The sequence below is a fragment of the Etheostoma spectabile genome, chromosome 12 (assembly GCF_008692095.1).
Source record: "Etheostoma spectabile isolate EspeVRDwgs_2016 chromosome 12, UIUC_Espe_1.0, whole genome shotgun sequence".
NCBI lineage: Eukaryota > Metazoa > Chordata > Actinopteri > Perciformes > Percidae > Etheostoma > Etheostoma spectabile.
The window spans coordinates 22195519-22320923 of record NC_045744.1 but is presented as its reverse complement, the minus strand read 5'-3'; the positions used below and the strand labels follow the sequence as shown (position 1 = coordinate 22320923).

General features: G+C 41.2%; 3 protein-coding genes across 4 annotated transcripts; 1 reads left to right on the top strand and 2 right to left on the bottom strand.

The window, feature by feature from the left end:
* Positions 1-4196: 4196 nt before the first annotated feature.
* On the bottom strand, positions 4197-6764 carry LOC116699644 (E3 ubiquitin-protein ligase TRIM39). Of its 2 annotated transcripts, XR_004334473.1 has the most exons (3): positions 6608-6764; positions 4364-6412; positions 4197-4206 (listed from the first exon to the last, which is right to left on the bottom strand). XR_004334473.1 is itself a non-coding variant. In XM_032532341.1 (2 exons), exon 2 carries the CDS (start codon positions 6401-6403, stop codon positions 4763-4765), a length of 1641 nt encoding a protein of 546 aa, XP_032388232.1. In that variant the 5' UTR covers positions 6404-6412; positions 6608-6764; the 3' UTR covers positions 4227-4762. The 2 variants fall into 2 exon arrangements, 1 of the variants encoding a protein (XP_032388232.1); XM_032532341.1 differs by lacking the exon at positions 4197-4206 and having other exon boundaries at positions 4227-6412.
* Positions 6765-12731: 5967 nt separating this feature from the next.
* Positions 12732-90805, top strand: LOC116699344 (sickle tail protein). Its single transcript, XM_032531879.1, has 27 exons — positions 12732-13636; positions 38472-38791; positions 49019-49199; positions 50321-50534; positions 58271-58321; positions 59699-59775; positions 60015-60121; positions 61993-62284; positions 64277-64550; positions 66421-66738; positions 67146-67250; positions 68124-68161; positions 68258-68406; positions 69270-69445; positions 71944-72080; positions 72677-72824; positions 73525-73819; positions 74761-74883; positions 75952-76249; positions 76719-76820; positions 77295-77601; positions 77714-77798; positions 78078-78275; positions 80178-80273; positions 85070-87019; positions 88248-88367; positions 89562-90805. Exons 1-27 carry the CDS (start codon positions 13363-13365, stop codon positions 90414-90416), a joined length of 7290 nt encoding a protein of 2429 aa, XP_032387770.1. The 5' UTR covers positions 12732-13362; the 3' UTR covers positions 90417-90805.
* An 8298-nt stretch (positions 90806-99103) lies between these two features.
* Positions 99104-117256, bottom strand: paxip1 (PAX interacting (with transcription-activation domain) protein 1). Its single transcript, XM_032532296.1, is given in 24 exon segments — positions 99104-99433; positions 100680-100740; positions 101343-101418; positions 101826-101960; positions 102920-102966; positions 102969-103019; positions 103515-103683; positions 104831-104933; positions 105071-105138; positions 105867-105910; positions 106411-106595; positions 106979-107100; positions 107258-107395; positions 108436-108531; positions 108731-108825; positions 109566-110424; positions 110848-110960; positions 112150-112680; positions 113608-113683; positions 113817-113927; positions 114333-114396; positions 114632-114675; positions 115172-115306; positions 117027-117256. Coding segments are annotated over 24 exon segments (3420 nt in total). The 5' UTR covers positions 117108-117256; the 3' UTR covers positions 99104-99417.
* Between the last annotated feature and the right edge of the window lie 8149 nt (positions 117257-125405).

Sequence of the window (125405 nt, the reverse complement as noted above, 5' to 3'; positions counted from 1 at the left end):
TTAACGTCTTTAAAAACCGTGACCTCAAACTAAGGGCCCACCGTGGCTGGTGTAATAGCAGTGCGAAAAAATATGAATAATTCATCGCAAATGTAATTGGGGTTCTGAGTGAAGACAGCATTTAAAGGGCATCGCAGGGTAAACTGCAAATACCAGCTTTAACCATCACACTTACAGATGGGATTACAAGAAGCCAGTGTTCCCCTGCCAGACACAGTAAATGGAGCCTCTAATGATCCTCATCAACACTTTCCACCAGCATCTGCTGGGGTTTCATGTTGCTTGGTTTTCCCCATTTGAAAAGGAACAAAGGCACAAAGAAGAGCTGCCATTACTTCCTCATTACAAATGACATATGTACAGTTGTACATATGTCATTTGAAGGGCACTAATATTTAGTTGCATAACCATTATTTCTGAGAACTGCTCACATCTGTGTTTCATGGAGTTGACCAACTTTTGGGACCTGTGAACCGGTATTTCAGTCCAGGACGATTGAACTACATTCCACAATTCCTGCCTCAGAAAAAGCGTTTTTGATGTTATCCCTCAAGTGTTCTACGGGATTGAGGTCCGGGGATTGGGTTGGCCACTCCATAACATCAATCTGGTTCATCTGGAACCAAGACTTTGCTCACTTACTGGTGAGTTTTTGGTCAATGTCTTGTTGAAAGACTTATTTCAAAAGGCATTTCCTCTTCACCATAAGACAACATGACCTCTTCAAGTATTTTGATGTATTGAAACTGATCCATGATCCCTGTTATGTGATAAGTAGGCCCATTACCACAGTATGAGAAACATCACATAACCAGCATGCTTTACTGTCTTCACAGTGTACTGTGGCTTGAGTTCACTGCATGGGGGTTGTTGGACACACTGTCTGCAACTTCTAGACCCAAAAAGAACAATTTTGCTCTCATCAGTCCACAGAGTGTTGCTCCATTTCTCCTTTGGCCAGTCAATGTGTCCATTGTCAAATATGATTTATGAGGTTATTGATGTTGGACTGCCGTTATTTTGAACTCAACTGTACATATGGGTGTGCATCTAATAAGAGTTTCAGTTCATCAGTGAATTCACTTCCGTTTTCTTGGGCCTGTTTTACAAAGTAAATCCAACTTAGGCTGTCTTTCTTTTGCAACCTGGGATCCATCCCTGTTCTCTTCATTTGACCGTTTCTAAATCCTGGCTTGTTAGTAAGTTATAAATATCTCTGTTCAGTCCTGGAGCGGCAGCCTCGGTCTGGTTGCCAGGTGAGGTGTTGTACATGGTTTAGGGTCCTCGTCACCATGAGACAAATCGGCATTGCAAATTGAACATGTAGCTTGACTTGAATTGTCTTCTTTCGACTGAAAGTACTGCCAGACATCACTTTTTCTACTCAAGAGTTCCATTTTCACTTTGTCACAGCCTACTGCATTGAACGGTCCACCTACGTAAACAGCTTCCCGTATTCAACGGCGGCATCATTACGTCGACCAGCGTAGTGCACGTATACAAGCCTAGTGCTCAGTTCGGTGGAAAGAAATTATAAGATTCAGCAGGAACCGAACCTCGTCAGAAAGCCCAATATTCTGCCAAATCCTTAGCCAAATGCTGGATTCGGTGCATAGTTATAACTGTTTTTTTTTCCTTTGAATAAACCTTTAGCACGCATCATTCCTGTTCCTGTTCTCTGCTTTGGGGTCCAATGTCACGAAAAGTGTAAGATGATTATTATTAACTCTTAATGCTTTGGCTCGTGACACCTGGTTTTGGTTCAAAGGGGCCGTTTTGAATCAACCTGAAGCTTTTGTAGGGACTTTAAACTATTGTAGTACTAGTGTAAACATGTGTATGCCATTCTGTATAACAAATGTAATGAGCACAGTGATTTGTTAGTGTTCAGTAATATAATATTACATCCTTAGAAAAGCAATGCAGTAGTTGACTGTTGTGATTTTGGAGTCCTGTAGGCCTACATGTATGTCCTTAAACTAAGGGGATGGTTTCTCATTTCATATGTTCTTTTTCTTACAGTAATGGGGACATGTATCCTTCTATGAAACCAAATTGCGGAGCCTCTCAGATAGATCGATCCCCTGATGCAAATTCACATCTGCAGTAAACTAACAAAAGCTGCTTTTCATTTTGGTTGAATGGAAATGTAACCATGTTGTTGTACTGCAACTGTAGGTGTCTGCAGCCACGAGATGGCAGCAGATACCAAGAAACAGGATCACATGGTCCCACCTCAGCTATCTCCGCCAGGTCAACATGTTTCAGGTGTACTTCAGCGTCAAGAACCAAGATGATCTACGGCAGGAAAAGCAAACTGTTGCAGTGTAATCCTTCCAACAAATCTCTTCAACATCTTGTGTGTCTGTCTGCATGAGAATCGTGATTAGTGTAGGGGATTGACAGTAGTGGTGGAATGTACTGTAAGTACACTTGTACTGTACTCAAGTACAAATGTTGAGGCATGTGTATTTTACTTGAGCCTTTTCCTTCCATGCTACTTTCTACTTCTATATTTCAGAGAAAGTTTGAACTTTTTTACTCCACTACTTTAATCCAACAGCTTTAGTTACGAGCTACATTACAAATTGAGATTTTAACAAACAAAACACAAGCTGCTTTTAAATTTCAAGGTTGTTTTATATATTAAAATACCCGGCAATATATCAGCCAATTAAACCCAACAATTAAAGAACTGTTTTGAACGTTTATAGTTTGTAAATGTGAGGATTTGTCTGCATTGTGCACTTTTTCTTTTTAATACTTTAAGTACATGTTACTGTCTGTTGATACTTATTTACTTTTACCTAAAATACATTTTCAATGCAGGACTTGTACTTGTAAAAAGAGCTTTTATTCAGTGTGGTAATACTTCTTCCACCTCTGACTGACAGTAGAACTGAGTCATCTGCCGTGTGATTAACCTGATACTAATTGGGTTCCTGCCACATGTTAGACTACTTTTGATGCCAAGCTGATGTATTTTTACACTTGGACGCTGTAGTTATGAGGGTGTGACGGTGTGCACACAGACGGGACTGAGCAGTTCTTTTCTTCCAATGTCTCTTCTACAGATGAAATTGAAACATTTTGCAACTTGACCTGAGTTCAGCAGGTAAAAATCCTACTACAGACATTTGATGAACAGGATAACTATTACACTTCACTCTTGAAAGGACTTTTTTGTAATATTGTGACTTCAACAAAGTCTTACTAATTATTACTTATAACATTACTTTTGCAACTTTTTTTTTTTTGTTGCAGTGGCCCCTTATTCTAGTCAAAGCTCTCCATGTAAAAGACCATCAGCTTAAACTATACTATCAAAGCTGTGTGTGTTGTGTTAAAGCCCCGAGAAGCATCAGACCAGATTCCCCTGGATCCAACTGTGCATCCATGAACATTTTTGTACAGAATAAGAAGTGTGGATGTTGTCCCCCTATCACAAAAGGATATCCAAACAGCCAGCATGAATGATAACAGCAGCCCACTGTCCGCTGTACATTAAGGCACCTGGCTGACTCATTTATTTTTGAATGACCTGATCATCACCTGATCATCACATTCCAAACTGAAATGTTATGACCAGGTGGATGTTTAATTTAATTTATGTACGAGAAAATTCACCAATTTGTTGTAAATACATTCAGTTGCATTACAGGAGAATATATACAGTGCTTAGCATAAGTGAATACACCCATGCTAAAGTTGACTAAAAAGAGGAATACTTTTTTTTTGGTCTTAAATCTTAAATCTATAAATCTTAATGCCTTAATTAAAATAATTAGAAGAAATCCAACCTTTAAGAACACCAATTTACTTTGTGAATGAATTATGTATCATGAATAAATAAATGTTCTTCCGTAAAATGCAGGGGGCATAAGTTAGTACACCACTATGTTAAATTCCCATAGAGGCAGGCAGATTTTTAATATTAAAGGCCAGTAAATTCAAGGATCAGGATACTATGCATCCTGATAAAGTTCCCTTGGCCTTTGGAATTAAAATAGCCCCCCCCCATCATCACATACCCTTCACCATACCTAGAGATAGGCATGGGGAACTTTCCATATAATCACCTCTTAATGCAAATCAAATTTAGCTATTCGGCTAACTGAAATAAAACCATGCCAAAAGGTATGATGAGACATTTAAAAAAAAAAAATTCTAAAATAATGTACCAGTCAGTCTATTCAAACAGTCAGTCTATTTTATTCGTAAAGAACTACATAACATTGGTTTTCTGATTTTGCCATGTTTTGCTGTAAATCGTATCCGTACCTTATCCGAAAATATGTAAGTTTATCATTGGTAAAAACAGTAACGTTACCCCTAGTAACAATGTATAAAAATGTTACGTAACAGTTATTTCTGCACAATAAAGGGAAGATACGGATGGCTACAGAAAACCAACACTCTTCACAGAGACGTTTCATCACAAAAAACTCAGATCCACCTCTATCCTGATCCTTAAAACTCACATAGTGGTCCTGCTAAGCTGTCACGCTGAGACAGCATGGAGAAGGGAACACAATATAACTCCAGGCCAAGAAACATTTAAAAAGGACAATTCTTTACTATCCTAAAAAAAATGGACTCTTCCACTCCCAATAACAGACCAACTCAAAGTGAAACCATAACCAAACCTTCACCATAACAATTTTAAAAAGGTGATTGTGAATTCTTGTTGTTTGTCCGTTGCTGCCCCTTTTTGATCTTTTGATGTCACTTGAAATCTTTTTTTCTTTTTCTAAATGACTGATCAGATCAAATCAGTGGGGTTGACAGGTGAAATTGTCAGAGGGGTGGAGTTGGTGCCACCATGATGAAGACCCGGACTGAAGAAGGGACAGAGCACCTCGGTGAAGCAGCAGTTGGTAAAAGAGTAGAGATGAACCGCAGCATCCACATCATAAAAGGAGACCAGACCCTCATCGTAGCTCACAAACACCCCCACCTTCTGAGGCCTCGAGTTTAGACTGAGGCTGACAACAGGGGTAGAAAGAATAAGGTAATCCTTTTCGTTCCTCAAAGCCACAGCCCAGTAGCCATTCAAAGGGCTTAGTGGGATTATTCCCTTCCTGTCCACTGACACTTTGACCACTCCCAGAGTCCAGTCAGTTTTCCCTGTAACCTCAACCTCGTAGTAAAATCTTCCAAAGGAGATGCTCTGCTGTGCCAAGACGTTGGCGTAAAGAGAAAATCTCTCCGGATTGTCTGGTAAGTCCCTCATCACCTCACCACACATAACTTGTTTCCCATCATTGGACAGGATGAGCCATGGATTAGCTGTGTGTTGTTCAAGAATCACATCGGCGGCGTAATGCTGGACCCTCTTCAGCCTGGCCCCGTGAAGCAGCTGGTTCTTCTCTGTGCTGATCATCTCCTCCAGCTCAGCCACAGCGTTCAACACAGTCCCCTCATATGACGGCTGACGGATGCTGATTTCTTTCCAGCTATTGGTGCACAGAGCAGTGTTCATGGATGTGAAGCTCTGGAGGAAGTTAAGATGGTCTTGAGTACGTGAGAGCTGCTGCACCTCAGCCATTCTCTTCAAAAGTGCCTGGATTTCTTGTTCCATTTCTTTGATAAAGCCGTCGGCCTGTTCCTCTGTCGTCTTCTGCCTCTCTTGAATCATCTCAATAAGCTCATTCAAGTCTCTCTCGGCCGTCTGGATCAGAACGGTGAAGATGCGAACGCCTTCTGCGATCTCTCTCTCTGCATCTTTCTCACTGTGCATCTTTAAGCGTTCGGTTTTCTGGATCTTGAGCTTTCTGTTCTGAATCATCTGCTGGATTTCAGCCTCTTCCTCCTGCAGCTCGGCCTTCTTTGCTTCATATTCGTCTTTCAGAGAAGCAACGTTGTGTGCCATGTGTTCTGAAACAATGCAGTCCGAGCACACACACGTCTGGTCAGTCTTACAGAAAAGCTCCAGGGTTTTTTTGTGCTGCGGACACACCCTGGCCTCCATGTTCTCCACAGGATGAGTCAGGGAATGTCTTTTCAACGGGTCGGCGGTCATGTGGGGATTTAGATGAGTACCGCAGTAGGAGGCACAACACGTCAAGCACGACATCACAGCTTTCAGTCGGGTTCCAGTGCAGATGTCACAGGGGACTTCCCCTGGTTTGGCAACTTCCCCGCTGCTTTTCTTTCCAGCTGACTGTCTGAACTCAGCGGCCATCTCATTTATGAAAGTGTTGACAGAGAGCTCAGGTCGTGTTTTAAATTGTTTTTTACACATGGGACACTGGCACTGAAAACTGTTAATGGTCCAGTGCTGTGTGATACAGTTTTTGCAGAAGTTGTGTCCACATGGTATAGTGACTGGACAAGTGAAAACATCCAGACAGATGCAGCACAAAAACTGCTCCTCAGACAACAGACAACTGGTACCTGACATGGCGATACACTGAGAACAAAAGTGAAAGTAACATTACTACACATCTAATACACATTACACCATTAATTTACAATCTTTAAAACACATAAATTGGATTAGACTTCATGTAAATGTTTTAACAGTATAAACTATATTTTATTGTCAGTAAAGTTCATGCGTGTGCTATGGCACTAAATAAATATAATTTAATGCAATTGACTTTACCTGTATGAGTTAAAGAAATGGAGGGGAAAAGCCTGATGATCCTGATGAATTTGTTTTAAATCCTCAAACACAGAGACTCATGTCGAATGCAGATCCCCGAGTGCTCTGAGCTGCTTAATCGTAAACAAGGAAATGAGTTGCTTGGTCCCACCCACTCTTTCAAGTACTGATTCCCCTCCTTCCCCTGAACGCTGTGTGTGAGTATGTGTCATTCAAACAACCTGCTTTATGGCTTCCTCATTTCTGTTGGTTCTGTTTGGCACAGTACTCTGTCTCTTGACAGGACAAGTGCCTTCACACTGCATGGCAAGGATTTATAGAACTTCAGTTTTTATTTTCCGAGGCATTGTTAGAAACAACAGGCCCACTTTTAGCAATATGGAGTCTTGCATTGCCAAACCTATCTCCACAATGCTGCGGAGCAAGCTCCCTGGGATAGGAGAAAGAAACGCTTTGCATGTATTTCTTTAAAACAATCACAGCGACGATGGCTCTGCAAGAACATGTTTTGGTGGAAAATGCGCAAATAAAGTTAACTGTTCACACAACACAGTAACTTGAGCTATTTAAATTAGCTGGATACATGGTTAAATGTGATTTGCTCTTACTGCCACGTGTAATTTATCCATAGCAATCCCACCAATCCGTCCTAAAACGTTCCAGTTAGATATCATTCCCCGAAAGAAGTAAGCAGACTTGCCTTATTGTTCGATTGACATCTTTCCAACTTGCCCTTGTCCGTATGTGGCTTGCTAGTTGCTAGTGAGTTTGTTCTTGCATCCCGAAGCGAAGGGATTTTAGGAACGGTAACACACAGAGCAGAAGGAGAGGGGCCAAGCCTGACATCAGACTTTATCCATGTCCTTGATCCAGACTAGGCAATAAGAAACAAACGCCAAACTGTGTTTCAGTTTTCATATGATTTTTCATACAATCAACAGAATCACATAATAGCATCGAATCATTTAGTAAAAACATTTGCTGTGAACCCTTGGCAATCGCCTGCTTTGCCCAGTTGGTAATCCAACCCTGAACCAGTTTGTAATAGTTTAATGATAATTAAATAACTTGAACTATGATTTAACAATAAAGTAGTTAAATATGTTGATGCAACCAATTCTTTTGAGGAAAAAGTCTCATTTTGAATGTCAAAGTGTACCTTGTGAAATCTGTAAGTGAAAGAGTCCCTTTGTGGGTTATTAATGGAAAATATCGGAAAGGCCAGGTAGAAAAACATAAAGAGTGAAGATAAATTATTGAAATAATTGAAATTAACTGTGGATAATGCCATGACCACAAGAGACAGAAATTCCTAAATGTCAAAACCTGCTAAATCATGGGTTGAGGTACAGTTAGTGACATACTCCAAATGAAATCTGTCATTATTGATATGTAAATGTTTAAATCCACTCAATTTAATCCTTAATTCTGTGATCATCCAAATAACAGGGGCAAATAAAGCCAAACCTTTCTGGATGCAACGTGTCATGAGACTCTATAGGCAGTGACAGACTGACCATCTGGTATTTGGGCAAATGCCAGAAGGGCCTCACCCCTACGGACTCCTTTGGGCCACTACTGATAATATGTCTTTGGTAAATTTTGATAAGTTATTTTTTGCATGCAGCCACAGATATTCAAGATTGTACTGTGAGGTGCGTGGAAAGATCCACTCGGAAGGCAGAGATCCTAATTTCCAAAAATAGAATAGAATGCCTTTTTTGTCATTATACACAAGTGCATGTACAGATTGACGCAATCCCTTTACAGTGTTGACACGAAATGTAAAAATACAAAATATAAGAATATAAAATATAAAAATAAAAAGGAGGGGGGGGGGGGGACCTGGTGCACAGTCCTGAGTCTTAAGAGCAATTGTATCCATATATAGAATAGCTTTGAATACACTGTGTGAAAAGTAGATAAGTATTCACAAATAAATAAATATTGCACTGTAGTGAAATGAAATGGTAAAATATTAAATATTGCACTGTAGGACATTGCTCAGATTCATATTCGTCTTTCAGAGAAGCGACGTTGTGTGCCATGTTGGAAAACAAAAAGTTACGTTAAAAAGACTGGAGTAACCCCAGCCTCTACTTTTCTTACCAGTTCTAGTCACCTGACATCCCCATCCACCTACACACCACTTTGTTATTACCTGGCCTTCCCTGCGTACTCTCTCACCTGTTTTCACTTTTACTCATTAGCACTGCATTACATATACCAGTCCTTTTTTCCCAGTTAGTTTCCAGTTTCCAGCAGTACCTATTACCCTATATCCTGCTATAGTCTGTACCTGTCTCTGTCAATGTTTTGATTCAGAAAGATCTGTCAGACCTCCAGCTCTCTAAAACTAAAAAAAAAATTCTGCATTCGCTGGACTTAAAGCGGCCAAGAGAATGATTGCAACCCGTTGGAAACCCCCTCCTGACTTGTCTATTTGTACTTTGACCCTTTCCTTTCTGGAAATGGAGCTTGCACAAATGGAGTCCCAGGAAAGACTTTGGACACTTGGCTCAGCATTGCTGAATCCTTGAAATCCAGGCTGTAGATTTGCGCTACAGCCTTCTCACTTCTATCTGTGTGTGTGTTTGGTCCCTTTTGTCTTATGCCGGTCTCCTTGTCAATGCTTCTTATTTGTTTCTGTGTCTGTTTCTGTGGGTCTTGTTTGTGAGCTGCAGACATCGTTCTTGCTGTTGTGTTTTGTTGAGTCTCCCTTCCCGTATTTCATCTTATTTTTGGAGTGAAACATGGAGGGTTTATGGTGGAGGGTCATCAGTGTGTGTAGTGTACTTGTACTCTGCATGTTGTCATCTAGATCAATGTTTTGTTCAACTGTTTAAATATAAAAAGACTCGCTTAGACAACAACACACACACACAAACAAACACTCCTGTAACGGCAGCAAGGTGAGGACCGAGTAAATTTGTATTCAAAGTGAGGACCACCATGATAACAATACTTAGAGACAAATGCGTGTACATGCATGGTACATTTCAACACTAGATGGCTCCCTTATTTCATTTACCCCCTTAGTTTGTGTAACTATATTGTTCCAACAGAGTGAGGACAAGGATATACACAGCGTTGAGAGTTTTTTTTTTTAATTCTTTGTAAAACACTGCTTGCTTTCTTGTGTTAAAACACTACACTTCAATATTGGCAAGATTAAAAAGGAATCGGCTCTTACCCAGTTTGGAGGAGCAGAGATATGCTGAGGACAGGGACACCAACACACCAGAAATGGTACCACAATTAGTTCTGAATATCCATCAACATATCTCTTTCTGCTGCAAACTGACTCTGGTTAGAGAAAAAAGAAACAGGTGAAACTGAAAATATTACAAATACAGTGTATAGTTGAACTGATGTACGTTTTTTGAGATGGGACTTCTTTTAAGGTAGTTAAAAAAATAAAAGGGTTGCTGTTGCCGTCCTCAGCAGTGTATCTCTACTTCTGCAAGTTGGGAGAGATATTACACTGCCTAGGCATGATTACCTCATACAACCCCACTTCAAAAACCCAAACTATCCCTTTAACATAGTAACTTGTGACGTTTGGCAGGGAAATAAGGACCAAAATGCAGATAGGCAGGAGAAGGCAAGATACATTTATTGTGCAACAAAAAACAATCCCAACAAGAAAAGGAAAAAAAGTTCAAACATCCAAAGGGGTCCGGGGGGGAAACAAGGCGAGGAAAAGACAGGACGTAAAGACAGGGAAGACTCACAGGGAATACAGGCCGCAGGAACGGGACAACACAGCAGGACGAGGTACAGACGAATCAAAACAATCTGACAAGAGACGAGGGAAGCACAGACATCAAATATTCAAGGTAAGGAGGTAACGAGAGGCAGGTGACAAGAGGGCAGGGAAGCAAGTGGAAAACATCAGGTCATCACAAGAGCAGGAAGACACTGGAAGTAAAACTAAAGACAGGATGAGACAAAAACCAGACTTCAAAATAAAACAGGAAACAGAACCTGCAGACCCTCAGGGGAAAACAAGACCGGGGAGGAACAAGACACAAACACAAGACCAGGGAGGGAACACGGGGAAGGAACAGAAAACAGGATAAAAAAAAACGACACCATAACAGTAACTGACAGAACCAAACACTTCAGGAGACATTGTCCGATGGATATCTTCAAACTTGAGACTTGTAAAGCCGACCTTGATTGACGTGTAGTAAAGAGAAGGTTTTTGTGTTTAGAGAGGAGAGCTGCTGGAGCTGATGTGAGAAAGTATGGGGATCAAGAAGCTCCACCACTGAATCAAGTACTCTGGACAAGGCTGAGTAGTTGTTTGGGTTTCAGTCCCTGCAGCAAGGGAGTTGACTACCGTGAAAGCTGCTGATTTCAGCTAGCCAAACTCATACGTCTCTGGCAGGTGAAGCGTGTTGGGCCAATGCAGTCGCTGGAGTCTGTGTTTAAGGAGCTTCCATCACACCTGTCTGTGAGGTAGAAATTTCCATTATGTGTCTGTGTGTGAAAAGCCTATGTTATGTGTTTTTGAGGTGAAATGCTCCATCATATAGCATAACGCTATAGTGCGTATTTTCTGTTGCCCCCATGAGGAATTCTAAGTAAGAAGAACAGAACTGTTGGCTTGTGTCTGAAGGTGTATCAACACTGCTAAGTGTTATTCCAATGTTTTTGTGTCCCTTTGAAACAGATCTTGACATTCTAACAGCATTTTCTGTACAGGGAGGAGGTTTCTAACATAAAGTAAAAAGGAGCTATCTATTGGCTTACAGTGTATAAGCCTGGTTGGGGTTGGCCACTGGTGTTGTTGACATTGATCGTGATACTATCATTCAATTCTATTGGCTCTGATGGTTCAATAGCGGTGTCAGTCATCCAAATTGGCCAATGGAGTCTCAAAATATCTCCCTGTTTCGCTGAAAGTGTCTGACTTTCGTCTCAACAGCATTACGCAAAATATGCATAAATACTAGAGCGCACATATGTCCATTCTTATCCAATGATTATCAAGATTTACATTGAATATGTTGACGGTATTTACTCTCTAACTGGAACGTGTAGGGACCAATTGGCAGGATAGTTATACACACGGCGATACACTGGTAAGATAAAATGTCGTTTTTCCATGTATCAAGCTAATTTAAATGACATGAGATAACTTGTTGTATGAGGCGTTTTATTTTGCGAGGTGCAAATGTTCCACCGGAACAAGTTCCTTCCCAAGACTATTTTGCAGAACCACTAGTTGCTGCATCCAGAGTTCAGCGCCGCCCAAAACAACTGTGATTGGTTTAAAGAAATACAAACAACCCAGAGCATTGTTCCTCCTGTTCCAGAATGTATGTGTGGAGGAGCCAGATATATTATTAGTTACGGTGATTTTTATAGATGAATATGATAAACTTAAAATAGACTCGAATGGCTAGATAATGATTGATTGTTGTAGGGCAACAATGGTCTGGGAGCTAAAAGTGTATGGTGTAAAGTTCAATATTTCCTATAAATCTGTAATGTATTGTAAGGAGCTTATAGAGAAAATCACATGTGTAGTACACTTTAAGTTAAGGAAGACCAGATTCTGTATGACCTTACAACAAACTGTCATAACCCGCGGTGAAGTTTGCAAACAAGTGCTCACTGAGCTGAGAAGAAGGAGATCTCTGGCTAAAAATCTGCTCCTTCCTTGGGACATTCTTAACTTGTGATGTTTTGCACTTTATACTCTATGCGCTTTAGCACATGTACTTTACTACATGCACTTTACTATAGGCCTACATCCCATAATTGTTAATTGTTTGCTGTTTTGATTTTTCTTCACTCGCTACTGTATCCAAACTGTCTATTACCAGTATTTTGTAAAAAAAAAAAAAAAAACTTTAATAAAGACCTTCCTCCACAGCACCGTGCAGTTAGGTCTGGCAATGTTAGACTAGCATGGTGTAAACTGACAACAGCAGCGCCAGCATGTGAAGGGCATTTCATGTTGATACAAGTGAGTCAAAAGAGGTGGAAGTTAGAGAGAACAGAGTTCAGAGGGGGAATTTAAAAAGGAATCGATGATTTCAAAGTTGGATGGGAAAGAGAGGGAGAGAAAAAGGAAGGAGGTGGCAGAAAGAGAGAGAGAGAGAGAGAGAGAGAGAGAGAGAGAGAGTGTAGTGAGACAGAGTGCTTTCCCAGAGGAGTTCAGGCACAGAAGGAGCTTACTGCTACAGAGAGGCAGTGGGAGGAAGACAGGGAATGAGACAGTGAACACTGATCACTGCCGCAAACGTAGGGACAGTCCTGTGGTACGGAGGTACCACGGTCTGGAAAGGGACAAAGAAGAAAGGACAAAAGGAAAGGGAAAGACAGATGAGCGCAAGACATTAAGAGGGTACAAGAGACACTAAAGAGACAACTTGACAAAAGTAAGACTCCATCACATGCACACTTCAGAAAAGAACATCCACACACTGTAACAGGGGCATGAGATAAAAGAAGATCACAACTGCAAGACTCTTAAAAACTCTTACCAAAAGGAATAGGACAGTTGGATTATAAAAACATGAAAGATGCAAAATAATTCTTTAATACTCCTCAATACATAAGACGAAATAAGAGACGAAAGAGAAGCAGGCAAGAAACTAAAAGGGACAGAAAGAAAAGCAGCAGGAGGAGAAAGAAGAAGAAGAAGAAGCACACAGAGAAGAAAAGAGGGACAAGCGAACGTGGGACCCAGACCAACCCTGGAGTATCTAACCAGTGCTCTGCTCAGCCCAGCAGGGAAGATGTCCAAGTCCTCCCCACGCCTGGGTCGACCCGGATCAGCAGGGTCTAAGAGCCCTAGCTCGAGAAAGGATCTGCAGAGTAATCGCTCATGCATGCTGCGGATTGGCGAAAGGCTGATGAGGGCAGGCAGTGAGGGAAACCTGGTCCAGAGACCCATACCAGCCCAGAGCCAGGCGTCCTCCGATGGATTAGTACACGGGTCAAATGGACAGACACAACCTGCAGCCCTGGAGGACAAACCCCATGAGCAGACAGGAAATAGTTCCAGCAAAGGTAAGGTCCATCTCTGCAGCTCTTTAAAAAATACATAACCTAACATAATGCTTTACATTAGATAACCAAAGGCAGCATGACATAACATGGGTTACAGTGATATTTACTGTATCGTTATGTCTTTACGCCTGTTCAAAGAGCTTTCTACAGTATTTTAGTTACTTTTTTGTCCAGAAGAGGACTTACCTGAAGTGTCATATAAAGGAAACAATGTTATTGTGTCAGTATCTGCTGTGTCAGGAACCCTTTTAATTCCCAGCATTAACAACACTCTTAACAGTCAAATGCAGTTTTCGACTAACACAGCAATGCCTCTGACATGTTTCAGAAAAACAAAGTGACCGAATTCTTCACCCAAACTGGCTCTACTTGTTGTCAACATAGTTGAAATTAATTACAGCGACTGCTAAACATGGCAGCAAAGCAATACATTGTGTTATTAAATTGATGAGCAGTGGAATGTGTCTTATCGGCATGGCCATTTAAAGCAGATTAACTCTGAGATCAACATGTTCATGACAAGTTTACATTTCTGGACTGAACTGCTAAGTCTGAAAAATGGGACAACCTCCTGTAAAACAATGCTGTCAATAACCACATTCACATTAATAATGTAAACCTTCCTTTACAATAAGATGGATGGTGTTAACACTGGATTGTATTCAGATGTAGGTCAGCTTCCAGTGATAGTGGAACGGTTGCCACTTTGCCACAGATTTATTGTCACAGTTCTTTCTGCCGCGTGGGATATATTATTGCTGATATCTGGGTTGCTCATAGCGAAGGTCTGTACAAAATGATGTGTACGCAGCATAAAGACCAGAGGAAATGTGAAATGAATGTGACATTTCAAACAATAGGCTCGGCTGGCATTTACACATTGTCTATTCATGCTGCCTGCCTCAGACTAGTCCTTTTTTTTTCAGGCATATATTTAGCATACAAATTAGGGAGACAAATACGAACTCTGTCTCATGTGCTTAGCAATGTTAATACATGCATTACAAACTGCAGTTAGAAAAGTGGAGAGGGATTTTACTGTGTGTCCTCAGGGTGCTCAAAGTGCTGCTGCTGCAAGGCTACCGGATTAGCTGCCGCGATGCTGTCAGAGTTCATGCATGAACTGCGATCCGTTTCAGTGTCAGTGTGTCAGTCCAGCAGTAGGACAACTCCACTGCTCTGCCGGTCACTGCTTCTTTGAAGAAGCCCCATTACATTACCGTACTGTACATATACATAGAGTACTGTACATGTAGAGCATGACTGACTGGGAACTGTTATCCCATCACAGATATGTCAGTGGAGAAGTAAAAATGTAGACAAGTGTTGGTATACTAGAGAACACTAACTTTATGAGTTTGAAAGTTTATTTTTGCATTGAAAAAACTTCCTGCTCAGTATACAAGGATCACAATTCTATATATACACGTTGCTTAATATTGGTTGATAGACTGTTAACGTATTTTTTCAATTCAGTTTGTCACTGACTTGACCAGCTGACTGAGTTGATTGGTTGTTGAAACAGGTCACGTCCTTTATGTTGTAAGACCAGCCACTAGTTACTTGACCAGCAGAGTCGGAGGCTTGAGACGGGCCAGCTCACACCGCTGCAACCTTTCCCTGCAAAAACGGCTTCGTCTGGTCAGAAATCTTTGGTCCAAACTGGACTTCACATATCAAATCAAATGTCAAAACTCCCAGATTTCTGATCATATGTAATGGCACGGTACAAAAAGCTTTTAACAGTGAAACACATCCAAATAATGGAATTGATAAGACAACAACATAAACATAGACATACCCAATGTACAGTTCTTTGTGTTTGTACCCAGTCAAATATTTGCTGTACAAGTTTTGTTTCTTTTTCGAGGTCATCTGCTCTCTAACAAACCAAACACTGTGAGATCTACAGTAGCAGCTCAGGATTTACCTCGTTGTTATTCACAGGAAATAATCCCGCTCTCCTTGATGCAGTCAGCTAATACAGCTTTTTAGGGCTTTCATGAGTCATTTACGCCTACAGCAGTGTGTGTGTGTGTGTGTGTGTGTGTGTGTGTGTGTGTGTGTGTGTGTGTGTGTGGTGTGTGTGTGTGTGTGTGTGTGTGTGTGTGTGTGTGTGTGTGTGTGTGTGCGTGCGTGTGTGTGTGTGTGTGCGCACACTATATGTAACCCTTTTTAATGAGCCTAGATGTCCGAGTCATATGTAAATGCATTACTACAAGTAGGAATCGGAATGAACTAATGCATGGCCTTTCATGAGAGTCAGTGCTAATACGGAGTAAGTGACTATATTACATGATGGTGACTTGATGCTGAGTAGCTCCGAGTTAGTACATCAATGCTATAACTGTGCACCCTAGAGTAAGGTCATGCATGGTGTGATTTAATTACAGCCATGATTCACAAAAAAACTTAATTACAAAGAAGTCTTTGCAATATAACATTTTGAGCTGAGCACAGTCTATGGACAAACATATATTAAAAAACAAAGAAAACCAAGTAAATTTGAGATTGATCAAGGTTTTTTTCTCTCCTTATATTGTTACAATTATTATTATTATTATAATTATTTCTGCACAATCACAAAGATTTTGGACTATTATCACATTCTGAATTTTGACATATATGTATATGTTATCCTACAAATGCAAGTTACTTTGTTATGGTTGCATTTCTTTCCTTCAGCGGGGTCCAAAACACGATATTTTCACTGAAATTGCCAGTTGTCCATTTCATTGCATATTTGTAGTTCTCACCATTATTCACTTTTATTTATGGGAATAAATCATAACAGGAGTTATCTCAAGACACTTTATAGATAGAGTAGGTCTAGACCACAGTCTATAATTTACAAACACCCAACAATTCCAGTAATTCCCCCAAAAGCAAGCATGTAGTGCGACAGTGGCGAGGAAAAACTTCCTTTAAGGGAGAAACATGGGAGAGACCCCGGCTCTGAACCAACCATCAGGGCTTCATTTGTTTCATCAAACTCAACCAGTAGCACCAACACGTCCTCTTATAGATACAGAAATGTAGGTTGTCTCTAGGAATTCATCACCCACCTTCATTTGACTTTGTATCTTAATAGAAAGAAAAATGTCATATGTTCGCCTGTGATATAGCTCAACTTCAGTACACAAGTCACAATAACTCACAGAATTCTTCTACAGTTAAAATATCACAAAAACCTTTATAGCTGTGTTTTTATGTGCATGTGCTTGTGTGGAAGACTAAATCAGCTGTGTGCTAAGCCAGAGCTTACCATTACTTAGGTCATTTACCAGTAAACGGAACGTTCCACTTCTGGCATTGTTCCAGATGTCTCTCACACCTGCCTGTCTTTTAAAGACAATCAAAGCACCATAAGTTAACCCTCATGTTGTCCTCGGGTCAAATTGACCCATTTTCCTACATCAGCGTTCTTTTTCACTACCCAATATAACATGATTGGTTCCACACAAGGCTCTTTGGCAAGTACAAATCTCTACTTTTATTAATTTTGGGGCGTCTTATTCAATTTTATAGCATTTGAAAAAAACAAATGGAAGTGTTTTTGAAATAGTATTGAGTAAAAGTTGACATATTCCAGTCTGTGATTATCCATCAACATCCATTCCTTTAATTTTAGTCTCAATAATTCCTAATTTCTGCTTTTCTAACTCAAACATTAGGTATAATTTGTCATAAATGAGGTTCATTGACCATAAATTCCAAGCAAAACTGTGAAACTAAAGTTAAAAAGTTAGTGTTACGTGGTGTTGAAAACGTCAAAAAAAAAGTGTTAAAAAAGGTACAAAAACGTAAGAAAAAGTTAAAAACATTGATACAAAGCATCAACAAAAGTGTTGATTTACAATTTTGACAGGAAGATAACACAAGGGGTTAAGCTTCTACAGTCCCATATTAACAAAATACAGTAAAGCTGCAGGTTGCTGATGACTAATTGCTTATAACGTTGCGGACATTTCTCTGTTCTGAGTCAAACACTCCTGTACGTTGCAGTTCCAGAGTCCCCCCCTTCACCACCACCCCCCTCCATTTTTGCTGCCCGAGTATGGAGATCAGTGCTACAATAAAGCGAGACATTGGCATCACAGCCCATTTCGGTGATGAAGGCTAAAAAGTTCTCTTGCCAAGTCAAAAAGTATCTGTGCTGCTGTCAGCTCACGCTCCTGTGTTCTGGGAAAAAGAGACCTCATTATTTCATCCAGCGCATGGCACAGTTGGGCAGCGACGGGGGGGGGGGGGGGGGAGTGCGTGAGAGTCAGTGTTGTTACAGTTGCTTGTTTGCTGATAGGACCCAATGTCAAGGGTTACTTAATGTCCAGAAAGAGTCACGTACCTAAAAAAAAACAAAAAAAGTGATGGTTTCATTGCAACTTTTGTCCTCCGGGACATAGATTTGTTTCTTCCGTTTGTAGACATTTATGTACATTTACATGACATTCTCTGAAGACTAACTCCAAAGCAAGTTTGTGCTCCAACCACGTCTAAAGCAAAACAGTTTATTCCTGTTCTGAAAAAAACACAAAAAATAGAGGGAAAAAAAATAAAAGTGGCCTCAGGTTTGTTATCAGGGAGTAGTTGTAGATATAGATATAAATGATCAGCAGGGGTGGAGTAAGCAACAAACCCATTAAAATAGCCCAATTTCTCCTGTACGCAATAGCGTGGTGCCTATATTCAACACATTGATCCGTCATGTAATTGACATATCACCATAGATACCAAGTATACATAACTAAATCACTTAACATTTATTGTTACGGTTTGGTATTTTGTTATATATTTTGTCCTTGTGATTGTGTTACATTTTGGTCTTGTATATCTTTTAGTCCTTGATTGCTCCCTTGTCTTGTCTAGTTGTGGTTTCTGTCTTGTAGTCTTATTGTCCGTGTCTGTATGTTCTGTTTCCTGTTTTATTTTGATAGTCTGGTTTTCTGTGCCGTCTTGTCTTTAGATGTACTTCCTGTGTTTTCCCGCTCTTGTGATTACCTGATGTCTTCCACCTGTTTCCCAGCCCTTGTGTCACCTGCCTCTTGTTACCTCGTTACCCTCTGGATTTAGTCTCTGTGTTCCCCTTGTCAGGTCATTGTTGTACTGTTGTAGTTTTCTCTCGTGTCAGGTCTACCTCGTGTTTTCTGGGTCTTTGGATTGCCTTGTTTCCAATGTCTCTGGGTTTATGTACTCGCTGCTTACCTGTTGGTGAGACTCTTTTTGTTTGGATTCAATTTGTTTTATTTCAAACTGCTGCATTCTCCTCGCCTCTCTGCATTTGGGTCCAATCTCCGGTGCCGTTCCGTAACATTTATGAACAACCTTAATTTATGTCCAAGTCCATCTATTTTTGAACTTAACATATCCATCCAAGAACTACACTTCATATTGTTCTCCAAGAAATCCTTATAGTGTCTGTACTTAACAGTCCAAACATTACTAGAGCCAATAGTTGCCCTTGGTATAGATAGGAACCAATCTTTTGTTCCTCAGGTGCTAACCGGAAGCACGTATAGTTTTTGATCACACACACACACACACACACTCACACTCACACTTTTCTCTCTCTCTCTCTCTCTCTCTCTCTCCCTCCAAAAAACACCAAACAGGCACACATACAAGTCATAGTTTGTCTGGAAAACCAAAGAGGTTTTGATGGATATAAATGGAACCAATGGTTTTAACTACCAATATGACTTGAAAAGGTAAAAAAAAGTGCTTCAAATACCCCTCATATTGTCCTCGGGTCAAATTTGACCCGTTATCAGTTTTTTTTTATCATAAAATATGGGCCTTCAAAATAAGCGCTGAAAATGTCAACGTTAGACATTTTCAAATAACTTCAAAAAAGCACCCACAACATTGAAAAAGGGACAAAAACGTCGGGAAAAAGCAATAGTAGTGTTTCATGGTTGACGAGAAGACAGCACAAGGGATACTCTACCCCTGGAACAGCACGGCAGAGGCTTAAGCCTTGGGCTTTGCCTCTACACTTACATTTGCTATGTAAAGATATGGTGGAGTATTACTGTCCTGAGCAGAGGATGAAGTCCCACTCCCTCTGTGTGTCCTAATCACAGCTTCTATGTTCTTTGTAGGTATTTCACATGTTGGGGTTCGGTCCGTGACAGCCGTGTGGAGGCAATCCCAGTCCGCTGTCTTGTTTCATTTTCAGTATTATGAGTACGCCCCTTTTTAATGAAGTACAAATACATTCCAGTAGACTCAGAAATGGTCTAATTCCTCATTTTTACCCTCTTGGGTTTAAAGTGCCCACTATAGAAATCCGGAATGCCTCCCTCTTCAGAAGAAGCTTCTCCAAATCCCCTCCTCGTTTCGACAAACAGATTCTCAATTCCCACATATTTCAGGGAGGAGACTGGATGATTTAACTCCAAAACAAATGAGCTGCAAAATAAGAGAGTTTACATTTCAGTTGAATTTAATGTTACTTAACCTTGTACGGAGTCCCAATGTTGTGACAGTGTTTGTGTGTTAAGAGATGAGGAATACAAGTTCACACGCAGAGTTGTGTGCATACAGTATTCAGTTAGATTTCAGCGGGTTAGTGCTTTTTCTGTCCAGTTGTGCATTCCTCTGCTGGGAGTTGGAGTCCAGCAGTATTGTCCTGTTTTGTCCCAGTGGATTACAGCCCGCTGCTGATTAGTTACATTCCCTCTCCTATCATCACATTCCGCCCTTTGACAATGAATGAAGCTAATCTCTTCGTGCTCGCCACTTCAAAAGCTGCAGGGAAGAGGAAGGGAGAGTCAGAGAGGGAGGGAGCCAAAGGCAAAACGGTGGGATGGCAAATATATTGGAACATGTGCTTTAACAAACTTGTCATGCAGAAACCAAATGGGCTTAGTAGAGAGAGAGAAAAAAAACACTGACTTGCTTACTTTGGGTCCAACTTGGCCTTGACTGTAATGGCATCGCGAAAAGGCAACATTCAGGAAACACGGGAAATCACAGTCATTTCAAATTGAACATTGCTAACAATGCTCTTGATTTAGGAGCTCAGACAAATATGTGAAACGATTCTTAATTTGTCTAATGACATGATGAAGTCCTGTTGAACTCTGACCCCTTGCTGTCAAAAAGTTGTGAGATCATCAAAGAGGTATTCATCATATTTGCCTCAGATTGGTTCATGCGACTAATCATTAGAGTCCTGAAATAGAAATTCTTTCCAGTATTATGCAAGAAAAAAGAGAAACCAGTGGAGGAAGTCTGTAGAAAATTAATTTAATTTTTCACAGAGAATTTTCAGTTTTCCCTATTTTCATATCGCATCAACCACTCACATTTCAGTATAAAATATTTTTGAGGGCACTCAAAAGAGCAGAATATATAGATCTAGGACACCACAGGGACAGTGCTGGGATTCTTGCTGCTAACAGGACATTTTGTCAATGCCTGAAACTTTCTCTAATTGCTGTTTGTTTTAATCCAACTGCACCACTTCCCCGTCCTCAAACTACAGACCTGAATCTCTTTTAGTGCCCCCCAAAATGACTGACATGCAGTAGATGTCGGTTCTTATGACAATGTCAATAACAGATGGCCATTCGTTTACCAATGTTTTTTTTGCTGATTAATTATATGCCTCATAGTACTAAAATAACTTTTCTAACGTGATAAAATGTAGGCAACTGCTGGTTTGGGTGGCCTCGGAGAGACATTGAGGACTGAGAACTTTCCCCGGAGGTTTGATCCACAGTCAGTGATTCTTAGAAGAACTGCGGGCTTCACTGACACGTGTGTACATGTGTGATGTTTAACAAGCAGAAATGATGTTTCCCATGGCTGTCTTGTCTCTGTCCAGTTGTCGCTGCCAGGCTATGTGTTCTTGTCAAGACACACACACACACACACACACACACACACACACGCCGAGCAGCAAAGTCACAGTCACCGGGCAATAACAGGCTGTAACAGCAATTTCACAATAAACACCAGCAGTAGCACACAGAACTCTTTCCTCTTCCTTTCTTCTTTTCTTCTTTTAATGTTTTTATTCCAATGTCTTTTTCCATCACATCAATGCAAATATGTTCCTTTTTTTTTTTAAAGGGAAAGTTTTTTGAAGTGACTGACGGGAACAAGAATTTTTAAAATCAGTCCAGTATTAAGCAAGATGTGAAACAAGCTGCAATGTAAGTTATTGGGCAGTTGTGCATCTTCAATGTACATCCACTAAAAGTGCTATTTTTGCCACTGACAGGCTCATTATTATTATTATTATTATTATTATTATTATTATCGTTATTATTATTATAAGCGGCTGACAGCATTATGGAATGGGATCCCTAAAGAGATTTTGTCAAAAAGCAAGATGTTTTTTGTTTAACCACAAAAAAGGCCCAAAATCGCCATTTCCAAACTAACCTGACTACATTTATCATTGTCAGTGTCAGCAAAATCTTCTTCAAAAGTCGTGAAAAAAAGCCGTCTTGGTTTGTCTTTTCCCTGTTCCAACAATCCCCACTCTGATTTGGCTGAAATAAACCCTTAATTCACTCATTTGCATGTGAAAATATGGCGGTTCTATGCTAAAGTATTGTTGATTTACACAGAGTCTGGTGAGTCTGGTGAGTTTGACGATGGGGGTTTCCAGGATTGTTTCTTGTTAAACAAAATGGAAACTACTCCTTTACATATTGTAGTCAGACCATTATTTGCCCTATAGGATTACTTTGCAGCATTCTTACTCAATACTGGACCAAATTCAAAGAGTTTTGTTCACATTAGTCACTTGGACTCAAATTCCCGGAAACATAGGTTCAAGGTTGTAAAATAAAAAAATAATTGTTGCCAAGGTATTAATCATTGTCACAACCTGGCTCTTATAATGAAAAGTGCTATAAAAATAAACTTGACCTGACTTACAGACAAAATGGGAGACACAACGTTTAAAAAAATAGATAAAGTGACTTCTTTAACACAAGTAACAAAATTAAATGCATAACAACACAACACAATACCAAAATAACAGAATGCCTAACCCCTCCTGTTGTCCTTGGGTCAAATTTGACCCCTTTAAAATAACGTCTATATATGTGAAATATGGGTTTCTTTTTAACCAAATTGTCACAAATAAATTTATTGAATTTCTTACAACGCTCTTTGCAAATACAATTGATCACTTTCGTTCCTCTGATCTCAACCATTACTCAAAATAATTCATTATTTCTGCTTTTTTTAACTCAAATATTAGGTATAATTCTATATATAAATGAAGGTTACTGACCACAAATTCCACAAAGTACTGTAAAACTAGTGGTAGCAAGGTGGTGTTAGTGAAAACTAAAAAAAAAGTCTGCTAAAGGGACAAAAGTGTCAAATTTTTGTCCGTTTTTTGTGTTGGGAGGACAACACAAGGGTTAAAATAAACGAAAGGGACCCAAGGAGGAACTAACATTGCTACATCACCAGAAGGTGGCCCACAGGGAGAGAGAGGCTGAGTAACACTGGGCCCAGGTGTTATCAGAAGGCCATCGTGACCAACCTGACAACCAAACAGTGAGATGAATGGATTTGATAGAAACAGCTGAACAGGCAAACAGCAGGGGCCGCCACATCTTTTGTCTTGTTATTGTATCATTTGAATGTTTCCTTCTTTGTATCTGTGTGGAGTGGGTACAGTATGCATTTTAAATAGGACGCTCTTCATCCTTTGGAATGCATCTCATGAATTGTTATTTGCTCTAGGGCTGCAACTAAGAATTATTTCTGTTGCCAATTAATCTGTTGATTATTTCTTCGATAAATGTATTAATTGTTTGGTCTGTAAAATGTCCGAAAATTGTGAAAAATATCAATCAGTGTTCCCCGAAGCCTAAGATGGTGTCCTCAAATGTCTTGTTTTGTCCACGACTCAAAGATATTCAGTTTACTGTCACAGTGGAGAGAAGAAACTAGAAAAAACAAAAAAATCACATTTAAGAATCTGGAATCATGTAATTCAGTCAGAGTGGTGTGGATGGTGATGTTACGTAACCCGGCAACTGTGCACGTAAGGTCTGAGTGCAGAGCCGTGCACCTTTTAAGATTCTGGACGTTGTCTCACAGACCACATTGCTATGATTGGCTGCAGAAAAAGAAGTCTGTTCTTGGAACTGCTCTGACCGCTGACTGGATCGGTGGGAAAAACCCGCTCAGGGCAGAACATCCCAGTTAGATAGTAAATTCTGTAAACATATGGTCTAATAACGTTGGTCTACAGGACCTGAAGGAGTGTTGTAGTCAAGGCCACCTAAACCGAGATCAAGTAATTACCAAGACTTTGACGGGTTAAGAACAAAAAAGCTTGAGACAAGACCAAGACCAAGGCGGGGCAAGACCGAGACAAGACCAAGGCAGGGTGAGGCCGAGACAAGACCAAGACCAAGGCAGGGCGAGACCGAGACAAGACCAAGACCAAGGTAGGGCAAGACCGAGACAAGACAAAGACCAAGGCAGAGCAAGACCGAGACAAGACCAAGGCAGGGTGAGACCGAGACAAGACCAAGACCAAGGCAGGGTGAGACCGAGACAAGACCAAGACCATGGCAGGGCAAAACCGAGACAAGACCAAGACCAAGGCAGAGCAAGACCGAGACAAGACCAAGGCAGGGTGAGACCGAGACAAGACCAAGACCAAGGCAGGGTGAGACCGAGACAAGACCAAGACCAAGGCAGGGCAAGACCGAGACAAGACCAAGACCAAGGCAGAGCAAGACCGAGACAAGACCAATGCAGGGCAAGACCGAGACAAGACCAAGACCGAGACAAGACCAAGACCAAGGCAGGGCGAGAACGAGACAAGACCAAGACCAAGGCAGGGCAAGACAGAGACAAGACCAAGACCAGACCAAACAACTTAAACATACAGTATATACACAACTAGCTAATATTCGCTAAATCACTTTGGGTGAGAGGTGAAGAGATTTCTGACGAGTTTTGGTACATAGGCAGATTAATAACATTAGCTAGCTAGCTTTGCTAGCATCACTTTTTATTAGCTTACTTTATGCTTCCTTTCTAAGTGCCGATAAAAATATAAGGTGGTAACAGCTGTGTCTGTTAGCGATACTTTGCAGAATTTACACAATGTGTGTTTTCTTTTAGATGTTTTGCAAATAGAACTCTTTAAAAAATATATAATAAAGAAAATGTTATTACTGACAATTTAGCTGACATCTCCCAGACGTCTCCTGTCACCTACAAGTTTTACATCTAATCACACTAATGAGGTTAACACATGAAGATGATGTAATTTAGTGATGTCCCTGATGTTGTGGTATTGACCGGTCTTGATATAAAATCCAGAGTCCTCTTCATCCCAGACCGAGACAAGACAGAGTAAAAATTCAAAAAGTGCTCTTGAGACTAAAACTGGTCTCGAGTACCACACCACTGACCTGAAGTATTGTGAAAACCTTTGATGGTTTATTTAATTTACCTTATTGGTTACCTATATTTATCCTGGGAATAGCTTTGCTTGCTTTGACTTGCTGAGAGCAGTGCTCCTCTTACCAGTCCCACTTTTTCGGCCTGTACATTTTCTCTCCAGAAAACCAACAACAGAGAAATTAACTGAGAACTTCTAAGTTCTCAGTTAAGTCTAATCTCTCTGCCTCTATCTTTCGTGCCATGCCACAGAAAGACCGACTATCTGATTCTCCTTCTCTAAGTTGATGATTTGTTTTGACGGCAGCAGTACGATTTAATCTCTAAAGTATTTCTATCCTTCTTCCCATTCTTTTGCAAAAAATCTTGTGCAGTGCGCCTCACTGAGCACCGAGAGCCCTGGGAAACGGCTGGTCCGCAAACATCTCCAGAGTATATTTCTTATCTTTCGGGCTACATCTGGAGCTACATGTCTCTGCAAATAAGACTCATGGCACAGTCTCCAGTGGTTATTTTTGATCATGCCCACAGTGGGGCTATTTCTGTTTGTTTTTTTAACCAAGTACAAATTATGTATCTGACAATGTTAGCAAATAAGGAGAAAGGTGATGTAAGCAGGTTTGGGGGTCATATGAGGTTGCAGATTCAAAGCTCAGGTGAGAAAATGCGGTTAGGACATTCAGGTTCCTTTAAAAAAAAGCTACTATTAGAGTATGCTGGGTGTATTAAATGGCCAGTTGCTGCAAAGGAGCACTGTTGATGTCAGGAAACAGTATTGTTAGTCTCTTAAGAAGAGAGTCTCTGCTCTGAGCTCTCCGTTTTAGCTACAGAGTGAGGCATCTCACTTCTGTTCCATCTCTGTTGGGACTCGTAAACGCGCAGTAGCTAGATAAGGACTACTAGCCAGTCAGAAGCAGAGTATGAGGGCGCGTGACGTTAGCTAGGCGAGCATTATAACAGGTGTTACAAAGTGACGCACATTTGTTATGGAAGGAAAGGATTTCTCTGGAAATGGTAAGTCCCTTTGGGGTGGACTTTAGGCTTTTTCACTGTTTAGTAGCTTACTTCACTCCACTTCCAAAGTAAAGAATGGATATATTTGAAGCAGTTTGAACTGAACTTTGAGCTTGGTCAAACTTGCACAACAATGGTCCTGTTGTCCCAAATATTCACTAGAGCACCAAATGTAGATTAATCCGCCACTCAATCTCCAACAAATGCACTAGTTCCTTTTTTTTTAGTTAACGTTACTGGGTCTTTATTTCATAATGAAAATGAATATACTTGTTAGGTGTTTATAAAGATTCACACCAGTAAAACTAGGATCCAATGGGATGGTGTAGTTGAAAAGTTTTCTTTTCGTGGGATTCATTGGCCGTAGGAAAAATATAGAATACAACCTAGCGTATCCTTTTTACAAAGTCTAATCTAAGAGAGAATTAGGTTATCAATTCAGCAAATATGACTATGACTGGCTCACTGGCTAATTAGATGTTGCCTTGCTAACTAATTGACAGTCTGACTGATGGCTGCCTGGCTGACCGACTGTCCAAGTTGCAAACCAAATATCATCACAGGCCTATAAAGCACAATAAAGAGCTGAAAGAGAGAGAGTTCCCTCCAGGCCTCCACTGAACTAGATCAATCAGATCTGCTTTGTCAACTAGAGAGAGAGAGAGAGAGAGAGAGAGAGAGAGAGAGAGAGAGAGAAAGAGAGGTGGTACAGAATAATGATTGTAAAGAAACAGAAACTTATCCTTTGTCACCTCTTCTTAATTTCTATATTTCTATTATTCCCTACAGTCATTGGCCAGGGTGTCTTACATCATTATTATGGACATTTGTGTTTTGAAATTTCCATGGAAAGACTAACACTAACTCATCTGGCATGTTTACATACACCAATAATAGCCACTGCGCTAGTTGTGTTTCCTCTCCCTGACGTGTCTAGCACTATTGTAGGACATTGTGTCATAGGGATCAAGATTGGACGTATTGTATGTATGTATGTATACTATATGTGTAACTACTGTATATCTACTCAAATTAAGGTTCTGTTGTAAACATCTTCTTTGGACTGATGGAAGATATGTTGTGAAAATATAAGCTAGACACCGAATTTGTGTGTCGATTTGAATATCCCAATACAGGGATCAATAAGGTAGATTTATCTGTCTGTTTGTCTGTCTGTCTGTGTCTGTCTGTCTTTCTGTCTATTACATCGTGGATTGAATCAATTTCCATGTCTTTTCTTTTAAATAGTTTGTAGCAGCTTAAATGAAGCTGAGGACGTGTTAGTGTCAACATTCAAACAAAATCTTACTGTTTGACCTTAACAGCAAAGCACTCAATGTGACATCATGAGAAGTCTACACTGAGTGTATGAAATCAGAATCAAAGAGTGCTGGAGGGACTGGTTTTCCTTAAGGTCACACAAGTGGAAGTAGTGTAGGTAAGAAATCTGCTGATGCTATAATGGGAGTATGTCGTTATCACTGAAATATTCTGAGCAATTTGACCCGAAGAGGTTCTGAAATATATAGATTTGTAATATCCTTCGACCCCATGGATCTATTTCTCAAACCAGCCTTATCAGATTGAATTTCATCACCTCACTGGAGCACCACGTCCCCCAAAAAATACCAAAAATATCTAGAACACCATGTTAGGGCGCAGAACAAATTAAATGTACATCAAACTTCAAAGCAATTGGACTGGGGGCGTGGGGGGCAGCAGCTTCAGCAGGGGACCCCAAAACTTCCCTTTCCCGAGCCACATCAACCAGCTCCGACTGGGGGATCCCGAGGCACTCCCAGGCCAGGTTGGAGATATAAGCTCTCTCCCTCCAGGGTCCCTGCGAGAGTGAAGATCTGATCCGTTGTTCCACAATCAGGACGGAATCCGTATTGTTCCTCTTCAACCCCAGGTTCACCTATCGGCCGAACCCTCCTTTCCAGCACCTTGGAGTAGACTTCACCAGGGAGGCTGAGAGGTTTGATAACCCTGTAAATGGCACACACCCTCTGGTCCACCACCCCGGTCTGCCACTCCTCAGGCACTGTCCCAGACTTCCGTGCAATGTGAAAGAGGCGTGTCAACCAAGACAGCCCCTCCACACCCAGAGCTTTCAGCATTTCTGGACGGATCTCATCAATCTCTGGGGCTTTGCCGTTGTGGAGTTGTTCACCTCAGTGACTTCCACCAGGGTAATTGATGACAATCCCCCATCACCCTCCAGCCTCTAACACACAGGACGTGTCGGCCGGATTTAGGACTTCCTCAAACTGCTCCTTCCACCGCCTATTGCCTCCTCAGTTGAGGTCAACAACGTCCCATCCTTACTGTACACAGCTTGGATGATTCCCCGCTTCCCCCTTCACACACATTTGTCATATTTCACAAAATGAGTGTGGTGGCTCTAAATGTAATTGTTCAGGTGATTGACCCAACCCTGGCTTATAGAAAACTCACATACAGCTAATATGTCACATAACGTTGACTGTTTTACGTTTTCTATTACATTAATACGGTGCAATCTCACGGCAACCCTGGGGGAACTTACTACTCTTGTAACGTCAAGGGCTAGTCTCGCTTTGCCAAGTCTATATCCTTGGCGTTCCACTTCCGGGAATGCTCAGATCCAGGTATTTTTGCTGATGTCCGATGGATTTCTGAAGACTATGGATACCTGCTCCTCAGATCACTGCAGGGTAAATCCGGACATCTAGCTAGACCAGAGAGATCTGTCCAATCTGAGTTTCTTTCCGTGCAGAGCTTGTGAGTGTTTCAAAGAAATGCCAAATAAACAGACCCCTTTTTTTATTCCATCCCACATGGATTAGCCAGTCCCTCCTCCACTCTGCAGCGCATCGATGCGTGCCTCTACCTTTTTCTACAAACCTTCGTTTGTTACCGAACATACCTCACAGCAAGCTGTTTTAGGAATCGGCCTTCCTTCTGTTTGTGTGTTATTAGCCCCAGCCTTTATTTACAGTTGCCAGCAGGGGTTGTTAGGAGATTATGGGACGTGGTTGTAAAGCTTCAGTTTAATCCACTCCACTTCAGTGATAAAATAGATGTTCATGTCGGGTGGAAGGCATGTTGAAGAGGGATTTCACGCCTTCAGGCATGACATGAGGACGAGGGCTGATATTTTCAGGATTATCAGGGGGGACTCGTTTTATTCTGTGGATTATAATTGATGGGAAGTAAATGGAAAAAAAGGTAAACAGCTCTGCTTTATATCTGATGATTTATTCATCAAGTTCAGTTTTAAATAAAGTATCATTATTAAATAAGTCTCAAATCATTCTCATTGATCAGTCAATTTACATATAGTCTTTATCCACAACCTTCCACTTCTGGGATTGCCTCGTTACCGCTGGAATTTCAGCTGAATGTACTTCTTTTCAGCCGGATGTCCGTCACCTTGGGCTTTCTTTGTGTCGGCATTTTAAACTCTATGGTTACCTGGTCCTCAGATCTCTGCCGGGTAAATCCAGACAGCTAGCTAGACTATCTGTCCAATCTGAGGACTATGGTAACCTGGTCCTCAGATCTCTGCCGGGTAAATCCAGACAGCTAGCTAGACTATCTGTCCAATCTGAGGACTATGGTTACCTGGTCCTCAGATCTCTGCCGGGTAAATCCAGACAGCTAGCTAGACTATCTGTCCAATCTGAGCTTTCTGTTGGACGACTAAAACAACCTTTGAACGTACACATGTTCTACTAAAACAATTTCCTTCCTGAGGTTATTTTGCAGCGGCATCGGGGCTTCTTGTGGCACCTAGCGCCGTCCACGAGGATTGTGATTGGTTTGAAGAAATGCCAATAAACCAGAGCACGTTTCGCTCCCATCCCAGAATGCTGTGCGGACTAGCCAGAACCTCCTCTACAGCGCTGTGGAGGATGGTCTGGCAAAGGGAGACTTGCACACAACTTACAACTTGGTACCTGGTCTTTAGTGCATCTGGTCATCTCAGTTAGGGTTGGGTGCCGAATTGAATTCTTTTCAGGCACCGACCAAAAGGCCTCCATAGTACTGAGGATCGAAAAATGCCTTGTCATTCAATACCCAATTTCAATACCTTAGAAGTAAATCTAGTCTGCGTCAGTGAGCCAGTTAGCATGCAGCATGCTTCTACTAAGATCTAATACTGCTGGTGATTGGCTGGTTAACATTACACGTCACAGAGGCAGGCAGGAAAAACTCTCCATTACGCACAAAGATGGGGTCGTGTAGATGATAAATAAAAAGATTTGTACCCTAACGTGTAATGTTGCAATTTTTTTTGTGTATGTTTTATAAAATTGGTATCGTTTGGGAACCGATATCAAAGTCACGGTACTGAACATTTCTGAATGATACCCAGCCCTAATCTCAGTAGGGATGGAAAGCTACTTGTGTAAAAATGTACTCAGATAAAAGTGAAAAATAGGTCAGTTAAAATGTACAGAGTAAAACTTTTTTTTTAAATGTGTTTGTATGCATGTGTGGGGGGTATGATGATCATAATAATGTTAAATGATAGAAATCTTAAATTAGGAAACCCCTTGAGGCTGCAGAATGAAGTGCATCCACATGTCAAAGTACACAGTAGTGGAACAGCACCACATCGTTCCTTGTTTTTTGACATTAGCATTTTACAGTGGTTCATTTCAACTTTCTCTTAAATGCTGTATCTAAATACTTTAACTTATTGGCAGTTGATGCATACAATGTTTTTTTTAATGTAGAACTCTCACCTGTCACACCGTCCCCTTAAATACCCCTTCCATCCCACCTCGGGGGTTCCACCACTATAATCCATTGTCCGCCTGTGGGAATTGCTGCATCCTGCCAGTGTTATGATGTACTATAACCTCCTTCCAACTTAGAGGGGAAACAAGAGGTCTGGAAAAAGTGAGACCGGCCCATGCTTCCTCAGGAACACACACACACACATACACACACACACACACACACAATAACACACACACACACACACACACACACACACACATACACACTCACACACACCCTGTTTGAACCTTCCAAGTGACGTTCCCGAAGCAGTGTGAGCTCTATCACCGCAGCATTGCACTGAGACACCGATGTAAACAGACAGAACAGGATAAGCAGAACGTGCCGGAGCTGGAACTAACACTCTAGGTAAATTAAATATTTACCCGCCGTGACAGCAATTCTGGTTTTGTTTTCTTTTTTGTGTGTGTGCGCGTGTGTGTCATCATGGCAAAATGTTGTCCTGGAGACACCTGGGTTTACTATAACAGGAACTACAAGAGAGGTGGTTTTGAGTACTTTACCACAGTGTTTATGACTGTCAGTCTGTTGTGTCAGTATTTATCAACCGTGCAAGATGCAGTCACAGAACCTTGTGGTGTGTTTTTTTTTTTTTTAATCTAATAATGAAGGCCAAATTCAAAGTTGGTTGTGGTCCGAGCAATGGCATTAAAAGTGTGTGTGTGTGTGGGGGGGATTTGAATATCAGTCATGTGATGTCACAAGCTTAAAATTGAGGGAACAATAATGTTGGTAAGACAAATTAACCTATTGAATAGTGTAGAACGTCTACGAGATAAAGACCTTTTTTTTTTACAAAGATTGGTTAAGATTCAACACAACTCATGTAAAAATATAGGATGAAAAATACACATGCCCCCTGCATGTTGTGTATTTTTGTCCTAGATTTGTATACCTCTATGCTATGCCTACGACTACTGTGAAATCTAGTATTTCATGATAACTAGTAGGCCCTTTTCTAAATGTAAAAACAATAAAGACACTTTTTTGTGGCATCTGGACATTTCTAAAATTTACATTTACATTTCATTTAGCTGATGCTTTTATCCAAAGCGACTGACAAATACAGTGCTTCGTTCCTTTGTAATGTTTACTTGTTAAGATGTTGACTGGCAGTTAGGCATAAAGAAGTGAAGAAGCCGTGCACTTTAAAAACAAGCATATTTCTTAGGAGCCTCATCCTAATTAAGCTGACATTTTGAAGGAAAAAATAGGGAGTGCTGCACTGGGTCAAGAAACTTGGTGTTAGTAAAAGTAAAATATCTATTTGTCTCCTCGTGTCTGTCTGCTGTCTGGTGAACTTTAGTGTACAGTCAATTAACCGGAGCGTTTTCACTGAAAACAGCTGCTGCTGCTCAAAACATGATGTTGATGAACTAATTTGTTTACACCCTTGTGTTGTCTTTCCGTCAAAATTGAAAACCAACTCTTTTGTTGATGCTTTTCATAGAGGCTTTTTAACTTTTTTGTCTCTTTTTTTTAACACTTTTGATGCTTTTTTTCAATGTTTGGCACTTTGACGTTTTCAACACTACGTAACACTAACTTATTAACTTTAGTTAAACAGTTATTTTTGGAATTTATGCTCAATAAACCTCATGTATAGGAAATTATACCTAATGTTTGAGTTAGAAAAGCAGAAATTAGGAATTATTTAGACTGAAATCAAAGGAATGGATGTTGATGGATAATCACAGACTGGAATATGTCAACTTTTACTCACTACTATTTCAAAAAAGAAGCCCCAAAATTAATGAAAGTAGAGATTTGTACTTGCCAAAGAGTGTTGGAATCAATCATGTTATTTTGGGGAATTAAAAAGAACATTGATATAGGAAAACGGGTCAATTTGACCCGAGGTCAACATGAGGGTTAATCAATAATACCAATAATATATCATGTGATCATGTCCGAACACAAGATGTGAGTCATGTCTGCACTAAGACTTAGACTTAGGCTTCTCTTTATTATTCCTTTGGGATGACTCCCGCAAGGAAATTGAAATTTCCAGCATCCGTTTTAGCAAGAAAAGAAAAAAATGACAGTAATAATAATAAGAACAATAAGAACATTCGTCAATAAAAAGACATAAAAAGACATTAACCATAAATTATCAGTTGAAAGTGTCAGTGTAGAGTCAAGTGTTCAAGTTAAAGTGGTATTAATAAAGGTATTAATTAAATCCAGGTGTGTATGTATGTATGTATGTATGAATTTCCCCTCTGCCCTATATCCCCCCCCCCCCCCCGAGTGAGGAGTTGTATAGTCTGATGGCATGAGGGACAAAAGAGTTCTTGAGTCTGCTGGTCTGACCCTTTGGCAGGAGCAGCCTTCCTCTAAACAGGCTCCTCTGGGTGCTGAAGAGAAATACTACTACACGATTCCTTAAATCTGTGTGACTAATATAGCACTGAATTCAGCACCGCTTAAGCCTCGTTGAGAACAGAATCTGGTGAGAGCGAGAGTCCAGCAGTCACGCTGGAGGAAATGTTTTCAGCCTGAGTTGCTTTGCCGGTATGGACTGAATGGATTAAGTTTATCGGCGATGAGAGGAGGCACTGGGAAGGTTTGACACAGAAGACAGCTGTGTTAGAAAATATAATGAATACCATCAATCAAAATGAAGCAATGCATCAGTAAACTTAAGCAGGAAATGTACCGGATGATGCTTTGCTTACTAAATATTGATGCAGGACCCAAAAATGAGGTGAGTCATAAGATGAGGAACGTCAGAGGCCCTATCCTAAAGGCCAGTCCATGGTTGCTGCATCCTGGTGTCCGTGTGAATCTACTGACTCAGATTTGTCATCTGAGTCAAGTAGTGTGACACCCCCCCCCCCCCCGTGCACGAATGGCCAGGTTGGGACCAGCAGACTTTACTTACTCCAAGTGCGCTTTAAAGCCTATGACAGAGAAAGACACACCACACCCACACACCACACACACACACACACACCCACCATACACACAAGGCGCTCCAACCAAACTCCTTCCTTTCATATGCTTTGTTTGCATCATGTAAAACTGCAGTAATCCAGGGGTATTTCCCTACCTAGTCCTCCCGGTACCTGCAGAGAAATTTTTGCTTTTGTAGCTGCATGTTCATCGGGTCCCAGAACACCAGCCTGTGTCTCCTTTTTAACAATGAATGAACAAAAAAATATCAATGTGTGTTATCAAAATTCACGCCCAGCCGCCTACTCACTGTTGCAGGCAATGAGCAGCCAACGGAAGCTGGCTGCAGGACAACTCCATCACAAAGAACAGGTTTTTTTTTGGGGGGGGGGGCTTTTCCACCTCTTTTAATTTTTGACAGGACAGTTAGGTGAGAAAGGGGAAAGACATGCAGGAAATAGTCACAGGTCGGGTTCAAAGCCTGGACCTCTGCGTTGAGGCACAAACCTCAAAGTACATGTGCGCCTGCTCTACCCACTGTACCAACCAGGCCACACACCATGAACAGTTTATAATGTTCTATCAGACTATAACTAGTGGAGCGTGTCCTCTTGAGACTTTGCTCAAAATACTGGGACAATTTGGGCAAGATTCGGGAATTGGGACAACTGCTTGGATTTCGGGACTGTCCCAAATTTTTCGGGACGTCTGGTCCTCCTAGTTAGGGATTAGATGTTCTGAGAAATGTGTCTTCAGTCCCCGAAACTAAAAATTGTCATTTAGGCAATGTTCTCCTTGGTGGACATCTGTGTTTTATATTGATTTAAAGTCATCAATAAATAAAGTTTTGATCAACATATGTCATGTCACATTACAGAAGCTAGATGGGGGAGGGAGATGAGAATATGTCTACACATCTTGTATGTTGTGTTGGGTTTTTTGTGGAATAACTTCTTTTTTTCATTTAAAATACAAATAAATTTCAATGAGTACATACAGTATGTTCAGAATATAAGAATACATGTAGTAGCTACCACACACAATGAAATAAAACCTTCCAGCGATATGCTAAAAAGGCATTTTTCATCCAACCAGTGAGTGACAGTGTCCTCATTCGACAGCAAAGCTCCAGGACAACTCCAAATGTCAACATGTGTGTATGAGCACATGTTTATCCGTACTCTACAAGAAATCCGTTAAGAAAATATAACAAAAAACAAGATACTCCTAAAGTACTAGTTTTTTAAATTCTCAGTATATTCTCGAGCTCCTCCTCCAAACTGTAACGTTATGGTTTTCATGGAGACTTGGCTCGACCCTTCAATCCCAGATTGGTCCTTTGTTCCAGAGGGGCTCTCCACTAAGGGTGGGAATCACCATAGACATCATACAATATCCTTCCTCCTCATCTACTGAAGAAATTGTGAACTTTAACTATCATTAAATAAGAAGTACCTATTACATTAATATTATTATTGTCATTACTATTAACTGAAAAGCTTAACAAGCACAGAGATGTTAACCCATAGAGACTGAGTGTGTATACTCTAAGAACTACGGCCACCAGAGGGAAAAACAATCAGCGGCACAATCAAAGATATAGAACATTATACAAGATATTGTTGACATGTGGATATTTGACTTGGTAACAAAATGCTTGCTTCAAAGTTGTACGTGTGTATAAAGTTAGCTTGGTGTCAGCATCCCACAGTCTTCCCATTCTTTCTGAGGATTCCTCACGTTTGTATCCACTTTACAAAGAAAGCTTTTCTTCATAAAAGCTCAGTTTTTCGGTTTGGCGGCTCATAAAAATGAAGCTATGGGTTCTTTACTTTGTCGGTAGTAGGATCTACACCATACAGCAGGCATTTAAGGCATTTTTCTGTTGATGTTTGCTAGCAGACGGTGTCACTGGACCAATGTGAGGCAAGTGCAGATGTGAGTTGCGCATGCGTCACTTTGCGACAAGTAGCATACAAGATGCTAACGAGAGACTTCTGTAATGTCAATACAGTAAAAATTGACTTACTTAACCAAGTTTTTTCACTGCTGGATACAAGTTAGCATCAAATACAACACAGGCTGTCAGTGGAATGGTGTTTTGAGCTAACGTTAGCAATCAAACAATTATAGATAGCTAAAACGTTTTTGAAATGATTTCCATCTTCTGTTATTGTAAACCGTTTACATCTGAGCATGCGCGACTCAAATCTGCACTCGACTTACATTGGGCAGTGACAACGCAATTGACAAGGAGGATCCTTCATGCAGTACAAGGCTACATATTTGACTGGGGCGGGACTTAGCTGCACTCTATCTCTACGTTTTCTCTGGGATATTTCTTGCATGGGTGTTATTGTGTAACCTCTTGAAAATATCTGTCCATTGAACAGACATCACAAGTCCACAGCTCCATTCAGCTGCTGCTGAAAGGAGATTAGGGAAACTAAACTAATCCAATCTAACAATATACAGACTGTAAACCAAAACAAAACAGTCATGGACAATTCTTCTACGCTGCTTACTTCTAAATAACAGCAGTTGGCATCCAGTTTGTGTTTGATTTCACAACTGAAGTCAGAGTCAGAGTGTGGTTTGGACGGACGGCCACTTGTGCAGAGTTTCTGCACCACCGATGTGTCACCTCTGCTGCGAATTCATTTTTTACAGTGTGTGGTGGCTCACACACACACACACGTGTGTGTGAGCCTGCAGGTCTGACATTGTAAAATGCCAGCTCTGTAGACAGCATCAGTCACAGAAGCCGGAGCAGCAAACTGTAGTTAGGGCTGGATGGGTGGCATTTAGACTGAACTAATTATTTTGTCCAATCACACATTCAGGCTGTACAATGCCATCAGCCAGTTCTGTTGGTTTGGGAGACAGAAGTATATGTCTCTCTCTCTCTCTCTCTCTCCCTCTCTTTCTCTCTCTCTCTTTCTCTCTCTCGCTCTCTGTGTGTGTGTGTGTGTGTGTATTAAATGTATTATTCCCAAACATTTAAGGCACTTTTTAGCCTCTTTCAGCAAAGACTACACTTGTGGAACAGGTGAATGAAGAAACAAACTGCTTGAAGTCGTTAACATTGGGCCGGTTAATGCATGTGCTGACACATTGTACTTAGAGGTGAAGTCCCTACCCATTCCAGTGGACCTCATGGGACCTTATATTGGAAAAAATACTGTATGTATGGTGGTGAACAATTGATTTTATGATCCTGTTTGAATTGAGCCATGAATTAAACGTATGATGTTCGACAATTTAAAAGATAATTGTGCAAGAGAAGATAAGTCAACGTTTGTAATAGGTCTTCAGCGAGACATCACCCGTGCAAGTTTGAAGTGTGTACTCTTTCTAATGATGTATTTTCACATTGTCATATACTTTAATAAACTTTATGACAAACTGAGACTTTCCAGAAAATATCTTTTAAATAAAATAATCCATGGCTCAATTCAAACGGATTAAAAATTGCGTTTGTACTACCGTAAATATCTTTTCCAAAATAAGGTCCCATGGTGGTCCACTGAAAGGAGAAGGGACTTTGCCTCTCTATTAGGAACTAACTAGATAATTTCATCAATCTACTTCCTGTCCTGTTTCTCACCTTGAACAGTATTATTCAGGCTTCAGATACTTAGCCTACATAAACTCTTGTAATTTCCTGCAAAACACCATGTGGCAGTCCCCCTCCAGCTGTGTGCGGACAAGCATCTGAAGTTGAATGATTGCTGAGCTGGATCTTATTTTTTTAGCTTCCCTGAATCTGTTGTTCTCATCTGCAAAGCTGCATATTGTTCCGTGATTATCGTAGCACTTACCCTCACACTGATGCACATTTCAGTAGCTCAGTCAGTGGGGAGTTGGGTTGGGAAATGGAAGGTTACGGGTTCAAGTCCCCATGGTGGACTGGTAGCTGGAGAGGTGCCAGTTCACCTCCTGGGTACTGCCAAGAGGCTTTTGAGCAAGGCACTGAACCCCCAACTGCTTGGGGTGCCGTTCCATCTCTGACATCTCTCCATTAGTGCACGTATAGGTACTGAGCATGTGTGTGTAAATCAGGCCTGTGTGTAATACCACTGTTGTTAAGAGAGTGAAGACACTGTAATTTCCCCTGGGATTAATAAGATTTACATTAGTATTATTATTGACAGCACACAGCAACCGATCCATACAAAAAAAGAGTAAAACAGTAAAAAAAACTTTTTTACTTTTTACAATGAAGTCCCTTATTGTACATGTAGCAGTTTGCTGGCCATGACTATTTATCAATTGATTTGAATGTAAGCTCAGAGGACATTCACTTTTTTTTTTTTTTGTCAGCTTTTCCAATGATTATAATAATTTTGTATAGTTTAATTGTAGCTAGTTTATTTTCAGTTTACTAAAACATTTGTGATTGCTTTTTTATTTTAGTTTATTTTACTATAACCCTGATTCAGACGTGGGTTTACTTCACATAATTAAATCCCTCCAGAGTGTGTATGCAGTTTGAATTCAAATGAAACTGGATGAGGTTCAGAGACATGGCAGATTGTATAAATATATATTCAGTATTTCAGCATATTAAGTTTTGGCATGTCAAAGTGGATGACACACTGTGACAGTTCCAACCTCCACGCATTGCACTCTGCCATGTTATCTTGTCTTATCTTGTCCTGTCTTACACTTTCTTTTCTTTTTTTCTCTGTACTCTCATCTTGTTTCCTTACTCCTTTCCTCTCTCATCCACCCAACTCAGATCCTGGAGGCTCCCAATCCAGGGTACCCTCTTGTTTTCCTACGGCTGTGGACAGCAGCGCTGAGCGTCTGCTGCACAAGAAACCGCTCTGTAACCAGGACTTCTCGTCCTGTGGTTCAGCTCCACGCTCTCCCAGCACCTTGCCTCGGAGCTACTTCACCGCTGCCCACGCCGGCTGCAGGGACAAACAGCTGGACAGCCTCATGATGCAGCACTCGGACGTGGAGAGGAAGAAGGAGGTGTTCCTGGACCACCTGAGGCAGAAGTACCCTCACCATGCTGCCATTATCATGGGACACCAGGACCGCATGAGGGAACAGGTGAGATTTAAAGGTGCAGTGGGTGATGCTGATTGAACTCAACTGCCAAACAACCCCCCCCCCACCCCAGAAGATTCACTCCCAAATTCAGAGGCAGATGACTACTGGCCGGTCGGATATATTCCCATACTGGCTCCCCCATATCATCGTTGCCAATGGCCTGGAATAGTGTTTTGTGGCCCGTATTAACACCAGATTTTTTTTTCATTGACACACAAAATAGAGAGGTAGGTGACCTTTTCATTCCCCCCAGAAAAACATGATTATTCCATTGCATAATTCAATGCACAATCAGCCGAAGTCTGCGTATTTATGCGGGGGTCGCATTTTTTCAAATACGCCACACTTTCGCCGCATAAATAGATTTCCGGGCAAAATAATGCGGGGCTTGCATGATTTCATAATCCCCGCAAAAAAAGTCACATGTATCTTTGCAGAAAGTTGAAAAATGTCGCGTTTACTTCACACAAGAGCAGCCATTTTCTCCAGTTGCAATGGGAACGTTGTGAAGTAACGTAATTACACACAAGTTCCCGCAATTTCATTGCATAAAATTGCATCAATATCCTACACGTTCCATCGCATGTTTTGTGAAAACATGCCGCGTAATCAAGGGCATTTGCCCGCAACAATCCTAAAAAAACTCTTTTACTGGAAGGACATGCCTTCAGAAGATATTTGCTGAATTTGTATTGGATTAACATCACTTACTGTTTTTTATTAATAGATGGCTAAAAGGTTTACATAACTGTACTCTGTTTAATAGGGCCGATAGGACTTGAGCCTATTGGTCCTGCACATAAGCAGACGGTATCTGCGGCCGGATGGAAGCAACTTCATTACATTCAAATGAGGACGGCTCGCCAGACATTATTTTACAAGGATGGAAGAAGGAAGGGTTGCCTTCAATCCAGGAGTGGGTTTGTGAGATCGCTGGACTGCTTGCCTGGTTGGATGTCTATGCTAGAAAATGGGTAAAGTACATGAGCTTTCTGGAGGGCTCCTAAGAAGCTTTGTGCCGGGGAGGACGTGTATGATAGGCTTATGGTGGTGTCATTGTGTTTATGTGTTTATTTGGTTTATTCTCTATTTTGTCACTATTTGGTTGACGGTCTTGAATACTGTGGTCACTGTGTCCTCTTTTCTTGATTTTTGTCTGGGTGGGTGATGATGACAGTGTGTTCATGTTGCGAGTTGTATGTTTTGTATGTTGTTAAAATAAAAAATGTGAATTGTTGATCACACAAAAAGAGGATAGCTCGGTCTTATTGGGCTTTCTTAAGCCCCCCCAGCCTGATACAGTGTAGTCAGGTTGTTCAGTGTTGGGCCTGAAGGTGTGTTTAGCTAGTTTCAAACAAAAAGAAGGTGTTGCTGCCCTCTTTTAACTTTATCTTGATGATAAGTAAGCCAAAAGTCTCTGCAGAGATGAAGCAGTGACATTGAAGAAGTGACATTTATAGGCTACTAATCTGATGTACTACTTGAATTGTGTGTCTGTGTGTGTTGCTTCAATATGAAGAAGCCACAGTAAAGTTCATAATCAGAGTTTTTTGTTTTTGTTTTACTTCTAATAATTTTATATCAGAAAGGTTTTTTGCGACTTTAGTTCAGTAGGCCTAAATATCAGATACTTTAAGACTTTTACTAAAAAAAAAACTTCTTCTAAACTTCTACCAAGGTCATTTTTAAGAAACTTTTACTCAAGTATTGCTTTCAAGTAGTCTACTTTATACAAGACTGACTTGGCGTCTAAGTGTGTGTGTCATGCCATAAAGTTGACAAGTTGGACTGCTCTGCTCGTCAGACTGGTAAAGCCAGCATTATCTACTGAGGTGGAGTTTTGTTGTAACAGTGCACCAGCAGCAGGTAGAGAGAGAGAGAGAGGCAGTGACAGAGAGGTGGTGTTTTTCCAATGCACCTGACTCTGACACTTGGAAATATCCTGCAAAAATAGAACCAAAACAAAAGTCCGAGAGGCGAAGAGACAACGTGAAGAGCTTGGACTTGATTTTACCCCTGAGTTAGCCTACGTTAGCTAACGTTAAAGTTAGCACTTTGAAGCGACAACCCTCAGTGCGTGCCCTGCCTCCAGGTAAGCTATTTACATATAACTTTTAACCAAGCAACATGTCCACTGACCGAAAGTCGTAACTGTTTGAAAGAAGTGAAGAAAGTAGCCACACTAACCAATGCGTTTTTGTAGCTACACAGTAACGCCTCTGTCTAGCTACAGTAGGCTAGACTCGATGCCAACGCTAAGCCGGACTAACGAGCTGCTGCTGTTCTCTATCAACACATCATGCGGTTGTTTGGTGGCTTTCGGCTCTACGGAGAGGCGTGGAGCGCCACACTCCATTTAACATCTGTCAATTTTCTGTTGCGTCGTTTAGTGACAATTAATCCATCCAAAAAATGAAACAAGGGACAATAAAGTAAGCGCTGCTGTCTGCTCCTCCGTTCGGCGTCAGTCTAATACACCAAACATGGGTATTTTAATGAAATGCCGAATAATAGTTTTGCTGTAGCCTACGATTCCCGCCACTCTTTCCAGGAGTTAGCGTATAGAGAGTGGTAGCGAATGAAAAGCATAAGTACTAGTCCAAGTAGACCTATTAGTATTAGTATACAGGATGATGTTAAACTAGAATAGCATAACTTAACACTTAATTGTGTGACGGAATGAAAAGTGTTTCCTTTAGGACGCCATTCATCACACCTGGAGCGGGTTGGTGCAGAGCACCTGCGGGCACATGTGCACAGGCATGGCAAGGATGTGCCAGCAGCCAAACATTTGAAACTTGGATGTACAATTACTTTTGAGATAACTCAAAATGCATTCAAATGAGTCATAATAATTAATGTGGCCAAGCAATTAAAAACCTGCAAGCAATCTGACCCGAAAGGATAATAATAGATCTCCAGATATAGACTTGTTTTTTTTCATTCTTAAAGGAGATAATGTGAAAAATAATATTGAGCCTATGTTTGAATATTTACTGAAATATTCTCCACAGTGCTGTGGAGTAAATTTTGGCTACACCACAAATACAACCATCAGACATGGACTCAAAAAGAAGACATATCAAATGATTATATGAAATCAGGCTGTGGCCGGTTAGCTCAGTTTTTTGCACGGGTGCACATGTGTGGAGTTCTATTCCTCAACACAGAGGGTCAAGGGTTCAAGTCCAACCTGCACATTTTCCCCTTTTCTCTTCCCTTTCATATCCGAGCTGTCCTGTCGATTAAAAAGGTGGAAATGCCCCTAAAATAATCTTAAAAAAATATATAATCAGGCTGTTTAATTTCATGAGAATCTGGAGGTTACTCCGTTTACATGGAGCATACTACTCGTCAGTTGTTAGCCAGCAGCAGCAGAAGCGAGAGATTTTAATGACGTCAACACACACAGAGAGTGGAGGCGGAGGGGCAAAGCCTAACATAAAGCGTGGAAATGCACCTATGTTGATCCAGACTGCTATAGGGTAAACACTGTCTTCAGGGTTCGGTTCAGGGTCATGGATGTTTATGTAGAGTAGGAAGAAGGTTTTCTTTGGTCCAAGGATGGATGGAGGGAGGGAAGGATGAAGGGAAGGTAAATTAGATAGCAAAATCTTGATTTACTCCGGATCAGGAACAATCTGATCAAAGAATATATGAACAGGACATATGAATCTGACCAGCCATTTGATTTTGACATCTTTTAGAACTTGACAGTTGTTTTAACATAGTGATCACATCTCGGTGTGAAAAATGTGTGTGATCCCAACACATTGTGACAGCCCCTCTGTAATGTGGACGGTATACAGTGGTTGTTTACTTTGACTTTTGTTCCCTTCGGGCTCTTGTACTGGGCTCGGTGTGCACATGGCACTCCCCAAGCAGCACTCAGATCAGCTGGAGATATTTCTTTAACTGTCAATGAGTAGAATGACTGCTAAAAAAACGATAGAGAAAAAGAATTTGATCATCCAATGAGCAAGTTTCCATGTGTGTTGAGAATTAGGTCATCAACCAACCATCAAAGATTATACACAAGATTGCTAAATCAACAGATCATAGTACTTCATTAAATAGAAAAGATGTACCCTAGTCAAGTGTTTCAATAAAAATTACTAGTATCTTATTCAACAAGATCTTCGGTTTTACATTTTAAAAATAAAATGTCGAGGTGTGTTGGAATCAAAAATGAGTGTCATACTGTACATATACTTAAACTGCTGAACTGCACTGACAAGGCAAATTCCACTGGTCTGTGACTTATGTTTAGTGGCACGTGACAGCTCTAAAACCCATCATCAATCCTTATTTTAAGTTGCAGCATGGGGGCGAAATAATCTGGCTTGTCAACTTCCCTCATGTCTGTAATTAGCAGTCCTCAAAACTTAAATTGACTCTAAGGTGGGAACAAACTGTATGTGTGTCAGGAACACTTAGCATGGTTTTATAGGGTTGTACAACAATAACTGTGTGTGTGTGTGTGTGTGTGTGCGTGTGCGTGTGCGTGTGCGTGTGCGTGTGTGTGTGTGTGTGTGTGTGTGTGTGTTTAATGTCTGTGGATTTGAGTGCTTCAGGCAGTCCGCAGTTGTTTTCCTTCATGCAGTCAGCTTGGAGTTTGTGGCGTGTAATGTGACAGAGCCAGACCGATTCACTTTAAACACAGAGTGGTGGTTTGAGTGATGACCTGTCTGCCCTCAACCTTTCATTACATCCACCTCCACTCTGATGGAAGCTCCTTCCTCACCACAGGTACATCTTGTGCTTAACGTCAGCATTAATCGTATGCAATCATTTAAAGGATGTGTGTGTTTGTGTATGGCTGGGTGCTGCAGGCACATATTTGCACACTGCAAACACATTTTTGAGTAGGACTGAATGAGCTTCCAACCTAGGGCTGTCAGCGGATGTTTTAAATGTAGTTGTATAATCAAATTGTAACTGAATTGTTAATAAAAAACAGACATTTGAATATAAAAATGTGTGAGGGGTAAAAAAAGCAGCACTAATGTGTTTTTTTGCCCCGCGCGTGCTCGCGTCCCTGTCTGATTGAGCCCAGCTGGTTGTCTAGAGAATTCACAGCAAGCGAGTGACATGTTGGTGATTTTGTCATGTGGCTAAGCTGCCGGAAGTGAAGAAACAACTTTAGGGTAAGAAGTGGCCGCAAAGATAGCAAAAAAATGGCCGACAAGTTCGGGCAACAGCAAGAGACTTGATTGTTTATATATTATCAGTGCTGGGCGGTATGACCAACAATTTATATCCCTGTATTTTTTAAGATTCTGGCAGTTTTACGGTATATTACGGTAGTTTTCTTTCTGTTGCTTGACTGGGCCTTTAAATATGTTCATAATGGCTTATTCTACTGTCAGGAGTACACAGACTATTAGGGGTGGGAATCTCTTGGCATCTTAGATTTCAATTTGATTCCGAGGCCAATTCCAGACTGATTATTGATGCATCTCGATGCAACAGTTTTTTTATGTACATTTCCATCCGTGATTAAAAAAATATACCTATAAATCAGAGTTTGTTAGATTTTGACATATGCATTATTTGTCACACGCAAGTTTTAATGCAATGTTTATACTACCACCACTACTACAGATTATATATCCTTCATCCATCAGCAATCTTCTTCAATATACAGGTATTTTTTAACCAAGGCTTTGTAGATTGATAGAATAAAGTGTGGCTCCCTTCTTAGAGCCAAGGAAGTCCAGCCTACATTTCGATAAAGGAGACAGTGGTGGGTTCTGAATCCCTCACCAGCAAGTCTTAGGCCAAAGTGAAAGACTGCATCAAGTGGCTTCAATGTAGAGGAAGCCGCATGCATATAACTGATATCCCCGAAATCTAAAACTGATAGAAACGTAAGTTAAACCATCTGTTTCCTACAACTTTGAGTGAGGCAAAATTTATTTCTATAAAAGAATGCCACTTTTGGCTTTAATTTCTTAACAAATTCAGGTTTGTGTTGTTTAAAAGACAGTTTATCATCCACCCAAATGTCCAGTAGCAGGAAACTTTTTTCGATTTGTGTAACATCAAAAGTGATGATGTCTCTTTTATTTATTATAGCAGACAAAAAAAAAAATATACTTTGTTTTGTATGGGTTTAAAGTCAATTTAAGATTAAAAAAAAGATTTTCTGTGGATTACACAGAAATCTGATAATAGTAAATAGATAGTAGATAGTAAATTCTGACGACCAAGATCAACAGAAGAAACAACTGAATACATGACTGTATCATCTGCATAAAGATGAAGTAAGCTGTTCCTAACATCAAAATCTGAAAATTACAGAGGCCCCAAAACAGACCCCTGAGGAAACCCTTTACAAATATTCAGAACATCTGAAAAACCCATGATTTTTATTATAGGGAGAGATGAAGCGGAGGAGACCGAGAGGATTGGGAAAGAATGGAGCATGGAGACATGGCCCTACTAGCTGACCCTTCTAATACTAAAGTTTGTTCATGGCAAGCTTCTCATGGAATTAAAAGTAGACTTGTTTTAGTTTTGAATTGATTAGAATCTATTGGCTGATACTTTTGTGGAGCCTTGGTTGTACTTGTAGCTTTGGTTCTTGATGCTTTTTCTAATGTATCCTGGCAGAAAGCTCAACACGTTCTGACACGTCCATGTGTTGACAAAAGGTTGACTGGCCCTCATGTTCACTGCATGAAATGTGATCTGATTCCTCTAAATCCTTATCGTCTTTGAGGTTTCCCATCGAGAAGTTGGAACTGCACATTGACAATGTGACAGTGAAGATGCGAAAAACTTGAGAAGAAACTTGAGAGCAAGTTTAATTCCTAAGGATTTTAAATGCAAATGTTTAAATGCATATATATACAGTATATATATAACCCTTGGTTGCCAGTCCAGTTTTGATTAGGCACAATGTTGGTGCTATTTAACAACTATTTAACATCTACAAACTGGCCTGCTAAAATAAACATGCAACACGCGTGTCTATTAACAAGCTGGGCAAGCCAATCCCCGTTTTCCATTGCATTCAGTTTATTTAAATGGCTCTGGGCTAAGCCGCGAACCTCCTCAAGTCCTAGAAACGCCCCTGCAATACTCCCTTTACTTTGCTGTCTGCATCTCGTTGTACATTAAAAACCAATAGGGCACGATTGAAAACGGTTGCTGTCTGTATAGGTAGATGTGAACAGCTTATGACTTGGTCTGAAAAAAAGATTTTGTTTTTCACTTTAATCTCTGAATTCGTAAGCATTCCACGTTTCTTTTTTTTGCTGTATGCACCACAGTGACGGCTGCTGTATAAGAACGCGCCTGGCCGCGTAGGGAGGTGGTCGGGAAGGATGGGTGGGCGTTAACACACAGGACTTTCATCTGCTGCTCGCCGTCATGGAGCAGCTTCCTATTTTCTAAGGATATCATACGTTTTGGTGTGCATACATTTTTGTGCAATATCATACACGAGAATGTGTTGCACTGTTATGTGACCCAGATAATGTAAAAACACAAATACGCGACCTATGAAGTTAACAATGCCTCTTTATTACCATGAAACTGTATTCCCCCTCGTCATTGTTACTATGAACATGTAGTCAAGTGCCAATGCCACTAGCATAGCTTTAGCTAATCAGTCCGACCAATTATCCCATATATCATCACAATTTGGCATATCAAAACAAAATCAACTACTACCATCAACAGTCATCGCCTTATGACTTTAGCTAAACACAGAAACCACAATTTCATAAAACAATTGATAATTATTTAATAATTGCTAGAGGTGGGGGGGGGAATCGATACAGCCTAGTATCACAAATTTTTCGGCGGCAATACTGTGTCGCTACACAGGCGCCAAGTATCAATCTTTTATTATAATATGTGATGGTCAGTCTGTCTGCTTGACAATCCCGTTTTTGCAGCAATATGATTGGAGGGAGATGAACAAACAGAGAAATCAATCTTTTTAGATAGAACATATGTTGACAAAGTTTCCTTTTGGGGACATCATTTGAAATTGGGAAATATTTTAAGTCGGAAAAAAGGTAATAAATTGCAATGTATTGCAGAATATTGCAATATGTTTAAAAATCGCAACAGCATTGTATCAAATACCTATCGTGGGGATATCGCATCATTAGGCATCTCCCACCCCTAATAATTGCTAATGCCTAACAGTCTGTTTGGTACCGTATGTCACCAGCTTATACCGGCACGTTTTAGGTCTGAACAGATCTTAAGCTTGGTCTTACATCATCATCACTGAGCTCTGCATGACCTGGTGTCAGAACACCATCATACATCATATCTTAGCATCTTTACAGACACGTGACATCCACTAATTCTCAGACACTTGTGAAGTGTTTGATGTTAGTGGAGCCGGCACCGACAGATGTATATAATTTATCTTAGTATGTTGGAGAGTATACTGTAGATATGTGGGCTGTTAGCCACAGGGCACTATTTAGCCCGTGTGTCTTACATTGTCATTACAGTGTGTTGACTCAGTGTTTTTGTGCATCCGAGCGAGTCTCTGTATGTGTCATTGTGTATGCATTTGTGCACACGTCAGCTTGCAGACATCAGTTCAGTGGCCATGGATCGATTAGAGTGTCTGCTAACAGGACCGCTTCACATGCCTGGGCTGCCAAGAGGAAGTCCACATCAGACCGATTACCTCTGATCAACTCACTGCTTTATACACACACTAGTCTCGCATTGCCAGACTTATCTCCACAGCACTGTGGAATGAGGTCTGGCTACATCACACATAGTTTCTGGGATAGGGGAAAAACTGCTCTGGGTTGTTTTCATTACTTTAAACCAATCACAGTCGTCTTGAGCGGCGCTAAGCGGCGCTAAGCTCCGGAAGCAGCGACGGTGGCTCTGCTAAATAGTCTCCGGGAAGGAACTTGTTTAGGTGGAACATTTGCACCCTGCAAAAGAAAACGTCTCACACAATAATTAGTTAACTGTTCACACAATACAGTAATGTGAGCTATTTAAATTAGCCGGAAACATGGTTAAACCTCACATGTTCTTCCTAGTGTATTGCTTCGTGTACAGCTACGTCCACAGCAATCCCCACCAATCGGCCCCAAAACGTCCCAGTTAGAGAGTAAATGTCGAAAACATGTTCTTTGTAAATCTTTACAATGATTCCCCGAAATTTTCTTTAGAACCTGCCATTTTTTAGCATAGACTATAGCTTGCTAGCTTGAAGTTTGAGAGTGGAAGGTGAGAGACGTCACATAGGGCAATATGGAGAAAATCAATATCCCAATATTTTTGACCAAATACCTCAATACCGCAACAATATTGTAGTGTTGACTATTGGTGCTTTCACAAGATGTTTACACAATAAGATTTTTGATAAATAATCGTTAGTAATGGGGACAAAGTGACTAAGTGGGTAAAGGCCAATAATAAAACAGTTACAACAGTCCGGTAAGTTCAGAAAATGACATAACTTTACTGTAATGCAGCCTTTAAAACCAGGAAAAGACAACACTTATACCATATTGCGATATTACGATATCCAAAATCTAAGACAATATCTAGTCTTATACCACATATCAATATGATATCAATACATTGGCCATCACATCAAATGTACTTCTGTTGATCCATACTATTTACGGTAGCAACTTCTTATTTTCCTATTGTAAACTTTATAATGTTCTTCTGAAAGGAGTCCCTGTTGTATCACGTTCCTCCTTATTGTTATATTAATCTGCTGATGCTTATTGTTATGTCAAACGCAACGATTGGCAAAAACTCAACAATAAAAAGCCCTCCTGCAGTTCCCAGATTTGTTGTGAAGTATCTGCATAAAGTGTTAATTTTCCACTGAAAAACACTAAAGTGGTCCTGGCTTTTATTTACCAAATTACTGTATCCAACATCTGACTGTGGTGTAGTGAACTGCCCTGAGGGGAGGAGAAGACTATGTAAGCAAGCAATGTGGATGTTACAGACATGTGACTGCTCGCTGTCACTAATACAGTACATTTAAATAAAAGAGGAAATTCATTAGGCTGTCCTCTGATCCCTAAAAACATGTGAAAATGTTTGTCTCTTTGCGTATTAAAAGGCAAACTGTGGAAGTTTGAAGCCGTCTCATCATCATTCAAGCTCACTGTCCTCTTCTAAATTCCCACGTCACTATTGTCCCTGCAGGACTAGAATCCCATATAATAGTGTATTTAAGTCTGCTCTTTTTTCCTTTTTCGTTCCATCCAGGCGAGGAGCGCCCCCTGTGCAGGTGTACTGGGCAGGGCCGAGCAGCAGGACCCTCTTGCTTCAGAGACCATGTCTGAGGGAGAGGTGCTGCCCCCCACAGTCCCGTTTACAAGGGGCTGTAAAGCCAGAGCCAGTCTACCTGTGGGCCGGTCAAGTGGTCAGACAAGAGAGAGGCTGCCTGGTAGGCAGACACACACACACCACACACACAACACACACACACACACACACACACAACACACACACACACAACACACACACACAGACTGGTACTCAGCTCTAAGCAATGGTTTACATTGTGTCTCTAAGAAAGACAGTGGAATGTGCCTACTAGTGGTGTAAAATTGAGTTTCATGGGGTAGCCTCTAGTTCACCCAGTAAGAGTGTTCGCCCCCTGTAGGCTGAGTCTTGCAGCGGCCGGGTTCAAATCCGACCTGCGTATTATCCCCTCCTCTCTCTCTCCCCCCTTTCCTGTCTGTCCACTGTTATTAATAAAGGGAAAAGTCCACACAAAAAAATATTTAAAAAAAAATTCAAAAATGTGACCGATTGGGGCGCCTGGGTAGCTCACCTGATTGAACGTGCGCCTCATGTGCAGAGGATTGGTTCTTGCCACAGCGACTGCGGCTTGATTTCAACCTGGGGTCCTTTGCTGCTTGTCATTCCCCGTCATTCTCCCTTTTCCTATCTACAGCTACCTTGTCTATTAAAGGCCTAAATGCCCAAAAATTAACAAAACACGACCATTCAATCAAAGCACCCTTAATGTACTGTATCTACACCATCCCTCTAAATATTAATTCTTTCTACCCATTCATAATGTCAGGATGTTCGTGCATTAACTATGTTCAATCAGAAGTAGGTTGACACACACACACACACACACACGGCCAACACCTGTAAAGTAACCTGACTAATACAGATAATATAAAAACTAGCTGCTATTTTGATGACATCTCATGCAGGGACATCTTACTATTAAAGTTGTGATGAAGCACTTTTTCCAACACGTATGACAAGCATATCTTGTAGAACCTATTATGTGTTAAAACAATATAGTCATCAAAATGCTATTGGAATGAAGGTTATGATCTACAACTGGTTTTTAAAACAATGTATTATTATCACATTTTCCAGTCCTGCATGCGTGAGACTAAGCCGTGTGTGTGTGTGTGTGTGTGTGTGTGTGTGGTGTGTGTGTGTGTGTGGTGTGTGTGTGTGTGTGTGTGTGTGTGTTGTGTGTGTGTGTGTGTGTGTGTGTGTGTGTGTGTGTGTGTGTGTGTGTGTGTGTGTGTGTGTCAGGTGTGTTGTACCTGCAGTATGGGGAGGAGACTAAGCAGGTCAGGATTCCCGCTGAGATCAGCAGTCCTGAGGCTCTGCGTGCCCTGTTTGTCACCGCTTTCCCCCACCAGCTGACCATGAAGATGCTCCAGTCTCCCAACATGGCCATCTACATAAAAGACACCAGCCGCAACGTCTACTACGACCTGGAGGACATCAGGTGGGGGGGCCTTTTGTAGCAGCAACTCACACTTGCACCCAGGCCTGCCTGATTAATCTTTATAAAATCCCCCTGTTCACAATTTAATTTTAAAATAATTTCGATTTAAACTTTTTTTAAAGACTTTGATTATCATTTAATTTTACGAGCCTAAAAAAATCGTGGCAGAGAATTGTGATATCAATTCAAAGCTAAAAAATCGTGATTCATATTTTTTCCAGAATCGTGCAGGCCTAGTTGCACTGACATACAAAAGTACACTAACATGGGTGCTCCCTAGTCACTGTAATCCAGAACAGGGTGAACCTAAAATTAGATATGTAGGCTTTTGGGGGTCGATCACCGAACTGGAAGCAGACTACAAAGCTACCTCCTCCACGCCTTTCGGGCTGAAGAGCTCAACACGTTCAGGCAAACACTACCAGCCCGAAAACTTCATCAGGGTTGACCCCCCATCAAAGAGAGGACTGCTTCCCTATCTTAGTGCACAACATATCTGCCACCCCATGAGAGGAAAACAGATTCCTAAAAAGACCGCCCTGTCCCTTTTTAAAAGTAGCTATCGACCCCCGTCGCTCATGATTTCAACATGAAAAACGAACAAAATCAAATTTTGATTTTTTGCAATACAGTATGTGAATGTGGATTTACTAAATAGTGCCCAATATTTTTTGCACGCAGCATCACACCACCCCCAACACACACCGCAGGTTTTTAAAACTCCCCTGTGTGTGTTCTTTTGTTTCTAAAAACTCACACCCATCCTGTTAAAGGGGTTCAAAAATCCGCCACTGTTCAAGCCATGCCCCCCGCCACCCCGGGAGGGGGGCCCGCAACACTCTCTTATGTCCTCCCCTTTTTTGATATTTGCTTGTACCCTACGGGGACCTGTTTACGATAAATTTCTAAGTTTTCTTTTAAAAATATTTTTTGCTACATAATTATAAAATAAAAATATATATATATTTTCATATGGGTTTTTGAAATTAAACGTGCAATAAACTTTGGCCCCGTAAAATAACAGAAAACAAAAACAAATAAACAATTAGAGACCCTTTGCCCAGACGTAGTTTTAAAAGCATAAAAACTAAAGTTTTAAAACGGGTGAAAAAAACTAATTAGAACTGATAAAAAATAAAGAGACAAAACAAAAAAAATAAATAGGAAAAAAAAACATGTTAATAGCATTACCTTTTAAATATAGATACAACAAATACAAAAAAAAAAAATGTACAGAAAAAATCGAAATAATGTAAATACAGGACGGCAACGTTCCGCTGTGTCAGTCCTCCGGCCGAGGGGACAAATGCTAAAGGAGCCGTTAGAGAATTTAAAACGCTCCAGGCAAAACAAACAGGGTGAAAACGCCCTAACTGCGTGTTACTTTTTTTTTTTGTTAGACTTTTTAAATTGTATTTAAAATTTTGTTTTTAAATTTTCTTAAGCCTGATCTTAGGGCCTGAAGTTTGACTTCCCAAAACCCCTCTTTCTGGGCTTTACAGCAAGAACTTAATTAATACTTATGTCCCTAAGAAGAACTTTAAAATGATAAGAGACTTGTATTCGGTCTACGCGGGTCTTTGTTTTGTAGTCAAAGCAGGGGAATTGGATCCCACCAGGCTGAATATCGCAACACTCATCTATTAATTTGGCTTCATCACATATGTCTTGTCAGTGCGTGTTTCCATATCTTTTTTTTTAAATCATCATTGTCATTGTCAACTTAAACAATAAACACATAGCAAAAGACTGCACTTGAATTTGTTGAAAGAATATATATATTGGAGCCTTTTGTGTTCAGTTCATTATTCAATTTGTTCCATAAAGGAATTAAAACTCCAACAAGTAATTTGTTGTGTTTCGCAGGTATACTGAAGGAGCAAAAAAGGCAAGACGCCATACTTTAATATCCGTTTATCGCAAATAATATCGTTCTTGCGATGTTCAACAACTTTATCGCATAAAAAAGCCCTATCACATACTCGCTCTTCTGTCAGAAGGGGGGGGGGGGGGGGATTTATTTTCTCTGGCAGTGAGCTTTTTTGAATTGCTTCTTATCAGGAAATTATGTAACAACTGTGATTGTTTGCTGCCTGAGAGATAATTCAATCTGCGGCCTGTTTCTGCAGTAAAGATGACGCGAGACGCTAATTTTATCTGATTCATTTTCACTCATCATGAATTTATTTCCTCCATGACAGCAAAACACGGTACAAGAGCCATTAGAAAGTCTTGGATGTTAAACTGGGCCAGCAATAAAAGATGTAGGGCTGACCAAAAATGACACAACAACAATTTTAATTATTTCTTGATTCTGTTTTTCCTATAATTTCTCTAAGTTTCAATTCTACATTTGTAGCAGCTGTAACATAACACAATTTTACCGCGGTGATCAGTTGAGTGTTTCTGATTCTTATTCTAGGGGACTATCTGAAAACAACAAACGTTGGCCGCCAAGAGGCTGAGTAGGGGGAAGTAATTTGCCAGATGTGCTTGCTGCTCATGACTTACGCATCCAATGACTGTGTTTTGCAGATTTATTTGCAGGATAAAACTAACAAGGTTGTGCATCCAAGACAGTCCATAAGTGTTTCACTGGCCAAAAAAGGTGTCCAGTAGTCATAAAATGTAAATACGGCACTAAACTGTGTAAAACTACGTCCAAATAGCACAAAAGCGTGAAAAAAAAGGCCAGGTGAACAGATGATGTCCCTTGTATGTCCTCCGCCGCCATCAGGTGCCCTAATTACCGTAAGTGACCAAAATAAATGTGTCCATCAATAATAGACTATACCTGGCTCATACACTTATAAAAGGTCGCTTTCACACCGATAGTTCAGTTGACTTGGTGCGATTTGCGGGTGAAGCTGCAACATTGTTGCATTTTTCATTTGGTTCGGTTTGCTTTCTCACTGCACTTTGTCAAACGCACCAAACCCTGTAAACACACGTCCGCAATCGAAACCATCGCTTGTTTATTGGACAGAAAATCCAAAACTCGCAGACACTTCTGGTCTCAGAAATAATGGAGCAAGACCACATTTATAACGTCCTGGGTTTTCTGGTTCTGCTTTAGTGTTTCTGATATATTAGAAGAAGGCAAACAATGTGGGAGACGGTGATGTTGTCACACAGAACAGCGTAGGCGTTCAAAAGTCATCATTCCTTAAATCATATTTAAGTCCATAATTGCAGGCTAGTAAATGCTACTTTACACTTCTTGTATTTGGGTCTGATCGCAACCAGACACTCCAGGGTTAGTTTTTAAAGGACCAAACGAGGGAGGTATGAAAGAAGTCAACAACATTTCTTTTGCTTGGATTGTTCAGGTCTCATTTTCGGCCAGATGTCCGTCCCCTTCAACTTTCTTAGTGTTGGCATTCTAAACTCTGGTGGATTTCTGAGGACTATGGTTACCTGGTCCTCAGATCTCTGCAGGGTAAATCCAGACAGCTAGCTAGACTATCTGTCCATTCTGAGTTTTCTGTTGCACGACTAAAACAACTGTTGAACGTACACATGTTCCACCCAAAAAAGTTCCTTCCTGAGGCTATTCTGCAGTGGCACCGACGTGGCTCTGTCTGGTGCTTAGCGCCACTCATGGCGATTGTGATTGGTTTAAAGACATGCCAATAAACCAGAGCATGTTTCTCTCCCATCCCGGAATGCTGTGTGGACTAGCCAGACCTTCTTCCACAGTGCTGTGGAGGAACGTCTGGTAATGCGAGTGTGAATGCCACCTAAAGTAAGCCTCCACTGATCATACACAACATCATCATGTCCATGTTGGTAGACAGTTGGTCAGAGAGCTCAGGCCCAGAGCTGAGGTGATGGATGTGTTTCTGGGAGCTGCTGCTGCAGGAGGACTTCGACCATGCTCATGCTTCGTGTTCTGAGAGCTGTCCTGATAACATGCCTCTGCTTTCCATCCAAGATTTTGGGATGTTTATTTATGTTTATGCTCAATTACGTACACACTACCCCTGCGTTGCCAGTTATTGGGATTATGAGAGCTTTTGTCAGTAAGGGGGTCTGATTCTGTCAGAACACCAAGACGCTGTTCTGCTCCCACTAGTCTGACAGATAAGATGCTGACAGAGAAACGCCTCCTTCACTGTCTGCTGCCTTCTGTTTATCTCGGATATTCACATACACAATAACAGTATGGTGTGACCTCGAGACAGTCCATCTAGTCTGTGGAATGTCCTACGTTCATTCCCCCATGTTATGTTTATCATAGTAATTATTTTTTGAATACAGATGTTGTGAATTCCTGTACAGTACGTTGTCCCTGTAGAAATAGGGAAAAGTTAAAATGAGTATTAGTTTGGGTAAAACGGTCCTATTCAGTCATGGTATCTCTTCAGTTTAAATATGAGACACAGGCTTGGAGCAAATGATCGTGTGTTGTTGTAACTTTGAAAGGCTTTGGGGATGTTGCTGAGCATTACTTTTCTTATCTTTTTTTCCAGGTTGATTCGAAGTGTAATTGAAACATTTGAACGAAAATGAATGTGGTTTACTACTGTTGACCTACACACCAATCCTTTCAGCATTAGTAGAAAAACATTTGTGCCAAAAAGGCTCACTCTTTTGCCATTAAAAACAAACAAACTTTAATTCATATTTCTAACATAAACTGTAGCAATATTGTTTCCATATCGAGGCTTAATCTAATAAGACAAAATGGTCACTTATTGTGTTCAAAATAAATCGAGTTTGGCCAACGGAGGCCCCTTTTGGCTCCAAGCCCAAGGGTAGTTAGCATGCTCATTTTCAAAACCTCCCTCCTGCAGTTCAGTTGTGTCGTCTTGGCACTGAATATATCTCAGGAGAGAGAGAGAGAGAGAGAGATAGATAGATAGATAGATAGATAGATAGATAGATAGATAGATAGATATTGATCCCAAAAAATGGGAAATTACGGTGTTACTACGGTGTTATATGTAACACTCATACAGTAAATAGTCATGAAAATAAAGAAAACACATTGAATGTGAAGGTGTGTCCAAACCTTTGGCCTATACTGTATTTACCCAACATTGGTTCCAAGCCCTCCATCTTAATTTGATATATGAAAATCATGTATGAATTTTCTAAAGAATTACATCTATACTTACCACTGTTGCATGCTTAGAACTCTGAGTTCTCTGGTGTGTGTGTGTGTGTGGGGTGTGTGTGTGTGTGTGTGTGTGTGTGTGTGTGTGTGTGTGTGTGTGTGTGTGTGTGTGTGTGGTGTGTGTGTGTGTGTGTGTGTGTGTGTGAGAGAGAGAGTTTGCGTGCTGAGAGCGAAGATGCTGCGTGTTAGCTGAAAGCCAGTCAGAGCTGATTCACAGTTGGAAGGAGATTTTGTTGTTGTGGAGAATCTGTGCCGACTCAATTTGTGCGGCAACGATCATGTGATTGACAGCCTGCCCTCCTTGTTTAACTGGTCTGGACGTTACACTGCAGGCTTTATTTTGATGTGGTATTATCCGACTCTTGGCAGTTTATGTGTTACGACAAGTCGCCTGTGTGTCGGTTTCAAGGTCAACGCCCTTTTTTTTTTTTTTTTTTTTAATAAAAAGATGGATTTGAATGGTGTAACCCACTCAGTCATGCAGGCTTCTGTGCTCCTCTCATCTGCACAGCTTCTGGATTATTGACTGTGTTAGTGCTGAGGTAAGTCACAAACAGCCAGAACTGTATTTCAACATTTGAAAAAGCTGTGTTCAGAGTAGATTTTGGAACACGAGCTGCATCAACTCAACAGGTTACATAAGGGAATCGTATCAATGTGTAATTAAATAACTCAGGACACAGTCTGGTTGGATCTGGGAGTGGATTGAAACCTCTAATGAGGTGCATTGCGTTGTGTTTGCGTGGTCAACCTTCAGGTTGAAACGATTGGTCGGACTGATTTAAATAATCACTTAGTTGATTTCACACTGGGACTTGTTCATTTGAGTTCAGCCGAAGACGATTGCAGAAGTTTGTGCAAATGAGACGTCGGTTGTATTTTTGTTTAAATGGAGTAAGGTTGTAAGATACACATTGCTCATTTATCTATACCATAACTTATGACTCCCGTACCATACCATGACCAATAATGAACAACGAATTGCAGACCAATGGAAAGATGTTGGAATTGGTGCTCCATGGAAAAAAAAAGACAACTCCAATTATTTGTGCTGGAATACTGTGAACATGTTTATCACGTTTGTAGGTAAACACAATTATTTGACTTCATTTTCCCAGCTGGATGTGTTTGTTTCCCTTACCATGGCTCAACGTGTTGCTAATTGGAAACAATGGCGTATCTAAGCCTGTCAGAGGAAGGTATCTGTGCTGTATGGGAATATTTTGGAAGACGATATTGAAAGTCCTATATATTCGTGCCGTAATGGCAATGTAGATCTTTTTACATTTAATTGTAATGCTGTTCTTTTTGCCTTGACATGGCATATCAGTTGTAAACTATAACTGATTCAAATTCATATGCAAAACAATATTTAAAACCAACAGACACTTAAAGTAGACTAACTATCGACACTAACGGGCCGGCTACATTGGGGCTACGTTCCAAAACTACGTTCCACTATAATCAATGAAACCGGTTACACCGGACACGAGGGCTGCGTGTCGTGGTGCGTATGCTCCGCGGAGATCCGCTCTACAAGTGTAAAAATAGGAGAGTCTTCTATTTATATATTTTACGCAAGTTGTGTGTGCATCCTTTTTACACAGAAATGGATCATAAAGTGTCTGTATTTCTTTTTAATTAAACTAAAGATATACAGGAAACAACTTTATGACTGTCAATGAGTGTTTTTGTTTCTTGTTTCCCTCACCTGATATTGACATTTTCACAGCCATACAGGCTCCAAAAAAACGGAAGCAACAACAACAATCTCAAAGCTAAAGCTCTCCGTCTCGCCCGTGACTCACACAATCCTAAACTGTGTGCGCGCTGCAGGTGGAGCCGGTTAAAAGATATGTTCCGCGGCACCCTCTAACTTATAAATATATCATTTGAATATTGTTCTAACTCTAATCAATCAGTCTTGGCTATCCAATTTATTGAACGTCTGTATACCGTAACATTGGGCTGCTGATGGGGTCTCTAACGTTTGTTTGGTTCTTCCTGATGTCCTCTTTGACGATCGCCAGGATACCGTCTAATTGATGTTGACAAAAATATGAATAAAATGTGTCAACTCTCGTAATTTTGTGAACCCATTCCCTTTTGGTTTTCCACGCAGTAACAGGTCATTGAAATCTCTTTTCGGGCTCCGGCACAGCTGGAGACACATCTGGAAGTACTGGTAAAAAGTGGTGTTTAAGGAACTTATTGTTCGCCAGTGTAGTTGCTCACACTGTTATCATTATCATTCTTAGTGTGGAGGACCTTCTACAGATTGTAACCATTCCCTTTACATGTCCCGGCAGTTATTGTGGTTTGTAAAAGCAGAGCAGGTGGGAGAAGGTGAGAGCTTTTCAGTGTCAGTGTCGGAGAGTGCAAGGCTATGGCCATGTTTTTAAGCTCCGGGTTTGGATTCCATGTGTGTTGTGACACGACAAATGACGGAAACGTCTAATCACTGTATGCAATTATCTGCCTATTACCTGTTGTATCAACAAACTACTTATTTTTTTTATAATATAGTAAATACTATATAACACATTCAGGCTCTATGATTCTGCAAAATGCACTTAAACACTTACCGAGTTATAACTCATATTGAAATTCTTCCTTTTTGTGGATTTTTCAGAGTGGAGCTGCAGAGCGTGCTGCACATTGCACTTGATTTAAATGGGACAGAGTGAGTGCCATGTAAGATTAGGCTCTATCATTCTGAGTCACATATGTGCAGTGATGTTGCTTTGTGTACAGTAGCACAGGGAAAGACATGCTTGTTAACATGATTAATGGCTGGAACACGAGAAAAGGACAGACAAAGAAATTGTTGGAGACAAAAGTCCACACGACCAGGGCTTCAGAAAGCCCCCAAGCTGAAGCGGCACTGATTGTACAGCGCACCATACATTACATTATAATATAGAATGATGAATGGATTTAAAGTTGTTCACTCTCTCACTTAAATACTTTAATTTGATTTCCTGACAGGGATTGCTTCAGTGCAGTGTACAATCGCTAACAGTGTTTATTCAGAATAAGCAACGAAAGTCTCAAAAAGTGATAGTTATATTGATCTGCACTGACTCAAGTCAATTTTATACATATAGCCCCAAATCACAAATTTGCCTCCAAGGGCTGAACACTCTGTACAGCCTCGTTATGGCCGTTCATGTCGCATGGGACGAACTGCTTCCCGTTTTGAGCATCTCACTTCCAGGGAAGACTTCTGAGAGTCCCCCGGCCATTTTTAATTGCTGCGTGCCGGTTGGATCTGTCACTCGCAAGTGCCTCCCAGTTGTCCAGGTTGATGGAGAAGACCTCAAGATCCCTCTTGATGACGTCTTTAAAATGTAGGAGGGGGCCACCATGTTTGTGGTGGGTATTTGCCAGCTTGCCATATAATAAGATTTTACATTTTTTTAGATTTTATTTTTAAAGTGTCATTCATTCAATAAACAAGCCCAGACCATTGGAGGTAGCATTCATGAAGGATGGTGTACAGGTCCCTGGAACCAGTTTTCTCAAGTATGACAGAGTTTGGCACATGGTCCTTCCAGCATACACCCAGCATGGAACGAAGGCAGCGAAAATGGTAGGCGTTGAGGCAATGTCTGCGGTATGTTGTCCATGTCTCATATATATATATATCTATATATACAGTAAGGTGCTAAGTACACATGTATGGCATATATAGACTTTGAGGATCAAGGAGAGGTTCTTGTTGTGCCCAACAAGATTGCTCAATTTGCCAAGCATTGGTTGATGCCTTCCCAATGTGCATGTCAAACTCTGCGTCAAGGTTATTAGTGTTTGAGACTGTGGACCCCAGGTAGGTGAATTTGTCCACCACATATAGAAATGTATTGTCAATGGTTACACCAGGATTCACGGCTGCAGGTTGGGCAAGGACAACTGTCTTTTTGAGACTAATCTGACACCTAGACATGCAGAGGCAAAGGATGAGCAGAGCAGTTGTAGATTTTCCTCTGAGTGGGCGACAAAGGCAGCATCATCAGCATAAAGCAGCTCACGTATCAGAACATGGTGTCTTCGCCCACAGTCTGGCCAGATTACACAGTTTTCCTGAGCAGCAGGTGTGTAGAAGGATACCGGAGTCACCAGGGAAGGGACGGCATAGTAGGGCAGAGAAGAATATGCCTTCATACCGCACAGTTGCCTTCCTGCCGTCATGAAACTCAGTGATGAACTTAGGTGAGCAGCCAACTCTTTGCGAGTCCAGATCGACTTACGTAATCAAAGGCCTTGGTCAAGTCTACAAACACCAAGAACAGAGGTTTATGTTGTTCAATACTTTTTCCTGTAGTTGACGGACACAGAACACCATTAAGTCTGCACGGTCCCATTTTCTTTTATAGATGTTGATGATGTTGCCATCTCTGAAGACATCTGGGAGATATTTACTGTTCCAGCATGTCAAAACCAGATGATGCAGGACCGAGGCAAGAATATCACCGCCTGCCTTGTAAGCCTGGGGAAAGGCTGTCAGCACCTTACACCCTCAAAAAAACAGTGGAAACTTAGTAGATGCCTTGTGCATCAGTCCCAAAAAATCTAGTAGATTTTCAAATAAAACTTTGGTGGAGTTTTAGGAATACCTGGCTGCACAACATACTACTGGCTTCAGTTAAATGCTTGTCAGAGCTCCATGATGGCAGAACCTGATATGTAAAACGGCTTAGTGGGACCACCCAGACACTTGAAATGAAACAAGTCCAGGCCTGTTAACTGGGAACTGAAAAAAGGTTATTCTAGAAAAGGAAGGAAATCCCAAACTGAATGAGATGGGTGTACAACAACTTGCAATTATCACACATTAACCTCTGCTGTGTATAAAGACCCCTGGGTTCATTATATGTATGTGTGTACTAATATTTGCCCTGTTGTGAGGTTTACACAGCAGCTGCAGCAGCAGCAGTATGCACTCGCTGTTCCTGGATCAGCCCGGCAGTCAGAGCCCAGAGCAGAGGAATCAGTTGGTCTGACGCTTTGTGCATGAATTCAACCCCTTTCACACATGTTGATACACTGGCTTCATGGGAGCATGTCGACACTTTGAATTCTTCCCACGCTGTGCGGCTTTCACACACACACACACACACTACACACGCACACACACACACACACACACACACACACACACACACACACACACCTGCACATCTGCACACCTAAGCAGGGCTTCTCTGTAAAAGCAGTTTTTCATGCACTGGGTTTGTTTTGGTCTCTGGGAGCATTCAGCCTTTGCTGTTGCCTGTTTTTACCTCGTCTCATTTAAAGACCCCCTCCCCTCCCCCCGCCCCACCTGGCATAGATTTGCATGTTGCTTTTTTCATTTTATACCTGCCATATTAAGATGTTTTAAAACAAGTCTTTAAATCTTTTGAGGATGTTCTTTTGCGAGGCTGAACAATATGTGCCTGGAATGTGTATTTCTGGCTACATTTTTTTCGGATTTTTAATGTTTTATAGTATCAACTATTCTCAATTTGAAACATGGGTGCCACGCCTGCTGCTACTGGACAAGAGGAACGACCAGGAGTGTAAACTCAAACCAAAACACGTCCATTCACTCAACTCAAACCAAAACACATGTGTCATTATAGGAGACAACTTCTTTTATCTTTAAATTTGGAGGGCACAAATACCAATACAAAAAAATAGGTCAAAAAGCCTACATCACTACAGAAAGAATCTGAGCTAAAGTTAATAATACTAAATAATATAAAACATTAAAAGTGGTAGGGTTGGTCTGAACAAACCTGTTCTGAACATTAAATGAATCACTACTATTCATGTAGTGCATCTATAAACAGCGTTGTTTGTGATTTATATCAATTAAGTGAATGAAGATAAAATGTTGGCTTAGTGTATAAAAAGGATATTAGCCTAAATTGGTAGATACATACAGTACATGTATTTTTCCCAAATCTTAAGGGCAATTTCTGCCCCCTTAATCATGTTTTTAGGGTAATTCCGAGATTTCTTGGGGCATTTTTGCATAAATTTACTCCTTTCCTACTATTTATGCAATTGAAAATTCTTTCAGCCAATATTTATGTCAACTGATTGAACACTGAACAACTTTTCAAAACATGTTTGGCATGTCTGTACTGCAAATTTTTCATCTTATATATAAACAGTACAGTATTTCTAAACATGTAAAATAGTTATATCAGGATGTTGAGACAATTAAAGGTTATACAGTACATGTAAGGCTTTTCTTTGCCCAGTTTCTGGGTGGGTGATCTTTGTTAAGAGGAAATTAACTCTTTAAATTAGTATTTTAATGAAATTTTCAATTCAATTAAATTTAATTAAATTTATTTTTTGCAGCTCTCCAAAGAGGTTTTGTACGGCAGTCACAGTCCAGTCCACGCCCTGTCGTCTTCCAGCCGCGGCACCTTGCACAGCCTGCAGGGCTCCATGTCCCCACCCATGGTCCGCTCCATGCCCTCGTCTCCCTCCAGGATGGCGTACGGTGGAGGGAGCACAGGGGGGAGGGCAGCGATCGGGGGTCCAGGCAGCACCACGTTACCACGGGATCGCCTGTCAGCGGCCGGGCGATCCAGCTCCATCTGCAGCAACAGCAGCAGCGCCATACTGGAGAGAAAAGATGTCAAGCCTGGTGAGATACCTGGTGGGGGGGAGTGCGTTGAAGCATGTAAGGGAGGGAGAGGGGACAGGATGTGGAGGAGGAGGAGGAAAAGGAGGAGGAGGAGGAGGAGGAGGAGGAGGAGCAGGAGGAGGAAGAGGGAGGGGCGAGCTGGTCTCGTTTTGTTTGATAGTACTTCAACAAGAAGTAACGTCACCCAACATCGCTTAGAGCACCTTTTAAGTAAAGTAATAAATACATAAATCAAAGCATTACGAGCATTACAAGCTCTGAATGTTACAGGTTGCTGCCATCAGCAGCATTTAAGAGCCTAATGGCAGAAGGAATGAAGGAATTCAAACATCTGTTGGTTTTGCCAATGAGGGATCAAGAGTCATTTACTGCAAGCTTACAAAATGCAATGTGCCTGTTTTTTCCATAACAAAAGGAAAATGAGTCAAGACAAGTCATCGGGATTTACTGTATAAAGCCCACATTATGCCTCAGAGGCTTTTACAACCTGTACAATACACAACGCTCAATTCTGAGACCCCCGATTCAGGGTATTGTGTTGTAGGTCTTAAATCATTTTAAACAGGTCTTAATTTTCCTATTTCCATGCAAGCTGCCTCTAATGCTCTTTTTTAATTATTATTCCGTGGTGTTCATTCTTTCCCTAGTCCAAATATAATGTTGCTGTGTTACGACTACAAATGAGACCAACATGCTACTTAGATTGCAGTCAGTCACCTTTTGTGTTTTTGGTGCGAGTCTCTTTCGGATTGTACCACAGACATAAAACCGATTTTATTCTTCAGCTATGGGGAAGTGCAAGTTTAACGATTGTAGAATTTAGGGCTTAGTTGTTGTTGTGAGAAAGGTCTTGAATTTCATTCTTAATGGCCTTCAAATGTCTTGGGGAAACCTGCAGAAACCCTGCAATTGCCAGTTTGTTTTTGGGTTCTTGAAGTTTTGATCATTTGTAGTCGTGTCTGCTTTTCTTTGCCTCTCCAGTGTCTGCTCCACCTGTCCCTATGTAACAAGTGGCAGGACTAAACATGCAGGAATGCCCTGTGTGCTATGACTTGCTCTGATGTTCTCCACAAAAGGATTACTACTTTTTCTTTTTTGGGGATTTTGTTGGCCATTTGTTACAAAAGGACAGGTGGACTTATAGCAATATTTCATGAGGTCATGTGTCAATAAGTCTTTGAAATTAAGATGCTTATTGGCTTGAAAGTAGAGCTATCTATGTTCAATTATAATACACTTTGTATTTAATGTATTATTTTTAATATTCAATTTATGGCATTGGGACGTCCCGAAGATCGCGAATTTCAGAGTATTATACTCTAATGATGTGTCTGTGTAATGTGTCTGCGCTGATGGTGTAGCACAAGAAGGCCAGCCCTTCCACCGCGTTTCCTGGGAATGGTTCGTTCAACAACATCACTGGAAGTGTAGAGCCACTTGGGTTTGAAGTTGGGCATCGTGAAACGTAATCAATCCAAAATCAAACTTGATCCATAGAATACACTAAACCTACCAAAGTGCTGTACAGAAGAACATACATGACTCACACAGGCATGAAATAATATTAAAATAATAATAAAACATGTTAAGAGTAATTACATTCTTTCGTACTTTATAGATAAATGACAACTCTCCACGTAGAAAAGACCCAATCAAACAGAAGAAGTAACACATGTTTCCTAAGAACAGAACAAATTTGAGAAAAAAGTCAATAAGTTAACACTATCACATATTCTCATATTCAGTGTAGTCTGCTCCTTCATCATTTACCAGACCTCGATTTACTTAATGGGTGTATAAAACACATTCAATAAATTCTATATAAACAGCACATATTTCACATTTGGACCTAAGGCATCATAGTCTGATACAGTGAAAAATAATTTTGGTGATTGGTGAAACTCCACGTCTGATCTCTTTGTGTGTGTGTGTGTGTGTGTGTGTGTGTGTGTGTGTGTGTGTGTGTGGTGTGTGTGTGTGTGTGTGGGTCAGATGACGCTGCCAACAGTAAGAGCATGGCCCTGGTGGTGCGCGGCGAAGGCGGACCACATTACCCAGACTCCTACTGCTCCTCCATGCAGGACGGAGGAGGAGGTCGCCTCAGCATGGCCTCCTCCCAGTGCAGCGCTCCACCCTCTCTCACCGCTGACATGGTGGACGCCGGGGTCACGGGGATCCCCGGAGGACTGCAGCAGTACCGGGCCTCCATTAAACCCCTGATGGGCTACGGAGAGAGCATGGAGCACCAGACCCGCTCCCTCCACAGGTACGCACACTCATTCAAACGCAATCCAATTAGGGCTGCACAATTAATCACAGTTCTATTGAAATCACTATATGGACTAGTGCAATATCGAAATCAGAGTGGGGGCGCCATATTTGTTAGAGGCAAACTACGTGTCACACCATCCTGAATGAAGTGTCGCGGTGCTGCAGAGACGTCCCAGCCTACAAATGCTATCCTACAGACTACTAACATTAGGATTTTTAAATGAAAATAATGATAATGAATCATAAATTCAAATATAATTCCCTCAAATATCGTGAATCATATCACAATTGCAATATCAGTCAACACAATCGTGGCGCCTGGGTACCTCACCTAGTAGAGCTTGCGCCCATATACAGAGGCTCAGTCCCCGCTCCTGCGGGCTTGGTTCCACCCTGCGGCCCTTTGTTACATGTCATTCCTCCTCTCTCTCTCCTTTCATGTCAAAGCTGTGTAAAATGCCACAAAAATAATCGTAATTTTTTTTCATTGCAATTTGATATTTACCTAATTTCGTGCAGCCCTAATCCAGATACAAAAGAGCCAATGGTAATGTAATGTTGTAATGTTTGTTTCTAAGAACTTCCGAGCTAAAAAACAACAACCTGCGTGCCGCACATACCATTTAAAGCAATACTGTGTAACTTTTCCCGCTTCGGGCCCCTACAGGTTGAAGGTGGAATTGTCCCATTGTGTCTTATTGGAACTACAGATCCGCTTCCCGATCTGTCAAACTCGCAGAGTGAGGTTATAGCCGGCAGACAGACGCAAAGAGAATGTTGAATTGCCGTTCACCCTGTTACGTGTTGATGAAACACTTAACCGATTTTGGAAACAGTATTTGAAGGTACAAACGTCTCTAGTGTTGCTTTAACAGCGCTGAGAACAGGGGGATGAGGAAAAATGAGAAGTTGGAAAAAAAGTTTAAATTGCAATATATTGCAGAATAATATGTTAAAAATGTTACATATCTCCGCAAAATTAATGGCCATTTGTTTACCTGGAGGTGTTTTTTGTGCCAGCGCGACGCCACGGTGATTCGGTCTATACAGTGTCAAACAACAGTCAAACAAACATGGCAGTCCAGCTGACGTTAGACTCAGAGACACCAGAGCTGTCCATACCGTTTGAAGGTGATTATCTCTGACAGTTGTATTTGGTTTGAGCGTGTGCAGCAGGAGATGACAGCAGTGATCAGGAAGTGAGAGGTTGACTGAGGTCATGGACCCTAATTCAGCCTGCTACCATAGCAACTGCAGAGCCTGGCAATTTGGAAGCAACCAATATCATGCTGTCAATAATTTATAGAATAACATAATAAAGTTATGATAAGCTGATGCTCTCAGATGGTTCGTTAACACAGAACCATCTGAGAAGCCCTCATGGGAAGCTGTGTGGGAAAGTGGAGGCACCTTAAAAGAAAGACCTGGCAGGTGATTGGATGAACCATCTGTCAATCACGTCCGCCATTGTTGTTTTGAAGCAACAGTTGTGGCTGTCACACACACCTAAACCGGTGCCAGTATCTTCTCACAGGATGCTGGTTGGTGTGGTACGCATTACTTAAAGCCTGACAAGATGGATTGTGTTACTTCTGTTGTCTTGGTATACTTTGCTTAATTAAAACATTGCGGCAACACATTGCACCCCAGACAGTAATTTATGTTATTAGATAAACATAGTTCAATACCCCCCTCTTAACTCTCTTCAAGCAGAGAGAAATACATGATCAGTAGTTGATCACATTGATTAGAATACAGTGATAGAATTTTTTACTTTTTAAGTTAGGACCCAGCACACTCTGGCCGTGAAGACAGCGTTCATGTGATCAGGTGTGTATTAATCCATCTGATTTTTCACCATCCAGGCAGAAGAGCAGGACGTATGGAGAGAGCCAGCTTCCTCCACTAGGAACTAAAACCCCGCCCCCTTCCCCTCACAGAGTCAACGAAGTCAGGATGATAGACGGGCAGATCATTGGAGGGGTCGGCCTGGTTTCTGCAGAGAGGATGTCGCCAATCCGCCGGTCCCTGCGCCGGGACAGTAACGGAGCCCCAGTGGAGATTGTAAACAGAAGCAGAGGAAGTGGCTCGTCGTCCTCGGCCTCCTCTGTTTTTTTGGACAGCCCTTTGGGACAACCTGAGAGACAGTTTCCGGTTCATGTGACCACCAGCAACGCCCAGAGGTGAGCTGAGAGCCAGAGTAGTCACCTTCATTACTTCATTGTAAGCGCTTTACAAGATGCACATTCAGGACAAACAGGAAACCTCAATCACCAACATACACTGGTGCTCATTAGTTTATGAAACCATGCTAAAGTTGACCTCAAAGTAGTTTAAAATTACAACACAAAGCAAGAGGAAATGAGAGACATTTAACGGAATTTCCGGCAGCAACGGAGCAATCCCAAAATGAAACGTCTTCGATATAGATTGCTTTTGGATTTTTTGACAACTTGTAAGACTATGGAGCACAATTGTATTTGCCATATTGACAACACATCCTTTGATTTAGATGTTATTGAGCTACCACATTTTTAATTGTAATGTGCTTGATACTGTACTGTACTGTGATTTTTTTTTTTTTTTTCAGTGAGAGAATGAAAGCCATGGAGCAGCAGATAGCCAGTCTAGCAGGTCTGGTGCACACTGCTCTGTCTATGGGACCGGACATTCCTGGAGTCAAGGACACTGTCAGGTCTGTAACATGTGCCTTCATCCCTTTAAGCCAACAGCAGCTTTGATTCAGCAGAAGCAACTCAACTGCAACACATCCCAATATGTTCTTTAGATGCATCCAGAATATGTGTACCAACAAATATAAAAGCATACATCATCGGGCTGGGACAAAAAGTCTTTTGGCTCAATTTGATTCTTTCAGTTCATGGGTGCTGATTGTACGGTCTAGACCTGCTGTTTTATGAAAAGTGCAGTGAGATAAAGTTTGTTGGGATTTGGCGTTATACACTGTAAATAAAATGGAATTGAATCAAAATTGATTGGATTCGCATTGGGATTTTCATTATTTGCAATTCTAGAAGTATTGCAATTGATACTACTGAATATTGCGATTTTCCTTTTCCTTCTTTAACAAAAACAAAAGTGGAAAAATACACTTCTACAGACAATACATTATGGGACATTTCTAAAAACGTTTTCTAAAGAGATCACACGTCAGTCAGACATTTATTTTATTTGTAAAGAAGTACATGACATGGATGTTGGCATTTTTCTGCTTTCTGCTTTGCTGGAAACGGATATGATGTAGTCGCTGTTGGCAGTACAATATAGATATTTATAAATAAATATTTTGGTGAATCGTTGGTAAAATTAAAGAAATCTAAAATATTGATTCTAGGGAAAATCACGATACATACATGAATCATTTTTTCCCCCACCCCTAAAATATTATAGGAGTGAACCAGAAAATAATTCTGCACAATGCAGTAGACCTGTATTGGAGATTTCTTGGTATTTCAGTTAAAAACGTGAAATGAGTTCTGTATACAGTGTAAACCCTGGCTAGACCCAGCATAGTTAGGTTTATTATGTTATTATTTTGTCTTTTCAGTGAGAATGCTGAACGCAAACTTCTCAGCAAAAGACCTGGTGAGATGTCTACTTTTTCTTTTAAACCTGCCACCAAGAACATACTTCTTTTTATGCTCTAATACGGATTATAAACATCTCTTTTTTTAACTTCAGGAGTGTCATTTGAGCCTGCCAGCTACAGCCCCGTCCCTCTGGCTCTCCAGGCCCCCCCCTCTGACAGCGGACTGCAGCAGAGCTTGGTGTTAGCAAAGAGAAATGTGTGTGAGCTGCGACTGCAACTCAACCAGCTCAGGCACTTACAGGTACTCACTGCATATTGTCAATGTGACAGTGACAATAATAATCATGATCGTCACAATAACCTCAAATAGATGCAAAATGACTTGACTGTTGACAGGAAAGACCAGCTTTGATTCTTTGCACAAAACTGATTGGGCCCAACCCAGAATGTCATTTCTCAAAATTATCCTGGGCTTAAATCAGTTTTGGGGTGGCACAAACTTTCAGATATTTTTTATTTTTTTTTAGTGGCACTTTAGCCTTTTATTAGATAGGACAGCTGAAGACATGAAAGGGGAGCGAGAGGGGGAACGGCATGCAGCAAAGGGCTGCAGTTCGGAATTGGACCCACAACCACTGTGCTGAGGACTAAGCTTTTGTATATGGGCACACGCTCTACCAGGTGAGCTACCCAAGCAGCTGAAATTTGGGTTTTAACCAGGCTTGGGCCCAAAACTGCTGCTGGGGTTTCGGGTGCAATGATTGTTCCAGGTATTAGTCAAACCCTCAGGTGCTATTAGGGAAACAAAATGTGGTTGCTTGGGAAAAACCTTAGATCTTGATTGCAATACACATGAAAATTGAAATGAATGGTCTTAATTTAACCCAAAACAACCAATAACGTAGACTTATTCTTCAGAGATCATAGAAACATCAGGTCTACTAAGTTAAGGTTAATTTGAGCCTGACGGCGGCAGGATATTGAAGGTCCTGGGGCCTCTGGGAACAATAATATTCAGACCAGACTTCCTGCCAATGAAGTCAGTCATTAGATATATCTTAGAACAAGGTGTTGGAGGGACAGACTGACCTCCTCGGGCCTCACCACTAGCTAAGCAAATTAAGTTGTTGAATCCCCATTCCTGAGCTGTTCCATGTGCTCCAGCTGTCAAACCAGGAGAGCGTGGGTTCGATGCTGCGGATGGCGGGTCAGGAGCTGGTGGTGCTGATGTACGACCGGCTGGCCCAGTCCGAGGAGGCAGCGTACAGACGCAGAGCTGAGATGGAGGAGGAGAGGATCCACTACCTGGCTGCAGAGGAGACTATACTCACACAGCTCCAGTAAGAGTTTCAACTCATTTGAGAAGGAATATTTTTGAAGAAAGACTGACTTTTGAAAGAAGAAGTAGCAAATAACTCACTCACACTCATTTGTGTCACACCATATTTTAGCATTCAATACTTGAGAGGGGGAAATCTGAGTTAAATAGGTCTGGGTACTGAATTCAACACTTTTTAGACTACGACCGAAGGGCCTCCATAGTACCAAGTATCAGAAAATCCCTTGTCATTCAATACCATAGTTCAATAGCTAAGGAGCTAATCTTTGTGTCAGTGAGCCAATAAGCTTGCAGCATATTTCTTCCAAGATCTAATAATGCTGGTGATTGGCTGTCTAACGTTACACGTCAAAGACACACACAGGAAAAACTCTACATTACGCACAGAGAAGGGGCTCACGTAGAGCTGAAAAAATTAAAAGATTTGTGCCGTAATGTTGATGGTAATGATAAATAATGACAATAATGATAAATTGTTAAATTGGATTTTATAAAACTGGTATCAAAAGAGTACCGTTCAGTAACCGGTACTGAAATCACATAATCGCCCCCTAGCTCTGCCTATTATGATTGGTTTAAAGAAATGCCAATAAACCAGAGCAAGTTTTTCTCCCATCCCAGAATGCTGTGTGGACTAGCCTTGAGCGTCTTTGATCGGCAGAGTGGAGGGAAGGAAAAGCTCCGTGAGCGAGAAGCAGAAATTTGCATCGCTCTGTTCCGCTCAATTCAATTCAATTCAATTTTATTTATAGTATCAATTCATAACAAGAGTTATCTCAAGACACTATACAGATAGACCACACTCCAGAATTTACAAGGACCCAACAGTTCACATGCTCTGATCCTACCACACTGTACAACATTAGGATGTGCCATTAGTGGCCATGATTTCTTAAGTGGCAATTTAGCCTTTTGAACATTTTGCCCTCACTCTGACATCATGCCCCTTGATGATGTCACTGCAGCTGAAGTCAAAATCCTTGGTGACATTCAAGACAGAGCACGGCGAACATCTTTAGGCCGAGAGAAAATGTGAAGAAACATATTGTTAAAAATAGAGCCAGGGGCACGGGGAGTGATCTGATTGCGTATGACATGGCTTTCCAGAGACATCAGAACTCATTCTCATGTTAGCATGCTACGCACTGGCTTTAGAGCTCAGATGACTGTGCAAACAGTTGCTTGGCATTTATCAAACATTCTGAGTAGGAGGTTCAGAAGGAGTGTAATGCAATTATCTCTCCACACACCAAATCACGTACATCATTAACAAAATACCAACACAACCCATCAAGAAGGCATTAGCTTCTCTAGCACCCTCTTCTTTAAGACCCAAGCCTCAAGTGTCAGTTTCTTTGTACGGCTTAGCAACCTATTTTATAATCTGAGAGGCATGACACTTTATTAGTAGAGTTACTTTCTGTTACACCATTTTACAGATCTCTATGTAGTTTGCCATGGAGGATCTGTCTTTTTCCAGTCTCTCTGAAAAGCTGAAAATATGATTCTGACCTTACCAGTCCATATGTACCGTTCTAGCCAGCAATGTATTCATTTCCACCCAACTTCCATCCTACTGATCACATACATAGATGATTTAAGACTGTTTCCAATAGGAGGTATCCTGCATGCTCCTGTAACCATTGTAGAATATATCCACTTTTAACATTGTTCACCCAGTACTTGTATCATTCAACAATTACTTTGCACAAATGAAAAACTCTGAATGACACAATTTTAATTTGACATGCTTTGGTATTTCATATTTGCCACACAGTTTAACACTGGTAATCCCACTGTGCACATACCTCTTTGGGTCATTTGGGGTAGGCAGTTTGAATCAGAAAACAAGCTGTCAGGCTGTGTATCCAGTCATGCTTACATTTGCACCAAGTAGTCTTTGTGAAAGCTGAAGACGTCTCAATGAAGTCGAAATCAAATCATATATCTAATGAATCAATTTGGACCTTAGCTGTGAAGGTTTTATTTGCTCTCTTTATTTTTTTTCTAAGACACATTTTTTGGGGCTTTATTTGACAGGACAGCTAGGTGAGAAAGGGGAGAGACACAGTTCGGATTTGAACCATAGACCTCTGCGTCGAGGCATAAACCTTAAAGTACATGTGTGCCTGCTCTACCCACTGTTCCAACCCGGCCCCACGCTCACAGGTCTAGTTTAATAAATAAGCAGAATGGGTACCCAGTCTGAAAGGTTGTAACAGTGTTCCAACACAGTGTAAGCATCAAAAAGCTGTTTAAGAAGAAATTCAAGTCAGAATGAAATGCTTAAAACAAGAAATGGGTTCTCTGTCTGGAGGGTTGAAGCCAAAACTGGCTCTTAAAATTACAATGCAATTTTATTGTAATTTAAAGGCCACTAACAGAAGAACTCTGGAAGAAAAACCTTAACTGTACTCTCTGCTGCCATCTTGTGTCTACAGTAGACCATCACATGCGTTTTTCATCCTGTGTTGACTGTTGAATGCCTTTTTGTCTCAGTGAACTGGAGGACTATGTGGACCATTTGCAACATAGCTCCGGCTCCAGTCCCGACCAGCTGTCAGTCACTCTGAGAGACGTGGAGGAGGGAGCAGTCAACCTGCGCAGGATTGGAGAAGCTCTGGCCATCCTTAAAGGTCGTGGGTTTGGTTTTTTTTTCAAGACAGGACAGAATCAAACAGTGACTCACAGTGTGCTACGATGCATTGGATCAATACTTTGGATGTAAATAGAATCATCACATTTCATCCACCTACAGTTATTTAAAAGGGAGGTATTAATGTGATGTTGTTCATTATTTTCCTTAAGCTAACAATTCCTACACGTGTAGATGTGAATGTAAAGGGTCACATTGCATCAGCAGCTTTTAGTTTTCACAGAGTTTATTTTTTTCTCAATAGAGAGTAGTTCCTCTTCCGTCTCTGGATCGTCCAGAGTATCCAGACTTTGTTTTTTTATGCTGTGAACCCCATAAACATATTATCTAATTGCCTTTTATCTTAAAATGACCGCAGGCAGTTGTGTGTTCCACTTACTGTAGACTGCACTTCTGGACTGTTTACCATGATACACTGTTAGCATTATTGGGGAACGTTTCCATGGCAATGGCTTCATGGGAAGAAATTGACTGTGTTTGTAACAGTTGATTCATAGATTTTGAAATAGTTATGTTTACACAGAGTAAAGTTGATTTTTGAGTTCATTGTGTCTCTGCTGTTTGGTTGTCTTCCAGGTGAGTATCCAGAGCTGCAGGGGAAGATGCGCTCCGTGCTGAGGCTGGAGGTGGAAGCCGTGCGTTTCCTGAAGGAGGAGCCTCATAAGATGGACTCCATGCTGAAGAGGGTCAAAGACCTGACTGAAGGCCTCAGTCGTCTCCGCAGGTGCTCATAAACTTTACGCAGAAGTATCGTAACCGTGTCCATGTACAGACATAGCTCGCTGCTATTGGCCAGATCCGGACACATCCGGTCTGACGCACTTTTCTTTTCATCGTGCTTCTCCTGAACGATCGTCCCCGAATTGCAAATAAAAGTAATTCGTACACATCTAAGAATCTACGTGTGAATTTTAATATATCTACATGGGTATTTAGATGGCTAACTTATATACAAAAGTGACTTTGATGAGAAAAAGCAGTAAGAACTCAGACAGCAGTAAAACTTTACATTCAAAGTGGAAATTAAGGAGCTTTTACCGCATAATTTGGAGTTGTTGAAGCATGCTATTTCATTGTGAATTAACAAAAGTACATTCCTGGATGAGTTGAGAGCATTGATGTTAATATGGGGCAACTTGTTATTATGGTTAATACCCCCGATAACCAACAGCGCCCAGTGATTTACAGCAGGGACATAGGGATGTCCGTGTACGGCCAAGGGTAGGCATGGCTAATTAACTGGTATTAGTTCACTTTGCTGGTTCTTGTTAAGAAGGAGCTATATTATAATGGTTAAACTGACATTCAGTTAGAAAGGTAAGAAGTTTCTCCTAAGTTTGACAACATGAAATCAACAGTTGTGTTTGGCAGGAGAATAATGCTGATGCGTAGATAGCCATCTCTGTCCTCCATGGCATCAACAGGTATGTGTCAGAGTCAGCCACCCAAGCCAGACCAGCCCACGTGGAGCCTGTAAAGACTGACCCGGGCCCCTTGAGGACCCAGAGCCCCCAGAGTTCCCCCAAACCCCAGCCTCGATCCTCGGTCAGACCTCCTCTGCCCAGCCCCTCCCTCTCTGGCAGTCAGGCGGGCTCAGCCTCCCCCATCATGGCCCGCAGAATGAACACAGCAGCACCCGCAGTGATCCAGCCCTCCCAGCACCACCCCAGCCCCCCACTGACACCCACTCATGGACGAGACTCACCCACTGTGGCTAAGGTACAGCACTGGCGATTGGTCCATTCGCTGAATGATTATAACATTACAAAATGTGGGGCTGTGTGCATAATAGGGCTGCACAATATGAGGAAAATATGCGATTGAATTTTGAATTAAATATAAAAGGCACCACTAAAAAAGAATGACGGCTACATTTTAACCTTCCTGTTGTCCTCGGGTCAAATTTGACCCCTTTAAAAAATGTCCTTATCTGAAATATGAGTTTCTTTTTAACCAAATTACCACAAAAAAGGGATTGGTTTCCTTACAACGCTCTTTGCAAATACTATTGATCACTTTCATTCCTCTGATCTTAACTATTACTCAAATAATTCATAATTTCTGCTTTTTTTTTTTTTTTTTTTTAAGATTATTTTTTGGGCATTTTTAGGCCTTTAATGGACAGGACAGGTGAAGTTTTGTGAAAGGGGAGAGAGAGGGGGAGTGACATGCAGCAAAGGGCCGCAGGCCGGATTCGAACCCGGCCGGCTGCGTCGAGGAGTAAACCTCTAAACATGGGCACCCGCTCTACCAACTGAGCTATCTGGGTGCCCAATTTCTGCTTTTTTTAACTCAAATATTAGGTACAATTCTATATAAATGAGGGTTATTGACAATGAGTTCAAAAAAAGTAGTGTAAAACTAGTGGTAGTAAGAGGATGATAGTTAAAACTAAAATAAAGTCTGAAAAAGGGCCGAAAATGTCAAACTTTTGTCCGTTTTTGACCCGGGAGGACAACACAAGGGTTAAAGTGCAGTTTTCTACTGATATTTTCTTACTCAACTGAGTCAAAAAATCTCATGAGTGTCTTTTGCGATATATTGCAGCTTTTCACAATGTGTTCATTGCATCTGTTGATGACGATAAAATAAAACTATATTGTGCAGCCCTAGTGTAGAAACAGGTTTCAGAACATGAGACATGTGGTTGTGCTGTGAAGGTGAGTCCTCGCAGCAGAGAGGGCAGCCCCGCCCTGCAGAGGAGACCGGGGCCTCTGCAGTCACCAACACAGGAGAGCCCCGCGGACCGGACCACCATGAAACACTCACAGAACCACACTGGGGTCAGTGTTTCATCTATACTCACTTACTATATATACGCTTCAAATGTTTTGGCAGTTAATGGCTGATCATCAAGGTTAAGCTCGAGGGATTACTCAAACTTTCAAATGTCAAATATTTTAAGAAGACACTTTTTTTTGACATCCGTTACTCACGCGTCTCAGTGAACAGATTTGCTACCCTTTTATTAAATGTCAAATCAATCCACACTGACATTACTCATTATATTTACTCTGGTTTTACATTCTCTTTAACGAATGTTTGTATCCCTCCTGTTGTCCTCGGGTCAAATCTGACCCATTTTCAAAAAGTTTCCATATCAGAAATGTGGGTTTCTTTCAACCTAATTTTAAAACAAAATAACGTGAACAACGTTCTTCACAAGTAAATTAAATGATCAGTTCACTACTTTCATTGAATTTGGGTGTTTTATTCAATTTTAAAGCATGCAAAGAAAAATTGATAATAGAACGTTGAAAAACATAGGAAGAAAATGTGAAAAAAGTGACAAAAACATCAGGAAAAGTGACAAAAACATGGGAAAAGCTTTGAAAAAAAACGTCAAAAAAGCGCGGAAGAATATTGCCAAAAACTTCAAAAAAGTGACAAAAGTGTCGAACAAGACGACCCGGAAAAACTAAAAGTTGCCCGGTCGACGGGGAACACAACACAAGGGTTAATTGTTTTTAACTGCTCTTTAATATGTTAGAGGATAAAGAAAATACATTTTTACAGGGCTAAATATTCTATATTAAAACATTAAATAGACAAAAAATACACAATAGTTCATGTAAGATTACAGCTAAATAATAATTATGGAAAATTATTGTTAGAAATAGTAATTATGGTAATTATGGAAAATTACATGAAAGTTACTTTCCAGGTTTTTTGGGCTCCACAGCTGGAATATTATTTTTTATATAGTGTACTTTTATAACTAAATTTAACCCACAGACGTTGTTAGCCTAGTGGATAGGCAAGTGAGTTCTCCTCCAGTTTCAGGCCTGATAATAGTTTTAAACAAACCCCCGGCTGTCATCAACCTGTGGGACTCTGTGTGTCCCCCTCAGGCTGCAGAGAGACAAACTCCAGTGGGACGTCTGAGTGTACAGCCTGGCAGTACGAACCACTCTAGCACCAGCCAGGCCAAGCAGTCAGCCAGCTGTGACACCAGTCAGCCTCCACCCACCAACACCAACACAGACTGTGACCAGGTCCTCCAGGAAGCCCTGCCAAGCCTGATTAAGTCCATCCCTGATCTAAATGTGTCCGATGCCAGAAAGGGTTGCTCTGATTCGGCCTCAGGACAGATCACCTCCACTGCATCGGAGTCAGAGCAGGACATGGCCCTGGACCCGACACTGCAAGGTAGAATCCAAGTCACTGAAACCACATTGGCCCTAATGCAACAACGCTTTCTTATTCTCATCCTGAATCTTTCCGATTTTTTCCTGTTAAGTTTATACATACAACTGTTCCTAGCCACATTCAGGAGGAACAGAGGATTTATTAACTACTACTAAATTGTATAAGTTTCAATGCCTCATCAAGCCATCAAAACACAACAAAATAGATGATAGTTTTTTTTGGAGAGCTAATCTCAATACCAGTCTGTCCAGGTGTTATTAATTAAAATATGAATATAATATACATGTGCATAATATGCATTTTTGTTTAGCAAAGTGTCAGAAATAACAGAAAATAAGACAGATTTCTTCCAAACAAGGTATCATTTTGACCAATAATGCTAACTGCGGTGCGTAGCTGTTATTGTGAACCATTTTTCTAAGATAGGACCTAAACACGTATATGTTGTGTATGTGTGTTTGTGCGGCAGCCTCCGTGGAGCAGCAGGCACTTCTGTCTGATTCCAAGGAAGACACAGCTCCGCAACTGACGGATGAGGTGGACTCCACCCAGTTACAGCCCCCAGGCACAGGTACACAGGCACATGATACCAGTTTGAACAGAGAAAACAAAACACAGCCATATGCAATAAGGATTTCCAGAACACATTAAGGTACACACTCTCAGTCTATCATTGGATATGAAGTGGCTAAAGAGAGTCCTGATCCAATATCTATATTTCCCTGTGACAGCACCACTTCTTTGGTGTGGTCCAGCACGAGCATGAGTTGGCTGCTGTGTATCTGCGTATGATACAAAGTGGTTCACTCGCTTGTCAGAACACAATGGGTTTAAACTTTTGAAGGCTGAGAAAATGCTGAGAAATGGGTCTTTTTACCAGTCAACCATTCAGCAAGATAACCCATCCCTAAAATGCACGGAATGCGTATTTAAAATATATGTATATATATATATATATATATAATTCATGACCAGACACATATCCTAATTATTTTTTCCCAAAGTAACTAAATGACGGATGACTTTGATGTTTGGATGTGTTTAGCTCCAGCAACAGCCTCACAGCTTCCTGCAGCCGCTGTGAAGCCTCCTCCTTCAGCTCCTGTATCAGCTTTTCCATCATCTGCTACCTTAGCTCCTCCATCAGCTGCTCCATCAGCTTCTCCGTCAACTTCACCATCAGCTGCTCCATCAGCTTCTTCCTCAGCTTCCCCATCAGCTTCTCCCTCAGCTTCTCCCAGCAACAGGCGGCCACAGGTGGAGAAACCCCGTCGCACCAGTGTCGACAAGGAGATTAAGCAGAGTCCAGAGAGGGCCGGCAAGTCTTCTCCTCCTCCTCCGCCTCCACGAAGGTTAGTTCATGACTAAAGATCACCAGCAGACCAGGCTTTCTGCCTTGCTTTTTAAAGTCAACTATAAATCACCTAAAATGCATTATTATTAATTTTCTTATTGTCTGCCCAGGTTCCATGCTGTCAATTCAGGTCTGACCACAGGACGGTCAGGAGAGGTGATTGTCACCACCAGGAAAGAGCCGGTTGGAGCCCAGGTATGTGTGTTTGTGTGTGTGCGTGTGCATGTGTGCATGCACGTGCTGGGCGTATAGCTAAAAAGACTATACATCTAAAATCTGAGGAGACTTGAAATAAGTTGAAGTGACTTGAAAGCCTCCAGAAACTTTGATGAAGTTTATATCTTTAGATAAGTACACGTCACAAAATAATGAAACTACAAATTGTGCCCCTTCTTAAAAAATGGCAAAGAAACAACAACAACTGAGTAGTGCATGTGTTTTTTGTTGTGTTTTTACATCATGAATCTGTTTAAGGATGAGGGTGTGAAAGAGCCGCCTGTGGTTCCTCAGCCCAAACCCCTCAGACAACCACCAGAGGTGAAACCCAAACCCCAGATGTGTGCCCCTGCACATCTGGCTGGTTCCACCTCCACCTTTTCTACAGCCTCAGCACACAGGGAGGAAGAGGAGGAAGAGGAAGAGGAGGACAGTAAATTCATGAAAGAGTTGCAGGTACGTTATTCATTTGCTGCTCTTTAAAACTTAAGGAGATCAAATACTTAACCAGGGAAACTAAATGGTGCTGTAGTCGGAGAGCAACACATGGCTCATAGTGGCCTTTTTTGATGAATATCATGCAGTTAAAATACATATTTCACATATTGCCTGTGTTTACAGACTGCTCATTCTAACATACTGTATCTGCCCACGAACCTTCAAGTTAAATTTGGTGTGATGAACACGATAAAGCAGTGATTCCCAAGTAGGGGTACTTGTTCCCCAGGGGTATGTGGAAAGATTGTGGAGCAGCTCAACTAATAAAAAAAAATGGAAATTATGATTTGAGTTAAAGAATTTATCTGCTATAACACCTGAACACTATATCTCGCAGTTAAGTGTGCTTGAAAACTAGTTAGCAAGCAGGAATATAAATAGATATTTAGCTAAAACCAATGAAGAAATGGTAGACATAAATAGCTCAAATTAATGGATAAACGGTTGAAATAGTTAGGTAATAGTAATGACTACACAGTTAAAATTGTTAGCTTAAATAATGGCTAAACATTTGAAATAGTTAGCTAAAAGTTATGCGTAAACGCTTGAAATAGTTAGCTAAAAGTAATGGCTACACAGTTAAAATAGTTAGCTTAAATAATGGCTAAACATTTGAAATAGTTAGCTAAAAGTTATGCGTAAACGGTTGAAATAGTTAGCTAAAAGCAACACGCCAACTGATTGTGACTTTAGCTTATTCCAAACACAGATGATTAAATACAAGTATTATTTTCATTTTAAGCTAGCCATTTCAATTGTTGAGCCCTTACTTTAAGCTAAAAATTTCAACCGTGTTGTCCATTACTTTTAGCTAACTATTTTAACTGTTTGGCGATTACTTTAAGCTACTGCAACAATTTAAACTGTTTAACCATTACTTTAAAGGAACATGGCAACTTATTGGGACTGTAGCTTATTCACCGTATCCCCCAGAGTTAGATAAATCCATACATACCCTTCTCATCCCCGTGCGGGTTGTAACTCTGTCTGACACACCCAGCGCTAGGCTAGCGGTAGCCTAGCTCAGCACAGATCCTGGAGGTAACTGCCTCCAACTAGCCTACAGCTCCCAATAAGTGACCAAATAACGCCAACATTTTCCTATTTATTTTTGTGATTTTTATAGTAACAGTGTGTATAAATAACAAATCACATGAGACACAGCCATTTTCTAACTGTATGCATACTGGGAACTATTCTCAGAAGGCAAAGCAATGCTACTTCTGCTACTTTGGCAGAGTGATTTGCTCGCAGCACATGAGAAGCCCCGTGGTGAGGAGCAGAGAGGTCACCTAGAGTTTACTCAGAGTTGGGGTAATAATCATTCCACCTAAGTAGCATTGCTTTGCCTTCTGAGAATAGTTTCCAGTACATGCGGTAAGAAGATGGCTGTGTCTCATGTGACCTTGTTATTTGTACCGGCAGGGACAATACAAATCACAACATGCGAATAGGAAAATGTTGGCGTTATTTTGTCACTTATTGGGAGCAGTAGGCTAGTTGGAGCCGGTTACCTCCAGGATCTGTGCTGAGCTAGGCTAGCAGAGATGCGAAGGGTGTGTATGGACTTATCTCACTCTGGGGGATAAATTGTTACAGTAGCTTAAAGTAACGGTCAAACAGTAAAAATAATACTTGTATTTAATCATTGGTGTTTGAAACATATTTAATGAATTTATGAAGGGGCACTGTGTTAATCTGACAGAGCTGTGGGGGTCCTCAGCCCAGATATGTTGGAAACCACTGTGTTGAAGCATTGAGAAAAGGTCTTTAGCATCCACTGCATCCTTGTGCTTATGCCACAACCCCAGTCTCCAAAACCTTAACCTTGCCCATGGACCCTCTGCCCCTGTCACCCAGGTGTTTCAGCAGAAATGCACTGTGAGGAATGTAGGGAGCAGAGGTGTGGCTGAACTCCCAACCTCTGATTTTCAGAACAGAGGGATGGAGTCTAAGGTAAAAAGAAAAGAAAAAACATCTAACAGTAGGCCTAATTATTAACAACTCAATATCCAGAACAGACCTTTTAACTCAAACCTCAATATTTGGCTCCCTAAAGTTATGAGTGCTTGTTTAAGAAAATCTGCAGACTTTCATTAACTACAGCATCAGAGTTGTCTAGCAAAGCAGCCTACAAAAAGACACTCCTCTGCCAGAAAAAGAATGTTTTAATCCACAATGAGTTAAAAATCTAATCTGGATTTGTGTTCTAATGTTAACCATTTCTTACTAAACTTAACGTATTGTGTCTTTAGGTAGTTCCTCAGTATCACATTTAATACACTAATAAATAATATAATAAAAATAACAATAATAAATCAAATAAATAAGGTTCTCACCTGGCTAAAATGGGTGTGCTCACCTTGTTTGTAGTTTGCCGTGAATATGTTCCTGGTCCTAACTCACAACAGCTAATATTTCAGGATTAACACATTTACATTGACTAATTGCCTCTATGTTGCTCTGTCTCTCTCTGTCCATCATTTATGTCAGTAACTAGTGCAGTACTTGTTTAAAATGCGTCTGTTCAGAACGAGCAGATTGCTTGGCCTGTGCTATTTTCTCAAGAACCGCTCATCCACACAACTACACAGTCAACACTGCACTTCCCTGGGTCCTGAGCAATACACCTGTCATGGCATAGTTAAGTCCCCTAGCAATGCAAGGATAAATGGCATTTGGATGAAAAAGTAACTAAAAGAAAATGAATGAGTTGGTAAAATGGGAAATGGGTGGGTCAAATTAGGAATTTTCAATCAGCTTATCAAGTTATATACAATACTAATGAATGAAAGATGTGGAAAATGTTTAGGCTTTAATTATGTAGGAATCTGTAAATACAACTTTATTAGGCATGGAAAGCCGCTGAAGTCGTATAAATGGAAAAAAAAAGTGGAAAAGGGTTGAAGTATGCAAAATAAAGAGTGAATAATAAAAATGATAGGAGTTCAAATGTTTTGCCTATCTGCGCTATTATTTCTTTACAGCAGACATATTGACAGAGAAATACAAACTAATGTTTTTTGGAACTGAAAGTATGCAGAGGTAGTAGACGACCGAAAATCACATGGAAGAAACGGATAATAAGCCCGACAATATGGCCCAGCCCAAATAGGGTATCCAACAAAGGGACACAGTTTGCACTGCCTACTTGTAGGTGCTAGTTGGAGCAGAGCTTACCACTGTGCCACCAAAATGAAGGGTGTTTAAAACAGTCATAGCATAGTGTGTAACATAGTAAGTCCTAGTAAAGATGTTTGAAAAAAGTCATAGTATTGCCTGTTGAAAAAATGATATAGTATAGTATGTTGAAAAAATGACATAGTATAGTATGTTGAAAAGAGTGATCAAAAAGTCACAATATGGTATGTCGTATAAATTATAAATTAAGTCACAGTGTAGTATGTCGAAAAGTGATAAAATTCATAGTATAGAATGTCGAAAAAATTGATATAAAGTCATGGAATGTCTAAAAAATTACATTGTATAATATGTCAAAAAGGTCATAGTCTATCATGTTGCAAAAAATAATGAAAAAGTCAAAACATAGTATGTCGAAAAAAAGTGATAAAAATCATAGCATAGAACATCGAAAAAAAAGTGATACAAAATTCATAGTACAGTATGTAGAAAAAAGTGTGTAGTATGTCTAAAAAGTCATGGTTTATGGTTTAGCATTTTTTTTTTAATTATAAAAGAGTCATAGTATAGTACGTCGAAAATGGATAAAAATGTCATAGTATAGTATGTCAAAAAAATTAATGAAAGACTCATAGTGTAGTATGTGGTAAAAAGTTATTGTATAGTATGTCAAAAAAAGTGATAAAAAATTCACAGTATTGTATGTCGAAAAAAATCATAGTATGTTGAAACAATTTATAAGGTCATATAGTATGTTGGAAAAAGGGATAAAAAGTCACAGTATTGTATGTCGAAAAAAGTCATAGCATGTTGAAAAAAATTCTGAAAAAAGTTATAAAATTCATGGTATGGAAAGTCAAAAAAGTCATGTTATAGTATGCCGAAAAAATTGATAAAAAGGAATGTCTACAAAATCATGTTGTCTATCATGTTGAAAAAAATAATGAGTCAAAACATAGTATGTCGAAAAAAGTGATAAAAACCATAGCATATAATGTTGAAAAAAGTCATGAAAAATTCATAGTATAGTATGTAGAAAAAAGTGTGTAGTGTGTCTAAAAAGTCATGGTTTATGGTTTAGCATTTTTGAAAAAATTATAAGAAAGTCATAGTATAGTACGTCAAAAATGGATAAAAAAGTCATAGTATAGTATGTCGAAAAAATTAATAAAAGACTCATAGTGTAGTATGTGGAAAAAAAGTCATGGTATAGTACTCTATGTCAAAAAAAGTGATAAATACATAATGTATACATGTTGAAAAATATTAAAAATCATAGCCTAGTATGTCAAAAAAGTTCAGTTAAAAGTCATGTTTATGGTAAAAGCATTTAAAAATTATGAAGAAAGTCACAATAGTACTCAAAAATGGATAAAAAGCCATAGTATAGTATGTCGAAAATATCATAAGACATAGGCAATGTTGAAAAAATCATGGTATAAGTATCTATGTCAAAAATGATAAAACATTATGTTAAGCAGTATAATAGTTTATAAAAAGTCATAGCTATGTCATGTCAAAAAGTATAAAAATAAGTATAGTATATATGTAAAAAAGTGTCAACTTCAGAAAGTCACGACATAGTACTATGTCAAAAAGACATAGTATACTTGTCGAAAATACATAGTATGCATGTAAAAAATGTATAAGTCAGCAAAGCTTCAACAGTATTTTTACAAAAAGTCATAGTATAGTATTCGAAAAAGTCATTGTATGGCATGCCAAAAAAGTATAAAAAAAGTCATAGTAGAGTATTACATAAAAGTGTATTAAGATCACTTATTATCGAAAAAAATGGTTGTTGTGAAAAAAGTCGTATGTATATGCCGAAAAAGTAATAATATGTCAAAAATAAAGAGGTATGAAAAGTATTATATTATAGTATGTTAAAAAAAGTCATGTATAGTATGCCAAATAACTCATAGTACAGTCTGTTGAAAAAAGTGACAAAAAAGTCACAGTATAGTATGTCAAAAAAAGTTATAGGATACTATGTCAAAAAAAGTCATAGTATAGTATGTTGAAAAAAGTGATAGTATATAATTCAAAATTTTTTTTTTTATATACATATTTAAAATAATATAGTATAGTACGTCAAAAAAGTGACAAAAATATCAATCAGTATAGTGTGTACAAAAAAGCCATTTAAAAGTCATATTATGGTATGTTGAAAAAAACACTAAGGACTGGGACTTGAACCAGTCTGGAGGAACTACTTGGTGGCTGCTTAGTGGCACAGTCTTTACCGCTGAGCTATCGGGACATAAAAGAAATCACGTCAAAAACATTTGAATACACAACCTTCTGTCTTTCAAACATTCTCTCATCGTCCCAAGGTATCTCACCTGACAGAAACATCTCTGAATTCCCAAAAAGAGAGCTCTGTATTTCATGCAGGAAGTAGCTACAAGAAAGAAGGGTCATGTTTGCAGGGTTACAGACGAAGAGAGAACTCATGAGATAATGACTCATTAATTTAGCAAAATAGGATCAGTTTTTGCCTATTTTTCGGAGTGTTTTTGTCAAGTAAATAAGATATATTAATTGCAAAAACAACTGCAACCTGCAACACCTGGATAGCTCAATGACCTAAATCATTGACTGTCATGCAGGAGCCTCAGGTTTGGATCCCAGTCAGGGACTGTCAAAGTACTTTTCCTAGCTACCTTCCTGTCAAACTTCCTGTTTACGTGATAAAAAGTCCTAGTAGAATATGTTGAAAAAAGTGATCAAAAAATTCATAGTATAGTATGTCAAAAAAAGTGATAAAAAGTCATAGTATAGTATGTTGAAAAAAGTATGTGAGATAATGCAGACTGTGCCAGCCCAGAGTTGAAAAAAGTGATAAAATGTAGTAGTATAGTCTGGTAGAAAATGCAAACTTTCACATTTTGAAAAAAAACATTAAAAAGCCATTATAGTATGTCAACAAATGGATAAAAGAGACACAGTGTAGTATGTCTAAAAAGTGATAAAAGAAGTAATAGTATAGCATGTGTAAAAAAAAATAGCCATTGTATAGTAAAATATAGGGAATATATGATCCTACTGATAGAAATCAGAACATCATGACACTAAACTTGTGCTACCTTTCTGTAATCTCTTGTTCTTGAATAACATAGTAGCCGTGGGTCACATTAACTCTTCCATCACTGTGTCAAAACTTAATAATATTGTTACGTTTAGGATGTTGAGGACATTTATTGTGACATTTAAGATGGGGACAAACAATTAGCTTAACTTGATGGTAGGCCCAAACTGCCAATAGGAAAAGTGTGGTGAAAACCTTTCTTTTCTTTTCTTAATGTTTGGATTAATAACCTTCAGCTCGGCACCCTGCTTTTAGCTTTTCACATCTTTCATATCCGTTTAACTGGGATCGATCGTTCTTTGCCTGAGCACACACACACTCACGTTACAATACAGCGCATACACACAACCCTTGCCTACATAGGTTAGAGATACAAAGACACAAGATTGCTTATATGAACACTAATCTATAACATTACTGGAAAAACAATGGACATGAATTTTAAGTAACACTGGGATATAAAACACTAAATTTAACATTTTTGAGGTTAATGGTTTAATCTTGCTGTTTCTAATCATAGGTGACTACAGAACTGTCAAATTATAATGATTTGCCAGGTGGAAATAAGCAATGGAAAAAAGAAGAGAGGACATCTACCGATATAAAGATTTCAGAGTTAGCAACATCTGACCACCAGTCAGTTTCTCAGATGGTAATAACAGATGGCTGCCCTCATAAATTCATAACAACAGTTGGACTGGAAGGATACACTGAAGTAAAGAAAGACAATGTCAACCCTGATGAGAAGGAAACAGAGGTGAATGAGCTGAAACAGTTGCCTTCCTCAAACTGTGCAAGAGTAGAGAAGGCGTTAGTACCCCCACCTGTTGCTTTACAAGATGTTCAGACTGTCCAGAAGAATGAGCAGTTACCAACAACAACCCAAAAGAAAGCAGCGAAGATGGAGATACTTGCAGTGACAACTTCACAAAAACAAACTAATCTTACTGTGAAAAGTTCTGATCGGATTAACAAGGAGGTTGTTGGACAGGTGTGCTCCCCAACCGCAGCAGAAAAGAAGGTCAAGTTAACAACAGTTGTTACTCTTCAAAAAGAAAAGAATCAAGCTACTGACACAAGTCCTGGGCAGACAAATGAAAACTCTGTCAAAGAGGTACCGGCTGAGAAGAAGTCCAACCTGATGGTGGTTGTAACTCTACAAAAAGAAAACACTCCAGAGGATTGCTTGATAAAGATTGAGCAGGATAAGTCTCTGAGCTCAGACGCGGAGTGTGTAGCTTCTTCTCCTGTCCTTAAACTTTTACCCCAGAACTTTTACCCCAGGGACCAATCACAATACATAGAAGAAGGAGGTACCCTGAGCCCCGATATTTGGGACAATGAGGGACCTCCTCCTCCACCACCTCCAACTGGTAAAATCAGCCTTAGAAACTCCAAGACCAGGAGTCCAATAGTCCGGACACAGCCCAAAGAGGAAGACCTAGCCGAAATGACTGCAGATGGGGACAGCACCGGTAAACCCATTTATCTGGGTTTCCAGGACAGTGATGACTCTGATAACAAACCTATTATCATTTTCTTGAATGAGCCAATGGACATTCAATCAGCCTACAAGCGTCTGTCTACCATCTTTGAATGTGAGGAAGACTTCAATGGGATTCTCTTCCCAGAAAATATTGATGAGGAAAAGGAGACAATGCAGGATGAAGAGAAACAGGACATAAGAAAAATGTGCATCACTGAATCAAATATTGACTTGGACCTTAAAGACTCCACAGGAAATGGTCAGATGTCTCTAGACATGCAACATCAAAGAACTTCAGGGCATAATGGCTCAATTTCTGAAAACCAAGACCAGGATAAACCAGAATCGGCTATAAAGCCAGATAGCAAAAGAAAATTTAAATTTAAGTTTCCCAGAGACAAACTGGCTGCAATTAGCCAGGCCATTCGAACAGGGACAACCAAAACAGGAAAGAAGACTCTTCAGGTTGTTGTCTATGAGGAAGAGGAGGAGATCGCATCGGACAGAACGTCAGCTAAGACGACCAAGAAGAAGACAAAAGAATCAAAGAGGTTTGAGACCAGCAGTACCAAACCATTGAACTTGGGTGAAGGCAATAGCTGTGACAGAGACATCAAGGTCTCCTCTCCCATTGAAACCAGACACTCAAAGTCACGTAGCCAGAGGAAGGAGCTCTGCAAAACCACGCTCGACTCTATTGACAGTCTGGAAGAGTCCATTAAACAGTTGGAAATCAGTGTGGGTAGTATGTCTGCCCCTTCCTCCCCGTCCTGCAGCACTGTGTCTTCACTTCCTCTGTCCACCGGGTCTTCTGTTGACTCCACTGACAGAGCTCAGCTTAAAGACAAAGCCAAACGAGAAAGGGAGAGAAGCCCGTCCAAGAGGCCAGCCTCTCAGATCCTCAAGGGCCCAAATCCACCTCAGAGTAAGAGGGCCAAAGCACAGCCTCCACACAACACTGGGAAAACCTCCACCAAGAAACAGGTCTGGTGTTCCTCTGCCTGCGGAGCTCGCTTGCTTCAGTGATGCTGGGCTGGTGGTGGGCTCTCTGCTCTGACTGTCTGACTGTCTGACTCTTCACATATGTTCTGTGTTCTATGAAGGGCTTAAAGTGGAAGGGAACAATCCAGAACATTAATCTAATTTCCAGTTTCATGCATCAATGTTGTAAATCCCCATAAAATAACGCCAAATATCCATTCCAGTGTTTCTCCTATTCATTCTCAGCAGCACACTCGCCTTGAGTCCATGAACTTGGCAAGTGTCTGTGTTCACGTCTGTAAAACAAAAAAATAAGCAGAATAGTTGGACACTATCTTGTAAAGTTAGTACACAGTAAAAGATAAAGGAACAGTGACTAAAAATTGTAGTTTGTAGTAGTTAATGGTATAGCAGGGCACTGCACTGCATTACAAGGCACAGCAGGACATAGCAGGACGTAGCAGGACGTAGCAGGACGTAGCAGGGTACCACAGAGCGTAGCAGGATGTAACAGGGCATTGCAGGACGTGTAGCAGCACCACGGCGACAGCTGCTACCATGATTTGGAGCCTCCCTTACCAAGGAAACTTGTCAATAACCGCTCTTCTGGTAACTTAGGCCTGTGTCATCTGATTCATTTGACATGCAGTTAACAAACCAGTCATAGTAGTAAGAACTCCTCTCCTTGCATTTGCTCCTGTGGACAGAGAATTTGAGAATGGAATTTGGTCCCACTGTACAAACGTTAGGTTCAGCCCGCTAGTCGATATACGTACCAGGAGTCTGTCTGTGTTCCCAAAACTTCCCTAACTTCTCTCTGTTATTTTCCTCCCTTGTATGAATTGCTTTAGCAAAAGTAAAAACATTTTCAGCTCATGCAGATGGACTTTTTCCTCAGTTCTCATCACCCTGCACACATTTTCTGTCTGTTTGCATCCAATCACATCTTTGATAAATTGACTTACTGTTTTCCTATTTCAGCCAGCATTGATGACTGACATACCCCACTACGTACAGTAATGAACATGTTCCCTACATGTGCTGCTATGGTTTAACAACTTGGAAACAATGATGTCATCTTTGCTTGTTGAATCTAATGCTTTTAACAAGTTTTAGTGTTGGGGCACAAATGCTGTATCTCCTACATGTTTTTTTTTTTTTTTTTTTTTTAATAAGACAGTCCCAGCCAGCCGATACTAACTAACCCTGTGGTTATGCATCTCCTTGCTAGACCTCCAGCAGCAGCGCCAGCTCTTCTGCTCAACGATACCATACCAAGTCTCACCCCTCGCCCTCCTCTGACTCGCCAGAGAAGACAGCTAAGGGCCAGCAGCAGGCCACCCAGAAGCAGGTACATGAACTCTGAGAGACCTGAGTCAGCTTACTGAGGGGGATACTGTAATGCTCCAACAAATGGCAACTGGAATTGTGTTAGTCATATTGCAAGGTTAGGGTTAGTCATCAACCTTTGACCTTTTGTTGTCAAGAATCAGTACATTCAACCACTTAGTGGTGACTAACAGAGGGTCAACATAACCCTCCCATCATCATAATTTAAAGAAAATCAATAATGAATAATGTTTCCACTTTAAAGACTCTTAGTCCACTGAAATATGCAATCAGCAAGCAGAAACTTGGGGTTAAGGCATGTGGAATAAACCTCTGTAAATTGCTATTTCATTTGAGATAAATAGCTTAGATGATTGTGAACTGTGTACCGTTACTCGTCTGTTTTATATAATAACAATTAGTCAATAGCTTGGAAAAAGAGTGATTGCAGTGAGTTTTTAAATGTATTGATCTCATTTCTGCGATGGTGCATATCTGTCTTATCTCGTGTGGTCTATCTCCAGTTATATCTGTCTGTGCAAGTTCCTGTTCACCTTGGCTCCTTTCTTTCAGGATACACTCCCTGATTTTGTGATAGTACCCATTAATGTCTCCATATCCAAAATTAGCTTTTGTTTTAGAAACTCAGCACAGTTGACAGTGGAGTTTCTGGATCAGAGAGTGGATCTTGACCTGCATGTAACCAGCATGTTCACTGTGTACACGCGTTCTTCATATGGCAGTGAGTTGTGGAAATATTACCCGGGTGTCAAAAACTCTCAAAACGTCTTGTTCCTCAAACAAGGACACAGAAAGCCACCATATACAAATATTGATAATCCAGTTGAAACCTCCGTCATTGATTACCCTCACATTTATGTCTCATGAAAGTATATGTCATCGTGTCAGTACGGCATGTATGTTGTGATCGGTGGCCCCACTGTTTAGAGAGTTTAATCACGTCTTTCATGACAAGTTAAAATAATTACAAAACAAGTTATTCTGAAAAGTATTTTATGTCTTTTAATTATTTCTGTCACAGACATCTTGTTTGTACATGAACTTTGTGGTGTGAGATGAGTGGATTATATCATTTCTAGCGTTAAGGAAGAGATTGGCTGGCCAAAGCCACAGAAGTAACATTTCTGAGTGTCCTTTCCCTGTAAGGTGTGTGTTGTTGGCTTTGACTGCGGTATCCCGTGATGTCTGTTTACAGGCGGACGGCAGAAGCAGTAGAGCAGCCGGGGATAGTAGCCATTCGCTCGTTGCTTTGCGTGCCTCTAAGATCCCAGCCCCGTGCCATAGCTCCGGCAAACCCCCGTCTGCCTGTCTGTCCACTCCTCACTGCTCAGACACCACCGAACTCTCCTCCTCCTCTTCCTCCTCTGCTTCTTCACCTTCTTCCTCCACCCCTTCTTCTGGGAAAGACTCTCTTCTGTCTCCGCCTTCAAAGTGTGCCTCCCGTCCCTCTTCTGCTTCCTCCGCCCGGCCTTCCAGACAACAGGCTTCTCTGTGTCCCCTCTCCGCTTCCTCTACGGGGAAAAACACGTCAGACTCCCCGCCTCGCTCCCCCTCTCTGTCCTCGCCTTCCTTTTCTGTCCCCGCTCCTCCTCACAAATCTTTTATCCCGTCTCTGAATCTGAGTCGTCTCCTCCCCACATCCAGCCACGTCTTGTCGCCATCCCACGCTAGCGTCAGTCCGGCCCACCACGGGCCCGGCAGCAGCAGCAGCAGCAGACGCCAGCACCACCTGACCCTCACCGCCACCTCCAGCGCCGCCCTCGCCTCCCAGCACAGCTACTACACTTCATCCGTCTACTCTTCATCCTCGCCCTCCTCGTCCTCCACCTCCTCCTCTCTGTCCCCGACCTCCTCGTCCTCCTCCCCTCCCTCCCCATCCCCATCCCCATCCCCCTCCTCCACTCTCCTCCCCCCCGTGGCGAGTCACGGGGCGGGGAGCGTCCGATTGTCGGCGTCCAACCCCAACTCTCCGGTCCGCGGCAGGAAGCGCGGTGGGAGACCCGCTGGACATGTCCTGCGCACGACGGCGGCCTCTAAGGACACGGCGTGATGTACTCATCTACCATTCAGGCTTTCAAAAATATGTAAGTGCAGCTTACACATGATGACGAAAGAAGCTAAATTGCACTTTGTTCCTACAGCAATATTGTGTGATGTTTACCTTTTGCCCTTTTTGGATGGGTTGTGGACAAAGACATGGCTGGAAAAAATGCACCGACCGATACATGGCCTGGTTAACAATATTGGCCGGTTTTAGCTCATAAATATTTCTTTATATATGTCAGATGATAAATAACAAAGCGAAGCACAGGCATACCAAAGATATGTTTAAAAAAAAAAAATACATATTTATTTTTTAAAAACAACTTGTGTGCCTGTGCACAGGGCCTCTGAGCCTTTATATAAGTGACAATCCTTATCAAATGTTTTTGTTCATGTGAAAATGAATATCAGCTGATATGTCGTCAAAAAAGTTGAAGCATTCATGTTGATATGAGTCAGCCTCAAAAGTCTCTTTAGTCCCCCGTGTTATTATACGCCAGCAGCAGCGAGGATAGCAAAACTCCCCGGCCTTCATCCAGGCTTTGTATAAGACTGGGGGGGGGGAGTTATAACAGCGGAGGCTTGGCCACGCTTGATAAATATAAATAACGCATGTTTCTGCTACACTGCTAGCAAAGCACGCACACGTTTGTGAATGGATTGCCGGGGAAACGTAGAGCAAGCAAGCACTAACCACAATTGGATGTTCAGGAGCCGACTGCCAATCTCCCTGTCGAATCGCTTATGATTATTTATATCAACAAAAGGGCAAAAGGGGGGTTCCTGCAAAAAAAAAAGGCAATACTGTTGACAGTAAGACATGCACTGATGAGGTTCCTGTAGTTCTTCAGGAGAGAATCTTGAAATGCACATTATTATGCATAAACTCTACATTACCAACAACCTTCTCAGCCTTTTCCACAACCCCCCCCCCCCCCGAAGCTTTATCAGTTTCTTGAGGTTTTCGGTGGACCCAGCCATGCAACAGAGAGCACCTTCAGCTGTGTGTTTGGATATTTTGGAGTGGACATTTCAGAGTACCTGGACTCACACTGCTTGCAGACAATCCGAGTGGGATGGACTTCTTCACTGTTGCTTCACTAACATGTCACAGATCAGTATATAGAATAATATGAATATAATCAGAATCATGGCCGACTCTGGCTATCTGAGTCTATTTTTAATCACATTTTATCTCAGTGATCTGAATATTGAATAAACGGGTGAACAGTTTATTTTTCTTCAGAAAAGTGTTACATTGGTTTTAGCTTTGATCGCCACACACTGCAGTGGATGATGATGTTGGATGATTGGTGTGTGTGTGTGTGTGTGTGTGTGTGTGTGTGTGTGTGTGTGTGAGAGATTCAGTATGTGTGCTCTCATTTAACACTGTTGAATAGATTTCTATGGAAAGTAGAGGTTGTGATGATCGACAGTCCTGTCCAGACTAACCTGTTTAAAGACCCATTCTGTAAAGCTCACATCTATCTGTGTAGACTTTCTATGTATAGTAGTATGAAGTATTACAAAGCAATGATATTCAGGCATATTAGACATACTATGTAGCTTCTTTGAACATAGCTGTTGTTTATTGTGCATATGCCGAGCCGTTTACATTTGTAATGAGTTGTTTGAAGTTTTTTGTCTTGCCAAACTGACAGTCGAGTCAGTTCATTATGATAGACAGCTGTACACACTCTGTGAGGCTCAATCCATCAAGAATAAAGGAACAAGTCCGAGTCAGATGGGAAGATGAATATATCAGTAAAAAGGGTATGTTCTGGGCATCTTTAACAAAGCTTAGAATCAGCTACAATCTGACAATCTGCTAGTTTAGGTCCCTTTGAATAGTGAAAAAAAACCCATTCCAACATCCCCAAACTTTTAAGTCCAGTCACGTCATCTTTATTTATAAAGCACATTTAAAACAGCATAAGCTGACCCAAAGTGCTTTATAACCACGGCCGATGGGGTGGAGTATGCCTGGATACAACAGCAGGATACATGAACTAGAAGTACATAACAAACACAATACCACAATATGCAATACAAAACAAATTGCAGGACAAAAGAAGGAAGTTAGAAGAGTGAATTACATCAGCAGCGGCTTAAAAAGCAGTAGAGGGAGTAAAGACAGATCAGGAGGTAGCAGCCTCAGATGTCACTACAAGCAAATGAAAAGAAATGGGTCTTTAAATTAGATTGAATTTAGTCATAGGACGTGTGTTAATATGAAAAGCACGGTGCCCTTTAGTTTTGTGAGGGAGGGACGGGGAGGAGCTGTTGATGCAGACAAACGCTCCGCAGTGCCGGCCCTCAACTCAACCCTCGTGTTGTCTTCCAGTCAACCATGAAAAAACACATTTTGGTCATATTTTTTTCAGCATTATTATCATTTTTCCCGACATTTTAGTCACTTTTTCAATGTTGTGGATGCTTTTTTTTTTAATGTTTTTTCCAAAGTTTTAAAAATATTTTGAATGTTGACATTTCCAGTGCTTATTTCGACGGCCCATTTTTTGTGACAAAAAAAAATATTTTTTAACTGGAAATGGGTCAAATTTGACCCAAGGACAACATGAGGGTCAAAAAAGTACCATGTGGACATTTTATCGCCAAATCAGCACTACAGGTATCCGTTGTAGACGCCTAATTTAGTGAATTTAAGAAAACAAAAAGCTTTTTCCCAGGACATGACCCACCTCTGGTGTCCAAGTAAAAAAAAAAAAAAAAAACTGCAATTTTCACCAAATGTCTCACCTTGTCGCTAACCTTGTATCTCGTTATTTAGTCAAATTAATTTTTATTTTTTTAAAAACATAATGAATGACTCAATGCTGTTGGCCACCCTTTACACCTGTCTGTGGGTTTTTAGTACAAATACTGCAACAGTGAAAGGGACGGTTTGGTCTGACTTTGTCTGACCCAAATAGCTCAATAAACGTTGTCAAGTTAGCATTTTATTTTCCTGATCTAAAAAAGCAATGCGTTGGACATACAAGGTTTAGAAACAGAATGAGACAACAGCGGTGAGTAGAGGGACGAGGAGACGTTGTAGATGTTTGTTTGTTTTTGTTAGGGGAAAAAACCTTTACTGACTTCTGCATCGCAATATGTTGTAAAATAAAAACTAAAACGTATGAATGCAGTGCACCGGCTCCGACCCCCGCTGCTACTGAAACGCGTGGCTTCCACTGTCGGCCAATGTCATCTTTTTTCTATTTTTGTGTCCAAGAATTAAAAAAAATAAGACAGTTGTGGAGGTTGAGGACGAAGCGGGGCTTAACATGTTGCATGTAAACGCATCCTGGAGAGAACCTCATGGAGATAAATGTGTTGATTCATCTTCTCCTCAGACTCTTGGTAAGACTGATTCTATTTCCTAACATGTCATCCCGCTCTTTCACAGACTTTTCTTTTGTTTGGTTTGACAATGGGATTTAAAACACACTGCAAGGACCATTTACTGTGTTCTGTGTATAAAAACCTTTTGAATCTTTATTAATTAAACCTAAAGGCGCAGTTTAATACCAGCCTCCACTTGGAGGTCTGGACCCTTGCATGCCTCTAACCCTTCCTCTGTCGGCCTATCGGGTTGACCGCTGTAAATGACTGGGTTTCCATGGTTTTTGTAAGAACACTTGATCTTCCTGCGGGTTTGGAGAACTAATAATAAAAGGCTTCCAGAGTGTGGAGACATCAGCTGCTGCTGTCCCGCTTTATTTCACAGTGCATTGCCGCGTTGTCCCAGTAGAGGACAGCAGAGACACAGCCGAAAGTCTCCTCACCCTCTGTTCTCATGTCCAATCAGAATACACACCCCGTCCCTAACAATCACAGGATCAAACTAACATGTAGGCCTTTTAAAACGCTCACAATCAATTTAATAATAGGAATCAAAAATATTTCTGTATAGCACATCTTTTACAAAAAAAAAAGATGTGAAGGGCACAGGTGTCAAACTTAAGGCCTGCGGGCCAAATCGGACCCCATATCCTTTAGGGTTCACAACCGATTAGTTTTTTGGTAGTTTTTTCAATGTTTCTCACTTCTTATGAAGTTTCTGTCTTTTGGCCATTTTTTTTGACGTTTGTGCTGACGTTTCTGACGTTTTTTCCCGACCAAACTGTAAGTGAGAAGGCTTTGTCGATGAAATAAAAGCACGTGGATAAATGCTACATGTCTGGCCCTTAATGGGATTCTTATTTTCCAGCGTGGCCCTCAGTGAAATTGAGTTTGATGGTAGAAGGTATGCTAAGTGTCTGCTTAGTAAACTAGTAAACAATTGTACATTAAAAAAAAAAGTAATGAAATAATCTTGAGAATGCTTTCCTGGAGAAAGGGACAGTGTGCCAGATGTGTACAGCATCTGCTTTTTAAAAAAAAAAACAGATGCTAAAATGATTTAAATGATTTAGTGCTGGTCTTTGTTGAATAATGCAAACAATGAAGAGAATAAGAAAGAATTGCATATGTACGGAAGAGGATTAGGGCCACTGGTGAAAAATGTATGTGAGTTCTGACTTGACTTCTCAGAATTTTGACTTTAATCTGAATTAAAAAAAGAGAAAAAAAGTCAGAATTCACACACAACATACACACATATCATAACCAGGATGATTAAATAACAAATCCACATGAAGAATATGACCAATAAAAGAAAACATACTTAATATAAAATCCACATGAATGTACTAAGGGATGTATAAGCATGATACGCTTGCAGGGCCTGACCCTGTGATCCAGTCTGCATGGTACGGTAAGGTGCTCTGTGAGAGTGGGTGTCACGGTGCAGGGATACAGTCTAGAGACCAGCGTTAAATATGGCCAATATGCACCACTACGGCCATATCTACTGAAGTGCCCCTGGGCAGGGCAGTGGACGTCTGGCTGTTAAACCTGGATACATAAAGGTAAAAACGGTCTCATACTGCTCTCTTCTTTGTCTCAAACAATACCTTTTCCTCCAAGCCTACTTTCTCCAGAAGCGTAATGAGATAGCCCAGCCTTGTAATTGGCTAAATGATTAGTCATTAGTTCCATCATATGCTAATTAGCTCATATGTAAATTGGGGGTCCGGATGAATCCCAGTGCCCATCTCTGTGTAATTAGTCTGTAATTCCTCGGCATCCTGTGGAACACGGGGAAGTTGGCGGGCCAAAAAGTGTGTCGGATGCAACAAAAGGGAGGGACTGGGGACTAATTAGAAATATCTCACGTGAAGCATTTCTACATTAATTACAACACTTTCTGTGTCCCAATACTTTTTTTTTTTCTCCTTTTCTCTTCTTTCTCTCCACAACTGGGCTGCGTCAGAGGAGGACATCACAAACCAACAAGGAGCCCGACTGCTGCTTAATCAAAGATCTGGCTCCTTATTTGCATTTCTAATTGGAGTTAATTAGGATTGCACAAATAGAGAGTGTGTGTGTGTGTGTGTGGGATCTCTACTTAGATTGGTTCTTGCTTATGTGAATTTCTTCATTCATCTGATGATGTCGTAATCAACAGGACATCTGGGGCAAATCCGCTGCTTTTAACAACAACCCGTCTAACTTTAAACGTCTATTTCCTTATTTTGATGTGGGATTTGTTCATTTAAGATAATCACCTACTCAATTTTCTTAGAGTGTATGAGGGCTGAGACCGATATGATGGAAGTATATGAGGCCATTGTCATGCTCAGTTATGTCTCATAATTTGTTGCAGCAATGTTTGGCTTTTGCACCATTTGTTACAAAGATTTGGTGCAAAATGTAACACACACACAGTTGTGTTCTGAATAATAGCAGTGTGTTTTACAAATGTGATTAAAGCTCAAAATCCTCAGAATAGCTTTTAATTCCATAATATCGTGACCAAAATAGATCAAGTTTGTGTTCTACCTTCACAGAAAGTGAAGAAAAAGGGCTGTTAGGCTGTTAACTCAAACATTTAAGACAAAACTTACTCAAGAAGTCCGACTACAGTCATTAGATGTGAGAAAAGTCCTTCAGGGTTTTTTTTTCTTCTTCTTTTTGCTGCTTTCCGCGTTTTTTTGTTGTTGCCACATTTCATTCATCTTAGGTGCTGCCAAGAAACGGCTCGGGTGCTGCTTAGGCATTTAACGGCAGGAAACACCCTGCATGTGACACCCACACCTTCATTCTACTTTAAAATAGAAGATCTCAAATAGAACAGAATAAAATGCCTTTTACTGTCAGTACACATATGTACAATGAGACTGGAGCAACTCCTTCTCCAGAGTCAACATGTACACGAGAGAGATGTAACAACAGGGAATAAAATAAGTAGTGGAAAAGAAAAGGGGGGGGGGGGGTAAGGTGCACAGTTCAGAGATGCTATATAGATATATAATAATAGAAAGATAAATATGGTTTGTATACAGCGTGATACGCTGTGTGAAATAATGAGATAATTACATAATTACACAATTATAACACATAATTGTGTTATCACAAGTATTAAATATTAACCCTTGTGTTGCCCTCGGGTCAAATTTGACCCATTTTCAAAGTTTTTCATATTAGAAACATGGGTTTCTTTCAACAAAATTGTCCAAAATGAACATTGATGCATGGAGAGCAGGTGAAATATATGATTACTTGATTTGAATTTTGGGTGTTTTATTCTATTTTAAAGCATTTGAAAAACAAGTGGTGTGTGACATCCCCTCAACATCCTCTGATCTTAACCGCTGTTTTAACTAGAAACTAGGTAGAATTGATCAGATTAGGTTTATTGACGGTTCTGTTGTGACAATAAAACAAATTATTATCATTTTATTTTAGTGAGAACTCATAAATAACTACATTAACTAACGATAGGGAAATCTGTATTTTAAAGCGTTTCTGGATTATTTATTTTTTTAAATATATATCGGCCGATTTGTATCGGAATATCGTATTCTTGAATAACCAAATATTCGTATCGGTATTGGCCTTAAACATCCTTTATCGGTCGGCTCTAGTTTGCGGTTCCGCCGGGCCTTTTTAACGTAAAGCTTACTGCGCTCCACAAGCGCATGGAAGTACGGTGGCTGCCACGGAAACCAAAACTGGCGCGTTAAATTTAAAACCGATGATCGGATTCAAAACCCAATTATCCAAATGATTATTAAAAAAAAAAAAAAATCGGTTCTCGATGCCAAATCCTGCTCCAAAGGTGCAGTTTGGGTCCTGCTTTGACATCATAAAATCTAAAATGAATATAACAGAACGTCACGTCACATCTCAAGTCACACACACACACACACACACACACACACACACACACACACACACACACACACACACACAGAATATGTAGCACATGACCTTGGCTCAGGCTGTGTCTAATTCAGTGCGCTGTAGTTTTGAGGGCAGCACCGCAGGCGATGCTGCACCCCCCCCCCCCCCTGCATCCCCCAGCCCCACATGACCCCCGGCTATCTGTCTGACAGCCAGCAATTAGAACTTCACCAGTAACTACCCCAGACCCTCATTACCAGTTAATTAAATCAAATCTATCAGGAATTATCCGCTGACACCTGGGAGGAACGCCTTCGAGAAGCTTTTAAATCCTCAAAAGTGAGAACGAGACGAGACGGAGCCTTTGGTCTGAAACTGGATCCTTTTCTCTAAAGCGTCGATTTGGGGAGTTGACTGTTTGACATGTGAATAAATCTCAGATATTAATTCCCCAAACTTCTTCAGGAATTATTTGCAACAGGATGAAGACACACAAACGATGCCTAAAAAACTAGGGCTGCACGATATAAAAAGGAAAATAAACTGGGATTGTGATGATTCACAATATTGGAGGGAAGAACCATTTTTGTATCATTAATCTCGTTTTCATTGAAAAATATAATTGTTTATAGTGTGATTTATACGAGGCTCTGTGCCAGACATTGTTTTTCTTTAGTCTTTACAGTAGGATAACATTTTTAGGCTGGGATGTCTCTGCAACACAATACTTTCTTCAGAATAGTTATACCTCCTGCAATATGGAGATTTACTAGTCCATATTCAGGCTTTCTGAAGGTTTCACCAAGTCACATTTAAGACATTTTAGGACTATATTGAATGAAATTCAAGAGCTTTATCACAACTAAGTCCTAGATTCAAGCCAGGTATTGCTAAACTTGCACTACCCCATAGCTGAAGAATAAAATCGGTTTTATGTCTGTGGTTCAATCTGAAAGAGACTCGCACCAATAACATGAAAGGTGATTGGCTGCAATCTAAGTAGCATGTTGGTCTCATTTGTAGTCCTAACGCAGCAACATTATATTTGGACTAGGGAAAGAAAGAACTACAACACTACGGAATAAAAAAAGAAGCATTTGATGCAGCGTAGCATGGACTTGGGAAAAAGACCAAGAACCCAATACGTTTGGGGGGTGATCTCTAGCTCGCCCACGTAGGAAGAGTCCTTTGCAGCGGCCCGGGTTCGAGTCCGACCTGCGGCCCTTCGCTGCGTGTCCTCCCCCAGCTTTCTCCCACCTGTCCTGTCTATCCACTGTCACATAAAGGGAAAAACGCCCCAAAAAAGACTTTTAAATGTTTGGATGTTGAAATTGTAGACGTTTTAAGACCCTGCAGAAACGCTGTTATTGCAAAGTTAAAACATTGCGATTGATCGTGCAGCCCTGCTAAAAATAAAACGTTACGACGACAACGCGATCAAAGAGCAACAAAAGCCAAAAGCCATTTTTTCACAAACATAATGTACAGTTTTTATTTCAAAAAGCAGCGTGTACCCAGCTGAAGCATTCACACTATTTATTTGAACAGGTAAAAGGTTAAAATCCTCCATAATTTAAACATTCATTTCAGAAAAATAACATCCATTTATTTATTTATTTATTCTCAAACAGGTAACAAAAAGCTACAAAATGATTCTATGCACAGAAATTAAAATCTTAGAAAAACTCAGTGTGGCTGGACCCGACGCGGGGGGGGGGGGGGGGGGGGGGGCTTCCTGATCTGCTGCTCCTCCTCTTCGCGTCCTCGCTGCTTCACCATCAAGTGAACTTATACGTGTGACTGTCAAGGAAACTCACGTCTGTCCACAGCACACACCATGACTACTAGGGAGGGACTACTAGGGAGGGACTGATTGTTGGGTCCGTTTTTGGCAGTTTGCAGATGATCTGTATCTGCGTTTCATTTGCCTGACAACCATTGACTGTAAAATGAATGTACAGAGCATGTGTGACGTCACCCATGGTGTGTGGAGATCTGCTACGAGTCGTTGAGTTTGCCGTTACGGGCGCAGCCATCGCGGATGTGACGATTGTAGACGAGAGGGAGGAGTGAAGCAGGAGCTGCACACACAACTTTACATTACGTTACACACTTTCACCGGCAGTCACATCATAGCCACGCCCTAAAAAAAAACCAAGTGTCGCCCCCTGCTGGAATTCAGATAGAATGCAGGTTTAAGGCACTTTGCCCAACCGGATGCTCTGTCCATTCATTTTAACAGCCTAAGCTGATAACTGGTAAAGTTAATGAATTAAAAAGTGTTCTATTTTGGCTCGGCTGCAGCTCTGTGTCTGTCCCTCTCCACTGAGTCTGACTCACTGTTCCGCCAACAACACTCTCTGACTCTCTGTTACTGTGGATTTGGTTGACAGTTTCGAATTTAATAAATAATTGCTTAAAAAGCATTTAAACAAAGTTTTGTTTGACTTAAAGATTTTCATCTTCACTGTATATGCATACCGGTTCCAAATATCGGTTATCACTTTCATGAACTGCTAATAATCGGTATCGGCCTTGAAATAACAGGACCAGTCAACCCCTACTGACTACGTTTACATGCATATGATATTCCCTTTCATTCAAAAAAAAAAAGACAATATTCCGACTAAGCTGTTCACATGGCTAAGGACTGAATATTCCACTAATATTCCCATTTACACGCAAGCCGCGCAAAACAGGATTTTTTGCTAAGTTTTGCAAACTGTCGGCTGGTTGGTTTGTTCACAGCAACCATAGCAACGCACAGAGCCATATCTGGCCATCCACAAAGCATGGATGCACAATGTCACTGCTGCATCGCTTTCTAATTTACTAAATTACAGGTACAAAAAAGTCGTGGTGGTAAAAGAAATATGCGCTAAGTGGTTAACGCGTTTAGTTTGCAGTAAAAAATAGACACATGCATGTGGGGTCAGTAGGTACAGGATGGCTGTTGGCCACTGACTGTAATCCAGAGGTGCTGCAGATACTGTCCTGTAAGAAGCATTTGGTCCGGAGCGGTCATTGCTGTAAAGGATATGAGTCATAGTCGAGTTTCTGGGTGAGAACTCCTGTCAGGATGAACTCCGCGTTGTGGACATCTGGACACAGAGACATCAGGCGTCAGAAACTAGTTCTACTATCAACTCTCCTATCCAAGTGCTTTCTAAAAGTGCACAATACTCAGCACTTAAACAGGAATCTGGTGTGTGTGTGTGTGTGTGTGGTGTGTGTGGTGTGTGTGTGTGTGTGTGTGTGTGTGTGTCTTGGTGTAATTCTTGTATATTCATGGGGACCAAAAACTGGGAGTTGGGTATACTTGTGGGGTCCCAACAGCTTTGTGGGCCAAAATGCTGGACCCCACAACTTTAAAGGGCTGTATGAGGGTAAGGTTATGGTGAGGGTGGGGGTGGGGGTAAGGTTATGGTGAGGGTGAGGGTGGGGGTAAGGTTATGGTGAGGGTGGGGTGGGGGTAAGGTTATGGTGAGGGTGAGGGTGGGGGTAAGGTTATGGTGAGGGTGGGGGTAAGGGTTAAGGTTAGGCATTTAGTTGTGAATGTTAGTGTGGGGGTAAGGGGCTAGGGGATGCATTATGTCAATGGAAGGTCCCCACAAAGATAGTGCCACGCACTGTGTTGTGTGTGTGTGTGTGGTGTGTGTGTGTGTGTGGTGTGTGTGGTGTGTGTTGTTGTTCGTTGTTCTACCAATGTTTTTCATGAAGTATTCTCTACAGAGGTGGAGGTCATTGTCACAGGAAATTAAGATGATCTCCGGAAGGTTCTGCAACAAAAGAGCAACGTCGTTAGAACTTGGTTAAGAAGTAAAGAAAGATAATTAATTATTGATTATTGTTAAATAACCAGAGGTATTTTATTGTCTGCTGGGTTCTTTTTCTATCTTTATTAGTACAATTGCCTGTTACTGAGTTGGTTTTATTTCAAAACCTGATATATGAAAATATATCTTTATCATTATTCCTTTGCATCACCCGCCCTCCCCCGGCTATGAAGAATTTGAAGGAAAAAAAAGTACTTTGGGGGCGTGTAAACCCTTTTAACTGTCAAACCTACTGACCTAATTATGCTGCATTTTAAAAACCCTTTCCAAGAAGGATCCGTGTTTTCAGGACACAGGGACACAGGACAGTGGACAGGTGCAATAAAGAATCATCTGAGTATCTGAAGCACCTTGTTCTGTTTGTGCTCCATGATCTTCCTGTACGAGGGCTGCTTGGCCAGCAGCTTTCCTCCGGCACTCTCCAGGATGGGCTTCATGGTGCTGAGGCTGGGGCAGATCCCCGGGGTGACGTAGAAGTACTTTCCCTGCATCACCCATTGCATGAGAGAGACAGGTAGACATAGAGACAGAAAGACACAAAATGAATCAGAACCAATCCAAGTTCACCAATGTGCGCCCCTGTGGAAGGTGGTAACCAGCGAGAATAACCTCAGTGAAAGTTACATTCTTGCCTGAATCATTCTTTCCAATCATTTCACTGATTAATCAGAATCAGCTTTATTCGCCAGGTATGAGGACGCATACAAGGATTTTTTTTTGGAGCATTGTTGCTCACACTGTGCATACACATAAAAACAAAAACAACCAAAAAAAAAGGAAAAAATAAAAATAAAAATAAGGGACGGTCCGACTGGTTTCAGAGTTAACTTGTGTGAGTTGGACTGTCCCAAATGATTACTTTTTAAACGATGAACCTAGCCATTCATTTTTCAATTAGCGATTAGTTTCCCCATTCTTAACAACTTACACAAAAGTGATTTCAATAAGGTGCAAATCTCTATTTATTAAAATTGTTTAACACTGCCCTCTTCAAGTCAAATGAATGTGTGGTGCAACCTGAAGCCAGATGTAGGCGATCAATACAACATCAAAATAAAGTCACTTTCAGGAGGAATACAAAAATTATTTAAAAAAAACTTACAGTAAACAGACCAAGTGCAAAAAGAGTAGCCTGAATTTTCATTTTTTAACAGTAGTCGGTAGAATAATGAATAAGCTCGTCTCCCTTTAATCTTACAGTAAAAAAGAGCAATTTCAGCAACATATGAACTTAGATCTATCAAATAAATCCAATGGTTGTTGACATTAAGAGTAAAGTACTCCCACACTTTAGAAGACCGTGTGCGAGCCTTTTTCTCAACGTGTTGTTTGCGAGGAATCCATACTTGGGTTGCTGCTGGAGGCAGCCATGTTGTTTTTAGACGTGACGCCAATTATTTGTGTCGACGTATTTTCGTAAGTAGTGTGAAGCTTGTTGTCTAACCTTGAAGAGCGGTGCACTGTGGGCTCGCTTTAGTGACTCCTCCAACTGAAGCCAAACAACACCTCCGCCTCTGCATCCCTCAGGGTGTAGCTCTGCTCATCTGACACACACACCACCACACACAACACACACACACACACACACACACACACACACACACACACACACCACACACACACACACACACCACACACACACACACACACACACACACACACACACACCATTAACCATTTATTTATTTGTCTACATGAAGAAAAATGGTACATGGACACGAATATTACAGATGCACTACAATGCATTTGCAAACCATGGACCAGTGGGGCATGCAGCAGGTCTTCACAACATTACATAATAAGCAGAATACTCAGTTATTCAGGGTATAAGTAGCAACATCTCCACCATATGTGTCGGCTGCCAATAAAAGCAGACATGGAACAGTACTTTGCAAGCTGTTTAACCCTCTTTTTGGCCATCCCAAGTACTTGCAGCCCTCTTACTACTGACCTGTGTGAGTGTGTCCTAGGCTACCAACTATGACGTTGACGTCCGACCCTGCCTCACCACTCCCATGCACACATCCACACCCACTTACCCACAAACTTCTGGCTCCTCCAGCTCTCGTCCAGCCACTCTGGGCTGACGATGTGTTTGACCACGGACATGGCGGTGAGGAACTTGACGGTGCGAGTCACTTTACTAGCCAGCAGGTGAGTGACTTTCGGACCGCTGTTGGCTACTTCTCCACCTAAAGCATGTAACCTCTGCAGGGGAGGAAGAGATGAGGACGGAAGTCTTTAAAAACACTGAGAACATTCAGCAGCGGGGGACAGTGGAGAAGCTAATGCTAGGAAGAAACACATTATGTTTACCTATGTGTAGAAACAGAAAGCTAGTGACATGATTCTTGATGGCCACTGCTTTTCCTTTAAACGTTCCTAAAGGCGCTGACACATCAACCTAATTATCGAGGTCAGGAGTCAGTTCTGTGTGTTCCGTGCCGTCGTCCGTCCGGAGGAGCCATATGCCTCTGTTTGGGCCAACTCGACATGTTGAATCGGAAGGCGGGCTGTCGGACTCAATGACCAATCTGATTGGTGGAATGCTAACCCGGGAATGACGAGCGGAGTGAGCGTGAATGACGCCTCTCAAAATCTGACTAAAAAATGAATAAAATTTGTCTTTCTGAAATGAAGACAGATTCACCAACTGCACGGCCTACTTCTCGCTTAAAATTTTTTCAGAAACTTATTCCAAAACGAGCCGCCGTGATGAAATTTGAAATTCCGGACAAGCCAGACCCACGTGATGCGTTTGTCCAATCATCATCTGGTATGCATTTCTTGGGCGACACTACAGATTGTCGCCGCCTGCTGTTATGGAGACGTATTACGTCTCGCGCACGTGCAGAACGTATGCTAAAGTCGGCGTTGCGTCGGTGTGTTCCGAGGCACTTTTTGGACCAACTCAGACTGACTGCCTTGTCTGTGGAAGGTCGGCCATCGACTTGGTACGTCAGCGCCTTTATGTGTGCCATAAATGTACCAGTATTAGAATGACAAGCCCTCGCTGTATTTTTAAAAGTAAACTTAATACTTGTCTTTTTAATCTGGCTTTTTATTTGGAGTAATGCTATTGCATTATGTTCTAAGTGTTAATTGTTATTTTTATTTTAGAATTTTGTAACCCTGGTGTTCATTTTATTCTGTTGGTTTTAACAGTCTTATTGTTGGAATTTTTAGTCTTGTCTTTCATCTGTTTTAAATTTGTGATTTTGTTTTGAGAAGCACTTTGGGCTGCATGCTTGCATGAAAGGTGCAATATAAAGAAATGTTAAATGTTAAAATGGTGATGACCTAAGTGAGTGTAACATTAGCATCCTGTCTGAGGGAGTGCTCGGGCTGACTTTACCTTTGTGTACAGCTGGACTTGTGCAGGCTCAAAGCCTGTGAACATGACTCGGGGAGTGGACTCTGGTGGAAGCTTCTTATTGGGTGACTGGATCTCCTCGAGTCTACACACATACATACGTACACACACACAAAATTGTACTTTTACCCAAAATATCACAGATACAGTAATCTGGACAGTTGATGTTTGGTCCAACATTCCCAGGGACAGACGTCCAGGACCCAGAGCTGCGGCACTGACCTGGCCTTCTTGTTTGCCGGCTGGTTGGTGGAGTCTGTTATCTTCTGCTTCTGGAGCAGCTGGAGACTCTATACACCGCGCAAACATAACAGAGACACAATCAGTGAGCCAACACAGCACAGGTAATCCATCCTATGCTGCCTGTTTGGTCTCTTCCATTGCCAGACCCTCCTCCACAGCGCTGCGGAGGGGGGTCTGGCTAGTCCACACAGCATTCCGGGATGGGAGAAAAGCGTGCTCTGGTTTATTTGGATTTCTTTAAACTAGTGCCGTCAAATGATTAAATAACTTAATCACGATTATCACATTAATGTCATAGTTAACTCGCAATTAATTGCACATTTTTATCTATTCTAAATGTCCCTTGATTTCTTTTTGTCCCATTTTTTTTCTCATTATAATGCTCTCAACATGGAAAAGAGGATCGTCTTGCTTTGTGCAAATATTTTTTTTATTGAAAACGGGTATCCTGTACCTGCACCAACAGAACCTTTCTCAATTATAACATACACGTCAAACACTTAAAATCTGGTGTTATTGGGTCATTTATATATATAAAAATTCGGTAACAAACGGAAACTAGTGTAAACTGTACAAAAATAAAAAGCACCCATACAAATAGACTTGCACTGAATATATGAATGAATATGAAGAAATGCTGAGGGAAGCATTCAAAGGGAACTTGTCTCTGAGAGCTGGTTGCTAAACTAAACCAAAACGAGTTGACCAATGACGGAGTTGTTTTTTATTGTTGCACCTAACAGGAGACATGAAGCAGCGCCTTCAACAAACTTACCGCCAAAGCTTCGGAAGATACTTTGATCGGCGTTCTCCAAGCAGCTACAGAGAAAAACAGAAGCCAGTTTGCTTTCAGCTGACATTTGGCAATTACAGTTAACACACTGATGCTTGTCAATATAATATAAGGTTCATTCATGCTCCTGACAGACAGACACACAGTATACGGTATTCCTGGTATTTGGACCCCACGAATGTAGTATAACACACAACACACACACACACACACAACACACACACACACACACACCACACACACACACACACACACACACACCACACACACACCACACACACACACACCACAACACACACACACACACACACACACACACACACACACACACACACACCACACACACACCACACACACACACACACACCTTTTCTAGTTTAACGGTAGAAAAAAGGGTCCCTGCGCCAGTCGCATGGTTCAAAAGGTGTCAATTAATCATAGGTGTGTTTTGGGCGTAACATGCAATAAACCAATCAGAGTGTCATCTCCCATTCCCTTTAAAATGCAAATGTTCAACTGTACATACCCAGCAGGTTCTGGACCAGCTGAGGGTTAGGCACCAGTGGTTCAGGGTGTGTGTAGATGGAGTATCGGCTGTGCTGAATCTGTCTCAGTGCTTCAAAGTTGCCCAGCAGTATATCACACAGCCACTGGGCGTTCACACAGGGGATCTTCCACTCCTTGGCCTTCTCGTATTTAAGCCCACTGGGTCTGAGGAGAGATCAGCAAGACGACCATGTCACTACCAACACTGTACCTGGCAGCGGAGGCCAGTATGGCAGGGTGGCAGAAAACACTCTGAACTAATGGTGCAAATCCTAATATTTGCTATGAAGTGAAAACTATTTTTTTTTTCATTTATCACAATGTCTTTTTAAACACACTGCACACTATATGGGTGAGGGATTCCTAAGCTGCACATTCTGTCCTTGAGGACTCAAAAACAGCTCATACCGCAGAAACTGTATGACGGAAATTTTGACTTCTCCAAACTCCGGTATACCTTGAAATCGGCTCATGCCTAGCATGGGGTAGCACATTTGATGACATTAGTAAGACCCAGGTATCTATCATCTGTAACCCCAAAATCTTACTCTTTACAGATGAGGACGGTGTTGCTCCGACACAGATACCCGGTGTATCTGGAACCAGCCAGGTAGGCCATCAACTTCAGGTCGTCCCTGTCAGCATCCACAAACCCCGTCACCGATATAATCTGTCGGCGAAAAGACAGCGAAGAGGTTAGACGGACAGAGATGACAGGCGGACGTTAAGATGCCGGTGCTTTTTTCCCCCCGTACACCAACAGATTTTAGGCCGGTAACAAACACGACATGAGTGAAGCAGATATTGATTCAGGGAGTTGGACCTACGTGCTGGGAGCAGGGTTTGGCTCCAGGAGGGAAGGCAAAGGGCAGATGCAACGTCCGATGAGGAGGAACCATCCTCTTCCTCTTCAGTACAGTGTTGAGCCAGTGGGCTGTTACACAGCGCTTTCCCTCTCGGAGTGCCTGGCAGAGAAGACACCACAAGCATCAGACAGCGGTGACAAAGAGGCCATGATTTTGGCAAGATGAATCAAACTTGGTCAAAATCAACTGAGCCAAGGCCAAGAGGGCTTGACATTCAGAGACTTAGTCCATTCAATTCCATTTTATTTATAGTGTCAAATCACCACAGGAGTTATCTGAGGACACTTTAAAGATAGAGTAGGTCTAGACCACACACTATAATTTACAAAGGCCCAACGATTTCCCACGAGCATGCATTAGGTGCGACAGTGGCGAGGAAAAACAACTTCCTTTTTACAGGCAGAAACCTCGGACGAACCCAGGCTCTTGGTTGACCAATCATTCCCTTTTCTTGTTAGCATGTTTACTTTGGGACCTCTTTATCGTCTATATTATCTCCATCTCTTATACGATGTCTGAGGGACAGGTTCCCTCGTCACAAGGCTGTGCCCTTTCCCTTTTTTGCACCTGCTGAATATTACCGTCATGTTTCTGATTGTGGCTGATCCCTCCCACCCCTGGACACCAACTGTTTGAACCCCCTTCCCTCTGGCAGGTGCTGCGGTTCACCAGGACCAAAATCTCCAATCTCCAACAACAGCTTCTTCCTGGCTGGAATGGGACTCATCAACATGGCCCAGGCCCCCACTGACACCGACTTGGTCTTATCCTAGCCCACACCTGAAGTCTCCAGGCCTAACTACTGCAATGCAGTTTTGCAAAGTTATTAGTTTTGCACCTCACACATATTCTTCGTTCTGTAAACAATTGCCCATCCCTCACATGTTACATCCTCTTTGTTTTATACACTGTACAGCTCTTTTCATTTTGAATGTTATACAAAATTTCCAATTCTGAAAAAGATTTCTGACTTCCCGCACAAAAAAAACACAGAGGAAAATTCCTTGTATGTGAAACTTGGCAATTTACCAGTTTCTGATTATGACTGTGGGCTTGTGTCGACCACCTCACACTGCATGTTCTTATAGTGCTAGAGTACTTCACAGAGTTGTGTATGTTCTGATAGCACACATCCTTACCTGTACATACATGTTGCTGACTTGACTCTCACACAACAGGTGAGTGCAGCGGCTGGTCAGGGTGGGGTCGACAGCACCTCCACACGCCTGGATAACCTGGGGGAGGGGTTAAGTAAATATAATCCAATTCACAACATATTTTACCTCTTTTTTTTTTTATAATACATGATGAATATCTTCGTCCTATCTACTACTCATAACATAAGCTCCCCGGTATTCCCATCCCAGGTAGTTCTAAAATGGAGAAGATGAAAATCTTCTTGCTTTTCTTGTGCGGACTGAGTAACTGTCTCACCCTCTTCCATGTGGCCAGGAGTTGTTTGTCAGCCATCTGTTCCGGGTAGTCAGCAACAGCAAACACACAGCCCAGCAGGAAGCCATCCGCTGGAACTGAGGGTTAGAAAAGAACAGGGTTCATACGCACACTTTCACTTTTCCGAGACCTTTTGGCAAATTTCCATGACTATGTATTCCTTAAAATCTCAGTAGACATTATACGATAAGAATAAAAATCTGTGTTAACGTTCACCCTCAGAGGTTTAACAATAAAATGAATGACAATTTATGTGGTTTCATAGTGGAATTTGTAATATCGCGCCCCAAACAGAAAGTTAAAGGTTAAGACGACGTGAAATACATTTATTAATAGATTTCTTTTATTAATCACAAAAAAAATCTTTTACCTAAGATCCCGCAACATCAGGCATTTTGGGCCGCAACAATGTGTGTGTGTGTGTGTGTGTGTGTGTGTGTGTGTGTGTGTGTGTGTGTGGTGTGTGTGTGTGGTAGAGCAAGTGAGATAGTAACGGCGATTAGCATCAGAGCGAGTGCCAACACTAGAGTCACAACAAAGTGTCTCCCTGTTCTTTCTTAACTGCAGTGGGGAATCTGTAGCAGGAGAAGTTTACTCTCTCTCCTTGATTTCAAGTTGGTTATGGAGAAAGAGAACAAGGTAACAAGTCAGAGAAAATGCAACCCTACCACGCCACAGCCTAGCGACGTGCGTTGGCGCGATGTGTGGTAACATTTTTTTAGGCTACAGTGTCGGGTCCGTGCCTCTACGTACCTACAGCGCGTAGCCACAAGAGAACTTTAACACAGAAGCATGAATCATGCTTGACTGTACTCACTTTCTTGTGCCGGCTCGTGTCCAAACAGCTGGGAGATGTGCGGAGTCTGCTGGAGTGGAGGCTGTAGTGTCTGCGTCGGCTGCAGAGCCTGCTGGTTCTGATGCTGTAGAGCCTGCTGGGTCTGCTGATTCTGCAGCTGTTGATTCTGCAGCTGCTGCATGTGTTGCTGCTGTTGCAGGAAATGCTGTTGCTGTTGCTGGAGATGCTGTTGGTGTAACTGCTGTTGGTTCTGCTGTTGCTGTAACATCTGCATGCGCTGCTGCTGCTGGAACTGCTGCAGCTGCTGCTGGAGGGCCTGCTGCTGCTGCAGCTGCTGGAGACCGGGCCGCAGTAGCTGCTGGGGCCGGAGCTGCTGGGGCGGCTGCTGTTGCTGGGGGAACGCATGATGTTGCTGCTGCTGCTGCTGTTGCTGCGAGAACATCTGCTGTTGGTGCATTTGCTGCTGCTGTTGTTGCAGAAACTGTTGTTGTTGTTGGGGCAACTGTGCAAACCCTGGTTGCTGTTGAACCTGGGACTGTTGCTGTTGTTGTTTGTGTTGTTGCTGCTGTTGTTGTTGCTGTTGTTGTTGCTGTTGGTGGTGATGTAACTGCAACATCTGATGCTGTTGCTGCTGTTGGAGGTGCATCATGGGATGCTGCTGCTGTTGCGGTAGCTGTTGGTGTTGTTGCTGGGCAGCCTGGTGAGACTGTTGTTGCTGTTGCAGCAGCAACTGTTGCTGCTGCTCCGCCGTGAGCGTCTGGCCCGTCAGCTTGGACTGGTTGAACAGGAGAGGATTGGTGCTGTTGGGGGTCTGAGCGTGGCTGTGGTTGGTCTGCTGCTCCAACGGCTTTGTCTGATTGGATGTTAGGTTCTGGAGGATCTGCAACCGAGGAGGACAAGGAATGGTGAAGTGACACCGCTCCAATCCAATATCCGAGATGTTAATCATAGGACTCTTGCCAACACCTTGTACAACTTCACAGTTTGTTGTAGGGATGTTAACAATTTACCGTTTAACCGCTAAACAACAGTGAAAAAAACATTTTTCGGATGATAAAAGAAAAACAGGCAACAATCTATTTCTTAACTGCTAGTTAACTTGCTAGTGCTAACTTTGCACTGGTCAGCTACATGACACAAAGGTGTGTGTGTGTGTGTGTGTGTGTGTGTATATATATATATAAAATATTACTCATTAAATGTGATCCTGCGCTTCCTCACATTAGAAGCTGGAGCAGTGACATGAGGTAGGGAAAACTTGCTGTTCTAATGTTTTTGGGGAGAACCGTGGGGGTGTGCTTACATGTGCTACGTTGGCAGGTCGACTGGCTGGCTGCATGTCAGAGTTGTTGGTGATGTTGCGGAGGGTTCTAGCAGCCGGGCTCCAGCCAGGGATGCCCTCTGGAACCGGTACACCTAAAAAGCAGAAACATGTAAAAGCTTAATTAACAAGATACTGGGTTAGAAACCAGGGGTGGGAATCAACGAGTAAAAATCTAAATACGATACTATCACAAATGGTTGCCCACCATAACGAGAGTGAAAGAGACTTGAAATGTTTTGAAATGTGCGCATCAAGACATTGCAGGTCTTTGACCATGTCTGTGAAACCAGGATGTATTCTGAGATGGTTATCGTATCGTGAAAGTCTCATACCATTCCAACCTCTTGTTTCAAAACATGAGTGGTTCAGATGGAGGTAGGGATGTCATGAGAACCGATACTACCAATACCTTCCGGTTCTAAAATAACAAAACAACAACGCCTGTTTTTTGAAACACCGTAGGCACGGTTAGCGACGATGCCAGTGTTAGCATCATCAGTACTGAGCCTCTTCCAGAAGGAGGTCACAAAGAAGTGGCCGAAGTCACGTCCTTCTACTTACAGTACATATCTTTTGGAAAAATAGGAACAAGAGTCAATTCTACCCGACCATAAATTAGCATGTTCACTGTAAACTCATGGCCCTCTTGGCTTCAAATAACTCCCCGATGTTGGCTATGGCCGCTGAACAGGTTACACGTTGGAAACAGCCGTGGCCACTTGCCTGGTACTCTGGTAACGATAGCCACGATTAACCAGGACCAGTTGGGATCACTTTACTGGCAGTGTCTCAATTGTTTTTCTGAGGAACCAACTCGGGTACTCTAACAAGCCTGTCCCTTGTAGCCGTGAACAAAGCAAGCGTCTTATCATCGACCAGGGCCCGGCTGGGGCCAGTCCCAGACTGATTGCAGCATTACGTGAAGCCCAATAGTTTCTTTGATACCCAAATGATGAACGGAATCGAATGAGAATTTGAAATCATATGACAGATTCCATAGGGCCCTACACTTAGTCAGAACTAAAAGCAAACTGGATATTATTAAAAAAAAAAAAAATTACTACTTCTAAGTTTCCAACCGAGCCACCCCACTGTAACTGTGATTTAAAAACACGTCTTAAAACACATTAGTAATTCCCACAGACGTAGGCCTGGGGAGGGGCAACTTAGGCCCGGTGGGCCACCGGCCTTGCAATACACTAGGGGGAACCCTGGACTGGATCTAGGTGGAACTGTGCAGCCTTGGAGACAAAGGCGTATGATCTTTCTTGACGTACAGACCTTGCTGCGTGGCGTGACTCATGGCAGCAGCAGCAGAGCGAGCCTCTGCAGGCATGGTGGCGCCCACGCTCCCCGGTACGGGAGGCACGGTGGCACACAGGTTTATCAGGCCACTGCCGGTGGACGATGCTGGGTCTTTGCTGCCGGGTGGCCCAGTTCGGCGCCTGGCTGTGCCGGTCGGGACAGGGGCGGTCGGCGTGACCACTTCGGCGGGCGTCCAGTTGAGGTTGGTGCCCTCCTTCTCCGTGGAGGAGTCGTCGTCCGAGTCGTCGAACATGCGCTCGCTGCGGCGCTCGGGTTTGCGGGGAGAGTTCGGGGAGATAGAGTTCAGCTTTTTGGGTCCCGGTCGGCGCCGCGGGCTGGACTCCTCGCCAGACGAGCCGCCGCTGGACAGCCGGGATCGCCGGGGGCTGTAGCTTCCGTCGGAATGGGATTGCTGGTCGTACGACTCGCCGTCACTCTCGTCGCCTTCCTCTGGCTCCACGTACGTGAGCCTGGGGTGATAGAGCACTTCATCTTTTCTGCTTTTGTCTGTAAAAGGTGGAAAAAAGGAATGAGTCACAATTGTGAATCAACTGATTAGCTACTCCATTTTTGGTTGGACTTATAGATGTATATATTTTTTTATTTCCATATATACATAAACTCCCGGTCAAAAGTTTGGGGTCAATTACAAATTCCCATTTTGCTCCATTATAGACAACCAGTCATCCAATGATCCAAAGACACATTCTGATCACTAATCTGATTTTAGTAAAACTAAAACATTTTTGCAATTATGTATAAAACAAGCAGTCTGAACACATGACCTTAGGCAGTGGGAAAATATTATATATATATTTAAATAAAACATACCATTTTCCCCTATTTTCTGGTATCTTATAAAACTAACTTGATGAATTGTTTAGTCAATCAATTAATTGAGAATTGAATAATCTGCATATTCTACACATCTTTTCTTGGCTAAAAACCCCACACACACACACACACACACACACACACACACACACACACCACACACACACACACACACACACACACACACACACACACACACACACACACACACACACACACACACACACACACACACACACACCACACACACACACACACACCACACACACACACACACACCACACACACACACTTTTTACAGCTGCATGTTCATTTGGCTCATTGTAGTTTTGCTTATTTGAAGCTAATGCACTTGCACTTACTACTTGTAGTAGTCTGGAGTTTGTACCTTCAAGGTTGAAAGCCCTTAATTGGAAGTTGCTTTGGATAAAAGCATCAACTAAATGACACGTAATGTAATGTAATCTTTAGTTGCATCCCTACTATAGAATCGCACCCTCAAAACTCCGTCAGCACATCATCCAAACAAATATTAGAATAAAAAAAAAAAAAAAAAGTCAAATCAAGGCAGAAATACACCAGATACAGCACTAGCATTACCTTTAACAGAATCTGTTATCCAGTCCGGAGTGACAACCTTGATGCCCGGGTGTTTCAGGGCACACTCAAACTTGGCCTGGAGGGCAAAAACACACACACTGTATAATTAGAAGTACCCTGATGAACATGAAAATCTTTTACTTCTACTCATTGCATAGGCTAATAATTCCATAACAGAAATTCTTAGCAATAACAGAGCATGCACTTACCCCCTTTGATTCCTTCACTACTAAGTGGGTGACCTTCTTGTTGAGGTTAAGTTGACATTCTCCTCCATAAAAGGTTATGTAGGCCCACAAAGTGTTGAGATCGTCTGGAAGCTACACACACACACACACACACACACACACACACACGCACACACGCACACGCGCACACACGCACACACGCACACACGCACACACGCACACGCACGATCATGAGCTTAAGATGCTCGAGAGGTAGGAACTGTCAGGCCGGCCCATCCCCAGAATTTACCAGACTGTTGTAGCTGTGAGTCATTATATCCACATTACTAATGATTATCAAAAATCTAATTGTGTAAATATTTTGTGAGAGCACCAATAGTAAACACTACAATATTGAGGTGTTTGGTCAAAAATATTGTGATATTTAATATTCTCCGTATCGCCCAGCCCTATACGTACAAGTAGAGACCTTGAAGTTAAAATGGATTTCTTGGAGAAAGGGCACGCACACAACACACACACACAACACACACTTACCCTAGGTAGACAAGCTGTCACACCAAAGAATATCTGTCCTGATTCCGGGGAGAAACCAGTAACTCTGTGATGTCCAGGGTTATGGAAAAAACACAGAAAAGCTCTTATTTTGGCCTTTTGATAAACTCTGCACATTCTACAATCCTTTGGGTCAATGAATCCATTGGAAAACACTTTCTTTACTGGAACTGTAAACATTAATATTCTGCTGCCATTAACACAGTTATTGTTTTTGATGTTCAAAACATGTTTAAATGACACCAATTTGAGGTGTTTTGGACATGATGGTGGAAGGATACGGTAACAGGTCTCCACATCTGACTGAGAGGATCACCCAGGATGGCTGGAAAACATGAAAAAGAACAAAAGGGTCAATGCTTTATTCGTTTCCTTCTCTCAGTTGCACAAAGTGTCTTTAGATCACTGTTACTGTTTGACTGCGGTTAAAAATGACCATCAAGAAAATGCCTCCCACACGCTGTTTTTTTTTTTTAATGCATAAAAAGAATTGCGTCCAATTCCAGGCAAATTGCTTATCCGTTATCTGCCTGTTTCCATTCTTTGTGCTAGGATTAGATGACCGGCTGCAGGACCACTTTCAACCCAAAAATAAAAAGGAAGTAATAAAGGGTGCACAACTCAGAAAATGTCACAATTTGATTCAAAAACGATTCTCAATTTAAAAAATGATTCACAGTATGTATATGTAGTTACTTTTCCCATGTGATACTATACACACCATTACAAAACTTTTTCTATATATATATATATATATATATATATATATAAGAGTTACACAACATTGGTCAGGTTTGAACCCACTCTGGCACAACCCTTACCTTGACAACAGGCAGGTCAAAGACCTCTCTTGACTCGCCCACCTCAGGGTTGTCCCCGTCCTCTGCAATGATGTGAGTGGCTAAAGCATTGTAGGACACCTCCTTTCCTTTTCCCGCCTTCAGCAGCTGCACCACCTGGAATATCCGCACAAGGTTCAGTCAAATTCAATTCAGTCCAGAGCACAGCCCACACTGGCTTCAACTGTGACACCAAGACTGGCCAAAGATCATACAATAGAGTTACTAAGACAGCAGCGTAGTCATTATATCCACCTTATTGACAATTATGTATCAAAAATCACACATAAAATCACACAAAAATCACATATTGGTAAAATATGTTGGGAAGACATCAATTGTCAACCCTACAATATTGACATCAAGGTATTTGGTCAAGAATATTGGGATATCTGATTTTCCCCATATCCCCCAGCTCTATATAAGTTGTCTGAGATGAAGCAGCATACTTCAGTTCAAGCAATATTCTTGACTTCCCATAGTTCCCACATTTCTAAGATTCTTTTTCTGAAATTAGGCCTTATGGTCCCAAATTTCCTTTTTCAAAAAATTGTATCAGATTGTATCCCCCTTTCTCCCAATTTAACCTAACCCTTTAAGAACACTCTTAGAAATGTGGAAACATAGGGCTGACCCCACAGAGCAACTGCTGCAATCTGACAGCGTTTCAGTACAGCCTACTCAAATCTGGGTTTGTTTGCAAGGGTCTCATTTGAACAATGCATCCACAGAAGCCCATGTGTGGCGCCTCATTAAAAAGACATAAAAGACTGGAATCATGCAGTGCCATCTTAGATCTAAAACTGTCAGTGTTAGGATTGCAACGCAAAAAGGAAGAAAAACAAAAGGCAGTGAGAGTCGTTTGAACCAAACAGTAAAGTGCATTGGACTATAAGTGGAAATGTGCATATATTAAACAAGCAGGAAATGATATGATTCAGTAACATTGAAACATAGTTCCCACAGAAATCAGATGAAGGTGGTCGTACTGTGCTCACTAGCTTGACGCTTTAAGTGAAGAGGCTCTATGAACAACCAACGTGACTCTAACGTTATGGTCTCGTGCTCCTATTTCACTTTAGCCTTAACCTCACAAGGTGGTGTATCACTAGACAATGACATACCATTTCCTAACGTGACACACTTTGCACCACCTCTGTTGTATATCAACAAGCTGAAAGAGAGGTGCGCCTAGGAATCACAATTTGGCAGGAAGTACAGCTCCGTGCCACAGGTCCCCCAGCACCAACAAGAGAAATACCGGCGCATGCGCAGTAAGGGGCGCCCAATTTAGCAAGATGTTGATGGTCACAGGTTGATGCAGGATAACACCGTGCATAATCCTGTGCACCTAGCTAGGTATTTCACTACCCGTCACAACAGCGCAGTATCTGTACAGCGCTCACGGTTTAGAAAAGGCAGCCTAACACACGCCAGCTTTACTACCACCTTAAGAAGCCCTGTGACCGTTAAACACAGGAATAAGCTAGCAGCTAACCAGCTGTGCAACTACGAAACTCATAGCTAACGTTAATGCTAAGAGGGCTGTATGAAAAGTGTAATGTTAGTGCAGCAATAACTACGCTTCTACACCAAATATCCACAGTGGATTCGAGTATCACAAACACACCCTCAAACATATGCTTACAAGACATAATATGGGAATCGCCACAATACTTTGTCAGCCACAGAACAAGAGCACTGTCTTTCGTGTAGCATGTCAGCCAGTTAGCTAGCTGGTTAGCTTATCCTGTAGCATCCCATTCAGATTGAATGGTGCTAGCAACCTAGCCTGCTACCAAATTTAGCTGCAAGAAGCTAACGTCCAGAGCCTCACCTTTTGGTCAATGTCCCCTACCACGTAGAATTTGACATCTTTGAAAAGTTCGTCGACAACCTTATTTTCCTCCTCGGACATGATTGTCCATTAATGTCATGGGATTATATATTAAAAGCCCAGTAAAAAATGAAAGAGTGAAGTATCTACGTTACAGCAGCTGGTTTAGAGCGTAATTTACAGTAAACCGGAGACACTAGCGCCAAATCGCTGAGCGCGCCTTGGGCTACAACACTCTGAAATACAGAGGGGGGGTCAGTAATACATCTTTAGTTGTATAGTAATTTCTTTTGTATCTAATGGATTTTATCGCCTTATGTGATTCTATAAAAGAACACTTTATTCAAAAGTTATAATATGACAGATTTACAGGGACGGAAATGTATACATATATCTTTCTAATAAACATAGAATCCCCCTGTCAGATGAAAATTGATGTTTTTATCCAGACGTCTAACCTAGATTTTACCAATCAGACAGTGGAGTAAGGACTTTTCATTGATCCAGTTGTAACCTAGGTCTTAGTTTATTAATGTAGAAGAAAACAAAATACATAACATTTACTTTGGAAATGGAATATTTCCTTTAACTAAATACAGTGATAGGAATTAGTCAGAGGCAATAAGAAAAATGATGAATGATTGGCATCATGTTCTAATAATTAATAAATAACACAATGTGATGAATGAATGTGTTGAGTTTTGACTTTGCTGCATGGGAGCGGGGCTAAAAAAATATATATAATATTTTCAACGAAACTGAAAAGAAGATTAAAGCAGGTAAAAAGCTCGCCGGCTGCACAGTCCAGCCATGCTGGTGTCTGCATAAGCAGAACTCCATTCACTAAACAAGGAAATAACAACAACAACAACAACAACAACGCAGCTCGAATTACCTTTTCCTAAAAATGGACAAACTACATTTTCTGTATCTGTCAAAGCAACTCGGCGAACACCATATCCGGGTGTTAACCCCTCTTCTCACCAGACACACCGCCGTGTTATTAACGTAAAATAGACCAGAGGAAAATAACTCTTTCCTGATTGACCTTTTCTTCACAAACACCACTTTGACACAACACTGGGCTTTCTAAAGTCAATGTTGTTTCTCCCTGATGTTAGCAGCTTCTCTCTCATCAACTTCTTACATAACTGTATCTGAATGCATTGCTGTCGCCCATGCTGCAGTACTGCTCTCCGCCTGAACTGTTAGTGATGCGCTAGAAGGGGGCGCTGTTTCACAAAAACGTAACATACAATTTTTAAGAGAAGCCTGAGGATGATGGATGGACTCCGTTGAGCGGGGCCAGGCGATTATGCATGGTCAGAGGAAGTGGAAGATAAACCATTCAGATGTTATATTCAAGTAAAACTATCGACACCGCATTTACAAAAAAAAAACTTTTACAAGTAAAAGCCCTGTATTGAAAATCGTAAAGTAGCCTACACAAGTATCAGCATAAAAATATACTAAAATGTAGGCTACTCATTGCGCAGAATGGCCCATTTCAGAATCATACATAGGCCTATTATATTAAAATCAGTGGCGCATGTATGTCTTTTGGCTGTTAATGTGTTCCTGTACTTGTCTTCACTTGTATCATCACTTTAGCACAATAAAAATGTAAAGAAGAATACAGGCTATGGCTTTTTTCCATTTACATAATGCTTAGCTACACTTTTCAACATGTGAGTCCGCAAACACCTTAACAAATGTCACAACAGCTAAATATTTATTTCCACATTCATAAAAAAAAGGAAAAATAGAAGGATAAATATACATGTTAGTTGATACCGTTATTTTTTGTTTGGCTCTGAAAGACAGTAGGCTACCTTTCACGTATACAGGTGGGCGCCATGTTGGGAAAACAGTCCGACCACTTGAACATCGAACACCGTGCCCCCTGTGGACACTGTCAGTCCCCAATGTAAGTCAAGTGCATATTTGAGTCAAGTATGCGTCATTTTGCGACGAGTTAAGATGTGAGTTGCGCATGCGTCACTTTGCGACAAGTAGCCTAGCATCCAAGATGCTAACGAGAGATTTCTGTAATGTCAATACAGTAAAAATTAACCTACCTCAACCAAGTTCGTTCACTGCTGGATACAAGTTAGCATCAAACACAACAAACGTCACATGAATGGCATTTTGAGCTAACGTTAGCACTCAAACTATCATAGATAGCTAAAAGGTTTTTGAAATGACCGCTAGCTTAGCTACAAGCTAGCACTCAAATACAACAAAGGCTGTCACTTGAAAGGCGTTTTGAGCTAATGTTAGCAATAAACAACCATAGAAAGCTACAACGTTTCTGAAATGATTTCCATCTTCTATTATTGTTTGTAATGAGAAAAGTTTGTTATTTCAAGGATTTCACAAATTTCAGTATGACACGTTATGCTGTAAACCGTTTAAATCTGAGCAAGCGCAACTCAAATCTGCACTTGACTTACATCGGGTAGTGACAGCCACCACGCAGGTATCTCAAGAGAATGACACCGGAGAACAAAGTGCTCCTTTTAGCTCAATGACACTATAGAGAACAGTGTTGTTGTTACAACGTTTCCCATGAAAATCCTAATGTTGCAGGCCATTATGCATTTATTACAGATAGACTGCAGGAAGAGACAGTGAGAGAATAAATGTTTTCAAAGAACTTAAGTTTTGGTTTAAATGACTGATGAATTATTACACATTTTCATTCTGTTCATGTATTTTCAGTTGTGGAAGTGTTGCAGTTAAATTGTGTTAAATTGTCTTTTCTGTTTTTAAAAGGTTACATTTTGGTCCCCAAAAAACTTTGGCCACCAAATTAAGGGGTCACTGTTTGAAAATATCAGCGTCTATCCCTGGGGTGAATCTGCATTCGCAGCCATAGCCATTATTTTTCCAAACAACATGATCATTCTCTCTTAACCCTGAACATCACTACCAGCAGCCCGTTTCTGACAACCACAGCTTCCTCTTTACTACTGAACCATGTGTAATTCAGATTTTCTAACATGTCACTTCTTCTACAATTTGTTCCTGCGTTAGTTAATTACTTCATCATTAGTAGGTGTCAAGCCAACTGTCAAACACGCACACACAGGTAGGTCTGCGTGCATGCAGACACACACACACACACACACACACACACACACACACACACACACACACAAACATACACTGCATGGTGAATCGTAGATGCGTCAGTGCTAAAGAACCTTGACAAACTGAACTGCAGCCAATTGAGAGCAGTAATTGGAGGAGCTTTCTGACAGCTACATTAATGATGTAGATGGTCGCCTATTGACCTTACTGGTATGAAATGTAGACATTACTTTAGACACACCACCTGTCATCATCTTGGTCTTGGTCCTTAGTTCCTTCCCCCTCCCCCCGCACCATCTGATCAAAACGGAGACACAGCCATGGGAACAGTCATTGGATGAGCCATTTTGACAGCTACATTAATGCTGAGGCTGGTCACCTGGTGACCACACACCTAGATTAGATTTAGACGTAGCCCATCTCTTTAGGCACCGATCTGACATGATGTTGCGCACTGATTAAGGAGCGTTTACCCATGTGGTGGTTTCTTCTACAGGTACGGGAATTATATCTTCATATGTGAATAGGATGACTTTTCCAATCAGATCACTTTATCTCTGTTCATGGGAATGAGCTGTAGGCGTGATGTGATCTGTAGCTGTTGCCCATTACAGCTTTCGTCTCCCCATATGTCGTACTGTGGCATGTCAAAAGGCCCGTCCCACCCCAAAGAGTTCTCCAAGAACAGCAAAGAGCCAAAAACGATCAAAAGAGAACAAAAACTACTTTGTAAAGTTTTGCAAAAGATTGTTGTGTAGGTTCAAATCAATTAAAGGACAGAGCATGTGTGAAATCAGATTATTATGATTCAAATGTATTCAGTTAACATGCCTTTTTAATGCAACGTAATATCAATATTTGCCTCTGTTTAGGTGACAAAAGTGAAAATGAGTCATCCTCAACATTTGTTGTGTTGTGGTTTCATAATGATAAAAACAGTTGGACAGGATGGAGGCTTGACAGGATGTCCTGTTTTTCTTAAATTATGTACAGAGCAGTGGTAGAAGAAATACTCAGATCTTTTACTTAAAGTAAAAGTAGTACCACCACAAAGTAACACTGACCATGGCGGCTACCGAAGCACAGCAACTCGTTGATGCAGTCTGATTGGTTGAAGGACTATCCAATTGCGTACAGAGTCTTTTGATCCCGCCTTTTGTACAGTAGAAAATACACAGCAGACACCCCCGACTAATGTTCAATCTAAACAGATTGAGCTTGGTCTGGTGATCCCGAGCCAGACTAGTGGGTCGTATTAGAGGGTAAGGAACAAAAGACCCATTTTGTCATATGGTTTAAAGGACTTGTTGCCTTTAAAGGTGTCCCATCTTCTGTTTTCTTCATCACAATGATCATCAATCAATCGATCAATCACTGAATTGATTTGTATGTGCTTCTGTCAAATCACTTTGTAAACTTTTTTTTTTGGCAGTTAAGTCTTTTATTTGATGAGGCAGCATAGACATGAAAGCGGAGAGAGAGGAGAGACGACATGAATCAAATCGCACGCTCTACAAACTATTGTTTTTAAAGGTGCTATACAAATAGGGTTCATTAAAAATGATGTTATATTTGTGAAGAAAATACAGAGCTCCTCCATACACTGCCAATATATTCTCTCCGTGGATTAAATATTGTCGTTAGACCGTTATGAAACAGCCGTACATTTTAATACAAGGGGTGCTAATTGAAAAACAGAGAATGACCTCCAAGAGCCAGAGTGGAGCGAAAGAAGACATTGTCTAATAGAAAACGTCCCCAGGGTTTTAAAGACAGTTGTACTTACTGCCACCCAGATTCAATCAGCACACAGAGCAACCGAGTTTTAATTGGGGCATTTCAAGTATGATATTTGGCTGGAATAATAATAGCCTTTGAGTGGGAGATAATGAATAGTAAAAAGTGAAAAAAGATGGTCAGGCCAAGGGCATATTCCTGGCAAGTCAGTACACTTTTTTCTTTCGCTGTGTGGTACATGGCTTACGTTAAATTACTTCATTACATGAAGCATGGCGGCCCAATGGTTATTCCTCTGTGTCTGCGTGGGTTTTCTATGGGTGCGCCGGTTTTCCCCACCACTAAAGACATGTTCCCCTCCCTCTCTACCAAGCTGACGTGTGGTGAGCGCCTGGCGTCGTGAGGCTGCCGGGCATCACCCAGGTGGGTGCTACACATTAGTGGTGTTATGGCGTTTTTCCACTGCATGGTATCTACTCGACTCATCCCGCTTTTTTTGGTTTTCCATTACAAAAAAAAGTGCCTGGTACCTGCGAACAGGTGCTTTTTTTTAGTACTACCTCAATCGAGGTTCCCAGCGAGCTGAGGAGATACCGAAAGGTGACGTGAAAACCTGCAGACTACTGATTGGTCGGAGAGAATTGTCGCTAATCACTGCGTCATCATTGCTAGCGACAGACGGGGGGTCCGGAACAAACTCGCCTTGTTAATAGTTCAGCCGGTGTTTTTTTTTTTGCTGGCTACAGCTGCTCTTGACACTAATTGGTCTTCTGGCTGTGGTAACAGCCCCCCGTGTCAAGAATCAAAAACAACACACCTTCGATGTTCTGTGTGTGTGTCGCGTTAGGTCACGGCAGTTTCCTGCTATGACGACCATGCAGCCACGCTCGCCTCACGCATGAGGCGGTACTAATCTGCAACGGAAAAAGGAGGACGGGGCACCGCGGCTGAGCCGAGGTACCATTAATGGAAAAACGCCATTAGAGAGCAGTCCTCCCCCCGAAGCGCTTTGAGTGTCTATGATAAAGCGCTATATTACAATGTAGTGTATTAATATTATTATAATTGTCATTTCAAAATAGCTACAAATCTTTTGAAATTGCGACTAGTGAAACAAACGTTTTAGTTAATGATGCAATGTGTAATAAAACACATCACACACTTTGATTTCATGCAGGCCTTTGAGAATGGCTCTGATTAGATGTGGACAAAACCTTTAAACCTGCCTCCATCTACAGATAAAATACACTTTAATGTCCTTGTATCGGACAAATAAAGCATGCTTATCACATTTTCCATATATATTGCATGTGTGAGAAATGAGGTTTTTGGGCGCCTGGTTGGCTCACTGGTAGAGCACCTGCCCCAAGTACAGAGGCTCAGTCCTTGTCGCGGCGGCCCAGGGTAAAGTTCCAACCTGCGGCTCCATAAGATAAGACAAGACAAGATAGGATAAGATAAGATCAGATCAGATAAGATCAGATCAGATAAGATAAGATAAGATAAGCCTTTATTATCTCCTGTAGTCTTGGGCATTCAAAAGGAAAAAAAAGAAAAAAGTAAAATAAAGCAATGGCAAGCATGGCAGAAACACAGTAAACATGCATAAAACATAACCATACATAATCTCATCCAAATGCGTTCAGTAAACATCTGGTAAACCTCAAACAATACCCCCCCCCCCCCCCCCGCCACCTTCCCCCACACTGCAGCATATCTTCCCACTTTCTTGTCTTAATGTGTCCTATAAATAAAGACAATAAAAAAATATATACAGATTTTTTTTTTGTGATATCTGTTTGAGTTACTAAAAAAACCTTATTTTACAGATGTGGAACATCTGTATGTTTCGATTCATTTCAGGGGCCTGCGATCGATACGAGATGATGTCACATTTAACCCTTGTGTTTGACCCAGTTTTTTTCATATCAGAAATAAAGGTTTCTTACAACTAAATTGCCCAAACAATAACTTATATGCATGCATGTTGTATGGTAGCCTTGCAACTTACTTTGCAGTTGAAGTGAATGATTATTTCCATTGAATTTTAAATTCAATGGAATGGTTTTCAATGGGTTTTTTTTAATTTTATTTCATTTCATAACATTTGAAAAATGTATATGTTTTTAAAATAGCATCCTGACTAAACTTCCAGTCTGTGATTCACTCCACATCCTCTGATCTTCACTATGAGTCATCATAGGTTCTCACTCAAAAATTAGGTACAATGTCATTTAAATTAGGCTTATTGATCCTGAATAAAATAATTGAAAAAAGTTGTAAAAAAGTGACAGAATCATCAAAAAATAGCAACAGAAATGTCAGGGAAAGCAGAAGAAAAAAGTTGATTGTGAATTTTAACCTGGAACGAAAACAAGGTAATGTTCAACAAACAAGGGTTAACACAATCAAATACATTTATATCAGCTCACAAAAAAAACAACTGAAATAAGAATCAGCAATTTTATTTCTGAGCTCTTCCAGACATTTAAATGAAAAAACATTTTTTTTTTTAAATTTAAAAAAAGAAGAAATATAAGGTGAGAAGTTGAAAATAAAAGCGCATCTTATAAAGATGACGATATGTAGTGATATCTACCGCTGATTTTGGATCGATAAATGGATCCAGATTAATGTATCTTTACACGTTACAAGCAGGTTCCACCTGAACACTAGGCATTTCAGGCCTTTTCTGGGATAACTTATGAATCTTTTCCACATTACACATACACTGAAACAAGGATATGGGTTCCAATTTTATAAGATAACACGTGCACCACACCTAACCTCCACACTAAAAAGATCTCACATCTGCACACATAACCAGGGATCCTTTATCAAAGATAACATTAAAAACAAAACATGAATCCAAGACAATCCTGATGTGAAGAAAGCACCAACATTCTGGACTTAAAGGGCTCTGCTGGCCCCCATTGGGCTGTCAAACTCAATTCAACTAAGGGCCTCACACTGGAAGAAAAGAATCACATTTATTGACATACTCCTACCGTAATCCAAAAAGAGAAATATTTGTGTTATTGCGTGTCTCGTGTAGGCTTTTCATTTACAGTTATGAAGCCTTAAAAAAGTATGCAAAGAAGTTCCTTAGCCTGAATACATAAACTCTCCAAGTCAGCAAATATGCCCGATTCAGCTTTGAGTGTCGTGTACATGCAGTCTATGAACAGTTCTCTGGGATTTTGGATTGGCGCATCAAGGCGGGCCGAAATGTTTCCTGAACCTAAATTGACTTCAAAATTAGTTATTTGGCCCCCGGGCCTTGAGTGTGACACACGTGCTTTGGGAGAGGAAACCACTGTGGTGTGTGTGTGTGTGTGTGTGTGTGTGTGTGTGAGTGTGTGTGTGTGTGTGTGTGTGTGTGTGTGTGCATGTGTGTGTTTCTTTGAAAATAAATTCTGGTGTTTAAGAGAAAAGATCTTAACACAAGCATGAAGTTGAAACAGAAAAACAGCCACGTCTAGACTTAGGAGGCAACTAATTGTATCTGCTTTTAGATACCCCAGTGGAGGACACACTGTGTGTGTGTGT

Excerpts from the sequence above, each read along its gene's own strand:
- LOC116699644 (XM_032532341.1), bottom strand. The coding sequence starts at position 6,403 with ATGTCAGGTACCAGTTGTCTGTTGTCTGAGGAGCAGTTTTTGTGCTGC.
- LOC116699344 (XM_032531879.1), top strand. The coding sequence starts at position 13,363 with ATGTCCAAGTCCTCCCCACGCCTGGGTCGACCCGGATCAGCAGGGTCT. Across the intron at positions 60,122-61,992 it reads AGAATATCACCGCCTGCCTT|CTCTCCAAAGAGGTTTTGTA; the intron begins GTAAGCCTGGGG and ends TATTTTTTGCAG. Across the intron at positions 87,020-88,247 it reads AAACCTCCACCAAGAAACAG|ACCTCCAGCAGCAGCGCCAG; the intron begins GTCTGGTGTTCC and ends TCTCCTTGCTAG.